Source organism: Aphelocoma coerulescens, chromosome 2 (assembly GCF_041296385.1).
Source record: "Aphelocoma coerulescens isolate FSJ_1873_10779 chromosome 2, UR_Acoe_1.0, whole genome shotgun sequence".
NCBI lineage: Eukaryota > Metazoa > Chordata > Aves > Passeriformes > Corvidae > Aphelocoma > Aphelocoma coerulescens.
Window position 1 is genome coordinate 144,744,177 of NC_091015.1, and position 121,896 is coordinate 144,866,072.

General features: G+C 43.7%; 4 protein-coding genes across 5 annotated transcripts; 1 reads left to right on the top strand and 3 right to left on the bottom strand.

Annotated features, from left to right (window-relative positions):
• Positions 1 to 22,386: 22,386 nt before the first annotated feature.
• GDF6 (growth differentiation factor 6) lies at positions 22,387 to 33,292 on the bottom strand. Its single transcript, XM_069006022.1, has 2 exons — positions 32,924 to 33,292; positions 22,387 to 23,304 (listed from the first exon to the last, which is right to left on the bottom strand). Exons 1-2 carry the CDS (start codon positions 33,258 to 33,260, stop codon positions 22,436 to 22,438), a joined length of 1,206 nt encoding a protein of 401 aa, XP_068862123.1. The 5' UTR covers positions 33,261 to 33,292; the 3' UTR covers positions 22,387 to 22,435.
• A 32,480-nt stretch (positions 33,293 to 65,772) lies between these two features.
• On the bottom strand, positions 65,773 to 70,466 carry UQCRB (ubiquinol-cytochrome c reductase binding protein). The gene is made up of 4 exons (XM_069005185.1): positions 70,382 to 70,466; positions 69,094 to 69,165; positions 67,219 to 67,385; positions 65,773 to 66,011 (listed from the first exon to the last, which is right to left on the bottom strand). Exons 1-4 carry the CDS (start codon positions 70,398 to 70,400, stop codon positions 65,934 to 65,936), a joined length of 336 nt encoding a protein of 111 aa, XP_068861286.1. The 5' UTR covers positions 70,401 to 70,466; the 3' UTR covers positions 65,773 to 65,933.
• A 2,503-nt stretch (positions 70,467 to 72,969) lies between these two features.
• MTERF3 (mitochondrial transcription termination factor 3) lies at positions 72,970 to 87,121 on the bottom strand. Its single transcript, XM_069005188.1, has 7 exons — positions 86,446 to 87,121; positions 84,110 to 84,262; positions 82,936 to 83,125; positions 79,780 to 79,927; positions 78,466 to 78,537; positions 75,542 to 75,703; positions 72,970 to 73,226 (listed from the first exon to the last, which is right to left on the bottom strand). The coding sequence occupies exons 1-7, from the start codon at positions 86,771 to 86,773 to the stop codon at positions 73,032 to 73,034; spliced, it is 1,248 nt and encodes a 415-aa protein (XP_068861289.1). The 5' UTR covers positions 86,774 to 87,121; the 3' UTR covers positions 72,970 to 73,031.
• Positions 87,122 to 87,418: 297 nt separating this feature from the next.
• PTDSS1 (phosphatidylserine synthase 1) lies at positions 87,419 to 118,032 on the top strand. Of its 2 annotated transcripts, none has more exons than XM_069005187.1 (13): positions 87,419 to 87,737; positions 92,949 to 93,040; positions 94,541 to 94,585; positions 96,711 to 96,835; positions 99,856 to 100,014; positions 103,572 to 103,723; positions 105,618 to 105,759; positions 106,692 to 106,804; positions 108,321 to 108,386; positions 111,254 to 111,353; positions 112,521 to 112,589; positions 113,110 to 113,179; positions 114,502 to 118,032. In XM_069005187.1, exons 1-13 carry the CDS (start codon positions 87,559 to 87,561, stop codon positions 114,612 to 114,614), a joined length of 1,425 nt encoding a protein of 474 aa, XP_068861288.1. In that variant the 5' UTR covers positions 87,419 to 87,558; the 3' UTR covers positions 114,615 to 118,032. The 2 variants fall into 2 exon arrangements, with proteins under 2 accessions (XP_068861288.1, XP_068861287.1); XM_069005186.1 differs by having other exon boundaries at positions 87,440 to 87,737; positions 114,505 to 118,032.
• The last annotated feature ends 3,864 nt before the right edge of the window (positions 118,033 to 121,896 follow it).

Sequence of the window (121,896 nt, forward strand, 5' to 3'; positions counted from 1 at the left end):
TTTCCAGCACGCCAATTTTTAAGTTTTTCAAAGATTAATATATTCCCAGAGCCAGATGCACATAGCTGTTACAATATCTGCATTTTTGCTTTACTCTATACCCTGTTCCTACTATCCCAAAAGATTAAAAGTCAATTACTACTGTCCTGGGAAACCAGAAGCTAACTGCAGACCAGTTAAAATTTAGCTGGTTTTTTTTCTGAGCCATTATCAACAAAGCATTGAGTTTTGCATGTTTGCAAGGGTACCAGAAAAAAGTATCAGATGCATACATAGCTTAGACACTCCCCTTCCACCCTCACAGGCACACACGAACACACCAGGAGGAACACTTAAAAGCTCTCTAGAAGTATTTATTTTAAATGTAGAAGCTATAGCTCAGCTCCACACTGACTTGCATGACATTTGCCTGTGCTGATTCTTTACAGGGGTTTGTGAAGTGTTGCCTGTAGCAGCCAAACAGGCTGATAAACCCTTGACAGATCCTGCAGGGTTGGAAGGACTCAGCACAGTGATTCTCACAGCCAGCCAGCACCACCACTCTATTGACATTGGCAGAGCTGCACGGGTCCGTCAGAGTGAAACTGGTGACATCATGCAGCCTTCATCCTTCCACAGTGACCCACATCAAAGGCAATTTAATCGCTGCCCAGAGGAATGGACATTCTGTAATATACAATGAATCATGTTTTGAAGTCCCAGGAGGTCATACACAGCTCCTGGCAAATCCAGTGGTGGAAGGTGATGTGGATGACAACCCCTTACAGCAGATCCCAGAGAGATTGTAACTGATGATGAACTAGCCCCCTCAAAGGCATAGCCCTGCATACTGTAATGCATGGACATGGACTTATCAGTAGCTCTGCAGGGACACTGATACACAGATCATGGTTATCCCAAGCGTTAACACAGCCCGAGAAAGAAAACCTTATTGTAAGTGTTCTTGGTCAGAATCATTAGGATGGTTACATCAGTTGGATGTCCATGTTGTCGGATTTAGCTGAGCACAGCTTCGTACCCCAGAGATGTTCTAGGCTGCCTTTCCAGTCCTATGAATGCAGGTCTGCTGGGCAAAAAGCATGTTCCTTTAGCCATGCCTTCCACCAGCAGGCAGGTCCCTTTTCTCTTCCTTCAGCAGCACTTCTGCACCAGCAAGGACATAATGAAGGAGCATTACTTGCTTAGTTAGCCCTACCCCTGCACTTGAAGAACTGTAATGTCTAATTGTATCTAAAGGCTAACTTAAAGCTATGCACTGACATTTAAATAGTGCTCTTTGTTGACCACTGTTACACATACCAATTTTTACTTACATTGTTACACACAGATGCACACTTATATAGGCCTATAAAAATAATGTGTTCTTTATGCTCAGATATAAAAAAAAAAAAGGTAAATTAAAATGTTTGTGAGACTCCCTTGCATGCCTAGGTCTGCAAAATATAATTTAAAAATTTCAAAGTCCAAAATATGCAGGGGGATCTAGTATCCCTAAAGTTCAGTCTTACTACTTACTGTTAGCTAGGCCTATTCAGAAAACCAGGACTCTATTTCATGTGAAACATGGAAGTCAACATATTTTATTTCTCTGTAGACTCGAAAAACAACATTCTCCATGGATGTTACCATAAAAAACAGACTCAGAAGATATCTGGTTGTCCACAGGTGTTCTAGATTCTCCAGTTTAGCTGAGGGGATTGAATCTCAGTCTCTGATATTCCAGGTGCTCTCCAAGGAAAGGTAAAATTCCTTCTGGATGTGAGAAACTTACTCAGCAGCTTCATTTATGTACTGCTGTGTTTTAGCAAAATGTTCCACAATTATATTTTCTGATGAACCTGTGGTTCTGTGAAGCATTTGCCACTAAAAACCTTATTCATCTGGATAACAAATGTTTTATTCCAGTTAGTTCTACAGATGAACTCACTGGAATCACACCTTGTCTGTCCACGGGTACCAGCTCCTGCTCCGCTTTAGCACATCTCTGGGAGGAAAGATCATAAACACAGAAGAGGCGCAGTGGGAGTTTCTGGATAGCTGAAATCAATTGAACATGTGTGGGAAACCCTTAGGGTACAAGTGGATCTGCCTGCTGGTGCAGCTACCCCTCTCAAGTCCAACCTATGCAAGGCCAAAGCTTGTTGGTCATGTACAGCCACGGTGTGCCTCTGACCCCCACCAGCTCTGGATTCTCAGCACCTGACAACATGTGCAGGTACTTCAATATACTGAACACAGTAAAGAGTAGGACGTTTGTGAACAGCTGCCTGGGAGACAGAGGTGAGTGAAGACCTTTGCCTTTTTTTATGAGCATATTGCAGCTGCTAGCAGGTCTCTGTTCACAGTTGACAAAACAACACAGGAAAACAAAGGAGGGGAGGAGGTCTGTGTCTGCATCTGCAAGGGATTGGGAATCCAGAGATTATTCACCACAGCTGCAAGCTTCACCATGGGCAACTTCAGCAGGAAGAATTTTCCTACTTGCCAAAAAGATCACCTCAGAGCATTTAGTTGTCCCAAGCTGTACTGAGCAAAGTAGAAATGTCATTATTTCTTTGATCAACAGTTCAAAGTGGTACCCAAAATGCTGAGGCTGTTTGCAGACTCATTTTTAGCTGAACCTAAAAAAGGTAAGTCAGAGCTTGTTCAGAACTGATAGTTACCATGTGATGATCCACTCTCCTAACCAGGTTCCAAACAGAAAGGTGAGGATTTTCTCTAAAAACCTGGCCAGTCACAGATTTCCTGAGTCAAGTGAGAGAGCTGCTATTTGCATAAACCTCTTTCAAAGTCCTTTGTCTGAATACAAACAAATCAGAGCATGGAACAGCTCAGCAGACACAGTCAAACTCCTCTGACCATCTCAAGGGCAAAGCTGATGGTTTGAGAGGAGCTAGGGACAGATTTCCCACTGACATCACTTTCTCGGCTATGACAGGAAACCACAATGTCTTTATTGTTCAGGTGTTTAATGCAGTCAGAGCAGTCAGTAATAAAAATAATGACTCTGTGTATGTAACATGGACCAAAATCCAGTTATATGTAATTCTGTGCAGTCCTCAGGCTCCTTCCATATGCTGCTGTCAGTTGTGTCCTCTGCTGTGCAATTCTAAAGTGTCTTTTTCCTATGAAATGTAATTGCCTGTGTCTTTTCCTGAAGATGGTGAGAAGATCTCTCCCATGTGCTGCAGGATTCACTCTGTAAGGACCTCCACAGAAAGTGATCATTGGAAAACAAGTATCTGGGATTATGCTACTCCAGGAGCTCCAAATCCCACCTGCCTGCTGCCTCTGCTGAAATACCTTCTCAGAGCTCATGTTTTCTACTACGACTGCTAGTGGGAATCCTCCCACCCTTTCTTCTTTCCTGGGTGATTTAGGCATCTTTTTTTAGAAAAGCAGGTTTGCAGGAAGTTGCACTTCTGAGGGCATGCTTGCACTCCTGCTTAGACCTAGACCCAGTCCTAAGGCCTACAAGCAGTACTACCCACACTGCAAGTTTGAGTCTGCTACACAGCACATCTGTCACTAAGCCCCGGGGCCATGCCCTAGCCAACCATCAGCACTGTGCCAGGAAGCCTTCTGCAGTTCTGGAAAACAATTCCCTTTTGGAGATACACTGGATAGGATGTATGTTCAGGTTTTGACAAAGTAAGTTGGATATAATTGCCTCAGCATTGGTCTTTTGGGCTATTTGAGATGCCCCAGCCAGCGTCACCTGGCCCCAAGCAGCTGGAGAGTAGAATTTCCCATAAACCCTCTCCCCACCAACTACCAGAGGATGTCTTGGTGTGTCAGGTCCTCTCAAGTGTCACTAGATATCTACGGCTGAGAAGCTGCACTGGGCTGGTTGGTGCCTTCACTGGGAAACTCCCAAGGAGAGATTAGAACACGAGTCGAAACGCTTAAATAAAGACTCATGGTTTATAGCTGAGCTACTCATTTTCTAAAATGGTTTGGAAGTGATTTTGTTGTCTGACATAATTTGTAAACAGCAGTGCATCAGCTTACATATGTGAACGTGTAAATTTTGTTCTCTGTCTGTGTGTCAGTGAGTGTGTGTGTACCAGTTCCAGCACAGGTAACACTCAACAAGCACCTAAAGCAGGTGGAGGTAATGTAGGTCTGGCTTGGCTCTAGGTCTAGATCTTAATTCCTTCAAGGTCAGGAGGTGACTCAAAGAGGGATCTAAGGTTTTGCAACAGACAGAGCCTTGTAAACCTCAGCTTCACTTGCCCCCTCCTTCTGTCTCCCACTGTGGAATGACAGACGAAGGCAGGTAAAGCTGATTGCCAAGCAGGCACAACCATGCCCAAGGGGAAAATTCCTCCTAGTCTCTGCAGGGGAGTTCATGTCTACTCTGGTGCAAAAGGCCTACTTACCTCAATCTTTGCTTGTCCAGATCCAAGTGCAATTAATTGGCATAAAATTATCCAGCCATTTTTCAAATCCTGACCCATTGTTTGAATCAGTGACCTCCTGCAGTACCAAATTCCACAGGTTGACTACATACTGTGTGAAGTAATATTTCTATCCATTTACTAGCCATTAATTTCCGACCTTTGGGAAATCTGAAATATGTATGGTCATGTGAAGGATCTTGAACCATTCATAGTCGTTGTTGTGCAAAACACATTTGTTCATTTAACTAAGTCCCGAGTTCATTTCGCCCCAACTTAACCACCAGGCAAGACAAATTAGCCCAGAAAGCAAGAGAAATAGCAAGAAGCAAGCTGCCAGCTGTTAGATGAGCAAACTAGGAGCTGCAGAGATTCCCAGAGCCAAATTGCTATCTTTTTTATGCTAGCATAAATCTAAAGTAACCACACTGAATTACCCTTGATTTATCCTTCTGTAAAAGAGATCAGAATCTGACACTCACTTTGGAAATTTCCTTCCTCCAATTTCCATTCTTCCTAGAAACAGAATGAGACACCATTGTGTCAGTTTTGTCAAATATTTCTTTACAGGAAAGTATTAAATAACCAACAGTTCTGAGGAAAACCAAAATCCCTTGAAAAACTTTCAATAATAAAAAGAAATCTCTCAGTTTTACAAATCCAGAGGCTGCAACACCAAGAGAACTAGACAGAATTAACTTTTGAGTGTCCTTGGTCTCTTTGGTCCCTACAGCTATCTACTCCTGTAAAGTTCAGTTTTGGGTATCAGTCAATCCTAGATGTGGAACTGAGTTTGATCAGTGGGAAACACAAGGAGAGAGCAGGAATGGAAATGTTGAAGATGAAAGGGAAAGAGATGCAAGCAGGTTTGAATGTGCTCTATAAATTCAAGTGCCCTCATTTTCTTTGCTTTATTTTCTCTTCTCATTGTCCCTTACAATTTTATCTCAAGGTTGCTGCAAGAGAGAAGCAAAACACAAATATTGCAAAAGAAATATAGAACAGGCTAAGCGATATAATAACACGTTATTACAAACCAGCCTGTCCTGAAAAGAAAATTACTACTTCCCTCATTTCTAGTAAAGTCCTCAGCATATTTTTTCTCACACATACGATTTTATTGCCGGGGTGTTTTATGCGAGATGTGCTCGATTTGCAGAAGTAGTTCTGAAAAGTTGCTTAAATTATTACCTTACAAAACAGTCTAGGATATTTAATTGAAATGGCATCACTCTGTTTTAAAACATTGTAGTGTTAAATAAACTTGACCTGTAGCACCAAAGCACTCATTTTTCTCCAGCTACGTCATACCCTTGAAATGCTTATGTATGTGTACAACACCCTGACTTCTCCAGCTGAAAAACAAATGCAAGCCCCCATCAAAAAACCATGACACCTCTTGTCACTGAGAATAATGGAGGAAGAGGCTCTAAGAAAGAAGTGGCCTCATCTTAATTACCAATGGAGATTGAATGAAACAGGTATTTTAAGTACACAATTGTGCTCTGAGTCCAGATCCCATGTCTGCAGTCACACAGCTCTGCCTACAGCTCCAGCTGGCAGCCAGCTCTGCCTGCCCGTGTTCTGGGGCATGGAGGGAGGGAGTGGGGCAGGGGGATCTCACCAGGAATGTGAGGTCAGGGCCATGGGCAGCAAGGGGACAATGCTCCAAGCAAGACATGGGGCAACCCAGGAGAACTCACCATTGCACAGCCAGAGTGGGGATGGTCTCCAGCTAAACCTGACCCTCACAGGGGCTGTGGACGTCTCCAGCTGCCTGCCAGGAGCCATGTCATAACTTTTGCAAAGCTCAGGAGAGCACAGCCCCTCATCCCTTCCCCCTCTCTAGACTCTGATATCTGTCCATCCTTCAGCACTGATTTTTTTGGGTCGGAATTAAAGCAGAGAAAGGCACAGCTCAGTGCAGTTACCCAAATTGCATAATTGTTCTGTATGTGTGAGGACCAATAAAACTAATAGCTGCTGGCATCAAGCCAAGAATCCATTAATGACAAACTGGTATCTCTCCAGGAATGTAAAATGTTTTACTAAATAAACATTAAAACCAGGAAGCTTTCAACTTCTGTCAGTAGGTAAAACTTCATTGTGACTCTATCAGAAGGAGGGATAGCCAGGAGGTAGGCAAGGAAACTTTGTTATGCTGATAAAAAACTATTTAGTACCAGGAGGAGCTGGTGTGATGTGTTTTACAGTGGTTTACAAAGCATGATGAATGAAGATTGATGCTTTCATGGGATCAACATGCTGACTAGATGGAAAGGAAAGAAGGCAGTGGTATGTGCAGGCAAAAGGGTCCATCACACAGGATAATACGCAGAAATCAGCTCACTGAATTTTGTACCTTTTCCTGTGTGGCATCACTGTGCTGTTATTTACGGTTTTCCAGTGAAAGAGACCTGAAAATTGGAGATACAGACATTTAAGTTCCCACAATTCACAGGAGCCCTGGGAAGCGGTCACAGCACCAGCCTGACAGAGTTCAAGAAGCATTTGGACAATGTACACAACCACATGGTGCAACTCTTGGGGTGTCCTGTGCAGGGCCAGGAGTTGGACTTGATGGTCCTGATGGGTGCCTTCCAACTCCACATATTCTATAATTCTATGATAGCTGAGACAGAAGGAATTCATCTCCTGGAATTCATGAAGAAAAGAGAAAGCACTGTTATATGGCTACTTCCAGGTCATGACATTGAAAGGATTATGGTGTACAGAAGGTGGGATGCAGGACAGATATTAATAAGGCTAAGGGGCAACTTAAATAGTGGGCAGCTAAAGACAAAAACACATGACAGGAAATTTTGAAGGTTTTCAGTGGTAAGACTCTTGTAAAAAATCCTGTGGTTCTTCTAAACTCATGCAGAGTCAAAGTCTAAACAAGTTAAAATGTATAGGCTGCCAGAGAGAGGATTGCATAGAGATAAGAGAGCCAAAAATGTGTTGTGAGGGTCAGTGTAAGCTATTATCACCCTTCTTGGAAATAGGATGGGATATCCCACAGGATCTGATATCTGTGATGACAATACTGGGTGTTGCCTCAGTGGTGCACCCAGCTCCAGGAGTCCCACCTGGTGGTCCATATTCTGCATAGTTTTGTCTGCAGGGAGCCCATGGAGCTTCTCTTGCACTGCAGCCCAGAAGTCAACCTGTCTGTTTGGTAACTGGTGCCCCAAATACACACAAACTCCATCCAGGTCTTCCCAAAGGAAGGGATCTCTTTGGTGAGTTCAGAGCCCCAGACTTTTAGCTTCTTAGCCCACATCTGAAACTGTTCCTGCAGCCTTGAAAAATCTTCTCATGTCTATGGTTCCTATCCTCTGTAGAAGAAAATCAGTCTGAGACTGAAGCAGGTGGATGTGGTCTCAGTAGCAGGCTGTGTATGAAAGGCACCCATGGCACACTTCCATCCATCTTCCAAGGCCAGGATAAGAGTCTGTCTGAGGAGAGTACTCAAGATAGAAGAAGGCAGAAGGAGCAAGTCTGCCATCCCCAAAGGCAGCTTACTTCTGTCAGGGCGAGGGCAGGAGCTACAGCTTGAACAGAAATTGAGAGGGGGGGGCTTGTAGGGCTTGGGGGGTATCTGCAAGGGGTAGGAGGGAAAAGACTCAGAGGGAAAGTAGAGCATAGTCTAAACCAAGTCCTGTGGCTATTGAAATCCTGAGCTCAGGGTGCAGATGATTTTGGTGTGCTTTGGGCTAGAGGCAGGGGTTAGCTGAATGCTGCCATTCTGTGCTTGAAATTTTACTCCCCCATTTGCTCTCTGTTGGTTTTTACACAGGATGCTCATCTGCACACACATGTACCGATTGGCTTGGCTACAGCTACCTCTATGAGGAAGAAAATGGTTTAGAGCCAGATCCTCAGCTGGAGTAAATCAAGCAGATGTGGACTCAGGCCAATTGAGACCATGCGTGAGATCTCCCAGTTTCTTCTCTCAAACTGTTATACGAAACTAAACATAAGATACAGTAGCTCCCTATCTTTGCCTTGTTTTTGCACACTGACATTTTGCCCAACTTCATGTGCCAGGGTAAACACAAGGAAGGTGATCACATGAAAATAGTATCCAAATTGTCAATGACTCGCCAGCTCAGACAATTGTAAGGAAATATGGGGAGAGTTGTCACCACTCACTGTTTTAGGAAAGCAGAAGCATAATCCATGAGATCCTGCATAGATTCAGACCTGAAAGATCTTTATAACTCTACACCCCAGTGTACAGGATCTAAGAGCCAGTTCTGCAGGTATAAGAGGGTCTGGGCAGCCCTGCCCAGGAGCCACATCTCTTGAAGCTCAGTAGTGAAGAGATGCTGCTGCCCCACAGAGCACTGCCCACAGGAGACCACCTGATGCTGGAATGAGAAAGCAAAGACCCAGCAATTCCCCCTTTCTGGGGCTTCTGCAGGATGCTACCAGGTCAGTCTCCATGTCACGTTGAGCCACCTGAAGGCTGCTGTCACTTGTTTGGTAGTATTTGCAGAGCTTGGTGGGCTCTGTGAGGTGTTGGTAGGAGGTGCATTGCTGCTGCCTTTTCCATTAGCACACCAGTGTGGAAGGGACCATTATACAGCTCATTTCAGAAATACAAAAGGATCCCTCAGCACCATGGGCACCCTCCACTGGTCAGGCAAGCCAACCAGAAAGGTGCTTTACATAAGCAGACAAAAGCTTCAAGTAGCCTTTGCAGCATTGTGGGTTTTGTGCCTGGAAAACAAAGAGGAGCCATGAGTGCTCCAGCACACCATGCCCTGGGACAGACCATGGGCACTCCATCACCTGCAGTGCCCAGAAGGGCACCCCACACCCCAGCCCATTCCTCTGAGATTGGTTAAATTGGCTTTTACACCATTTTGAGAGCTCAGGTGTGCTGCATGAAAAGCAGCAACTCTGTATAAGGCTTAAAGCTAGCATCAGGCCCCCTGGCTCAGATTCCCTCGGAAGCATCTTTCAGTGAGGAAAAGGTTGTAGATAAAAATGATACTGGGGTTTTTTTTTCCCTCCAACAGCTTGCAAATAGTAGGGAAGCATGCATTGGCCTGGACTTCCTGACTCCGTAGAGATCATTCCTCTGTACAGCCCCTCTGATAAACTGACGAACAATGATTGTGGCATCCAAAGGTGGCTGGTGACTTGCTGGTCTGCAGCACTCAGGGGAGCAGCTCTTTGGTTTTCACATCTGGGCCAAACTCTAACAATTGTGTGACCTTTCAAAATCAGGGGAACTTTCCACGAAATACACAGGCAGCCAAATATTTAGGTCTGCAGAGTTACTGCAGTGGGACATTACTTACTTATCACAAACACAAAACTCAGGAGAGACAGAGTGGTCCAAAATTTGGATAGGATGTCAACTCTTCACATTAATGCACTTTCTCTGTTATTAAACAGAAACATTATATCTCTCCAGGAGCTTAGTCAGAGCCTGGGTTAATAGGAATAGATATCCAGCTCCATCATCCCAAGGTGTTGATCAGGGTTTTCCTACAGCATCTATGTGCCCTAATTCCAGATAATCCTCTCCCTATAAAAGCAGCTCTACTCCCTGTCACAACAATGCTGAGCACTATTCCTTCATAAAGGCCATGGAAATCAAAGCTTGTGTTTCCTTCCTGGGTCAATAACAAGTGCACCACACTTACTTCCCCACCAGTGCAGATGGCATGACCCTCTTACCGCCACCCACAGTGGGCCACAGCAAGGCCTGCCACCAGCTGCTGTGCGGTAGCCTTTGGACAGCTTCCAGCAGCCCTTTTATTCCCAGGGTCACTTCGCTGCCAAACGAGGCATACACCACACTTTCCAGCTGGGATTGCTCTTCTTCATCAGTTGCCTTCCTCACTTTTGAACAGGTGCTGTTTGCAGAACTACAGCCTGCTTTGTTGCTCTGGCACACAAACCATTGTCTTCTCATGAAGCATCTGCCACCTCGGAAAAGTGGCATGCTCACTTTCTTCAGCTTCTCCCCATCCTGAATGGGCAGCAGAGATATCCTCTGTAAAGTCCAGGAACTGGGAAGGGCAGGAAATGGAGATGGCAATGAGCTCTTTGAACTCCCTCTTCTGAAGCAAGACCCTCTCACAGTGACTAGACACATCGGAGAGCCATGACTACCTCCATCAGCTACCCCAGGGTCCCCATGAATGCCTCAGGGGTACACATGAGCCAAAACCCAGAGCAGTGTTCACTACACTTAGTAACAGCTGCTGTGGCTTTTTTGCTCACTTGACATTTACGAGCAGCTCCATCGCTCACACACCTCTGGGCATCATCACTGTTTTGAGTTTTGGTTTGATACAAATATCCAGAGCTGGAGCTGTGCTGTTGAGCTGTTGCTACTCATGTAAGTGACATGACTTCCTGTTCCCTTCCAGCAGAAATAAGAGGAATAAGAACTCGGCAATTTGTTTTCTATGTCGCCTTTTTTATACTTTTTTTTAATTTTACATTTCTATATTGTTAATGAAATTAACATTTTAAAATACAATGGAGTTTTTTTGCCCATGGAACCAAAACTTTGCCATGGTTGTGCACAAAGGGGACAGGAATATGCATGCAATATGTTGAAAATTGCAATGTGTAAAGGCAGAAAATGTGTTGCAATTTCCACACCCTCCATGCAGGACAACATCTGTCTTTTTTTCTGTTTTCAGTCCTTATTGCAACTTGAAAAACCTGTTAGAAATAGTCAGTATAATTACAGTATTTTCTTCATCAAGATACATTGCAGGCTGTCTGCAAAAGGGAAGTGCTGAGCTGCTCCAGTCTCCACCATGGGAGCTACCTATGCCTGCCCTCACGTCATATACATATTTCTCTGCTTCCCACAGCCTTCTAGGAAGAATCTCTTTGAATCTGTGGAAACAAGGGATGGGTTGCACCGTGTCAGTTGTGTCACTTTAGGTGAATTAGGAGCCACCAGCATGCTGGGGAAAAGCCAGTGCAGCTGAGCATAGTGTCTGGGTTTATTGCTCAGCCATGCCAGGGAGCTGTGCTCGGTAGAGGAAGGCACAGTCCCTACTCCTGGTGTCACTGTCACTTCCCAGGGATCCCCATGGCACACCAGGAACCAGCACATTCACTTTCACCTGGTTCCTGCAGCACTGAACCTGCCAGGTCTCTGAGCATCCCAGCTGCCCCAGCCACTCTTGCTGTGGAGGGGAACAGTCACTGATTTTACAAAAAAACCAAAAAACCAGAATGCTGGGGTGAGAAGGGTTGCTAAGGAACTAAGCCTGTAATGAAATGAAAATGTTCTCTTTGTTAACTCTTTGGGATTTTGTCTTTTCATATTTTGCTTGGCACATGGTATTGAAAAAATGGAGAAGGCAGAGACGAAAAAACACAGAAAGTGATATTTTGCCTCCTTCTTTGTAGAATCTTCTTCAACATCAACAATGAAATTATTTTCAGTGACATTTTTCCACATAAAAATCTCTTTTATTCTTCTTAGGAATATGTCTGTTCCACTGAGGGGGCAGAGCTTTGCATCATAAAATTTGTAGCCACTTTTATGTAAAAATAAGAAAGCAAAAAAAAACCACTGGGGAAAGCAATTTTTTTTGCATACCAGTCAGCCTCCCCTTTTCCTATCAGCATTTTGCCAGACCAGTCTTTGGGAGGTGGTGTGGTGTGAATTGAGCTAGCAGAATTGCAAGGGTACAGTGCACCTGAAGAAGAAGAAAATTTTGTTGCTATGACAGTGATGATATACTTCAAATCTGGGAGTAGGAAGGAGTGACTAACATGGAAAAAGCCACAAGTGGGAGAGGAAGGAGGAAATAGCAGATGCCCTCATCTCCAAGGGGCCAGAGAAAGGACAACATTCAGAGCAGTTATTAGCTGCACAAGCTTTTGAAAGTAAAACTAAGTGCAAGAGGAGTAGAACCTGCAAAAGAAAAAGCAGAGGGAAGGGTGTGAGAGGGGAGCATTGTTAGCCTGATCACAAGAGAGAAATGGTTATTTACTCACCGTGCTTGGCTGGGATGGAGCAGAGCAATGTCAGAGCCGGGATGGGTGCAAGGGAGCAGAGCGGGTGAGCAGCAGGCAAGGAACAGCAGCACTGAAAAGGATGGATCACTCCAGGGCAATGGTTTATACTTGCTTCATTATTTAAAGTAGGCTGAGGCAGGTAATTACTCATGAGTCTGACCACGAGGTATTTAACAGTTGAACCACAGAAGAAGCTGTATGCACAGCCTACCTCTGCCTGGCAGAAGGCATAAGTTGATGATTAATACAGCATGTCACATCTCACTTCTCCCATTGGCCATTGGCCAAAATGAGCCCATTTTCCTTGAGGAATAGGTCTGTCGTGTACAACTCAGCTCCTGCCTGCTTAGGGATGCTGTGAAATTATGCCTGCACCTTGCCAGACCATAGATCCAGGGAGAGCTGCAGCTTCTCTTCCAAAGACACCCATTGCTCCCATCCAGCTGCTCACTGCAGCACCACAGCAAGACTGAGACATGGGCTATAGGTGGGTGCTGCACCCAAGGGGACCTCCAGGTTCAGGGGATCCCTGGAGACATGGGATGCAGCCCCAGAGTCAGGGGCTGGTGCCTGGAAGAAGTGCTGCACCCTGAGGCAGCATGGGCTATGTTTTCTGTGGGGACAGGAATGGGCAGAAGGCATGGTCATCCAGCCCAAAAGCAGTACAGCCTGTTTGCATGTGTTGGCTTGTCCATGTGTACTTGTGGGTGTAGAGCTCAGCAACAGCTTTTTTTTTTTCAGTTGCACTATGCTCGTTGTGATAACAGGAGGCTTAATTTTGAACAGCACTATGAAACCAGTGAAATAGATGTAAGTATTAGCTGATACTCAATACCAGGAATGACCTGTCTTTTATGTCTTCTCACTGTTCTGGAAGAAGCCTACCAGAATGCAGGACACATGTTTTCCAACTCAATAGCAGGTATCCAGCTGGAGAAATGTGTTTCCCTGAATTATAGCCATATGCTATATATCCCACTTCAGAATATCATATAATGTTCCATCTGCACAGAATTTGACACTGCATAAAACAATCTGCTTTGAATTTGAATGCATATACTTCCTCACACAAAACAAAACCCTCTAGCTAGTCTATGAGTCTAAATGCCTCGGAGCTTCTGTTGAAGCTCATGCCACAAGCAGAAAAGACCAGAACCAAAGCTGTAGGGAGGAGAAGGCATTATCTCTGGGCTGTTTCATGTGAAACAAATTCTACCTTTGAATTTGTCCTGGTGGTTGCTGATAGTGAACAGAGCAGAACCCAGAGCAAGAAATATTCACAAACCCACTAGGACTACCAAGCTGTACAAAGCATAATGCCCAGGAGTACATTGTCCTGGCTTTCTCTCAGCTGCTCTAAACCTCTCACATCTGTAACAGTGTGGTACTTAAGGGGCAGCTAGAGAGTAGATGCTTCAGCAATTTCTAATACAATAACTCTCAATAATTACAGAAAAATTCAGAAAAAAATGTCATGCATGTTGAAGACAGCTCCTCCTTGCACAGACCAACTGCTATCACAAGTCAGTGAGGCAACATGGAATAGGTTTTGTTGTTTTTCAAGCAAATGTGAATGTTTTCCAGTTGTTTGCCACATTTCTAATGGCCCCAGGTCAATCCCATCTTCCTTGCCCTCTTAGGCATTCATCTTAACATAAAGAGCACTCTACTTCCTGAGATAAAATGTGAAGTCAGAAATACTTGACAAGTCCTTAAATGATGAACATTCCTTTATTTCCTCTTTCTCTCTCAAAATCTTTCAGCCAGACCTACAGTAGATGCTCAATGTTTCATGGTTCTACTGCCTGTTTTGTCAGTCATGAATTTGTTTGCATTGTCTCCCAGCAAAACAGCTTTTGGCAGAGGTACATCCCAGGTTAAATAGGTTATATAATAAGATAATATTCTGCTTGTAGAGTATTGACAAAAAGGGACAGGAGTATGTTTTACAGAATTCCAACTCTAGATGACAATAGTAATTTACGTCCCTCTAAAACAACAAAGCAAACAAACATTTGGAAGCTTGTGTCACACTGGATGTTCATCTTCACCAATCAAAGATGTATGTGAATGGGTTGATTGGCAGGTATGCTGTACTCAGTTCACAGCTGTGCCAGGGGCCTGCAGACACATATCCAAGAACTGATTCCCCTCATGTCTGCAGGGTTTCTGGTTCAAGATGGACCAGACTTTCCATTGCTTTTATTTGTCTGGACACAGTAATATCCAAAACTCCTCTCTAGAGCTCCACATCTGAACCAATATGAAATAAATGACAAACAGAACAGCAGTGTTAGATTAAAACTCTTGAGGACACAAAACCTGGTTTCTGAAAAATATTTCAGAGTCAGCTGTAGGACACAGCTGTCTGCAGAACATCTGCTGGAAAGTGCAGATAACTGGTTTAAGGCTGATTGAGGTTTGGGAGTTTTTGACCAGAATTGGCATCAACAGAAAATTGTGCCTGGTGAATTCACAGAAGCACATTTTTGTCATGCTATGACCCATTGTCTGGTTTATGATGGCAACAAGAAACTCTCATCCAGTGCCGGACTCCATCAGAGTGGAAGTGAACAAAGGGACTCTCTCATTCTGAAGCATTCATCTGGCTGCATTAAACAGAATGCCTTATATAAAGTTATGACAGACATTTATTCCACTCTGCTCAGTACTAATGACATCCTAGAAGGAGTACTGCCCAGTTTAGGTGCCACTATAGGCATCACAATAAATCCCCTTTTTCCCATTTCAAGAGCAAAACTTAGATCTGTATGCCTCCAGGGAGATAATTGCAGATGAGTGTGTAACAGGTTTTAGTTCTCCTCAGTCTTAGGCAGTTTATGATGAAAAGATCTCAGGCACTGTGGCACTGCAGAGTTCTCCATGCAACAGCATCTTGGGAGCTCCACTCTCTCCTCTCCTGATGGCAAGGGACTGAGCAAGGCCCACCCTGGTAGACATATCTGAAAATATTTTTTCAGAACACAGAAAGAGCAAGCTGGCCCTGAGTAAGTCTTACATACATATCTGTCGTGCCCAGATATCCTGATGTCCCAGGTCATGTTAGTCTGTGGTCAGCAGACTATCAATGATCCAGAAGATGTCAGAAAATGACCTGTTAGATCATGATGCCTAAAACTGGGCACAGCATTTTACCTGAGCTCTCATCAGTCTAGATATCAGAATATTTCTGACACCTAATATCCCGGTTGTTATACTCTGGAACATCCTAGGCAACTGAATCATTCATTCATTACCTTGTATTCAGAATTCATTTCACTATACAGTCCAGATTCTCTCTTGTAGAAGCACTGTTAGCTAGGGTTTTATTATATTTTGCTTGATGTGATCCTTTCTTAAGTGTAATATTTTGCATAAAATGCTTAAGTGTATATTGTTGCTATTACATTTCACTGTACTTATATGAAACTGCCCCTTTAATGTAGCAAAATCATTTTGGAAACTTATGTGCTTGAGTTGCATGCCACTCTTACCAAGAAGAACACGAGACTAACTGGATGTGATTTGTTCTGGATAAATTCACATTGGATATTTTTATCACATTATCATTTTGCAGTAGCTATTTTATGAAGCACTTTAATTTTTTTCAGTAATTCTCAAAGCATTGGAGGTATCTGAGACAAGGTGTCTGGTCTGTAATTCTTGGTACCTTTTAAATCTTCTCTGTGTTCTTAAATACACTTGTTAATATTTCAGAAATTCCTGTGGTTAGTTCTCTAATTATACCAGAGCAAACTTCTCCAGGACTTTCTGCTATCAGTATATGCCCTTTATTCAAAGGTTCCTTCACTTCTCTTCCATGAGCTGCATTTCAATTCCCTTGCTAGCTCTAAGTGTGTTCAGCCTCTCATATCAAGTGTCCCCTCCTTGCAAAGGTGGTGTTTCACTCTTCAGCCCACTCCGTTATTTGTCCTTTGTTCAACATCCCCATGAATTGATAACCCTTTTCCCTTTTTCCTAATTTCTTTTTCTGATCCCTTTTGCACTCTTTATACTTCAGCCTTCTCTTTTACTTATCCTAGTAGTGTCTTTGCTCACTTTTTGTATGTTGGGTTCTTGTCCATAGATAATCACACAGCTTCTGACTCAGACCCCCTGTATTTCTCCAATGCTGCCCTCCTTGCCAGCAGGATAGGTTCATACGAGATGTTTAACTAAGGATTTCTTCCAAACTGCCTGTTTTCTTAAGAGTCTTTCTCCTTTTGGCTCCCCCCTTCAGAGCTATGCTTATCAATTGCCCAAAGTGAGGAAATCTGCCATACAGGAATTATTTGGTCTTGCTCTCCTCCTCCAGAGACATGTGAGCTCAAATTGCCTTCTAGCAAGTTTCTCTTTATTAATCATATCTATCATAGCTTATCTGGCCACGTCTCCCATAACTGCCTTCACTCTTTGAAACAAAGAGTTGTCCAAACACATTCCAAAAACTTGAGGAACTTTTTGTGCTGTGCTATACTCCTGGGTTTTGTTTTGTTGGTTTTTTAATTTTCTTACAGCAGATAACCTGGTTAGATAAAGTCCTTGATTACCACTACCTCATATCCTCAGGACACTCCCAGTAGTTGCTCAAAAATGTGACATCAACCTCCTCCTCGTTCAGTAATCTTTAGTAGAGTTTTACTGTTCCTCTGTTTCATCTCCAACCACTCTGTCTTTCCCCCTCTCTGGGCTTCTATACATTCCCAATATACCAGAAAATACTCTTCCCTTTTTTATTGCCTCTACTTCCTACACAGATTATACTCTCTCTGCTAATACTGAAGTGCCACAATTTATTTCACTGAGCCTGTGTGATGCTGATTAAAGTGTAGCCTTTGTTGTGTCCCAAGACTTCTTGTTCTTCCTGTTTATTCTCCATACTCTTACCATTAGAGTGAAAACATCTCAGATGTTTGGCAGGTTGCCCTTACATTATCCCTTTCGTTCTTCTATGGCCCTCCTGAAATTTCCCACTTCCACCACAGCAATGAGTTGTCAACCAGACCTCTACTTTTCTTACTCACCTGAGGTCTCTCCTGCCCACTCACTCAAACCCTGCTGTCCTAGGAGCATTTTCACTCATTTTTCTCTAGTAATAAAATTCTCACATTCTGGAAAGCAATGTTTTTTTCACTGATTTAACAATGCTCCATAGGATGGAGATTCTCCTTAGGGTCTTCCTTAAAAATGGTGCAGAAAGTTGTTAGTAGGAAAGCAGTCTTATTGGATAAAGGTCCACAGTCCAATTTCAGATTTCTCAGTTCCAGGGAAGGGGTTGACAGCATTCTTAGTCTAAACAAATGCTAGTTTTATCAATGCTAGCACGTTTGCAAATATAAAGTCCTGTACTCTGCATCAGGCTGATGTTGTGCAAACTTAGGTCTGGGTAAAACCTTGGGAAAACACTTTCTAATTCCCAAAAGCATAATACACTAAATAGTGATGTATATTAACTAAGACAGTGGTACTTTGCAAGGCTGCAGTCATCAAGGAATAGGCAGATGATGAGTGTAGCAGGGACAATATGTTGATTCTCCTCCCTCACAGTTATGAACAGCTGGAACATCCTCAGTTTACAATGGGTCTGACACTGCAAAGAAACAAGAACAAATATTTGGAAATCTAATCACATAATATAGCTGAATGCTGACAAGAGGACCCTGCTCTAGGGGAGTATACTCCTTTACAGCACATGGCTGCTATGTGAGAGAACAAATTATACATTATTGATATCTGCTGTCCTGCTGCCCAGCCTCTGAATGATTGACAAGGCTGAAGTTCACTCGACTTCCTCAAGGCTTCACATGCACTTCTGAAGCAAAGATAAGAGGCTATGAAGGAAGATGCTTCATACAATGTGATCAGCTCAAATGAAATTTGAGGTTAAACACTGAGTTGTTAAAAATAAACATGCTTATTTTATAAATGCAGTAAACAGACCAGCCTCTCGTCTACATGGAGATAACAAAGAGGAAGACAGGATCTGCTCTTCATGGGAATTTCCAGCTTTTTTCCCAACAAAAAAAAATTCAAAAATACACCCCTCCCACAAATAAATGTAAGAGGTACTCTGTGGTCCAAAAAGGAGCTTACTTATAAAGTAAGGGCTTAAGTCCCATGCTCTTTTTTTCATTCATGTACTCAGAATTTGTTCCAAAGCATATCTATACTTCAAAGATGAGTCAGTGGTTTTCTTGTGCTTGAGCAGCACAGCCAGTGTGATGGATGAATTGTGTAATGTCTGCTGATAAGTATCACACCATCAGCCAGACCAGCTTCAGCTGTCTTCTGTCCCTTGTTGTCTATTCCCACTATTTCATAGATTCTGCTCCCTCTTCTGGCCAGCAACATAATAAAAGAAATAATTTCCCCTTTTTAAATGTGATTTTGAGCATGGGGAGTTGAGAAATGGAAAAGAAACTTCATATTACTTTGGCAGGACAAAGAGATCTGAACTGTGCATCCACTGCATTTCCATATTTGGATTTCTCTGTAACAAAGGCTTGCAGTATTTGTAGTAAAAAAGCTGAAAAAATAATTACAGGTATTTTTTGCTACATTTTCAATTTACTGGTTATCTCTTGGGGGAGGGTAGGAGAGAGGAAGAGAAGTATAAGGAAAGAAAGACCATAGATCAGCTTTGCTGTTCCTATTCATTTCTCCCTCAGCACCATATTGCTCCTTTTCAGGTTTGCGCAAAAGAATACTGCAGACCTTAAAAAGGGAGTGAGCAGAGATCCCATCTTCAGGAATAGCAGGCTTGCCAAAATGAGCTCAGATAATGTTATATTAGCTATAGCATGCAGAGTACATGCTCAAAAAGGCCAGTGTTTTCTTTCAGTAAGCAAAATCCAAAAGGTGTGCCTCCAAAGCAGATCCTGCAGTTTCTAACTATATTTGCTTTTTTTCAGGTTCTCTCACTTCTATTGGAGATTACCAGCCATAGACATCTGGGACAAAGGGCTGTCAAACCTTTTCTGGCCATTAAAGACATCACCAAAAAGTCAGCTAACATAGGAGAAGGTACAAACTGCACTACACTGTACATCCAGGACAGAAAAACATTGCCTCTTTAATGACTTCCTTTGATGGAAGATTTCTGAGGCCTCCCACAGTTGAACTTTGTGTGATGAAGCTCCCCAAAGCCATGTCTGAGGCGGAGCAGAAAGGACAACTCAGTGACAGCACAGCTTGCCACCAAGTGTGTGATGAATGGGCTTGCAACAGAAGCGATATTGGTTTTTACATGGAAAGGAAATTGCATTGAAAATCTCAGTGTATGGTTTAAGCCAAAGCATTGTCTGTACACACAATAATTCATTTGCTCAATAGACAGCAAAATATAGAGATGATTCATTCAGCCTTCTCTTGCTGAGAATTTTGTAAAATTTCAGATTTTTACATCATGTTCATTTCCAGTTGACAATGTCTTACGTATCTCATTTACCTTTCCTCAAAGAGTATATTGCACCTTGTTGGCCATCATTTGCCCATTCTTTACCTCATAAAGAGAGCAGAGGCTTGATCCATACCAGAAGATTGAACTGGTGTGGTCAGAACAGCAACCAAAGTCCACACCAGTCAGAACTGCACATGATGAATCTGGCTTTAAAACCGAAGCCCTTTTTAAACCTATAATTTCCAAATCTACTATTAGTAATGAACTTGAAACACTAATAAGTACTGAAAGCAATATTCCTCTGGCAGTTGTACAGCCAACTGTAAGGCTGAAGTCTTCTACAGGTCTCCTAGCTGCTGCTATTCAAACACTCAGGCCCGATTCTGCACTCCTTTTTTCAAGCACCAGTCCAGGGAAGTGAAAACTGGTCAGAGAAAAATGTGTGGGATCAGATCTTGTGATATGGCAAAAAAATTCCACTTTCCATGAAAGGAACCTTGTTTTCAAACACATTCCACAAGGTGAGCAGCTCTTTCAGCCCTTCTGCATATAAGATGAGGCTTTTATTTTTTTCCCTGAGAGTGGGGCTCAAAGCCCCCAGGCTGCCTGTACCACCTCTGCATGCACCACTGAGAGAGGATCCTTCTCTTACTGAAACAGTGTTACAGTGGGGAAACAGCTACTCATTGAATAGTTCTTCATTATCTAAGAGATAGCCAGGAAATATTTAATAAATATATTACCCATTGCATCAAAATAAATATCATTTATAAAACATTCATTGTCTTTTGCTTATCATCATCATACAGTGTATATTAATGTCCCCAGTACAGATGAAATTTACAAACGTTTGCCTGAATTTTTCCCCTTAATGCATTCTCCCACTTACAATAATCATTGCATAATATGCATAAAAACATAATGCAGCTTTATGCCACTGGCATATACCAAAGATGAAACTAGAGATCTTGTGAGAGTACAAAAAGTCTTCAGACAGGAGGAATGGCTTTAGGTACGCCTTCAAGTGGCACTTGATCCAACTCAACTCTGCAGCATTTTAGAATTTGAGCCAATATTTACTTGAGAATTCAGAATTACTTAATCAAATAATAGAACATATAAAAGCAAGCTGACTTTTTGGAAAAAAGAATGTTTAATAATACAATAATAGTTGTAGTATCGTCCAGTAAAGGTGTATTGTAAAAATGTTCTGAATATTAATTTACCTCAGATAACTTTAGAGTTGTAAATACTTGCATTATATTGAGGTAGACAGTAAAAAAAAAAAATCTTTTCTCCATTATTAGCACAGACTTTAAATCTTGTAATAATATCTTAAGGAAATGATAATGTTAAGTAAGGATGAAATATTTGATTAATGCTTAATTCTGTACAACTCAAATATAAACTTTTAAAAATATTAGAAATTATAACATTTCGAGTGCATATCATGTTTTGTACATTAAAAAAGAAATGCATGTTGTTCATCTCCATTTTGCACTTCTCAGTCTGTTTAAATAAACAAATATTTACAACTTTTATATGAACAACAGTGCATCCAAAGCAAAATGTGCATTTTAAATTAATGCTCCTGGTCGAGTCTTTTTATTAGCATTTTATATTATTATTCTCTTCTCTTTTTTACTTTTTTTTCCACAAGTTTGTAGCTCTGCAAAACCAGATAAGCCAACAATTCTAGAAATCGGTGGGGAAAAGCCTGAAACTACGAACATAATAATTACATTAAGAAAGGGCTAGGCATAGCTTCGAAGTGCACTTTCCTCAGGTGAGGCCACAGCTGAGACCAAAGGTGGGAAAGAAACAGAACTCTTACAGAAAACGCCTTTTCCAGCACAACATTTGCGTATAATACTGCTGCAAGTTGCGAGGGCTGCCGAGACAGAGCTACCCAGAGACCTGGCAATGGCATCCTTGCACTCTTCGTGAGACCCGAAGGAGTTTCCTTTCCAATACACCCCGGTTGTGCTTTCTGCAACACTTCGCTCTTCACAGTTTTTCTTTGCTGTCTTAAAATAAAACCTAGCTGGTAATTACAATCTTAAGCAATTCTTGATTTGTTGGGTTTTTTTCTCCTTTTCTCTTTCTTTTTTTTTCCCTGGGGGGGGGGAGGGGGGAGGGGGGGGGCCGTAGGCTATTTCTGGCTGGTAAGCTTGCAGGAATGTGAAAGAGAGAGGGCAGAAATGAAACAGCCCTCTTCAGAGCAACTTCAGAGAGAGGGATCAGTCTGCTCCCTCTCCCTCCCCCGACTCTTTTTGTACTTGGTAAATTGCCTTCACCTTTGGAGGGAGGAGGATAGATCGCCAGATAAACCTCGGGGGAGGAGAGGGGAGCGGGGAAGGGACCGGGCGGGGGCCTCGCCGCCTGCCCGGCCCGCTCGCCCTTCTCTGCCGGCAGCCGCGGGCCGCCGCTGCCGCAGCCCCCGCCGGCCCCGCCACCACCGCGGGCAGCCGCCGCGGAACCCCGGCGCCGGGCCGCCGCCCGCCCCTCCGCCGGTCCCCTCCGCCCCAGCCGCGCTCGGCCGGGCGCGGGACGGGGCCCCGCTCGCCGCTGCCTCCGCACCTCCGCCAGACGCAGACCCGGCTGCCGCCGAGGGGCGTCCCGCCCGCTACCTGCAGCCGCAGGACTCCACCACCATGTCCTCGTACTGCTTGTACACCACGTTGTTGCCCGCGTCGATGTAGAGGATGCTGATGGGGGTCAGTTTGGTGGGGACGCAGCAGCTGGGCGGCGTGGAGCCGGGGTCCATGGAGTTCATGAGGGTCTGGATGATGGCGTGGTTTGTAGGCTCCAGGTGGGAGCGCAGCGGGAAGTCGCAGACCCCCTCGCAGTGGTGGGCCTCGTATTCCAGCGGGGCGATGATCCAGTCGTCCCAGCCCAGCTCCTTGAAGTTGACGTGCAGCGGCTTCTTGCTGCAGCGCAGCCGGGACTTCTTGCCGTGCCGCTTGCCGTGCCGGCTGGCGAAGGCGGTGCGGCGCTGGCGCCGGGCCGGCGGGCGGCGGGCAGCGGGCGGCGGCGGCGGGGGTGCGCCCAGCTCGGCGCGCAGCTCCCCGAGGAAGCTCCGCCGCCGGGCGCGGGTGAAGACCACCAGCAGCGCCCGCTCCTGCGGCGGCCGCGGCCGGCGCGCGAAGCCCAGGCCCCGCAGGTCGAGCCAGCGCCGCGGCCCGCGGTCCGCCGAGGCCCGCAGCTCCAGGCACAAGCGCTTCCAGGGCCGCTGCTCCCGCAGGCCCTGCCGCACGTCGAACACCTCCCAGCCGGAGGACGAGGCGGCTCGGGGGTCCAGGGCGCGGGCGTCCAGCGGGCGCGGCGAGAGGCAGGCGGAGAGCTGCACGTGCAGCGGGGCGGCGGGCGGCGGGCGGCCGCGGGGGGCCCGGCGGAACAGCCGCAGCTCGGCCCCCACGAGCTCCTCCGTCTCCGAGAGGGTCGACACATCAAACACATACTGCTGCCGCCTCAAGGGAGCGGGCGAGAGATCGTCTGCGAGATAAAAATAATTACAGTCAGTTGCGCTCGGGGGGATCTGCCGAGAGGTCTCTGAGGCGCGGAAGGGAGGGAGCACCGCCGGCTTGCCCGGCCGGGGCCGCTCCTGCCCGCCTCACCCCCCACCCCCAGCCTGACCGGGACCGGGGGAGGGTAGGGAGAGAAGAAAGAAGGAGAAGGGAAGAATATGGAAAGGAAAGGAAGTATGGAAAGACCCGCACCAGATAGGAGACAGGTCTCCAGCGCTAGAGGCAGACCCTGCTCCATGCACATCCTCTGCCTATCAGCCCCATATACACGTATCTGTTCTTCTCTGAGAAAAACCTGGACTTCTTTTTTGACACATCGATGTACAAAGTGCAGAGCAGAAAGCAAACCAGATTCCCCTGAGCTGCTTTCCAATAAAATGTTTACAACCCCTCAAATACAAAAATTCCCAAAGCCCCTGTGTTTCCCCAGAAGCTAGTAAAGCTTGTGTAGATTTCTATTGTAAAAGTGTCACTGGAGCCTCTGTTTAGCAGCCCCTCACCGCTTTTCCAAAATCAGCCCGCCCCGGGGGTAGAAACAGAGGCTAAAGAAATATACACCCGCCCGTTATTTATCGATATCAAAGGTCATTGCGGTTCCTAATCAGTATGTTTCACAACCTCGACTCTACCTGACAGGTCTCGGGGAACCTCCTGCGGGGCAGGAGAGACAAGGGGATGATTTATGCAAACCAAAACCTTCAGACGGACCACGGCGATGTAAAAATCAATGCGGATTAACGTGCAGTTAATCAGTGCGGATTAACACATTCGACAGTCGCCCTGCATCGCTGCGTGTTCCCCTAGACGTCAGCAGGGAGACGGAGCGTGGAGTGCAGCAGGGATAGCGGGAATTGCTGGGGAAAAGACCTGCCCCGCAGCCAGGCCACAGGATCCTACGGCGGAGCCTGGCTGCCTGCCGAGCGCGTCCCCCCCCGCCCCGCAGGGAGCCGCCGTGGGAGGCTCCGTCGCCCGCCCGGACCGCGCCGCGCACCCACGCGGCATCCCAGGCTGCGGAGCTGGGCGCTCGCCGGGCCCCGCACACCTGCCCTGCGCCCGGGGCCAGGCGGCCGGAGCATGGCCGTGGTCCCTCCCTCGCCCGGCGTGGCACGAGGAGTCAGCAGGGAGAGGGAATTCCAGAGCCGGATCTTCCCCGCCTCCCCGGGGCTGCTCGCCGGCGGGAGCGATGCGGAATGGGTCAGGCCCTTCAGGCATCCCGGAGAATTTGAACCCAGGCCTTTCGCATCCCTGCCTCCGCCTCCCACTGCAGGCTTGTCTGTTTGCTCTCGATGGGGCTGCTCTTTCCCCAGCGAGGGCCAAGAGCCAGCCCGGTCGTGCACTCGGGGAGGGCGGGAGGAGACTGAAAAAACACGCGCAGAGCCCGAAGAATATCGTCACAGCCCAGGTGACGACAACAGATGCTCTATCGAGCTGCTGAAAATAAAAGTGAATCCCACCGGGAGCTGCCTAGAGGTGCCTAGAGTTCCATCAGCACTGCAAGTACAGACCAGGATTCGGTCCATGAGTCTCTTGTGGGTTTTGGGGAGGCGTGGGGGTAGTTGTCCCCTTCACGGCCGCGGGCCGTCGGGGCCAGGGGCTGAGGTGCACTTGGTTGTGGGAGGAGGGTCCAATAGCTCAGGAGATCTCTGGTATCATTGCCTCCTCCTTCAAGGGGATCCTGGAAGCTTCAGACGGAAGGGGATGCCAATCCCTCCGGTAAGAAAGCGCAGGTCCTCCTCCTCCTTCTCCTCTTTCTCGTCGTCTTTTGGGTTTTTTCTGTGTCCCACAACTGTCAGATACCCGGGCATGCAACAGGGCGCAGGCGGATCTCCTGGCCCTGCCGAGATGCCTCATACCTTCGTTCAAGGGCTCCAGCGACTGTCGAGGAAACTAGATCAGCGCCTTCCCCTGCCCCTATCCCCAGCTTCGGGGTGTGGGCAGAGCCGGGCCTGGGCACAGATTCGCTTTTAATAGCTCTCGTTGCTTAGGGGATGGAGAGGCAGGTGTCATACTTTGTTTCGAAGAGAGATGCTAGCTGTCTTTGATACTCCCAGTCGCCACGGCGTGGGGATGAGGAGAGTGCTGCCTCCAGGCCGCTGTCCCTCCGAAGACACCCCACACACAAGCTCCTCCTTGTCCTATTCTTGGCCAGCGCCACGGTCCTGGAGTCCCCCACATCTCTGCCGGCGTGCCGGAGCAAGGCAGCACTGCCCAGCAGACTTAGCTTTCAGGGAAAGGGTAGCCCTTTCCCGAGGGATGGCGGGGACACAAAGCGCCTCTCCCCTTCCCGAGGAACCATCACGCAGGTGGTCTGCCGCGGCACAGGAAATCCCATTCAGGGGTAACATCCAGGCATGCAGGTTAGACGGGAGGGAAGCGGGGGGAGGGTGAGTTCCCCGCATGTCCTGGCTGCTGAAAATGGGCTTTAAAGGGTTTGCAGACCCCTGTCACACGGCGGTGCGGGAGGCAACCAGCTCCAGCACTGTAGGAGCCAAAAGGCTTGCTCAGGGATGCTCCCCAAGCAGCAACTTTTGAGACTCCAGTTTGAGGGTTTGGGGCGTTGCACGGCTGGTCCGGGTTGCTCGGTGGCATGGCACGCTGGGGACACGGCCGATTTGCAGACACATGTGTCCCCGGTCGAGCGAATCTCTGAGATGGGTTTCAACAGCACCGAAACTGCTGGAAAAGTCCCACTGGCTCAGGCGGCTGCCGGCTCCCGCGCCTCTCTCGGGAGGGCAGGGAAAGGGGCAGGGCTGCCGGTTGTTTCAAATGAGCAGCTTTGAATCCGATCAGATAAACGCTATTTATTCACTCTTGTAACCTAATAATTCCAGATGAATACATAATCCTAAACCAGTACTGGCTCTCTCCCAGCGCAGTCGAGAGGGTGGGAAAAGCAGCAGAGGGCGGGGAGGGAAAGCGGGACCTCCGGAACCTCCACAAAACGGGGAGAGACGGGTCCAGGTTGGGGACCCTTTGTTCCAGCGAAGCTGCTGCCTTACCAACACACAAAGAGCGGCAGCAGAGACGGCTGGAGACACCCTGGCTGTCCCTCTCTCTCCCTGTGAGCAGTACATAAGGAGAGGGACTTGTCCTCTTCAGCTTTTCTTTAAACCCCAGGAGCGACTGGGGTGCAACCCGGTATTTCTAACAGCCAGCTCGAGATCTGCCTTTTTCTCAGACCAGTTGAAGGTGTCCTTACAGATATTCCCGTTACCGAAATACTTAGTGAGAACAGCAAAGTCATCCCTGCTGGGCTGGGGAAAGCCACACTACAGAAAATGCACCGGGGAGGTGTGTTTTTATTTGTAACGTTAATGTAGATGAATGTTAGTTCCGCAGTAAGTATTAGCTCTATTTCGACTCCGAGTAGTTTATTCTTTTTTTCGGGAAAAAATAAAATATTAGGAGCGGGAAGGAGGGACAGAAGGCAGGAGTAGGTCTACCTAAAATTTAAGGATGTGTCAGTGGCGGGGGGAGAGAGCAGCCCTACTCCGCTCTGCCCCTCCCGAGACGCTCGGGCAGCGGCGTGCCCGGTGCTCCGGCAGGCGGGAGGGCAGGGCCGGGCCGGGGGGCTGCGCCGGGCCCCAGCCCGCCTTCCCCCACGCTTTCCTCCGCGGTGCGGTGGCTGCGGTTTCAGCATCTCCGAAGCTAAATGAATGACTGGGTTGGGACGTTTCCCTCAATTCCCTGAGTGAAGCCTCTCCTGCTTACCGGGTCGCTTTCCCGCCGCAGTCTGGGCTTTGAGGAGAGCCGGGGGTTAACGAAGGCTGCACAAAGTTTCGCTTTTCATGGCAGATCAGGTACTGGGCTCCCAGCCAATTCATCAGGGCTCAGATCTTAACTTTACATCACTGCAAATTATACCCAAACCACATTCAAGAAGAATTTTCCCATTCCCAAATTCTCTTTCAAGCCATATTTAAACTCGCAAACCAAAAGCACATTTTTAGTTTAAAGACACTTTGCAGACACTCGCACAACAATAATCTGGAAATTAAAACATATATTGCCCCTAATTGCGAAGGTCTGCCCACACGTTGTCTGCAGAGTAGCAAGGCTGACAGGTATTTCTTCAGGAGCATTACCCAAGCTGTGGAAACAAGGGGCTGACTCTCCATGTGTGGTATTTTTCCGGGTTTCAATTCCACACCTCCCAGCGCCTGCCTCGCCGCGGTTTTTTATTACACCGAGTGACTAGATTTAAATGTATCGTTCACTTCGCTATCGAGTAACCGAGAAAGACCACACCTTCCTCGGACGAATTCCCAATCCTGCCAAAAACGCTAACTAGTTGTTGGAGGGCTGTTTCCTCTTTTTTTTTTTTTTTTTTTTCCTCCTCGGAGCGAGGAGGCACCTGGCTGTGATGTACCTTTGATCACCGCTGTACCGTACCTGCTCCGGGAAGGCTGCCTGCCCTTGCCCCACTCTCCGCCACCTCCCCGCTTCCCACGAGCAACTCTCGGCCCTCGGGCGCAGAGGGACCGCTGCAACACCGACGGGACATCCCACAAGGCTCCGGGCCCTCGGCTGTCGGCATCGTCCCGGGAGATGCGCCGAGGCGCAGAGGAGCTTCCTTGGGGAATTTCTACCTGCTGTAACAGACCTTAACCCAGTATCTTTCCCTTTCCCCATTTGCGGCGGTTACACTACCCGAAATACTTTGATGGAGGAGAAATAATTCCTCCGAAATTATTCGTGTTGAGAAAATCGGCCTGAATATTCCCAGTTCTGAATATCCTCCAGTTCTTGGAGCTAAGAAATGAAACGAGGGGACGCTTTGGAGGATATTTCTGAGCGATATATGTGGAAGCACTAAGATACAGCAACAGAGCATACCGATCTGGCCATAACTAGCAAAGACTGAAACGTCCTCTTTCGCTCATAAATCAGACTTCAGGCACGGGAGGACTCCTAACCTCAGTTTCAGCCTGCCCCGAGATTGCAAGGAAAGGAGAGTTTTCTCCGATCGACCGTTTTGGGGTTTTTTTCCACTATGAAGGGAGGGAGTAAATGAGGAGGGCGAGCCGCGCCCGCAACCGTGCCCAGCGCCGAGTGGCCCCGGCCTGCGCCGGATTTTCTCCCCGCGGGCCACTCGGCTGCCGGTTGAGGCCAGCCCAGCTGCGGCACAGCATCTCCCCGCGGGCGGCGGAAACTCCACAGCTCCGAGGTGGAGAGCTCGGTCATCCGTCCCCCCCGCGTTCCCCCCTCAAAAAAATCAAATGCAGCCTCTTAGCAAACGCCGCGGGAGAGTTTCTGGATTTAAAAAAAATAATAATAATAATAACGAAAAAAATCAGGACCATGTCCGAAATGAGCCACCGGAACGGTTTGATAGGTGTTAATTACTCGTCCCGTTAGCAGAGCGGCTCCGCGGCCGCGCACCGCCCAGCCGAGCTGCCTAATCCACGGAGCTCCCAGCGCCGCTTCCCCGGACCGCCCTCCCGTCCCGCGGCGCTGCGTGCGCAAGCCCCCGTGCCTTCTCAAGGGACAACAAACAAACGAAAGATAAATTTAAAAATACTCCCCCCGCGGACAGCCCCCATTTTCACTGGGAAGAGGAGAGAGGTGCAGCCCCAGCCGCCGAGGGGACGCTGCGCTCCGCTCCGCCTGCACCCCGCTCTGCCTGAGCCCCGGCCCTGCGCTCCGCTCCCTCCCGCAGCTCCCGCGGCGCGGGGGGTAAAACACCAACCCCCGAAACACCTCCCGGCACAGGCAGCGCGGAGCCGCCGCGCACGCCCCGCCCGCCCCCGCGCCACCGGCTCCGCGGGCGTGGAGGCCCCGCCGGGCCGGGCCGGGCCGGGCCAGGCCGAGCCGCTCGCTCCTTTCCCGGGTGCACGGCGGGGATGTGGAGCGGCAGCTCGCTGCCGCGCTCCGGCCGTCTGGTCTGCATTAGTGTTTTTATAAGGGGCTCAAACAAATCGAATACAAGGTCACCAAATAATTAACAGTTGTGAATTCCCTCCTTTCCCATTAAAATACTTCCCTGTTTATATTTCATTTTCCTTCTGCCAACGACAACACTGCCTGGGCAAAGGCGCTGCACAGATTACACTTCATTGCAGCTTTCGGTCCACCCAGAAACCCGCTGTTTTGCATAAATATGTTGTACTAGATGAACTTCAAGTGGGATTTACACTCTTTTCGTTTGCCACATGCACAGCCGGGCCATTTCCAGTTTCTGCACACGGGATCCCCCTTTCGTCCTAGCCCTCTATTCACCACCTTCACGACCCTCATGGCAAGAGCAAAATAACGATGTTCGGATTCCTGCCCATGCGAATCAGCTGCCTCCCAATTGGAACGCGAAACTGCACAAAGAAAACGGGGAGGGAAAAAGGAGAAGATCTCGACCTATTTCGGTTTCCCCGTCCCTTAGGCGCGGACTGCCGCATTTCATATGCGGGAGCCCTGCCGTGGTCCCGGTGCTGCGCGCAGCTCTGCAGACACAAAAGCGAGAAGCGAGGGACACTCGCAGCAGCCGGCCCTCGTGGCAATCCCTTCCCACGGGAGATCCTTCCGAAAATCGCGCTCCCTCGCACCCCGGCTATTTCTTTTTTGTTTTCGATTTGTTCCCAGTCGTGCCGCGTAGCTTTGGAATTGCTTGTTTACAGCTCCCTTCTCCAGCTCCCTCCCGCTCCCTCCTTTTTTTTCTTTCTTTTTTTTTTTTTTTTTTCCCTGCCTGGTGGAGTCCTTGCAGCTCCTAATTGTCCTGCCTTACTGTGGAGCTCCAATGCTGGGGGTCCTGAGGCCAGTGAGAGCACCATCTGCGTTTTAATGAGTTACTTCATGTGCCAACAGTAATTTTCCTACATTCAGCTAGGTCCTGTCTGATCTTGCGACCGTAACAAGGGGGAGCGAGTGGGGGGCGGGAGGGGGTGGAGAGGGGGGAAGCGCAAACTCTTTCCCCCCTTTCTCCTCTCTTTTTCTACCGATGGGGGGAAAATTATGTAAGTATTAAGCGGTAGCGTGGCTTCACTCCCTCTCGAGCTACCCTGAAAACGATCTTATTAGCTTCAAGCGGGAAGGGAAGAAACGAGTCAAAGGGGAGCGGCTGTCGGTGTCCGCACCGAAATGCTCTGCCCGCAGCCTCTGAGGGTGGTGGGACCGGCGGGCTTGGGACTGCTGCGGCCGGGAGCTGCTGCCGGTCAGAGCCGAGCGCCGAGCAGCCCCGCCGGCCGTTCTCATGGACACGCAGGCACAGCAGCCCGCCTCGTACGGGAAGAGTATTTCTCGGCAGGACTAAAAGTTGCTTCCCGCTTCTCTTCTGGCTGCTGTCCCCCCGAAATGCTGCCATGCAGGATGGCGTGCGGCAGGTGGGACGGCCATCGTCATACCCCCCCGGAGCTGCCTCTTAGGTGAAGAGCAGCTCATCTAATTGGGTCAATTTGGGCGGCTATACTGTCTGCAAATGAATTGACAGAAAATCTGCCCCCCCTTCCCCGCTTTCTCTGAGCAAAGACTGTTCATCATCAGCACAACTCCAGCTCGCCAATTAACTGGGCTAGGAGCCCACGGGGAGGTGGGCAGTAAAATAGCTACCACTTCAGAGGAACGGAAGCTCTCTTGAAGTTTTTTGGTGATGTGCCATTGGCTGGTCCACTTCATTATGGGAGACTAGACAATATTTGATATGTTATGACATGAACACTCAATTAGATCACTGAGTTGAAATACTCCAATCAGTGGCTTGATGCTAAGCAACCCTTAGAAGGTCCAGGAGAAGGTCACAGCCTGTGACACATCAAATCAAAATCAATGGGGAAAAGTGAGGCTTTTCCTTAATCAAACCAGGACTTCTGTTAGCAAATCACTTCCCCCGAGGTAGAATCTCACATGCAGCGAGATGAGCTAAATTTGTTAAATTAACTGTCTTTCTTCTGGTTATCAAGAATAAGATGATATCGAACGCGGCTCCATTTCCTGCGGCTCGCAGAGTTAGTGCCCCGTCTCCTCTCCGTCAAGGGGGAGCGGTCCAGCTCCTTTCTGACGGCTGAGTTTTCGAAACCGTATTTCTAGAAAGCGAGTCCTCTTCCCCCCACCCCCGCAACGAAGAAAACAACCCCCATAAGGTGAAGGCGGAGAGCAAAACTCCGTGTCCCCTTTCCCCTCGAAAACCTCTGCGCGCTTCCGACCGCGAGGGGCACATACTGTGGGCGCTTCCACGCATCCTTCCGCGTGGGAAGGGGCGCGACGGGCACCGAGGCGGGAGGCGAAGAGCCCCGCCGAGCTCCCTCGGCGGAAAAGAACCCCCCGATCCAGGGGTAGCGATGGGGCAAGGGGCTGAGCCTTGGGTGCCGTGGGCGGGGAGAGGCTTCCGGCGCGGGGAGGCGGTGAAGGGGGTCAGTTTGGGTTCGGTTCGGTTCGGTTTGGGGCGATCGGCTCCTGTACCTCCACGGACCCGTGTGACTTTCCCGGCGCTCTGCTTTGCCCTAAAACGGCTGGGACACGGCGGGAGGGCGGCGAGCTGCCCCGGGTCCCGGCACCGGCAGGTACACCAGTGCCCGGGGAGGCGCGGACAGAGGGGAGGGTCTTCAGATGTGGGAGAGGGGGAGGAACGAAAGCACAACCTTCATTAAGAACCTGTTAATTAGTCTGTTCTTAATGGTTTACAACCAGGGTAACGAAAAAAGGGGAGGAATAAAAGGGGCGGGGGGGCGTTTTTATGGAAGGGAAATTTGACTCTGGATCGACGAGAAGCGTGCACCCGTGGCCCCGGGTACGAGCGATACAACGAGAGAAAAGCAAAGGAGGGCCCCGGCCAAGGCTGCAGGTCACGGAGGGGTCCCGGGAGCCCCCCGGCACCGACGCTGCCCGGGAAGATCTGCGGCCCGGGGTAGAGGGCCCCGCTGCAATTCCCGGGCCCGGGGGTGCGTGAGGACCAACCCCACACAGGGCTCAAAGGACGCGGCCCCGGAGCAGACGTCAAGTCCGGCCGCCCCTCGCTGAGTCCCGGTACCGGGAGGTACCTGGGCTGCACGCTGCCCCGGCAAGCGGAGCCGGAGGGTCCCAGTCCCAGCGCGCTCGGACGGGGCGGGGGCTCTTCCAGGTAAGCCCGGTAACGGGACCCGAGGCGAGAGCAGCCTCAGGCAGCAGATGATTGCCCTCGGTCAGTTTAAACTTTTTGCCGTGCAGCCGTGTCGTAAGAGCCACCCTTTTTCCGGCGGGTGGAAAGAAACCAGAAGAGCGATATTTAATTTTTTTTTTCCCAAGGTTGAATTTATACCCAAATTCCGCCTTGCAAAGCTGGGGCGTGTTTTTCACCACCCCATGACGATTCGGGGAGGAACACTCGTGTTTCTCGCACGCAGCACTTAGGGCTGCCGCGGCTCGGGCTCAACGCCGCGGGGCCGTTTGCTTTAAAATAAAACAACGCGACTCCCAATTTACCGAGACATCTGCACTTTCCTGCAATACCGGGGCGGGGAACAGCACCGGTGACCACTGCAGCGAGCTCCCCACCTCCCCAGCACCAGGCTCCGCGGGACGGCAGCCTCGTACCATGGAGAGCCGCGGGAAGCAGCACCCGCAGCCCCGGGGGGACCGTGAGGAGCGGGGGGGGGGGGGGGGGGGGGGGGGGCAGAACTTACCTCGTCCCCTGTCTACAAAACTAGTGATGGTGTTGGCGGATTTGGACGACTGAAAAAAGCTGGCGTTGATGCCCAGTTTCTCCGCGATAGAGTAAGTCCTGAACAGAGACAGCATGTACTCGTGGGGTTCCGCCCGTGGGAGCGCCCTGCCGATGGCGTGTCCCCCTTGCCGCGGGCGGTTCTCCCGTGGGGACCGCGGCACTCTGCGGCTGCGACCACCTTTGGAAGAGGCGGCGAGCTCCGAGGAGGCAGGGAGGGAAGCCGGGAGGCAGCAAGGTAAATCCCAGAGGAGGCTGGCGAGCAAGGCGGCGGAGAGCAGGGCCCGGCGTGCATTCATAGCGAGAGGCGGCGGCGGTGAGGAGGAAGAGGAGGGCGGCCCGACGTGCGGCTCCGGCGGCCCACGGAGCGGCGCGGGGACTGCGCGGCGGCGTGGCGCGGAGCGGCGACTGCACCCGGGCGGGCTCAGCCCGCAGCCGCCCGCCCCGCCCCGTGGGTACCGCCCCGCCGCGCACCGCCCTGTGGGGGCACCCAGCCCGCCCCCGCGGGGCGGTCCGCGGCGGGGCGGGACACCCCGTGGTCGGGTGCTTGGGGGTCCCTCTGCTCCCTCCTCGCTGTGTACTTCACGCGGGAGGTGGACACGAGGGCCGGAGAGATGCCGCGCGTCTTGCTGCCACCTCTCGGGTACCGCTTCTCATCAACCCACCGGTGCTGTCATGTGTTCAGGTGCCTCACAGGTTCTCCAGTGCTGAGTGGGAGCAGACTCATGCAAAGCTAATGATTTTTCTTGAGGCTCTCCGTATTCCCGTGGCCATGTGCCTGGAAGCTTGGCACAAAGCAGGGGTCTTAAAAGAAGGAGAATGTAGTGGACAGTGAGAGTCTCACCTTGGGATGTGCCAGGGCCCATCTAGCTGGCAGCCTTCAGGCAGGCCCTGCCACCCATCAGAGAAGGAAGGGAAAGCATAGGAAGAGCCAGAGACCATTCTCCTTTGTCTTAAAATCTGCAAATCTGCTACCAAGAGGGCACCAGCCCAAGCGGAGCACAGTGCCAGGCTGGGGCCTGGCAAAAGGCAGCACCGGGCACTACTGAGCAGGCAGCACTGTCAAGATAATCAGGGTAGCCTGGGGCAGGCAGGAAAGATTCTGCAAAGCAGGGCACACATTTGCCTTGTGCTGGTCATGCAAAAGACAGCAGTGGAGCAAAAGTACTAGGACTCAGAAACTCACCCACCCCTTTTCGTTCCGCTTTTCAGAGGTGCATCCTCCAGCATAAAACTGCTGTCAGCTCTCCAATGGTTTCATCCAACCACCTGTCTAGGGTTCAAAGCCATGGACAAAGCATGATAACATGCTTGCATTACTCTACCTGTCCTGATCACTCCTTGCTTCTCCTTCACCTTCTCATCCTCCTGACTGAACTATGACTCTGCTGCTGCAGGCAGCTACAAACCACCCTCCTCCACTTCCCCGTGTGGCTTTTCTCTGCCCTGTGCTGAGCTTTCCTCCTTTCCTGTCCTGGTCTCCCATTGTTCACTTCTTTTTAACTCTCCTGTCTGCCCCAACTGTGCCACTGGTGGATTTTCCTCTCATTCCTATAAGAGATCATGTGTGTTTAGCTGTGAAAGCTTGATCCATAGTAAATAAAGGGAATCTGCCATTCATCCCACATTGAATCTGAGATCTCCAACCATGCTCCTCCATCAGCTGCCATTTTTCATGCAGTCACACACTGGACTTGTCTTTTTCTTCCCTGTTCTCATTTTCTGCCAAGAGAGAGCAACTCATACCTGGGCTTTTGGCACCACTCCCAGTGCAGCACAGGATCAGTGAGATGAGGCAAACCCTGACAGGGCATAGAGAGCAGGTTTCTAGCCTGGCACATCCCAGTTTGCTTGTAGTTCCACTGTGCTCCCCATCTCCTATGGAGAGATGCTAGGGACAACGAGGAACATGAGGGGAATGTTCAGAGCAAGTGATGGGCTCATGTTCCAAGTGAACCCGGCTGCATGTCTGCTAGCAAACGAGAGAATTTCAAGACAGGAGCTCACACTATCCTGTAGCCCTCCATACATGGCTTAGAGAGTTCCCTGGTGTGGTTTTGGCCCATGCCAACTAGCACTTTCCCTGCCAGTACCCAGGCCTGTTATAAGTTATGGCTTGTGCCAGGGGCTGTCCCTAGATGGCCATTTGGATGTGACCATGTGGATGTGGGACACATCATACAGCTGGGATTAGAGAATGGGGCCCGTCATTGTCTTGGCTTCTTTTTAGCAGGATAGATGTACTGCGAGATGCTGGCAGATGAACTGTGAAGAGACAGGGCTACAAAAAAGTATCAGTGACAGTGCAGAAATGAGGCAAGTGTTCTGCAAAACCAATTCCCACTTCATTCCGTCCCGTTTCTTCACCCCCTTTTATTTATTGTGCTTTCACTCCTCCTGCCTATCCTCTGGCTTCACAGACACCCTCCTGACCACTATCCTCCCTTTTCATCGCTGCTTTCTGCACTGGGACCTTCCCCCCTCCTCCTGTCCCTTTGGCTTCACTTTTCTGATGCCTTACTTTTGTTACTTCTGCTCCCCTTTGCCACTCCCATCCTTTCTGCTCTGTACTTAGCATTTTGGCTACTTTTTTCTTGCCATGACCCAGTTCCTTCCGGAGCCTTATCATCACTTTTTTGTTTCCTTCTGCCCCTTTTGTGTCCTATTCACTTATTCCATGCTCCTGCTGGCTATCTCCAATCAGCTGCCCAGCTCCAGTTTCTCCTCCGTCAACTTCTGCCCAACCCTAGCCCCCCAGGCTCTTTCTTTTCTCTCCTGCTGTATTTCATTGTCCTATTTTTCTTTTCTGATATTGTTCCCACTTCCCACATCCCCTCCTTCTGGTCCCAAATGCTGCTGCTGCACGGCTGCCCTTTTCCACTCTCACTCCACTGGTTTCCAGGGTCCCCTCTGGTGCTCCCGGAGTGTCTGTTCCCTTCCTGCCTTTGTCTCTCAGTCTGTCTCTCCTCTTCCCTCTTTGTTCTCGGCTTTTTCCTCCCTCAGCCTCCTCGTCTCCCAAGGGGAGGTGGTTTCATACTAATGCAAAGCTGCAAGGTCTCGAGAGCAACTTCCATCAGCCTGATTTAATTTCTAGCTGCTGCTTTTGCATGTTATAACACATTCTCTAAAATTGACTTGGATGGCTGCTTTGCACTGTCACTTCTTTATCAGGGGCCTGAATTGAAGCCCTCTGCAGCTAACATGGGCCTTTCCTCTGGCTCTTGTGACCTTTCAGGCAGTGTGGAGGCTGAGGCCCTGCTAAGGCAGATGCCCCCATGGTAGCGCCCCAAGACAGTGCTGCTTAGCAGGTGAGAGTGTACACAGGTAGTAGTAACAGCCATAAATCAGCAGTGTTCCATTCTGGCCCATTTCTCGAAGCCTTAGGTTGCTCAGGGTGTCCCCTTGCCATTTTGGAAGACAATGCCATTGTTCAATACAGGTAATTGTCAAGACAGTCACTTAAGGGAATGACAGAGTAGGGAACTGTGGGGATATAGCAGTTGTGACTCCCCATGGAGCTACACAGTCAGGCCACTGCGAGGGACTTGAATATATTGAACCATCTTAAGAAGTTTTGGGTTTGGTTGTCACTGAGAAAACTGTGTGGCACTGCACCTGGGAACTGCAGGCAGGAGTGGGCACGCATGAGAATGAATCAGCACCTGTGCGACACTTGGGATCCCTGCTTCAGTGCATGGCAAAGAGTGTAATAATGGCAGCAACAATAAAAAGAGTAAAATAATAGCAGCCACTAGAAAAGAATAGCATTTTTTAAAATTATTTCCTTTTCAGTTTTCTCAACAATAAAAGTTGGCCAGATTTCAGTTTATAATTGCATTATGCATATTTTGTAACAATATTTTAATTTCAAATATGTTTCTCCGAACTAAAGCAATTTGGAGACTGCAAAAATGCAGTTTTAAACCCAGTTTCATTAATTTCCTAGCACTAGCGCACATATTTTCACAACTTTCACACTTTTTCTTTCTGAGAATTTGCTATTCTGGGGAAAAGAAAAATGGCAAATTTGAAAGTCAGGAAGCAGTCCAAATCAGATGTGATTTTTTTCATCTGGAAGTTTAATGGGAATTTCTCTTGCTATAACCATAACACGAGCAGCAATGTTGAGGAAGAATGTCAGAGGTTAAAATTCATCCCTGCAAAGTGGTCAAGCCAAGACATAAGCATCACTCATTTCACCTCTGTTTTGTGGCCATTTGTAAGAGTTAACTGTGGTGCATAAGGGGTATGAGTACAGAGTTCATCGGTTTGTAGACATTCCTTCTTGTATTTTTCCTTTTTTTTTTCCCGTCTAGGTTGATGCTTGTTTTAACATGAACGATCTGTTGTAGGATTTTTATTTCTGTGAACCAAAATCATTCTTTATTAGGATGACTAGAAAATGTATGCCCTCAAACTATGGGCTTTCCTCTGCTTTAGCACAATAGGCTCCAAAAAGGCCGTGGTTGCACCACACGATCGGGGGCAAGGATTCCTACCGGCACAGCAGTTAGCACATTTTCCAAAATGCCCGTGTAGTCCATATTTGCTGGTTTTCAGCAAAACACCAGCCTCCACCAGCCTGAGCTTTGAAAATGGGAATTGTCTTTCAAAGGCCCCGATTCTGAGGCATTAAATTCTCGTCCTTTTAGCCTTAGCATTTTTAGTACCTCTAATCTTTTCTGCAGTGCTCCTGAAAAGGTTTTCAATGCTTCATACTGGCAGGAATATTTATTTTTCAGTAGGTTTATTTTGACCCAGGAGTTGTTTCCCTTTCCCCAGATGGATCTTCCCTTATGGGTCATGGGCCAGCTCCTCTCCCTGCCTCCCTCCTGGCCGGGCTGCCCTGCTCTTTGCTGAGAGCATCTTCTGAGATGGAGCACCAAGCTCCTTCTCTGCTACCGGCATTCTAGACCATCATATATATATATATACATATGTATCACAGAAAACCATCACTTTTTTCTAAACATATTTATTTCAGCATGCCCCATTTCCAAACTGTCAACATAAACCTCAAAAGTCTCAGTAGATCAAGATTTTTAACTGCCAAAACTATGGCATGTGAACTAACAGGAGACAAAGGAGCATACCCAAATAAATAGGGTTGCTTTAGGAGAGTCTGAAGTACCTCCTGCATTGTGGTCCTCCAAAGAAAGTTCTGTTTCACTTTCCAAGCATCCCACAAGGGATCTACACCTCTCCCAGTGTCCCGCAGCCCACAGAGCTCTTCCAGATGAGTCCCCTCATGTTCTGGCTCAGTGGAGGCTTGTGCAGCCCCACAGTGTGGGGACAGGCTTTCCCATCTCTCTTCCTTTTGCTCCTGCTTTTGGCTGCTAGTCTTTTCACAACAAAAGTTGGTAGAAGGAGCAGGGCTCACCCTATGCAACACTGTTGCTTTTTACAGTGTTTTATTTTGCCACAAACCAGTGGCAACTTTGCTTCTCTGCAAGCTCTCGGCATTTTTGTCACTGTCTTAGATTAGAACCACATTGTCTCTCACTCACAGTTAAAAACTTAATATATGGATGTGAAGAGTGAAGCCACTCCTGCATTCTTGGTGCATCAAAACACATCCTGACATCAGGAAAACAAATTGCAGCATATAGATCAGGAGAAAGGGAAGAAGTTGGCAACAGTGATTCTGCTTTCATTTGCTCTGGTGTAGAAAATTAAAATGGTGTAGGAAATTGTTTTTCCTGTTCAGGATAGATTTGATTTTGCAAAATTACTGCTAACTTTGTAAACATTAAAATAGACGCAATAAAGATGTGAAATTTCACACAGGGGATTTACAATGTTTGTATAATTATAAGCATATGGTTACTTTACACGAAGTCTCTGTTATACTTTTATTTACTAGTGCTTGGGGAAAACAGAGGTTCTCAAATTCAGTGTTTATTTACATGTATAGGGAATGTCACAGTCTCCATTAACCTGTCATAATTTGTATTTCTGTCCTGGAACTCCAGCTATATAAAGCGAACTCCCACTCACACCATCATTTCTAATTTGTTCAGCTACTCTGCTAAATCAGACAATTTCTGGCGTTTCTAAAGAATGCATATCCTGCTGCTGGTGGCAGGATGAGAACTGCTTACCACCTCAGTGCATGCTTATTTCAGCTCTTGGGGGGGTAAAAGTGAAAGCTGTTGCTTCGATGCAGTTTTCTTTGTTCTGAGGAATTCTGTGTGACTTTAATTTGTTGTTTTCTTTTTAGTCTGACTTTCCACAAGGCTATGAACCAGCCCTGGAGGATAGTCAGCATTTTTTCTTTGATATACACAATTCCTAATTTTATAGGACACAAAAGGAACTCAGATCCAGCAGGATTCAGCCCTCAGTTTGTGGGCTGAATTACATTATTTTTTGTCTTTAATACAGAGTGGCCATATGTCTAGGGCTGTTCTTTGCCTCAGGAAGTGCAGGAGCTCATATATGCACAATAACTTCACATCTCAGAAAAAAGGTGAAATGATTTGCAGACTTTTTTTTCCACTTTTCCTTTCTATGTAAGAATACTTACAGTTTTGATAAACTAGATTTAACTGTGCATTTGGGGTTTTTGGGGGGTGAATAACTCAGCTCAGGCTTCCAGTTTTGGCCTCACTCAGGCTGCTGCTATTAAATGATGTGTTTGCTGTTATGAATGGTCATAACCACAGGTTCTGACTGCAGAGGGACAGGGACATACACCAAATTTCTTTCAAAAGAAGGTGAAGGAGTCTGTACAAAGCGTTGTGTCATTGCAGTCTGGCCTAACAGCACAAAGAAATTTATTTGCATCCTTTTATTTTACAATTCCTTTCTCACTCATCTCTTTTTCCTTCACTTCCCTCTTGTCACTTCAGAACTGCATGGCCCCTTGGAGCTTGGCAGCTGGGTTTTCTCACAGACCCTGAGATAACTTCAAGATATCTTGGTTACTGTTCAGTTAACAGTTCTGGGATGCAAATGAGCACTTATCTGACATCCCGAAGATGTGGGTACCAATCTCATCCCCACTCACACTACCTCAGGAGTGTCACTGCATCTCTCCTAAATGTTGTTTCTGCCTCATTCCTTGTTTCAAACTCTTCAGGACAGGATCTGCATCCCACCATGCCACTGCTATTTAATTTTTTTCTTAATAGGGAAAATTTAATTTTTCCTTATGTTAGCTCAAAGCAATCCACCAGTACTAGCTCTGCCGAGCCTGCTGGGTGTTGCTTACTGTGTTCCCAGACCAGGACCTGGAGCCATTTGGCCTGGAGAAACCCTTTAGGAGCAATGCAGGAGAGTCACTGCATACAGGTCCAAACCAGGGGGGAGCCAATGGGATATCCTCTGGCAAACAGAACAAACTCATGGGAAGTATAAAATTCATTTTAACCCTTGGCAATGCTTTGATACTGGAAGGAGATGGGTTGCAGCAGTCTTCAGGCTAGGGACATTCCCTCATCCAGGGAAGTTGTGCCTGAGGATGGTGGAAGGGGTGGGAGAGGCACAGGCTGAACTCTGTGATGGTGAAGCTGTCACGGTAATTCCACTCTTTTCCCCTTCCTTTTTGTTTGGTTTAGTGAGGAGGGAGTGAATAGAGGGGAGGAGGAGGGGATCAAGGAAAGACAGGAAAAAGCAAGCTGATAGTGGTTTTATATCAAAAGGTTAGCTGTCAGATGGATCTTCCCTACTAAATGAAGGGACTTGATGTGAATTCTACTCCATCACAGAAAACATCCCCACATGCTGCAAGTGTTCCTTTCCCTTTACATTACTTTTTATGCATTTTAAGATCTCTGCAATTTTGAAAAGCCACTTTTCCTATCCCTGTCACAAGAGAGGCAGGCACAGCAAATGGAAGCTGATGACTCGCCCTGGAGAAACACTTGAAGTATTTCTCCAAGGGGCAGTGCTACAACACAGTCCCATGCCTGCCAGCTGCCACCGGGAGGCTCCATGCTCCTATCCCAGCCAGCCATAGTGTCTGTCCTTTATAAGTCCCAAATTAACTCAGCTATTTTGCTCAGTAAAAGATGATTAAACAAGCCGTAAGTTGTTATCATTAGAGGCTTCCTATTAAACTATGACTATAAATACTGGTATAGGAAGGATAAAGCTTCCTCAAGCTAAGCATGTCAGAAGATAATATTGCCTGTAACATTGTCCACAAGATGCATTGGTTGACCAAAGTGTTTATCAGTGCTATCTTTTAGGAAATCAGCCAGTTTATTTTCAGTTCCTCTGACTGCTTTATATTTAATGCAGTAATGTGGTTACCTATTATATAAAACTGCATCATTAAATAGATTGCCCAAACCATTTTCAACACCACAAAGGCAAAAGACTTACACAAAAAAATGCAAAGGCTCAAAAAGAGGAATGCACCAGCTAGAGCACAGCAAAACCCTCTTGCCTGTAGCATATTTTGTTTCCTTTGCAACTTAATCATAATTCTGAATTCCCTTATTTAAAATGCTTGTTCTGGGATTAATTAAATCAGTTTGATTTAATTAATTAAGGTCTGATCCTTGAGCTGCTGATGTGTGCAATTATTCTTTCTTAATGTATGGTGGGTTTTTCTATATACAAGAGCAGTGGTAGCAAGCCAGAGCAATGCCATGCTGTACCAAACAAGGAGCTCTAAAGCAGAAGTGTTGGAGTATTCTTCCCTCACTGATGCCAATGCTACCCTGGCACGGGGATCGCTTCCACACCTCCTAGACATGCATGGCTGCTGGTGTGGGCAGACACCAGTGAGTCAGGAGGGAGCTGGGAGTGATGGCAGAATAAGAATATTAGTGCATTTACGAGTAAAAAATCTGGGCATGGCCTTTATCCTTGGTATTTTACCTGTGCCAATCAAGCAGCAAAAAAGTCCTTTATAAAAGCCAAGCTGAAACTGTGCAAACAGCGTAGATAACAGTCCTCATGCTCGCTGTGGATCAAACAGAATAAATGTACAATAGTTTGGGAGGTGCTGCCTCAGAATTTCTGAAGTTTGGAGAGATTTTCTCATTTTGAGCATGAGCCCAAAGCCATCCGCATGCAAGGGGAGTCTTGGCTGGGGCAGAGAGCTGCCCTTTTTATTGCAGGGCTGGTCTATGGTGAGCAGAATAATCCTGCTGCCGTTCAGTGCTGCTCTCACTGACAGTAATGGGAATTATGGTTGCAGTTTAACTTTCTCATGTGCCAATGCATCCCACAGGTAACGACCTGGGTGCACGTACACGAATTAGTTCTTAAAGCTGCACACATTTCTCCTCTTTATAAAAGAAGACCAGGCACTCTATAACTGCTAAGAACAGGCTGTCTGAAAGGTGTTTTATTAACTAAAGTTGGGGAAGAAAATGAAACTGAAAAGAATACGACTGCATATTAAACTACATGAAGTGGTCATGACAACTGGGGATCTCAGGATCATAAAATTTTAACAGCTGGATGCAATCAGTGGGGATTTTCTATTTTTCTTTTTTGTTAAGCTTAAGAAACAAAAAGAGGAAGAAGAAAAAAAAATAAAAGCTTCATTTTACTCAAGCAAGCTTTTTATCCAGATCAGCTTTCTTTGCTTAATATCAGAAGTTGTCTTTACTTCTCTATAAATCTCAGCAATATCTGTGCTTAGTTGACATCGTCCTTTTCCCGGGGCAGGGATTCCACAACTGGAGGTGTTCAATATCCCCAACAGCAGCACGACGAGGAATGGAAACCAGAGAAATGCATGTTATAGGGAGACTTCCCCCGTGTGTATGCAATTTTCAGAACTTACCAAATAATTAATCAAAATCGAATTTTGCCTCACAATTCATCAAGACTCAACTGTACCTGAAATCCCACAGTAGTTCTTCAGCAAAAGAACTAAGTTCCACGCTAAGTCAGCAGAAACATTTTAATGTTTGTCTGGGCATCTTCCATTTCATCGCATGTAATCTCAGCCCAGGCTTTCACTTATTTCTTTCTTTAGCACTACTTGCTTCCTGCTAATGTCAGCACTTGCCCTGAGGTAGCTGAAGAAACTTTAACTTAGCTTTATCAGACCTATAGAAAAAGAGGGCATTACCAAAAATAATGTAATGGACTTCTTACCCTCGCAAAAAGTGTATGTTTAAAAAGCAAGTTCAGAATTGTATATAATTTACTGGAATCGTATTCCTTGATAGCTCCTGTGAGGACTGGCTTATTTGTCCAGGGAGTAATGGGATATTATTCACCATAACTGAGTTTGATGGCTCTTTGTCTGACTTGTATGGTTTTGCTCAGGCAGACTTATGAACAAGCATGTTTCCTCAGTTCATTGTTATTTCTGTGTCTGTTAAAATGCAAACTGACTCCAAACTTCTGACTTCACCTTTCAATGCTTACATGTGCATTTTTGTTTACTAAAATAACTTCATTTTTCATTTACTGATGGCTTATGAAGCCTACAACAGCATCCACACATCTGAAGAAAATCTGCTTCTCTTGTTGCATTTTCAGCCTCCCCAAATCCCACTTGTCTCCAGAGTCACAGGTTTTCCAGAGCAGAGGTTGCATTCTGAATAAACTCCTAAGCCCTTGTTTTGAGGACTGTGGATGGGCTTTGTCTCTCCTGAGGGACTGAGCACCGCACATTCGTAACAAGGGTCAGAGCAAGGCAGGATGGAGCACTGAGGCTGCAAAAAGAGCAGATGTCACCGAGGGAGTTTTCACCTTCAGTCTCCCAACTCCTTCAATGGATTGCCCTAAATCATGTTTTCCATGTTCTCCCACAAAATAATTTGGAAACACCTGTTGAAGGGCCAAAATAAACACTAGCAGATGGTGTTTGGAAAATGTCACGGGCTGCCCTTTGATGAGCGGCCTGGGAAGGGAGCCAAGCACATCACCTGGCAGTGCCCGTATCAGTGAGCTGTGGAGAAAACTGGTGGGCAGTGAAATGCTGGCTGGGCTTGGTGACTGCAGAGACCTGGGATAGGGATCTGGTCTCTAGTTTTAGGGGAATGTGTCTGGACTGTGAAGGACTTCTGAGTCAGGTGGGCTTGCTTCAATCCCAAATGTCTCTGAACTGAAGTAAGCCCTCACCAAACAAAGCTGCTGCATGTGCTTTGAGCAGAGATGTAAACTCAGAGCCACCAGCACAGGTTAAATGATCACAGGGAAAAGACAAGAAATACACTTGTCTACGGAGAGCCGGTGAATAGTACAACCAAACCAGCAGGACTGAGCTATATCGTGTATTTCAGAGGCTTGTACGAGGCAATGTGTGGGGACAAGGCTTTTTTTTCCAAGAGAAATTGCTACTCAGGGGGTCCTTGGGAGGATCACCGACTCATTCCAAGCATCACTCCAAAGGAACTAGCAGCACCCAAGGGAAAACCCGGGCAGTCTGTGAATGAACATTCTCGGAGGGAGATGTTTGAGTGAAAATAGGGATCGTACTGACACCTGAAGGGTGTCACCACTGGGTGACACGAAATGCGCTCTGTGGGACTGGTATTTGGGCTCCGAGCAGACTTTTCCCCTTTTCCCCTTAAGGCCAAGATCTGAGGTGTGCACGGCCTTGGCGGGGGACACACGGCGTAAGGACTCTGCTCCCGTTTCCTGACCGCCTCCTCGCACCTCCAGCTTGCGGACGGCCCGGAGGGCCCGGCGTGCTCTGATCCCCGGCCGGGAAAGCGGCCAGCGGAGAGCAGAGGTGGTCCCTTCCCCGCAGTTACCGGGACAGAGTCCTCGCTCCGGTGCCGCCCCCCTCCCCGCTCCAGCCCCTCTCCGGCCCCGCTCCGGCCCCGCTCCGGCCCCTCTCCGGTCCCGCTCCGGTGCCGCCCCCGTCCCGCTCCGGCCCCGCTCCGGCCCTTCTCCGGCCCCTCTCCGATCCCGCTCCGGCCCCGCTCCGGCCCCTCTCCGGCCCCGCTCCGGCCCCGCTCCGGCCCCGCTCCGGTCCCTCTCCGGCCCCGCTCCGATCCCGCTCCGGCCCCGCTCCGGCCCTTCTCCGGCCCCTCTCCGATCCCGCTCCGGCCCCGCTCCGGCCCCGCTCCGGCCCCGCTCCGATCCCGCTCCGGCCCCGCTCCGGCCCCGCTCCGGTCCCTCTCCGGTCCCGCCCCCGACCCGCTCCGGCCCCTCTCCGGCCCCTCTCCGATCCCGCTCCGGCCCCGCTCCGGCCCCGCTCCGGCCCCGCTCCGATCCCGCTCCGGCCCCGCTCCGGCCCCGCTCCGGTCCCTCTCCGGTCCCGCCCCCGTCCCGCTCCGGCCCCGCTCCGGCCCCGCTCCGATCCCGCTCCGGCCCCGCTCCGGCCCCGCTCCGGTCCCGCTCCGGCCCCGCTCCGGCCCCGCTCCGGTCCCGGTCCGGCCCCGCTCCGGCCCCGCTCCGGCCCCGCTCCGGTCCCTCTCCGACCCCTCTCCGGCCCCGCTCCGATCCCGCTCCGGCCCCGCTCCCGGGGCAGCCTCTCTCCCCCCGCCTCTCCCGGGCCGTGCCCAGGGCGACAGCGCCACCTGGCGGCCCGAGCGAGCCGCGCGGCCGGCCCGGGAGCCCCTCCCCCACCCCTCAGGTGGGTTCTCCCAGTTGGGACTCCAGCTGGGACTCCAGTGGGGACACGGGCGCACTCACCGCTATGAGTGTCCCGAGCGCCGCTGTGACAGTCACACGGGCATTTTCGAGAACGGTTTCCTTAATTTTGTTTCCATTCCCTGGGGCGGGGCTGTCCCTGGGGTTGTCCTGCTGGAGTGCCTCCACTTCTCAAAAATTTCTGACCTCCTTTTTGTATTCAATTGTTCCACATGCTCATCCCAGTCCCCAAAGCAGAAGCCCACAGACTGATTTTCCCATATGATGCTTGCCCTGCATGCTGTGAGGATCCAGTAGGAATGACAGCGCAGGCATGAAGCAGCTACAGAGAGCATCCGAGGTGAGGAAACAAGAAGGTACAAGCTGAAACAATGGGCGTCCAGCCTAAATCACACAGCACAGCAGAATGATGAGATAAGGACTTTTCTCACAATAATGAAGAGGAGAAATGCAAAGATATGAAAAACTGAAAGTTATTTTCCTACGCTTACCATAAGTCTGGAATGAGTGAAAAGTTTGTAGAGAAGCAGCTCATTGTGTCCTGGTCTGTGGGTGTTGGCAACCTGATGGGTGCAGCAGCTACCCAAGGGTCTCCTGCTGCCTTTGCTGCAGGTGCTCCTGCAGAGAATACAATTTTTCCAATGAGTCATGTTTTTTTCCATGTCCTCACAGGACACTTTTATAAAACCTGTATGAGCTCTGCTGAGACTACAGGCTCACAAAGGTACCCCGCAAAATAAAGCCAGAATGAGCTTCAGGGGGGTTCTGTAACTCACACAGAACTGAAACTCATGGGCACATATTGTCATGAGGCTGTGCTGGAACCAAACCCTGACCCATGTGTCACTCACCAGTGTCAGAAACCCCACTTGTGTTTCCAGATTACTTTTTGCTGCAGGTGTAACGTCCTAGACCACAACAGTGGCAGATGGAGTCATCTTATGTTCAGTGTTGTCACCTCTGCTAGATAGCAATGACTTCCATCAAACCACCAAGAGGCTGGCAACTCAAAGAGGCACAGTAATGTCTAACAGAGCCTGTCTGTCTGCAGGAACCATATACAGGCTTAGCATCCTAGTCTGTGAGATGATACATATGGTTCTGCAGCTCTGCCTGCATGGCCAGGACTCAGGTGCAGAATGAGGTTCTTCCATGCACCCGAGCCTTGCAAGTCCTTGTTTTCCACTTTTTGGAAAGTTTTCTTCTTGATGTAGAATAAACTTTTAAGGATTTTTCTTTTCTAACATTCACATACATTCTGTTCTTTCAACTTACTGATGATTATAGCAGCTTTCTGTTTTCACAATGTGTTTTGCCCATGAACTTTATTTTCTCATCAGATGTTGAGAGCTGCAGAGGCACTTGGAAAGTTCTTGGCTCACATGTGCTCCCCCAGACCACACCTTCTCCTTGAGGAATTCCCAGGCTTTCAACTCAAGACTGTGATCTCTGTAAACCCTTGTCTATGATGTCTGAATATTTGTAATACTTCTCATTGTTCAGGATTTAGCTCCATCCAAGTGCATGGGGTGACTTGCCATTCACCAGCAGATATGTTCCAGGCTTCCTCCAGCAAATTTTTCTCACCTCTCCAAGCTCTCCTGCGTAGACCAGCAGGCTGCCAAGGAGGGCAAGGAGAAGAAAATCGTGATCCCCTCAGAAGTCAGCAGAAAACTTTTCACCTGCTTTTGCAGAGTCCATGCTGTGCCTTCCCTGCTGACCCTGCCAGCTCAGTCCTCAGTTAGGCTGTCCCTGTTGTGAGCTGCAGCCCCGTCAGGGGGATGCTGCCGTGGCCAGGCAGAGGGTGTGAACCTCACTCAGTTCCCATGTCCTGCGGGGTCAGCCACTGGCCATCTCTGCTGGATCCACAGAACTGCACGGCTGCAGATCTGGAAGGGGTTTGTGGGTGGAAGCAGAAAGACCACTCTTAAACTCACTCTCTCTGGGTGTGAGAAAGATGGAGTCTTCAAACTGTACCTGGACTTCTTGGTGCTTTGTAGGCTTTGGTGCAAGAAAAGGGAGAGCCTGGGACTTCCAGTGAAAGAAAAAAGTCCACAGTTATAAATAAGATTAAAGACTAATGGAGCTGTAAGAGCAATAATTGCAGAACTACATGCTGGTAAATTTTTATCACACAGTAATACATATGGCACCAGCAAAGAGAGTCACTGTTTTCTTTGCTTAAACATATGAACTACCACACATTTATAAAAGAAACCATTCCTACTCTCTTACGCTGTTTGGAATATGTTTGAAAAGCACATTCAAGTGTGGGGAATGTCCAAAAAAGTTGCATCTGTCTGGTTTATGACTGACAGGAAAGGCCAAGCAATTATCTGAAATCCTGATGGGACAATTTTGTTCAGATGTATTTTAGGGTCAGGAGGCAAGGATTTCATCAGAGAGAGTTCTTCAGCTTATGAAACATACAATGTGTCCAAAACAAGGTCTGAAGTTGATTAGACATAAGTATTCAAAAGGAAATGATTTACATGACAGCTCTGGATGTATTGTCCTCTCAGTAAGATCTGACCCAGCAAGGCTGGGATAACTCACTTATGGAATAGGGCTTGTGAACCCTGTTAGGCTTTTTTTTTTTTTTTTTTTCCCATTGTAATGCTTTGCAGGGAATTAGTATATAAATCTTCAGGAACCAGGTGGAAATGTAGGAACAGTTCCTCAGCTGGTGTAAACGAGCATAACTCCACCAGCTGGTGGAGTGCTGGAAAACCAGGGCCATGGTTTCTAGATGGGCTGACAGGTTTTGCTGCATTCTGATGCTGTTGGGCAGGGGCTTTGAAAGAGGCAACACAGGTTACGAGGCAGTTACGAGGCTGTGCATGTGTGTGGCATGTGCTGCATCTATTCCTCCAGTGCAGCAGATGCCACACACATGCACAGCTCTGACTGCATCCAAGGGGTCTGCTCAGGAGAAAAAAAATGGTTCCCTTGTCACACAGGGCTTTTCCACCATGAGTATTTTGCAAATGTTTCATCCTTGGTGTGTTTAAACGTTGTTTATTTCTATGCATTCTGAATTTTTGTCTTCCAGTTCTGGCATCCACATAGAGTTTACTGTGAAAGATTGAGAATGAATATTTTAAAATTCAAACAGGTTCAATTTTTAAAGCTTTATTCTTGCAGGTGAGACCTCTTTCTCACACCTTCTTAGAGGGCTTTGCAAAGGTCCCTCATGCTTTTAGCAGGACAGGCTTGATGTCTCTGGAAGATTTATTATGAGTCACAACTTAATCAAGGAACCAAGAAAGATTCATTTTTCATGCAACTTGTACAGCATCATCACCTGAGAGGCTCAGCACTAGTAAATCTTGCTGGCATACCGTGGAGGGTGATCCCAAATTTTCAGACTCCCCAAATGCAGACTGAAGGGATACACTGCTTTATGTCTTCTTCCAAGCTGAAAAGAAATATGTTTGAGAAATAAGCCCTTTAGATGGTAATATAATTTGGGGCAGATGTGCCCGAAAGCTATGACATCATCCTAAAGCAGGTCTTTTCTCCTTCTCCACTCCCCCCCTCCCCAGCTTTACAGGAAAGATATGGAACATGAAGGGATTTATCAGGTGTCTTATCATAAATGTGCTTTATATCCTGAAGTGCATCTGTGAGCTGGTTCTCATAGGTAAAACCAGCTGTTAGCTTTGAATAAGGAAAAATAAACAGAAAAAGAAAAGGTTGTGCACAGGAAAGAATTTCCAGCAATCATGTATGTTGTGGGGAAGAAGAATAAACCCAAATATACATCTGGTTGGTCTCTAAGCAAGTGATTTCTTTCACTGTCAGGACTGTAGGTGAATTTGCTTTCATCTGATAGTGAATTCAGCTCTGCATTCAGCAGCAAGCTGTGCTGTTCACTGGGCACCTGGAAAGGCCATCTTTGGCTGAGAGATGAGGCTCTGTCTGTTTAATCACCGGCACCTCTGCCGAGGCAGCCAATGCAGGTGGACAGGAATGCTGCCTGTCACAGCAGTTTTGGCTCTCTGAACTCCCTTCTTCAAAACCTCTAGCCACCACCAAATCAATTTAACATTGATTAACAATTTCTATTTTGCCTGAGGGACTCATGGATGTCAGGAGTTAGGTGCCAGTGGCCTGGGAAGTACCCAATTAAGTACCTCTTCGAAGAATACAGCCCTTGAGACTAAATCACAGCCTAGGATCAGGTGGATTTTTGAGCCTGAAGTCCCAATTTAGTTGTGTTTTAGGTTACCTAGATCTTGCCCCTGTTTCATACCAGAAGAATTATGCTAGAAGGAAGAAACACAGAGCTTTGAGATGTGGCAGGCATAAAGGAATCTTGTACCTGCCTTTGTAGGTGTAGCATGGAAAGATTTTGTCTGCATTTTCCATAGGTGTACTAGGAAGCATAGAAATCCCTTAGTCTTTTCTCGGATTTTTTTTTATGTTATGGTTTTGGGGTTTTTTATGTGGAGGTCCTTAGGTTTTCAGAGAGCAGTAATGTCCAGCCTTGTGACAAAAATGCAGAACCTCCGGATATAGTGCAGCTTGTAAAGGGAAACATATAAGATACCTCATCACTTCAGCCAGTGCTTGTGCCTCACCATGCTGAATGTGTACCCAGTTTGTGACAGAAAAACCCCTGTGCTTTCTCCACACAAATCCTGCATGTTTTCTTGGGTAAGGGGGAAAAGTGCCTACTGGGAGGAGAAAGGCTGCTGGGACAAGGAGTATTGCTCATCACTGCACGGCGCTTGCTGGGAGAACAAGATGTTCCGTGCGAGTGCTAATAAACCAGGGGAAGATTTTCATGACCATAAAAGCATAAATATCTGCCTAAATGAAAAAAGAAGAAGGAAAAATGCTGAGTGAAAAAAAAAAGAAGCTAACTTCAGTACTTGCTCTTTTTGCTCTTTAAATATCTGCAGCCAGCAATGCTCGCAGGGAGTGCCAGGAATATGAAAAGGTTGAGGAAGGGTGAGCGCTAGCAGTTTCAGCCTTTTCACACTTGCTGCTGCTGAATCATACAAAACTCGATAAAACTCCACATAGCCCTGTTTGGGGTTGTATGAGCTATTGCCAAGAGAGTGACATCTTTGGGCCAGCATAGGTTTCCAGTGTAGAGAACTGCATTGACCATTGTGACAGAACCAGGGCGGGCAGGATTTATCCAAACATAACAGAAATTGTGTATCTGGAGGAAAAAAAAAAGAGATCAGGATAAAATTAATTTTTACTGCAACCATTTATGTCTTGGCTTTGTGAAAACTGTTTCAAGTCATTGCCTTTCTTTAGGAGGGTCAGGAGGCCAAGTCCAATGATAAATACAAAACTCTGAGATCATTATTCCCTTCTTGGACTTTAACTGACAAAAAGCTCCATTCTGTTTGGCTGGGCTGCAGTCCAAAGCCCAGTGACCACCCTGCTGCAGCAAAATGCTGAGTTAGGGTATTCTTGAAAACCTAAAACATCACTTATGCTTTTCCTGATAGGAAACAGATAAAAGTCCAGTGTGTCTCTATCTTTAATTGTCCATACCCTTGTGGTCCTCTTCCTCTAGGCTTGATAGACCCCTATTGCAGTTGGAGGGTGTAGCAGCCGGGGCTCTTGGTGCCAGCAGAGGTTTTAGTGCTGGGACTTCACTCCTTGAAGGCAGGGGAAGACTGGCTGCAGGCCAGGCAGTACGTGGGCAAGGCTGCCTTAAGCCCCACTTGGGCTGAGCTTGCGCTTCTGGCTGAGCAGTGACTAGGACACCCATCTTGGTACTTTTTGAAAGTGTCCACCAAAACCTGGGTTGAGAGTCTCTTCTTCTTCACTGGTATTACCAACATCAACAGGATCTTTAAAGTAAAGATGTTAAAGTAACATTTGCCTTGTTTTAATCTCGGGCATAAGTTCAGTGTATTTTCTGAACTGTCTTCAACACTGATTTCCTGTTGTCCTGTATGTTAAAGCTGGCATATTTTAATGTTAAATTCCACCTCACTTCTAAGTGAGGATGAGCATTTCAGGACAAAAAGAAACTCAAACCTCTTAAACCTATCCACTTCTACTGCAGTAGGTGAAACTTACTTTCCACAAGAATTCCCAAGCAAATTATGGCAAACTTCCCCAACTTCTCTGCAGCTGCACTGGCAGGGGGCCAGCAGGCTAAAGGCAGTATCAAATTGAATGTAAAGGTGTAATATACATAGCCCAGAGCTACCAGCAGAAAAGGCTCTGCCCTGAATCCTGCGGCTGCAGAAGCTGCTGTGGCACTCAATACACACCCAACCCCAGGCAACCAAAATATGTACTAAAAACTATTTCTCTCTTCCCTAGCAATAGAGTTCTGTCACTCTTGGACCATCCTCTTCAAGCTTGAGCCTGAAAAGCACAGACAACCTCCTCCTGTGCTCTCCCAGGAGGATATTTCTTTTCCCCCTGATGGATCCTCCACTGAAGGAGGGTTCCCCATGCATGTGAGGGCTGCATGGAAATGCTAACCCTTTCTTGAATCAAGGAGAATGTTTCTTGCCTTGAATAGGTAACAATCCCTTGGCCTTTCCGGGGCTGTGGGTGCTGCTGCTCTCGCAGTTGGCTACCAGAGATGATGGGGTTTGATTTGGAGCACCCATGTGCAGATGCAGGATGAGAGAGAAGGAGCCCCAGTACAGGCTGCTCCCTGCAGAGGATGCTGCCTTGTTCTCCTCCCTCCCTTCTAAGCTGTTTCCTTGGGTGCTTGGTGCATTACAGACTCATGATCACTGCAGACCACAGCACTGAGCAGAAAAAGACAATGTATTTAATGTTTATTACAGCTTTAAAATGGCAATTGCCCAACTGAGTGGGGCATTTAACTGTGTCCCCCATGACTTTCTCATACAGACAGCTAAGGTGAGATGAAATCATTGTTAGTGGATGCACAAGTGGTTGGAAAACAAGCCAAACTTATCATGGTTTGTCATCAAACTGAAAATTCATTTTTAATAGGGTCACCCGGGGTCTGGTCGGGGCCTGTTTCAGTTTGATATTTTCATTAGTAACTCGGATAATGGAATAAAGTATGCTTATAAAATCAGCCCATCACACTAAGCCAGGAGGATTGTGAGCATATTGGGGCCCAGGATTAAAACTCAAAATAGCTACGAAAAATTGGAGAGGTTTTCCAGAATCAACAAATGGAACCAAAGAGAGATGCATGCAAAGTGCTAGGAGGCCAAAAGGACTCGTATTGAAACAAGAAGTGACCAACCAGGCAGCCGAAGAGACCTGGAGGTAAACACACCCTGGCTGACCACAGTGACACCCACAGGGTACACGTGGGGATATGAAAGCTGAGGGCTGGGTGGTAACTTCATGGCATTGGGAGCTTCTCTCCTCAAGTGTTGCACCCAGCAGCTAGACATCACCTTTTAGGAAGGACATAAATGAAGTAAGAAAGCCCTGAGAGACTGTCAAGGGTATTACAAGGTTTGTAAAATCTGACCTGTGAGGCGAGATTGAAAGATCTTGGAGTTGTTTAGTCTAGTGAAGAGAAGATAGATAGGTCCAAAGGGAGCAGGATAACAGCCTTCAAATTTTTTGTGTAAAGAGGATGAAAATCTGTTATCTTTATATCCACTGAGAGTGGACATGAGGAGTAATGGAGTTAACAGGATGCAACGGAGATTTAGATTAGATAGTAGGACAAACTACCCAGCTATAGTGAAGTATAAGCTCAGGAGCAGGCTGCCTTTGTGAACTGAGGGAGTGCAGTCATTAGAGGTTTTTAAGAACAGATCAGATGAATGGCTGTTGCAGACAGTCTATTACAGTTCTTCTCACTTCAGCACCAGGAAGCCACAGGGCCCTACCTTGCTGGTACTGCTTTACCTTTCCCTGCAGTAATTTGCTGGAGTTCTGCAGGAGCCAAAGGATCTGTGCCAATAGCTCCTTTTCTGCTGCTCGGGAAGCAGAACAGCTCCGTCAGGAGGAAAACTCAGCCACCTACCTGGGGCATGTGTAAGTTCCGTGCCTGGTTCCTACACAGGCATTAGCCACAGCTGCATGCCTTTGCTTATGGAGCAAGTCATTGCAGAGCTCCAATTCAAGCAGTCCTTGGGCTTCCTCACTCAATTGGATCTTCCCTTAGCACACGTCCTAAGACACTCAAAGGCAGCGATGAAAGTCTCAAGTCTCATTCCTGATGTTTTAGCAGATTTGGTCCTTGGAGGCAGCTCTCACAGGCACCATTCTAACACCACAGGACTGAGTTATAAACTGAGTCAACCTCCATGACAGTTCCTAATTAAAGGGGGAAAAGTAGAACGTCCAAGCTGCAAATGGGAAAGGCGACCTTACTGCTTTGTACATTAAAACAACTGCACACCGATAACTCATTGTCTTCTGACTTCCCTTCACTTTTTTTTTCAGTGTGATACAGGCTGCGATAAAACATGCTTTAAAAATCATATGGTTAAACAAGATGCGCAATCTGCTTATTATTATAGTTTCTACCCCAAGCTGTGAATCAGTGCCTCTTCACTGTGACAGTCTGAGATTATTTGAGTGTATAGGTTTGTGTTCTAGGAAACAGTAAAAACTGTTTACTCAATGATAAATAATTGCTTCTTCTTTAGAAGCACTTGTTATCACCTCCTCATACTGAATATACTAGCAAAGTATCTTCTTTTCAGCTCCCTTGAGGCATCTGTTCTCCATATGGTGGACTTGCCTGTGCTTACACAGCCGGTTTCTGGGAAGGAGTCTCCTGGTATGACAAATTGGAATTATTTCCAGGTCTTCAAACACTTCACTAGTTCCTGACTCGTGTAATTGAGCCTAACAAGTTCTGCAATATTGTACATGTTTTAATCCCTCTTGCCTACCTAATTTTTTGTCATATTACTCCTACTGACAGCAAGCTGCCCTTAAAATATCAACACCAGGTTGTCAGCAGCAAAGAGCCACTTAGTAGCTGGTGCTGGTGCTGAGCCCTGCTAGGGTACATCACCCCACCATGCTGTGCTGCTTCTCTGCTCCTTGAAGTAAATCTGCTGGAAGCAGCATGGTTACCCCATCACAGCCCCATGGCCATGGGGCTTGCCAGCATGGGAGCACAGCCTCTTTGAGCATCTGTGCTACTTCCTTAGCACTGTGACTCGTGCAAGAAAAATGGGGCCACCCCAACGCTATGGGCCACACTATTTGTTTCCTGTGGTTTCTGAACCACAGAAAACTCCTACAATCACACAGAAAACTCCTACAATCACACAGAAAGGAAACAGCATTTTTTTCCCTCTGGTTTGACAGCAAATGCCAGAGGATGGATCAAGAGATAAAAAATAATCACTCATGTTTGTGTGTTATGCATATATCTATAGTTACCCATTTTCCCCATTGTAGCCTGCAATATATTGGTATTTTCTGACCTTACACTAGAAAACACATATATTCAAATACATTTCCCCATGCCTTATTACAGAAACTGCCAGTTTGAATTTTTCTAGAAGTTGTTACAGCACAAAGAGAAACAAAGCTCTGTCAAGTGGTTCATTCCACACGACAACGTGATATTGCAAGTAACAGTGGAGGGAAACCACACAGGTTATACTTTAAGAGCAAGACTTTAATGGAGGGCCAGTGGAAGGCACTGAATATTGATACTTCTGACTCACAGTGTTTGTGTATTTTAATAACACTCAAAGCACCCGTTTTCCTTCCACGCTTAGAGAATCAGGGAGGTGCCACACCAGCCGATGGGAAGGAAGCTGTGTGTGTGGGGAGGGGCAGCTGCAGTGTGGGGAGCACTCCACACCAGCCGGCCCTCATGCTGCTGGATGTAGGTTATACTGAATGAGCTGTGATTTTGTCTTGAAAATGGAATGCTTTAAACCATTCACACAGCATTTTTTCCAAGATCCATAGCTAAAACTCCAAGGATACAATATGTGGTCATGAGAAATGCATCTAGCCATACAATTTTTTCTATTGTAAATATAAAATCCTTCTTAATTAGAAAGAAGTCAATTGTTTTGGCAGCAGAGTGTCACATACAAAGTACCTGGAGAATAGAGAAGTACTCCAGACCCTACTGAGAAAAATGGGGGCAAAATAAAAGCAGAGCAACTCAGATGAAAACTAAAAGCTGAGGAAAAAAAACCCAATGTTTTTCTTAAATTCTTGGTTAGTGAGAAACGAACCTCTCTCTCTTTTTGTACTTTAAATAAGATATACGGAACAAATATTTTGTTTCTTACAAATTAATATGTGGACTTGCTGTTACCAGATAGCTTAGAAATCTGTGTTTTATGGAGTTGCAAAAAAACTTTGCTTATGAAGCAGCAGATAGGGCACATTCAGCAAGCATGTTATTGCTTAGCTTCCATGTATGAGACAATTTCTGCAGCTAAACAATATTAAATGTTGCAGTAAATCACTGCATCATTAAGGACCTAAAGGGCAAAGATGTGTCAAAGTGCATATGCTGCTTTGTCTCAACTTTTCCTACATCCAAGGTTACAGCAGGACAGTTCAGTGGCATATTCCCAAACACTGAGCCACTGCCAACATTTTCTTAACGGGATTAAATTGTGCCTTGTTACTGTACAAAGACACATTTTAAGTATGCTTGGCCATTTATTTGATGTATGATTCTCTTTGCCTGAATTATTAGCCAGGAATTGTGAATAGTAAAGTCTTTATTTCATTACTTGCTGTAGTTCTCCTAAAACTTATTCAATTAACGATAAAGATATTAATAGAATGGAGAAGTAAGATGGATCATTTAGAAGTTTTTTCCTTCTGTTAGTATCTCTATCAATAATTGAATAAATACTGGGAGAAGTACAGCATATTGATTTATGTACAACTAAAACAATTGAATTGATAAACAGCTGTCCAGAGGGACTGTCCTGAGATGACGCCCTGCCTTGCAGAATCGGAAGGAACGGAATACATATGGCAGCAATACTAACCCTCAGCTAAAACAATGCACAGGCTGGTCAGGGACAGGACTTGGAGCCTGGGATGAAAATGGGCATGGAACATCAGTCAAATTGGGCCTCTGGTACCTTTATGCTGCAGGAAATAGAACAGCAGGGGTCATCCCTACAAACAAAGACTTCCTTGGTCCATGACATACATGGCAGCCACAGCCACAGCATGACAAAGTATTTCTGGTTGCTGCAAACTCTAAATTAAGGTGTAACTAAAAGGCAGTTTTCTCTCCCTTGAAGCTGGCCAAGCAAACCTCTACTGTGGCCCAGGTTTACCAGGCTCTTCCTCCCAGCTCAGCAGCAGTGCAGCCTCCAAGCCAGCGCAGCACCTGGCTTCCCCTGCCCTGGACCCCGCAGCGGGGACTTCCACCAGGCTCAGCAAATCATGCAAGTGCTGCCTGTTGCAGAGGTGGGGAGGAAATTAGAACGTTGTAATTAGATGTGTTATATGTAGGTGTCATCTCCAGGCAGGTGACACCCGTGCAGGACCCCAGCCAGCAGCGCTGGAGACCTCTGCATTCCCACAAGTGGGCGGCTCACCAGACAGCAGCCATGTGTTACAGTCTTACAGCGGCCACAGTCGGGGTCCACTCAGACACAAACTCTTACTGCGGAGTTGTTAACATCATGAAATATGTTCTACAATAATTTCTGAGAACTCCACACTCACTATGAACATGTCACAACTGAGACTCTACTCCCGCAATTGTCCTTTGCTTGCTAAAACATTGATTTATTAAAGATTTGATCCTGATCTTATTTCATAGCTATATAATTCCACTGTTGTGATGTTATCCCAAAAGACTTTAAAATACAATGCATAAATGTGGAAAAATTAGGAGGATTGCCAAATGGTACATGGGCAGAACATCTCTGGATTTGATCTTGATGCTGAAGACCATAAGCCTGATTCTCCCTTCTTGAAGACTGGTAGAAACCAGGGCATGTGTATGTTGCAATTGCAAGGGTAAATATGGGAGGTTAATTAAGATAATGACTTACATCGCAGATCAATGTTGTCTTTCACTTGTTTATATTCTAAAAACCTTTCCATTTCTGTGTATAATCACCACAGATGAGGGTTGGTGACTAACTGCGCTTTATAATGAAGCACAGTTGTCCAGCTCCTTCCTACAAAGCAACAAGTCAACACTACCAGGGTCTGCACTGCTAACAAGGACTGCTCCACTTCCAGTGCAAAAGGCACGATTGGTAGAATTGAAACAAATTTATGGCAAAAATTAAAACATTTATATTTTAACATCTCCAGACTTTATTAGGTGTTCTTTATACAGTCATCTGGTGTGTTTAAAGAGTGAGCAATCATATAAAAGGAAATATGGTCATAACTGATTGAAGTAATAAAACCCTGAAACTAAATAACATCTCATAACTCATTACACAGCATATATTAGATTTCATTACATCAGTACATGACTTAGTAGTAAATTCTCCTGTTGGTCATAAACCTCTAAAGTGTTGTCATCCTGAAAAATGAAATTAAAAAAGGGAAGAAGACAATGCCAGGACATTCTGGTGTTACAGCACAGTCCCCTTGTGTCAGGGTGAGCTGGCCTTGATGCTGGAGATGGGTGATGTGTTTTTCCCCACTGTTATCATTGTGTCCAGGACAAAGCCACCCCTCCAGCTGGGGCACTGGCATCGCCAGAGGTTCGTTTTTGTGTAGCTGACCTGCTGCTGAGCTTGTCACCCTTGTGTGCTGATGAAGCCACCTGCACCTCTGGCACTGGGCAGCTCTCGCAAGGGCGGTGGCTGAGCACACCCTCCCTGCGCGCACCCCTGTCTGCACCAGGGCTCAGCGACCCCTCTGAGCAGGTGCTGATGAAGCAGCAACGTGCTGGTCACAGAGGCCAGAGCCGTGGGCTGGGAGCCTGTGCTCCCTCTGCCGTGGCAGCATTGGCTGCTGGCATTGTTTGCTGCTCACCAGCCCAGGCAGGGCATGTGGGGGTGGTTGCTGCCCACCCAACCTCCTCACCCTCGCCATGTTTTCACTTATCCTTATTCACAGCCTGATGTACTGCTGCAAGCTGGAAAATGTGGCTCTGTCACATGCTCTGGACTGCAGGGAGCTGGATGGACACCCCAGCTACTCACCACATGGAGAGATGGCGTGGCTGGAGCCCAGGGGGACTGTGCTCTGCGACTCTCAGAAGGGACCTTGGAAAGGCAGTTCACCATGGAAACACCAGCATGGGGGATTTCCAAAATCTCCTCTCTTTCTGAGGCCAAAGCATCTCCCAGCTGATTCCCAAAGGCTATTCATGATGCTGGTGCCTTCCCGTGTCCTTCAAAGGTCAGAGCAGAGGGTCACCAGTGACCTGAGCTTGCTCCATGAGCCCAGTGACCTGCTGGTGTGTTTAAGGGAGGTAGCTGTCACCTGCAATGAGAGGAGCCGGGGCTTATTCCTGGAATAAGCTCACCATGCCCACAGCTTCTTTGTGCTACAAACAGCAAATGCTTCAGAGAAATGGCACAAAAATGAACCTTTGAGCTGGGGACAGGCTCTGGCAAGTGTTTGAGCCACCCACCTACAGCGTCAAGGACCTGCTCCCCATCTTCTTGCAGGTCCCAGTCTTGAACTCTTGTTGTGCTGCAGCAGAGCACCAACACCTCATCTGGGGCTCCATCCTCCAGCTGCACAGGCCAGGTCTGAGCAGGGAACCGGCCCTGTGGCTGGGAAAGCTGTTTTCCCCCAGGGCTAGCAAGGTGGCAGTTTTTACCCAGGTTCCCTCTTTCCATTTAAGTGTCAGGGCTGGCATCTGCTGCCTCAGGATCAGACGGGCTTCTGCTGGTGAGGTGGGCAGCAGGTCCCTCATTCCAGGCTAGGAGATTCTGCTAAAATGATTTCTGAGCAGATTTGCTAGGATCAGTCCACAGCAAACCCCTTGCTGCAGGGCTCATCTCTATGCAGCATGCCACAGCTCAGGCCTAAGACAGGCTCTGAGACATGTCCATGATACCGGTCTGGCAAAGACAGGCATAAGCAGAGACTGTTGTGGCTCTGGGTGTCAGCTGCGAACAGCGGATCTTTCTCTCTACAATTCCCCAAAAAGCTTTTATGTTGTTTCCTCCGAGATCCAACCTCCCCTCCTCCATGTGACAGTTTATAATTACCCAGAGCAACTGATCGGCAACTAAACCATTTGCAACATCTGGGAGATCTTAAGGCAGATCCCAGTCCAAGCTGCACTGATGTAATTGTTTTGCTGGGTGAAGGATGATAACTCTCCCCGCTTATGATTATACTCCTTCAAAATAATCCAATCGTTTTTTTGAGGCTCACTTATGTCAACACATGTTTTATTGTGTCTTATGTGTTTTTAAAGTGCTGGGTGGAAGCAGCTGGAGGAGAAGTCCCCTTTCAAAGCATATGTCCTCATGTTCTTTTTGAAGTAGCTTGTTGAATAAGGCTTTAATGGCTGTTTTGGACATGCCCAGACACACCACTGGGTTTGATATACTTAGGAAAAGCTAAGGATGGAAATTCATGAAAGAGATCCCCCAGAGTTCCAGAGGTGAAGGTGACTACACCCCTCCTTTCCATGAGAAAGAGCAACAGTCTGTGACCAGATAAGAACAAAGCTGTGAGAAGCCAGGCACTCTGCCATCCAAGCTCTGTACCAAGAACCAGCTCTGGGGAATGGCTGCAAACCTAAAAGTCGTCCAGCAGAAGATGCTCCTTCCAGCAGTAGTCCTGAAGATCTGGGCAACAGAAGGGGTGATAACAATGCTCCTTGAGGTAAACATGAACTACTTTGTGCAAATATTAAACTACAGCTCTAACTGTCTGATCTGTCATAATTGCATCACCAGTCTTATACTGGGAGTAGCAGCCTCTCTGAAAGACAGCTGTACTTCTGAAGAGAAATATGCTCTGTTACTTTTGAAACTTTTTCCTGAGAATTTTTTTTGCTGTTGTTGCTTTTTAAAAATATATAAATAAAGCACGTCGAGTTGCTGTCAGCGCAGCCCCATGTCCTGACTTTGCCCTGCCCGAGGAGCCTAAGCACTCCTAGACAGGGATGACTGCTTTGATAGAGCTCCGAAATGATGATCTCACCCCTCCTCTGGTACCTTGGCTTTTGCAGAGCACAGAGCAGAGCTGAGCCAAGCCTCACCTGGCAGCAGGATGCATCTTGGTTTTTATCAGAGCCACCTCTACACTGCCATGACAGTCTGGTGAGCTCCAGCAGGCAGGCTGAGTGCGGAGCACTGCTGGGGGCCCACTTGCACATTGATGGAGTTTTAGTCCATCTTCTTCAGGATGAGAGACTGCAGCTGAGAAACATGGAGAACTTGGAGAAGTTTTAGTTAATTGAAGTAAACCAAACAGATCAAGCTGCTTTTATGACTATTTCATAATAGTATCTTTTTAAACTAATACTCCACTGGGGAACACAACTTGCAGACAGAAAACCCTCTGAAGTGCCTTGAAGAGATCTGAGCTTTGGGCTCTGAACTTTGCTGCTTATAAACAATCATTTCAATCTGCTAGGCCACAGTGGGAGTATGAGGCTTCATAAAAGGGCTTAGGTGTTGTAATACTGAGTGCAGCAGCGCTTAACTCTGTGTCTCACTATCCAGCCTACCCTTGCAATCCAGAAGATTTAGACACAAAGAACCAGATCCATGCAGGCCAGTGGGGAACTGCTTCAGGAAGGGCTGAGGAGAGCACAGCCCAGCTGTGCTGAGTTACCTCCTTCTGATCGGGTTTCAGGCTCCAGATCCTTTCCCAGCACAGGAACCAAAACAGCACACTCATAAAACAGCAACAGCAATTCCAGCACTTGCTTAGGCTTTGGAAGAGAAAGATCCCGTGTTCCTCTTTTGCTGCAGACATGCGAGCACCCAAATCTCAAACCTACCCTGTAGCTGTGGGGGCATCTTCTTGAAGATGTTCTGGTTTTTGTGAAAGAAACAGATGAGGTTGGGCCACAGGAGGTGGACACTTAGGCCATGTCCAGGCACCCTGGAGGCAGGACAAGGACAGCTTGGATTCTACTCACATTAAGTTTCAATGGATGGTCTTTAAATACCCTTTAGGGAAAACTTAAGCCTCAATGAGTGCCATGAACTTGGCATTCCCAAAGTTAGAACACACAGGTGTCACCCTGTGCAGTGGCCTGAAAAGCACCCTTGCCTTTGTCAAACCACCTCATACCTCTCTCCACATACTCATACTCAGTGGTCCCATTTCCCAAAATGCATTAAACCATACCTTTGCACATAAATGCATCAACTCCACCTCACCCTCACCATGCACCCCCAAGGTAAGCAAAGGGGATTGAGGTAAATTCATTTTCCTTATACTTCCTTCAGATCCCTGCACATGGTTTCCTAATCTTGGGTCTACCTCAACCCCTCACCCACTCTGCATTCCTCACTCAAGCCCTTGGCATATCTCCTTGATCCAGTGCCACAGCTCAGGTACTACAGGAGAGAGCAGGGCAGAAGCTGGTGGGCAGTAATTGCCCAAGCAGGTAAGTGCCTCTAGGCAGGTGGAGTCAGGCATTGCCCTTATTTTGAAGCAGCTCATAAACCAGCCTAGAAAACAGCTCTAACCCACCAATTCAAGTCCTAGTGTCTCCTGGTACAGTTTATCAATCTTTCATAGCAGAACAGAGTCAGCCAAAAGGACTAATAGCCCTACTTCCACCTCAGAAAATATGTAAAAATATGTAAATATTCACAGAGAAGGGAACTGTGAATCCACACCTTTTGTGAAGAAAAAGGCATTGAACTGACAGGCTGCCAGCATAAGCTAGCATTAAATCACCAGTGAGCAGAAGGCATTGAGGGCTCCTTCTCCAGACGTGTCTTAACACCCACCTTGCCAGGAGGGAGAGGTGCAGATGCTTTCTGGCTCCTTGGGACATCAGACTTGCCTGTCACCTCATCCCAGCAACACCAGCAGAGGCTCTGGGTGAGTCAGGAACTACTTGACACTGCAGGAAGCTTACAGCTCCACATGGCCTGCAGTGGAGTTTGAGGAAACAGTTTTGGGATCAGGCCCCATTCAAGGGTACTTAGATGCTAACACAAACTGTTTACAATGAAGTTCGTGGGCTACAATTTTTCAAGATGTTAGCCCTTTGGGCCATAGACCAGCTAAGAGAGGCTATGACAAAGGAAGTCACCCTGGTGTCACTCTGGAGGGGTTGCCTCTGCCTGTTCTGCTGCCCAGGAACAGCCCTTGCCCTGGCCACAGTTTCTGTCCATGAAAACTGACCTCAAATCCTGAAGGTCATCTTTGACCTTTGCTATCTAGAGAGAAAATGCCTCAAGTCAGAGTGTGTTTACCATATTAATGCTAAAACACTTCCATTAAAATGACAAGCATGATGTTTCATCAAAATTCTTATGGGATTTTTATCTGCTGTAGCTCTCTTTCGGATGGAAGTTGGATGTAAAACAAGCATATGTTTCTTGTTACAGTGCTGAAAAAAGTCCATTGTTTTGGGGTTGACCAATTCAAAATTTAAAGAAATCAGTCTGACATAACAAGCATGATCTCCAGCAATCAAAACGTATTCTTATATTTCACTATGTATTTAATAAAAGAACTTCAAGTGAAGCACAAAAGTGATGAATAATTTAAGCTAAAACTGTCATCAAACTGCAGGATTAGCAATGTCAGCTCAGACTCTTAATTTTACACACATAATCTGGATGTAGTGAACTAAAACTATAGAAACACCTCAGTAATTTATGGAATCCTGATAAAATTTATATCAAAAAAACTACGTTAACCGAGATGAAGGCTTCAAAATCAGGAATAAGGAAATGCAAGATTCGCTGTTGCATTGTACATGACCATATGACCTTAAATTGCAGGTTCACATTTTACCCAATAGGCACCCTTCTCATTCAGGAATTCTTTTCAAACCTCTTCAGTGCATGACTCAACCTTGCTTTCTGAAAGTTATTAGGTACAGGCCACAAATATGTAATCTTCTATGTAAGTATGTTTGCACTTACCACCAGAGAAATAAGGATTGTGAGAATCCCTATGAAATTTGCTCCTGGTACCACCACCTGTAGTAACCATTGTGTGTATGGATAAACACCAATACTTACACCTAATATTTTCAGAACCAATGAACTGAACCTAGACATAGATGTGATCATGCTGCACTTCTGCAGATGTAGCTCCAGACACCTAAACACTTAGCAAAATTCTTAGAGAGCTTCTGTGAACCAAGTGTCTTGCTTACTATTACAGAAGAACCTTGTGACAGCAGAAGAAAATCCAGTTCTCCAAAGCAGAATGCTCTTTCCTTCCTCATCAGACTTTTTTTTCTTTTCACCTCTAGCTATTTGACCCCCTTTACCGTTACCAAGCTTCTCCTTAAAATGAGGCAACTTCTCAGATAGCAAGCTAATGGCTGCACAAGCTGGAATCATTCAGAGGGGCACCCGGCCTGCACAAAGAATATGATCCAGTTTTAGATACTCCTGAATGTTTCAAATACACACCCATCTCTGCCAAAAAATGGCAACAATTTCCTTACTAATAGCCTTCTAAGATACAACTAGACAAGAATCAGTAAATTTTTAAAAATACTTCAACAGAAGACTACTGCACATTATGGAAATTTAAAGTTAAAAATTATCAATCCAAGTCAGAAGCATCTGAAAACTCATCTAAATGAAGCCTCAGCAAACAGGCAAGCTCTTAACATGGCTTCCTTTCTCCTCCTCCCCTTGAGCTGCCATAAAGATCACTCAGAAAGACTTTTCTATTAACTTCTACTACTCACCTCTGCCTCTTTGAAGATGTTACATCTGAGAGTAAGGGGATCAGTGACTTCAGATGCTTTAGACCAATTGGGGCATGGCTGCTTTGCACTTCACTCAAAGGTCAGCCTATTTTTAAGTGCCTAATGCCAACAAAGCCCTTTTGTCTACCCCAAGTAATTTATGAGAGACTTTTTTTCTTTATTCAAACCTGTGTTCAAATAAGCAGACACAGTCTTTCCACAGAATTCTAGCTTTTGTAGAAATTTGACCAGCTATGCTTTTCAAGTACTATTTTCATTATATAATTAAGTCTTCTAATATAATTCTATCGGATAATGAAACACTTTAATTTCATTAGAAAACTATATTCTAATAATTCCATAAAGAGAAGTGTGAAACTTCATTCCCTATTTGTCTCTTGGAAGAAAAAAGTAAAGTTCCCAAAAATACATCAAATTATGTATGATTCAATCATTAGATTTTACTACAGGAAAAAAAAAAAGAAACCTCAAATTCTTAATATAATCTCCACAGAGACTTTAAAGGAATATTGGCAGTGCAGATATTTTTGCAGAATTTTGTTTTGCCACATCAGGCTGTCAAGTTTTGAGGTACTTCACCCAAGGATCACTGCATCCATCCTACAGATGTAAGGGACTTTAGCAAGCAGGTGAAGGTTAGTAACAGAGTGATGAGCAAAGCTAAAAGCTTCTAATCCAGTATTTTATCTATCTGGTCATACCAATTCAAAACTGCAGATGTGGTTTGCTCCTTTTTCTTTTGGTAATCCGAGTATTGCATTTGGCAGACAAGCATGCATAACAAAAGGAAAAAAGCAAACCTTGAGGCCATCATGCAAGATTGTGTACTTTGTACAGAAGGTTATATGACAAGCCTTGAATTTCATGTCTAACATCAATATCTGTCTCAAATTAACACTACTATTAAACTATGGAAGACTAAACTCCAGGTCTTCAGCCAGTAAGGGCCAGTATTTTCTGGATACCAATCATTAATAACTTGAGCATGCTTTAGGTGATGAAGAAAAATACATGAGAAGTTAACAATGTTAAGTGCTATGTTGTTTAAAGCACATCAGAATATAATTTTTACTCTTTTCAAGAATAAAAAGTCTCAAAAAGCTGAAGTGAGACAGTCATTACAGTTTACATGAAAAGAGTTTTTAAGGTTTAACAATGTATATGGTATAAAAAGTTAATGAAACATTTCCTATTTTATGATTAAGGAATTATCTTTATTTTCCATTTTTACAATACATACCTGCTTGGGTGCACAGAACACTACATTCTGCTGTCTCACAATACCATTGTAACATCAAACACTGGTTCAGTATTGCGGTCCATGGTGACAAGTGACGAATGAATACCAAATCCTTTTTAGTTTATGAGAGCAACTAGCACCGACAGCCTTGAACGTTTCTTACCTAACTCTACTACTGCAGAAAACAGCTGTATGATGAAAAGAGTAAGAATCAAAAGCTGGAATGAAGACTGCATACCACTAATGTGTAATGTATATGCTCACAGGAAAGATCCGAACATTAGCTTGTTAACATTTAGAAAGAACTCTTCCAAGATTTTTATAGTTTGACATGTTTATTTTAGTTGGATGATCAGACTCAATGAACAAGCTGAAACAGTATTCCTCAGCCTCACAATTGCCTCCCTATGGACTTCTACAACCAAATGTTTAAAAATATCAGAAATACACGGATATTTGCATGAAGTAGTTCAATAGTTACTTCTTGTTCCATGCTTCCCTTTCATGTCTTTCACGGATTACTTCTTTTAGGTATGGTTCAAGATAATGGTGATCCTGAAAAATAAGAGAATATACTTAAACTTACAGCAAGGTCCAGAAACATCTCAAGTCATTCCTACAGTCTGTTTGTTTCTCATTCCTCCCCTCCTCAACACCAACCTATCAAGAAAAAAAAAGGAAATCCAGCCTTACTTACCCTGAAAAGGTGAACTTTTTATCTGCCAAGTCTGCAGTGACAAGTTCTCTACTGCAGTAACCACTAATTCCTAATGCCTCATTAACATTAACAGGCAAAGCGATGCTTCCAGCTATGCCTTTAAAACAGTGTTCTTTTGGCAGAAAACCAAACGTGCAAGATCCACTTTAATTAGTTTGAAGTCCAACTATAGTAATGTACAATAGCCACTTTGAATAGTTCAAAGCCCAACAGTAATACTCCAGATATTCTCTTTTTGGCTTAACTTCTAACCAGCATTGCAAACTTGTATTTGATAGAACACCCTCACCATGTTTAACACAAACCAAACTGCTGCCTGAGGAAATAGGCAACCAGTTATTCAGTGCAGCAGTTACTTAAATATGACCCATGAAACAAGAAACAAGAAACAGCCTCTGCTTATTCAGAGATGCATTAATATCTTTATACTCTCCTATAGTCAAAAGTTTAACAAAAAAATTCCTCTCTGCCTGATAGTCTGGAGAAAGCTGAGGTGGACAGTGATGCAAAGTCTGTGAATCAATTCATTACCAAAAAATAAAACGTAGTTACATTTGATAAGGAAAGTGTAGTTTGTTTTTTAAATTACAAGATGACACTTATTTTAATGCAAGATTTCCCTTCAAATTATTCTTCCCTGGCACCTTCATGAATAAAAACTTTGGCTCAAGATTTTCTATAAGATCAAGAAATTAATCAGAAAAGCAGGAGACCTTTTGTAAGAATCCCAAAGCTATTTACACTGTATTTCTTTATCTGATAGCTTAGAAGAAATATTTTGCCTAAATGCAAATAACATGCTGTGATTCTGAGCTGCAGCTTAAGCTTCTGTCATCTTGAGAAAAATTCAGTAATTTGTACTGAAAAACAGATTTTTAAACTGCAATCTGAAGTGTTTTCCAGAGGTGTTCCATGAGATACTGACTCATTTACTCACTATAAAGGACACGTAAGCATGTGTCTCCTCAGGGAATGAAAAGCCCAACCACCAACCACAGCAGTGCCATTTAAGACCTGCACCTTGGAAACACTCCGTGCACGTACCTCTTCATACTTCACCCACTGGTCTTTCGGAAGGATCTGATGTTTCAAGCTTAAGTCTAGCGCTCGCTTTATGCGAAATACTCTTTCATTGTAAAGATGTTCTGGAAGTCTCTTCAATGCTTCTTTTACATCATCATCTTCATTCAATGTATCATCTCGCATTAACCCTGTACCGAGAAGAATTTACAGTATCACTGAATAAATGTTCTTCCATAACATTTAGCATTTACTCAAGTACCATGGGCAAAATACTTCCAATGCAAAATTATGAAGAAAAACAAAGCCAATCCATGAGAGCCACTAATTGCTCACAGAAAACATGCAATCCTAAATGCTGACTTTCACATACTCTATTTACTTTTTTTAGTCCTTTTGTTAAAGAGGAATAAGGAAAATGGGTATTTAAATAAATGTGTTTTGTGAGACTATACATATACAGAACAAAACCTTCTCTGGATCTAAGGGGTGAACTTATGTGCATCTAATTTTATATCTCTATTTACGATGACTGTCCATGTTAAGGGTTTTTGAATCCATTAGAATCAGTCAGCCACAGATGAGACTCCTTCAGTACTGAAGAATTATTCTCTAAACTCCCCTGTTCATAATAACCAAATCTCTGCTGACCATATGAAGCTATGGGAACCTGGAGCTCTATGTTGGTGTGTGAGTTCCAAATCAGAAGTTAAATCAGGGAGAAGCACCCAGTCTTCTCAAAACCAAGAACACTCCCACACCTTCTGTGGAACAAAGGATTCTTGAAACTCAACCAACTTTTCTGTAAGGTTCAGTATTAACAAACAGGACAAAATATGATGCAGATTACTACAACATACCTACTGACTTGTGGTTAAAGGTTTTAATCTCATGTGACTGATTTGGCAGTACTGTCTCAATAAAACAAAAATTTCTTTTGAGTCATGTATTCTGAAATTCAGCTTTGTAATTTATTTCAAAGGTACAGGGAGCACTGCTGCTAGTTTAATCACTGTATTAAATTTGGTGCTTCTCTAATTTTTTTACTTGCATTTCCAGAAAAGCAGCAGAAGTAAGAATTTCAGCAGACAAGCATTATCAAAGAGGAATTAATCACTCCATCTTTGGAGGAAGGATCTAAGGTTACTCATCTACAGTTTTCTTGTAATTTTTTCTAACTCCCCCAGGGCAGGTATGTGAACTTCCTTTAAAAGATTTGCTTGTATTGTGGTGAGCAATAAATTGCAGCATCTGAATATTCAGATTCTTGTCATCCAAGAATATTCCATTCTTCTCATCCATTCAATCTAGATGGTTGAAACAAACTTGGTCACAACTCTGAATAAACTGAAGAAAATACCGTTAAGGCAACCTCTTCTCCTTAAGGAAGCCCTGTTTTGACACCTATTCCACCACTGTGCAGGCCAGAGCCATGCCAGCTGAAGTTATGGTGACACAAAGGGCAGAACTAACTTTAACCTTATTTGCCCTTTGGATATTTTACGTAAGTACTGCAGATAGGCTGATAGGCTACTATCAGTGGGAACCCCTTCAGCTTCAAGGGCAGTCTTTGGGTTAGAAGACACTGGCCAGTGAAAGTGACTTGGTGGGGAAATGCAAATAATCGATCTTTCAGGACTGCTTTGTGAAAGTTTTTTCAACTACCCCAGCTTGACCGTAGCTGTTGTAAGTTAGTTCACTGCAACATGAGCAAACACCGAAATAACAGAAAAGGTTTAAATCACAATAACTGAAGCTCTTGCCAGCTTTCTTCCCTACAGAAGTCATAACTAATTTTGATCAAAAACAAGCCAACCTGCACAAACATGGCAGTCATAAACCGTAACTAGTTTGAGAACTGTTACCTGTACAGCTTTTAAAACTCAATGAAATACTTACCAAGTTTGTTGAACCCAGCTGCATTGTAATACCATTTGCGAAGCCTGTCTAGCATGCGACCACCTCCTGCAACTGAATGCGACCATCATCAGTTGCACAGCAAGGTAAAATTCAACATTTACACGTTACTATGGCAGTATGCAAACATTTGCTGGCCTCTTTCACAAGTATTAATGTAACACTGCATCGAGTTTGAATTTGATCATATATGACTTGGCCTCTACTTCTCAGTCTCCCATTAACTGACACTAAATAGGTCGAAGGACAGCTCATTACATGCAAGGATTTGATCCATTTCACTAAATTTGAATATTGGGCTGCTTTAAGACTTAGAAAAATGCTACCAATTCTTCATCAAAGATAGCAACAAAACTTTTAGGCTCCATAACACTTACATGAGCCAAACCCATAGTGTCTACATAAAACAAAACCATCAGGCTTTTCAAATAATTTATCTAACCTCCCTGACTTTCGCTATGGGTTAATGCAACTTCAAGGCCACTAGTTCTTATACTGCTAACCTTCTGCTCTCCTCTCCAGATATTTGAATGCTATTCCTTTTTCAAGGAGCTGCCAAAGTCAACCACGAAACCAACACTGAAACCTCAAAAAAAAACCAAACAAAAAATAAAACCTCCACACCACATAGAGCATGTTCATCTTTCCTTAAATGTGGTTTGGGACGGCAGAGGTGCTTTTACACATAATCAAGTACCTCAACAAGGGGTCTAGAAGCCCACGAATGGCACAGCACAGGCAGTGCAGCGTGGGCAAGCTGGTTTGCGACTTTTAAGCCGTTTGTGTTACCAAGTCACCCCCCTCAAAAGCCCCAGTGCTCCGTGTGATACCAGTACGTCATTAGAGCACTACCTCAGTAGGCTATTTAGTCACTCCTTCGTCCTTTAGGGCCAGACAAGGAATAACCTTAGACCAACTGTGCGCGGAGTCGGTATCCGCGCAGGACAGCGATCCCCGAGGCCGCTCATGAGCAGGCCAAGGGTTCCTCTAGTGCTCCCGAGCACTCTCTGCACTCAGAAAACTCAAGTATCGGAGCCAGGCTTCCTCCGCTGCCACGGAAGGGCCGGCGAGGAGACGCGCCCAGCGACTGTGGCAGCGGCACTCGCTGTCCCCGTCAAGGGCACACGGTGCACACGGGCTCCCCGGCTCCCCCTCGCCCCGTCACGGCCCGCCTCGCTGCCCGGCGCGGGCCGGGGCGAGCCCAGCGCCGCAGGCAGGTCGAGGTCGGGCTCAGCCCCGCTGCGCACCCCCAGCGCCCCCGCCGCCTCACCAGACGCCCTCGCCGCCATCTTGATCTCGGCGCGGCGCGCGGCCTCCTGGGTAACGCGCGGGGCGGAGCGGGGCTGCCAACGCTGCCCCGGCACCCGCGCATGCGCCGTGGCGGGGGGGGGAGCGGGTAGAGGTGACAGCTACCAAGTAGTAACACAATAAAATTTAGCTTTGTAAAGCACAATAAGCAAAGCACCAATCGGTCACGCCAAGAAGTGGAAACCTATTTCTGCTCAGGTATCGCAGCCGCCAGCTGAGCGGCTCTGCGTTCTGAGGTACAGATCGCTGCCTCTGCCCCGCCATTCCTGGAGGAAGGGACCACTGCGTTTTGAAAAAAAACAAACTGCGGAGGTGAAGGGAGCCCAGACCTACGGGGCAGGGAACGCAGCGGGCAGGTTCAGGCCGGAGAGCAAAGAGCACGGCCCCGGCTGCCACCAGCGCGCGGGCGGTGCCGCATCGCACCCAGCGAGCCGAAGGGGCTGAAGGCGCTCAGCCGAGGCTGCTCCAGCCCTGGCCCAGAAGAGCCCCCTCTAGTCGGGGGGGGGGGAGAATTCCAGGACAAACCTTGCTGCTAAAGTTTTTTTTTTTTTTTTTAATCCTAAAGTTACAAAGGTTTTGGCATGGTCCATAAAAAGTTCTTCTTTCCTCTCTCCCCTTGCCTTTTAGCACTCCCATGCAATGTTTTGCTTCCATTCTTCATCGTGGTTCTGGGAAGCTATTTTGGCAGAAGCTTGTGCATTTAACATTTCAAAGAAACTCGTTTAACTGTGACAGCAATCATTTCTACATTTAAAAATATTAAAGGAATTTAAAGCTCAATGTTTGAGAGATTCAAAATATACACACTCTGCAATATAATTTCTATTACAATGGTTTATGATATGGTAATACATAGTAATAAGGCTAGTGGAGCAAATCTGCAAAAGTTAACTCAAACATGAACCCACATACTTCCTATTAACATTTTTACTATAAACGTTATTTTTTACAAGATTGTTTGAAGATTACAGTTTCTTATTAGCATTTCATACCATCAAAAATCCAAATAAGCATATTGGGCTTGGATACTTTTATTTAACAGAAGGAAATGGGGGAAAGTGCTTAGCCATCACATTTCAGCCACCATGAAATTTGTTATGCATCTCCATCAAGAACAGTCTATTTAATAGAGGATTTCAAACAATCATCCCAGGCCAATGGAATAGGAAACATGAGAAAAAAGACAAAAGAGAGCATCTCAGATATATATTGCAGACAATGAATGTGGTTTTTCAATGTGTTTCAAGCACTTCTTTTTCAAATTCTTAATTCGGATCAATAACAATTTATCCAAAGTCATAATCCAGAGATCACTACCATTCTCATTCTTTAAATCTCTTTAACCTTACTTTATTTCCCACCTATTAGTAGAATTTAACCTTTTGAATTTTATTCTGCTGTGTGCATAAAAATTCCTATTTTTAGCTTCAACAATGAAGTTTTAAAATGTAGAGGTTTTTCATTAAATAAGCTTCAATCCAAATTAAAACAACTGCATTTCAGTTTCCTGAACTGTTTTTACTGAAGGAATGGAAACTTCTAAACAATATCAGACAGTCTGTGTGTGGATTTAGGCAGCTTTTCAATTTTTCCCAAATACACTGTGAAGCATTTGATAATTCTGTATTAACGTGCTTTGTTTAATGATAAGATTAAGTATTTTTAATACTCCCATGATGCCCAATGTCAGCATTTACTTCAGCTTTTATAACAGATTATATATATAATCTGTTATATATATATATATATATATATATATATATAAAATATATATACTACAGACTCTTTTCATATCTTTATATATATACTACAGATATATATACTATAGTATATACTACAGACTCTTTTCATATCTTTACCTGTATATTAAAGCCACACAAATCTCATTGGTATGCAGGGGAAAAAAACTGGACAAGGGGAAAAGTAATTAAAATAAGGCCCTTCTAGATTTCAGGGACACTAACAGTTTTATTTTCTTTCTATAATTTGCCTAAATTCAGTTTGCTGGTTTTCTTTTTTTCTTTTTTTTACATTGCTAACCAGCTTTTAGGATACTAATTTCAGCAGCCAGCTTCACAAGGAAACACCTTTGTAGCCTATTGAAAGAGTGCCTTTCTGTATGAGGAGCTTCACACATGTGATAGTGTGATTCTTTCTACCTTACAAGGAAAATAATAACATTATTACCTCAAGCAGGTAAACACAACACCACTACCGCAGTATCTTGCTATCCTAACTTTTGGGGAAGAGGGTGAAACAAGACAACAGAGGACAAGACAGGGAATAAATCACTAGCCAGTTTTCCAATCTCCCAAAATTCTGCCATTATCATAAGAAAAAAAGAAGAATCCATATGAATTTACCTTTCAGTTAGCATGCTGCATCATCCACTCTGAATTAAGTTAGAGATTAATTACAAGGCTTGCATTAGTAGTAATCAACATATTCACTCAATCCTTCTGAAATTTACTATCAGTATCACTGTGAGCCTTTAAATCCTACACACTTCTTAAACCAGTAATTAAAAAGTTAAGAGACCTTAAAGGGAAGTAGTTTTATAAAGTATGTTTATTTCCTAACTTAATTCTATAATTAGTAACACATGTAAAAAATTAAAGTGTTTTTAAGAACTTTTCAAAGTCCTGCATAGAAGCTTTGGCCATCTCTGTACAAAACACCTCATCAGGCAAGGATACTAGCTGATCCAGAGAGATGTAGCTGGGTTGTGCTGGGTCATACTGGGCTCTTCCCAAGAATGCAAGAAACATATGCCTCTCTCTGATCTGTAATAGCTTTGAGTTGAAAACCTAAGAAGAAAAAAGGGAAGTAGTTTTTAGGTTGTCTAAATTTCAGACTGAGGCATTGAAAATAAGAGCCTTTTTTAGACAAACTGAAGATCTAGGAAGAAAAAAATAATATACTTATTTTCTTTTAATTTATGTCAAACACCAGGTAAGTTACATTTACACATAAATTATCTAAACTCTAAAAAAAATACTTCAATACAATATGCTGGCATACACACACAACAGAAACAGGGAGTGATACAAAAAACCTACTGTGCTTGAGAGTTGTTTCTATAGAACAACTATATTACTTTTGTGTAATCAAAGCCATGAAAGTGGAGAGAGATATTCAGAAACAGGGAGCATTTCCCTGTAGCATCAGACAGATTCAAATGAGCATTTTTACAAGGATGAAATGAAGAGGTGACCACATGGCATAAGACAAACAACAAAATAGCACAGTGGCAAGGGCAAAGGTGAGTGGCTGTGACTCCTGTCATCATAACACAGCCAAAAAGGCACAGTGTGGTGGTTCAAAACAACCATTTGTCTTCTGCTGCACAGCAATGCCTACCTTTGAAGATACTTGACACACAAAAAAAAAATCTAGACAGTCAAAACTGAGAACAATAGTAGGGGAAACACAAAAGAAATCAGCAGAACATCTAAAAAGAGAGGGAAGTGCGGAAGATGAGATGCACAGCTAAGTCATAAAAGCAAAGATCTAAGTTCATTTCTGAGCAGTACAACTGAATAGAGAGGGATGCTATAGAGGAGATAATGGTGCAAATGGGAATGTTACACAGAGCGAGCAGAGATTTTACTAGAAGAAGAGACTACACTGATGAAAGAAGAATTCCATGAGGATGCAAACTAATTTGAAAAAGGAGGGAAAACCAAAACTACTGTTCCTCCTCTGCCTTCCTTGAATTTTAAGAGGGAGTCAGAAGACAGGAGAACAAAAAAAACCCAACCAACCAAACAACACTTAACCACCATTTATGGAGATAGCTGACAGAAAGAATGGTTACAAGAGCAGCTGTAACATCAGAGAGAATTTGACCCCAAAAAATATCCTGTATACTTCCTATTTTCAACATTACTGTCATTCAGGATAGAAGCAAGTACATATGGAGACAAATACGCATTTGTGAATGCACAAGTTAGAGGCCCAACCATATACAGACTGACATGCACTACCTGTATCCTGGAACTCACAGTTTTTGAGGATGAAAGGGAAGAACAGGAAAGAGAGGGAGTGACTGTGCCAAGAACAAAGAAGAGAGGAAATTCTCCACTTACCCTTCCAAACAAAGGGAAGAAAAATAATGAGGTGAACCACCACAAAGCCAACAATAAGACAACTGAGAAGGAAGTGAGCAAAATTTGTGGCCACTTGCAGATCAAGGAGGGCAAAGTGACACAGATGAGCATTAGAGGAAACATGCTTGTTAACTAAAGGTATATTAAATAGCAAGATAATCAAAATCCTGAGGAACGGTTTTATTCCCCCATACAATTTTGGCTTTCTAGCCACTTAGATTGTCTATTGGACTTGCTTTAGAAACAAAATTACTGCTGTTCAGAAGCTGTAATTTGTGCTTTCATTTTTACCTGGTAAGAAGATAGTGCAACTGCATGTCAGCATTGAATGAAGTGACTTTCAGATTTTAATTTGTGAGGAAGTAACAGTAATGAGGAGGTAGAAAAAAACCCCCAAAATAGTAATCAGGAAAAGAATCTATTTTCAATCCTGTGGTATTTTAGCAATTGCTGCAGCAATAAGAAGACCAATGAGAATCTGATTGCCTAAAGGACAGAACTTCTCTTACCTTTACACTGTATTTTCAGATCCTAAAATCTCTGAAGCTTATTTTTTAAGTAGACAGACCTAAAAGAAATGTTAATGTGTGTGTGTATATATATATATATATATATATTTATATATATAATCTAATGAACAGAGCTCCTGCATAATCTGTCTTCTCTTGTGTCTCTTAGGCAGGATTTCACGACAGGCAAACCCCTAAGTAGGCAGTAATCTCTCTTGCATGAATACAGAAGAGATGAGCATGACTACCTCTGTTGAAAACCTACAAATTCACAAGACTGGGGGTAGTGATGTCACATATGCTATGAGAAAAAAGCAGCTCTTCCACATTGAAACCTTCAATGGTTTCTGGATTGCTAATAAAAGTTACCCAATTAGAGTAAAAGCCACAGGCTAGCTGAAGAATTCACATGTGTCCTGCATACAGCAAAGCTCCACCTTCAGCACATTAGTGAAGTGGCTGTGACAAGAGCACCTACAATTTATTCCCAGATTAACAGCTCACCTGAGGAAAGCGAGTAAGCATGTGGTGGGGAATACCCATTATGTTGTGTAAGTAGTCAAATGTCTGTTTAAGTCTCTTTTTACTTGCAGTTAAAATCTTGGGAGTTTTATACACAATCTGTTGAATTTCATTACGTTGAAAACCAAGTTCAATTTGACAAACCTGAAAAAGAGCACAATTTTATCTTCATAAGTCAGCTACAGGAAACTTAGCTTATTTTAATGCACCACTGAAATAAACTAATGCAAAATTCTTCTACCCTTTGTCAAACAGCAACAAGAATGCAAACCACAGTAATATCTGCCAGTCCAGTTCTTCTCAAGTCAGACAATGCAAATTATTTATCATTCTGGATTAAAGGGTAATTTGTTTATAGAATATCCCCAAAATAAAGATGACTGCTGTGAATGTTATGTATTTTTCAGCTTGTCTGAGATACGAAGAAAAAAAATGTGTCTCCATATGTATGGCAGTTACAAGCATAAAAATTCTCTCCTAGGAGTCTTTTATAATTTTCAATACCAAGCTGTCAAGAGACTTTCTTCTTGTGAAGCTGTTGAGCTCTGTAAAACAACAATCAAATAGCCAGCGCCTACTTTTGCTAATGTGTTGCCTCTTTTGCTAATGTATCCAAGTTACATTTTTATAATAGGGAGTATAATTTCTATAGTCTTCAACTTAAGACTGCTGAACCTAAGAGATGTGTAGAATATGTGGTGTATTCAATTTATTCTACAGTTCATTAATGTCTAAAGTAAGATGTCTTTTTTCAGAGACTGCTTTGACTTCAATTATGATTTCCCAAAAGGAAAACAAAACACATTTTTTCAATAAATTCATGAGCACTCCTCCCAAAGTGCAGAATGGCAAGCAATTCATTGAGTTGTTGAGAAAGAATTCAGCATACAAGAGTATCTGTTAACTCAGTCATTTCTTCTATCCTCCAGTGACACTTACAAGCAGCTTGTTTTCAGTCATGAAGTGGGTGTGTTTGCCAGTTAACATAACCAGACTTTCAAATCGAACTAAGGCACTTCGAATGGCAAGAAGGTGGTGTTTTTGTTTGCCCAGTTTGATGTGCCAAGACTGCAGCTCTTTTCCAAAACTGCTTGTAAAATTCAAAGGGAAGGCCTTAGAATCCAGGTTTCAAATTTACCTTAGGACTTACAGGGAATTGTTTCTAGAGGCAACTATAATCAGGTCTTTTAACTCCTGGTTTTAACTTTTCTGCTTTATAAATATTTGTGCACCACACGAAATACCAATCAACTAAGACAGCATTCAAGTATGAAAATAAGTGTTTGCCCATGAGTGGTATCTTCCATGGACCTGAGTTGGCAGGGGTAACTTCCTGCATCAAGGTACACAACTGGAGTTAAAACCCCCGTGTTAAATCACAGCAGATATAAAGCTGGGCCCACAGTAGAGGTAATTGTGGCAAGAATCTTGAGCTTTTATCTTCTACTCTGTGATGTGAAACAGCTCCCTCTTGACATGATCGGTGAGCTCAAGTGTAAGTTGCTTTGACTGCACTCAGTTTGACAGCAATCATATTTAATATTCAATAACTCTCTACGCGACACATGTTAATATCCTTATTGTGTAAGCCTCAACAATACTCAACAAAGTATGTATTATTCCCACAATAAGCAGTAGTAATGCAAGCTTTCAGGTTCTACCCTGTCAGTGAATCTCTAATTGTGCTTGATACAACCCTCAGAGGATGGACTAAGCCATCCTTCAGCACATTTAGTCCACGACTAGTATCTTATGACAAGCATTATCAGCTACAGCACTTGTTTCTAAATAACAGTCCATTCAGAATGAGGGATACAACCTGATCATTTCTGAGCTGTTGGTACACGATTTCACTTTCCAAGTGCTGTCCCTCCCACCACCAGTTTAGGACATACAGGTCTGAACACAGATTCTGAATCCAACCCCTTGAAAGGCTTGAGCTTTTAAGAAATAGTAGATTCCAACAGTGAGGACCTAAAAATCCTTCCTCTCTTTCCCTCTCTCACACATTTTAAAAAGAGAGGTGCTACACTGCGTATTTCTTGGTAGGTAAACAAGATAGTCACATAGAACTGAGGATCTTAAAAACACATTAATTTTAATAATGGATCCCTAGCCTTTGGAAACACTGTATGTTAAAAAGAAAGCACTATTAATTAGAACAGTCTGCTACTTTCCAGTCTCCTCCCTTACCACACACACATTTCAGATTGCAAGATTTCTAGCGTTTAATAGTTTCAGAGCAGAGAGTCTGTCTGAAAATTTTACATTTTGATTCATAGTTATTTGTTATAGGATAATGGAATTTCACAAATTGTTACACTACATCATGCTGTTTGGCCTCAATGGCTTTACAGCACAGTAATTAAACCAATACATGGTTACATTTTCAAAAGGGAAAGGAGTCCCCATGGGTTTGAAGTTATTTACCCAACAGTTGTTAATAACGACCATCTGCTATCAGACAATAGGTGTCAAATGCACATTTTGGCAGACTAGTTACCTGCCAGGAGAAAAAGAATCAACTGCACATTTCTTGCTCCTAAATACTTACGGACAATCCATGAAAAAGACCATAATAATTAAGGGGGAGAAAAAAAGACTGAGTATTTTTCTACTCATTAAAAAATGGGTAACAATTTATGTCATCATATAGCAACTTTTGGCAGGAAGGCACTACATCACAGTAGAAGACAGACTAAGATAATGCTCCATGTATTGGGTAAGCTTGCACGCTATAGAGGAAAATAAATTGTTTAACAAAATCTTCAGTTATTTTATATCACCACTAAAATAATTTCATTAAATTCTTTCTGTGCACAATCCCCTCCAGGAATTTTATCTTCTGACAGCTCTTAAACTATATGGGTATACAATACACTTCTAATATCTATTCATAAGCTCACCTGAAGATTTTCTTTTACAGGCTCTAATTTGCCAGTCAGTAGCCTTGGAAGACGAATTACCAGATCCTTTGTCTACAATCAGAAAAAAAACACACAAACGAAAGAGTATTACTGAAAACTTGTTTGTAAATTTATCTGTGAAAGAAAGATCCTATATAAACTTTTTTTGCAGCTGGAAGAGGGATGTATTTTATTTTTTGTGTACACCAAAGATGAATTTGCATGAAGCAGCAGTATATTAAGATGCAAAATATTACTCAAATGTGTTCTTTTCGAAAACAAAAAATAATACAATTGTTGTAAAACAGACAGGAAGAGGGAGTAAAAGCATGCATCAAAAGGAGAAAGTATGCTCAAGTGCCCATTTTCTCTCAGCTTTCAAGTTGTTTCTTCCCATCTTTTTAGAAAAAATAAACAACACACTACACAATAGAGGCTATAAAAGGATTTTCCAGTGGCAGTGGAGCTAACTTCAGGATCTAGTTAGACCATAGTTTAACAGCACTACAGGAAATTACTCCACATTCCCTAAGGTGTCTGATTGCTTGTAATCCACCCTGAGTACAAGGTAGTGACTAAACCCTTTTCTGGGGAGTTCTTTTACCTCAAACATGGAAAGGCCAGCAACAGGCACTGTAACAGCTATGGCTGCTCAGCTAATAGAAGCCAATAGAAGAATTCCAGATTCCACTTGGAATTTGACCTTCATTGCAATCCCCACCTACTGCAGGACACAACTAACATCACCCACTCACTCCAGGCAAGCGCAGCTACTACCTCCCCTGAAGATCCCAAAGCAAGGTGCTGAATACCTGCTAAGCACGTAATGTGGTATGCACTCATGAGCAAACCCAGAGGTCACTCTTGGTGAGCTGAGCATATAATTTGGCATTTATCTTGATATAATATTCACAGATTAGAGTATTTTTTAAATAATGAGTTAAGTATGTTACAGTATCTTAAAGAGATGAAGAGCACCAAATAATTTTCCAGAAGTTAAAAAAGCTGCTTGCTGCTTCAGTAATTAATTCAGTCCTCTGAACCACCTCAAATAATAAAACTGGACATACACATGCTTATTTGACACTAACCTGTAGCAGGTCATCTTCAGAAACTGTACTTCAGGTCCTTTGAGTGTTAGGTGTCCATATCACTTCCACAGACAGTTAAAACCATGTTACCCTCCTGTAACCCTCTGGTGACATTACTGATTATAACACCGTGTTTGTTGGTAATGTCCAAACACTTGGAGTATTCATATTGCAAGACCTTACAACTGTCACTAAAAAAATACCTAAAGACTTCAGTCTTTACCTTTTTTACACTGAGACCAAGTTCATTTTTGAAGAAACCCAGTCTGTTATCCAGTCTTTCCACTGAAAACAACAGCAAATATGGAGCTCTTGAGACCATCTGAGCAATTTCTGACTTACCAAATTTTTTTGATTTTAGGTAAGCCACTCTAGAAAGAGAACAAAAACAAAATAAAATCCTGTGATGAAAATTTTATTGCCTCCATTTATTCAGTACTTGCTTAAATTCCTCAGTGATATCTTATAAACGGACAGATGTTCTAGCATTAACATGCAACCCTGCCAAAAATAATTAGAGTGAAATCTGCAGTTATCGTAAAAGCAAAATACCCTCCCTTCCAATTAATTAGAAGTAAAATAAACCTCAGAGCAGAATGTCAATACTGAAGACAGATTTTAATTCCTTCCAGCTGTACTTAAGCAGATAACTGTGTTAACCTACATTTAACTACCAGCCTGTCTCCTAGATTGCAAACACATTAATAGATCATCATAGGGTATGGACAAGAAAATATATACAGCATTTTGCTATTTTAATGAATTCCATTTCTACTGCTGAAAGGATGGAGTACTATACCTCATACATCCCTGTTTTGCATTGGAGTAGCAATATCATACAATGATGCTATGTGTAGAAATATTGTCGAAAAATACATTTCTTTATCAGCTGAAGTTACGTTTGCTGTAATAGGTCCATACTTTCAGTCACTGGTCTAATGAGTGAGTAACAAACATCTGGTCATCAGAAAGCAAAAGGAGTTGACTAAAGTTTTGATGTTTAGCAGAGCTTGCTTTCTTTCTTTCTTTCCAAGTCAAAACTTTTTCCAAACTTTGTTGAATTCAGTGAAAGTGAAATCCTATATCAAGTACTACTTGTAGTAGATGATTACCATAGCTCCAGAAAAAAAGGAATGAAGAGGGGAAATACAGCACACAAAGAGACACAATTTATCCACATACCACCACATAAAAAACTAAAGTACAATTTGGAGAGGTTTCATCTGGTTATATACAAGAGTAATTGCAATATGAGAAATATTTGCAGTCAGATCAACTTAGAGCATACAAGAATTGGTTTTATCTGGTAGTAATTAAAATACTAAATGGATTGCAGAATATTCTGCAGAAGCAGATATTCAGCAAAAAATGGTCTCTCTGTTAAACCATGTCTTGTGGAGAGAAAAAAAATAAAATTACCTTCCAGTCACTACAACTTCCCTCTTTCCACAAATCCTCAAAAATGAAGCTATCACAAGCCAAAAACTTCCAGACGGAAGATATAAGAACAAGCTCTAGAGGACCAATTCCTAACTGAGCAGGCACTCCACCACAGAAGGTAGCAGCCTAGGCTCCAGACAATGACAATGGAACTGGTACAGCTTCCAAGCATCCCAGAAACAGCTAAATGAACAGATTAAAAGTAAAATCTTTCGTCTGTCCTGACTCCACTTGCTTTCTGTTAACAAGTCATTAAAATTCACACCTGAAGCATTTCTTCCTGGAAAGGCAAGAAACTTAAAAGAGGGATGGCAGGATTGTAACAACCTAACTCTAGAAACTAGTATGTTAAAGGAACACAACTATCCAACCTGGCAAAAGTTTGAGATACATGTGTGAGTGCTGGCACCAAGGTTAGCCCTCGTTCTACTACAGGGATCAGCAGTTCTATGTAGCATGTTAACAGTTTTAAGTCATCATTAACACCAGCGTAAAACAAAGCATCTGGTGCAGCTGCAGTACAGACACTGATTTGCAACTGTCAAAATTGTTAGGAATTATGGAATGTTTTGACTTTTACAGTGTTTATCTGAAGTCAAATGCCAAACCTATTGAAATTTGTGTTTTGTTTCCTGGCAACATGGAATCCATAGCAATAAAACATTCCAGAGTGATGTAACCAATACCACATCCATCTGCACCGAATTGTTTATGCAAAGGTGATACTCAGCTTTCAAAAGACAGCTATTTGAGACACACTCACTTCACAGCCTTTACCGCACACTTACTTTAAAGCTTGCAGGAAAGCATTCACCAGTGGCAAACTTACTGAAGAATCATACTGCAGAAAATTAGCAAGAAATCAGATTGCTCTGTTTAGCCCCTACTTCACTAACCGGCCACCACCACAGGAGTGTCACTGAAAATAAAATATGACTTCATGGAAGAGTTAGGATATTTATCACAAAAAAACCACAAAAAAACACCTCTCTTCAGAAGAGCATAAGCTATATGCTCTGATATCTAGACTCAAAACTACTGCTGGAAAATGACACAGGGTTTTTTGTTTGTTTTTTTTTTTAATATTGTTTCTGAAAGGCCACTTACTGAACAGGAGGTTAGAAGAACAGAGGGGAAAGAAGTCAGGTCTACATTATACAAGAGTCTACTCATGTGCCTGTTTCTAAATATCTGTACTTCCAGACTTCTGTTTCAGACAGAAATGCTACTACCTGCAAGAGCCAAGACAACAGATTTTCTTCTCTGGGATTTTTGAATACTGGGAAGTTTTGAGTTCATTAAGAAAGGCATGTACATACACACAAGTTGTTCTGAAAAAAAAAAAACATTGAATTTGGAGTAATATTATAAAAAAAAGTTAATTTTAAGGACTGAAGAACAGTTTAGGGCCATACAAGTGTGAATGAACACAGACACACAAATTAGTTCATTGTAGTGCTGTGTTCAGTTTCAGCTGGACAACAGGAAAAAAACATCACGAAAACCTCCTGCTGCTATTAGATGTCAACACAGAAGAGATCTGGTCTGCTTCTTTTATTGCAGAATTCATGACTTCAAATTGTGACTGAAGAGTTTAATATTATTCTACAAATTTATGTAAAGCCTCAGGGATGACATTTTGGAATGAAAGCTGACATGAGTAAAGCAAGTGGCCTAAGATGGCAAACTGCTTCCCCTGTGGCAGAGAGACAGGAATAAGCAGTAAAATTTGTTGATAGGCAGTTTTCAGGTGGATGAAGGTGCTGACTTATGATACCAGCACGTTAGTGCCAGCAGATGGGGAGGCACAAGAACACAGAGCCAGAGACTGAGTAAGAACAGAGGCAGCACAGGTTCCTTCAGACAAGGTTAAGCCAACTAGGAAACCAGATCTTCAAGCCAAGGGGCTTAACACCCTGCTACTACTTAAAAGGCTCACCTGGTTTCTAAAGATTCCAGGTCTTCAGCAAGGATATATGGATTTTTGGTCAGGAAAGGTCCCAGCTGATTGTCTTCTACACCCACATCCTTAAGAAACAGAAGTATTTTTTTTACATCTTTTTCAAAGTCCAAGGTCAGTAAGAGCTGACCTGCCTTTTGACGTTTCTCCACTTGGGATAAGTCAACCCCTACAACAAACAAAATTAGAAATTGTTTTAATTAAACACAGACCCTGCTTTCTGTAAATGTTTCACAAAGGCATGTTGGAATTTATAGGACTACTCAATTTTTTGCACTGATTTTGCATACTTTTATTGCTCAACACAGCAAGGCCACAACACCTTGTTTATTGTGGAAAGACTCCAGATAAAATAAGCAGTCATTTTAGAAGCTTTTGCTGAGTTTATTTTCTGAAGGAAGACATTTGCAGTGAGTCCTGCACGTGCCACATTTAGAGACCTGCTCTTGTTGCACAGAAGTACATGTGCATGAAATTTCCCAATCTGTTACAAAAGGGAAGGGGACAATTTTGCAGTGAAGTGACTGTGTATACTGACTCACACACAGCAATTTGTTACTACACATGAGGACAGATTCCCCCTCTCAAATAATAATTTCTCCAACCTCTTTCTAGTCTTCCTTGCATGTTTGGGCAACAAGGTGGTCAGCAACCTTGAACTCAGGTATCTCTGTAGTCCAAGTGTTTTTTGATGAGAAGTAAGGTCCTCTTCAATCCCTTCCCTCTTGCCTCTCCAGTGTGCTGTCCCTCGCTCCTAAGATTATGCATAGCAACCATTCTCTTTCCTTCCTTCCAAGGATGGAGAGCTGCAAATTCTTTTGCAGCAAATTAAAGCATCCTTAACCAGACCAAAAGAAGAAAGACCAATTAAGTTACACAGTGCTCCCCACCTCCTGAAGCTGTGGGAGATGCCTCCTTCTATCACCCACAGTACAAAGGGACTAACACCAGCCAGCTTTGTTTCCCAGTAGTATGGCATTGCTAGTGACACAGTCCCCTCTCTTGTCCATTTACCCTGGATAACATTCTGTTGCTTTTTGCTATTGGTCACTGTTCCCATTTTCAAGTTTACAAGGTAACCGGTAAGAGCAAAGCACAAAAGATCTCCAAAGCTCCTGTCACAGGCAGACCACACAAACAAAATCACACATACCTAGGTGGACAAGTTTCTCAAGGGTTTCTGAGTGATCAACATAATCTCGGAGCGTGGAAGACTGAATGGGGAGAAGAGGTTCTGCAATGATCTGTACAGCTTCTTCCTCGGAAATCACTTCCAAAGCAGATGAAGGTGGGATGTCATCCCAGTCTAAGAAACAAATATAGAAGACCCAAATGCATTTTGTGAAAGACAAAGTTGCTCCTACCAAATGCTACACAGATCTCTTAAAATCCTTTTCAAAATGCAGGAACACTGTACATGTGATAAACAGCCAACCTATTATTTGAAAACATAAAAACATAGACTCTACTTCCAGTTTTTGTCTCTGTTCCATCTCCTGGTCACTGCCCATCAACTTTTACTCATATGGCCAAATCTGAGAGTAGTACCCAGCAAGCCTGCCTTCATCCTGCTGCCTAGACCATTGCAGACAACAGATCACATCACCTTCTGCAAAAGGTCTTTCATGTCTTCAGAAGTGCACTCTTGCCTGATCATAGCCAGATAAAAGGCTACTGCAAAGATTATTTTTCATAACCTGACAAGCCCACTACTTTGTGGCTTTCCTGAATCTGATGCCTGAAATGCAGCTGTTTTAACTTTCATAGCCAACTCCAGCCAAACTATCATGTCTTATCCATTACAGAAAGGCAGCTGACTGCCAGTATCTCTAATAGCAAAATGAACAATTTCCTAATCACTAAGGTTTCAAAGCAAGTATTATTATGCTTATTTCCCCTTAAGTGTTCCAAGTCATAGAATTCAGTGTCTTTAAAAAAAAAATTCTCTAAACAGATCTATTTTTCCATTGATGGGAGCTCACAGCATTAAGATTAAGATTACCATTTGCAGGCTGGCTGCTAGCATCCACCTCAATCATCACTTTGATTACTGATCAGATGCCCTGATTATAAACTCCTCAGGAAGGGGATTTTCTGTGCCCTGTACCTTTGTATAATGGCTTCCTAGAGACCAGGGTAACACTCTTGCATGTCAAGAAAACAAAGGCACACCAGAACTCTACTCATGCAGATTCCAAAGTAATTAGGATGTGCCTAATGTTCCAGGAAGAGTTGCACAGACTAGCTCGATAGCTGTTGAAGGTCTTGTCACTTCTTTTTCTCACAGCCTCAGAAACAAAAGCACAATAAAATGTTTTCAGCAACGTTTACACATTAGACAGGAGCTTTCTAGGAATCTATAGGAATATCATGTGTTTTCTTTCAACTTGTTGAGGATTGAACCAATATACAATATAGTCAATTCCAGAAGCATGCCTGTCTTTTATTGCCACTTTAAGGTCTTTATACTTCCTATTGGGAATCATACTTCAAGTTACCAAAACCCCCAGAAGTTATCAATTGTGTTTATTCCATTATATAGACTGTCAACTGGGCAAAATGCTACACACACACACATTCTCCAGCCAGTCTGCTGGCAGATAAAAATCTGGCATGTGGATAAACTGCACCACAGATGCAGCCACACACAAGCTGGCTGACCCATCATTCTGGACCAGAACTGTTTCAGAACCAGCTACACACACAGGTCTCCACTGCAGCATTGAAACAGCCCAGAAATAAGCTCTGTACAGTCCAAGTTGGCTGGGCTCAAAGCAGAATCTGAACATACAAGGCTGCTTAGTAATTCAGAGCAAGTTTCCTCAGCATACCCAAAGTAATTTCAAAGAATGGAAATGTTATAATCCTCATTTAGATAGAAGTAGGGAAAAAAAAGTGAGTAAATTTCCTCAGGGCAACAACACCAAGGCAACGTCGTGTTTATCTCCTTTCCTCTCCTTTCCTCAGAAGACAGTTGGACGAGCATTTCTCATCAGGGCAGTGCTTAAGGAGGCTTTACACTGCTGCCTCCTGTTGTTCATTCTTGATCACTCAAACGGCTGTGTTGTGTGAGCTGCTTGAGGCGTGGAATCTCCCAGCCTCGCTCAAATGAAAAAACCAAAACCAAACACCCAAAAAACCCCAAACCAAAACCCTTTTGTTTGTACCAGCACATCTGTGAGGAAAAGACAAACGCTGAGCTGATGCAGGTAGGGTTATGAAAAGTCCTTCAAACGGCAGCTCCAGACCTACATTTCTACCCAAAACATTATACAGTTTATATCACTTTAAAGGTATTCTTTGCACGCTACATTGACCATAAAAATCTGAATTAACTACGAAGCTAGTAAGAAGTGAAAGTCAGGAACTCCAGATACATATTCTAGGCAAGCAGGCCAAAAAAGAAGAACCCAGCTGGGGTTAAATCCCAGCATACTAAAAACATAATTTGAAGATTCGGGAGAAATGGTATCCCTTAAAGCCTCTTACCTTCGTCCAGTGTTTTTGCATTCAGATCAGGTAATGTTTCTGCTTTTCCTTGTTCCTGCTGTACTGAAGGCAAGTTACTTTCGGGAGAAGAGAAGGATCCATCCCTGGCGCTGTCGGGCGGGGAACAGCTTCCTACAGACACGTGCCTGCATGCCTGCAGTCTCCACAGAACATCCTCCTTTCCAGCGGGCAGCACAGCCAGAGAGGCAAGCTCACTGCAGGCCTGTGCGGTGCAGCCGCGACTCCTGAGCCTCCGAGTAAACTCAACAGCACGGGCCGAGTTCAGCAGGCAGCACCAGCGGGAGACCTGCCGAGCCCACACAGCCATCCTGCACCTCAGCACAGCATCCTGCTGGGAGAAAAGGAGCGCGGAGTGACACAGGCGCTGCCAGCCTCGCCGCAGAGTCGGCAGCGTGAATCCCCTGGTTGTTACAGCAATTCCTCACTACAAAGCACCAGTAGCTGCCTCAAGGGTTTGAGCGGGCGACAAACGGAGGAGCCAGGTCTGAAGGCCACCGCCCGCCGCCCTGCACAACAACTGTCCCCTTGGGAGCACGGGGGAAGCCCAGCCAGGACCTTAACCCTCCCGGGGGGACGGGGCCCTCCGCGCAAAGCCGCGTCACCGCACACTCGCCACAGAGCGGGGAGGCTGGGCTGGGCCGCGCTCGCCGCGCTCCCCACGCCGGCAGCCGCTGCGCGCAGCCTGCGGGAGAAAGGGCAGTGCCCGAGACCGGCCCGGGACCAGCGGGAGCCGCCACCGCCTCACCGGCAACGCGCGGCCCGGCCCGGCCCGGCCCGGCCCACGTGTGCGCCCCGCTGCCCGCCCAGCCCGGGCGAGACCACTCGGGAGGAAACGGGGGGGAGCAGGCCGCAGCGTCCTTCTCTGCCTGCTGCTGTTGTGTGGCTCCGCCTCCCCCCCTCCCGCGCCCTGTTGCTCCCTCCCTAGCCGCGGGGGCGCGGCAGGGCGAGCTCCGCCCCTCGGCGCGGCGGGCGCGGCTGCCCGGCTCGGCCCGCTCGGCTGCGCTCGGCGGGACGCGGCGCGGGCGGCCGGGCTGGTTCGAGCCGCGCCGCGCAACCAGAGCTGCTCTGAGACGAGGGGAGAGAGGGGCCGAGATGGCGTCGTGCGTGGGGAGCCGGACCCTGAGCAAGGACGACGTAAACTACCGCCTGCACTTCCGCATGATCAACGAGCAGCAGGTGGAGGACATCACACTGGAGTTCTTCTACCGTCCGCACACCATCACCCTCCTCAGCTTTACCATCCTCAGCCTCATGGCCTTCGCCTTCACCAGGTACGCGGCCGCCGCGGGGAGCCGCAGCCCCGCCCCTGGGTGCCGGCAGCCCCGGGGCGCAGGGGGTTCCCGGGCAGGGAATGGGGAGGGGTCGGTGCCCGGCCCCGGGGCGAGCAGGGGCAGCGCGGCTCCTGCCGGGCCGTGCCGGGCCGGGCCGTGCCTGCGATGCGCTCCCCGGGCCGGTGCTGCACCAACGGGCGCCCCGCGCCCCCTGCTCGGCAGGCCCGTGGTGGAGAGCGGGCATCCTCCCCTCCTTTCCAGAGCGGTTCATCCCCACTGGGTTTCCCGAGAACTTGTTAATCCTTTTGAGGATCTCTGTTGAAGTCTCTACTAAAATGTGTGTTACAAGGAGTTGCCAAAAGTGGGCTTTATTAGGCTATCGAGCAGCCCCGCAGTAACATCACTCATGTGATGATTTACCAGGTGTGCAGTGGACGGGAGTGACTGTTCTGTGGCATCACTTCTGTACCCCACACTGGCTGTGGCCAGTCTCAGGTTGGCTCAGGCGCTGGCACGGATGGGCTTTGCCACATCCTTTGCGCACCACACGAAAGGCTCTGTGGGCATCACCCCTGCAGTCATTCATGGCAGTACTGCTAGGAATGGACAGGTTTTTCGGGAGCCTTACTGGAAAGCAAAGGGTATAGCAGTGCAGTCTGGGTATCTTGCATTTTTTTGAAGTTGTGCGTACTTTTTATTGCCTCCTACTGGATGTGAAGATGATTGCATAATCCTCCTTTAGATTGAATTGTGTAGTCTGTAGGCAGTGATTCCTGAGAGGTTTTGGCTAGGTAGTGCAGGATGTTTTAGGCTCATTTAAACTTTTGTGGCATTGTGTGTACACAATCACGGATTCCAATGGTCCTGTGGCTTAAACTATCATGGTGGTGAATTCTCCCCTTAAAAGTGACCCTAAAATGTTTCTTCTTGACAACTCTCCATTTGATGTAAGAAAATCATTATTTGTCGCTAAGCCTGATACACAGTTCAGTGTGTAATCTTATATTTTATTCTAAGAATACAAATGTATAGTTTTCATCAGCTGTGAAATAATGGCCAAACCTGGCTGAAGTTGAGACAGGAGCATAAGGAAAAGTAAAACAGTGTAACTTCAAATGGTCTGAAGTATGCCTTTTCTTGTTTCTACATGTGTATGGCCCGAGGGAAGATACTTTCGGTGAGCACATCCCTTGTTCTGCTTGGATCCCTTCTAACTCTAAAATCATCTGTGCTCTGCTACAATGTTTAATTACAGACCTTTGCTGCAAGTGCTCCTTATGCCCTCATTTCACTTGCCTGGTCACTTTTCTCCCTGAAGGGCTAATTTAGGTCAAACTTGTGAGTCACTAAGAGATTCTCATCACTATGTTGTTAGGAAGGATTAATGGTACTGGTTGCTCACCTTTGGGGAAGAAATTTTGCCATTAATTCTTTCAAGCAGAGGATGAGCCAAGAAGCAATTTTAGCACTATTGAGTCTTCTAGGTCCAAATAAAATTGCTTCACTTCTGAGATGTTTGTTTGGATTTTTCCAAGAGGACTGCTGGTTTGTCTTTCCATTTGTTTTGCTATCTCTGTAACTGACTTCTTCAGTTTCATTTTCTTCCCTCTGTCTCACTTATTGTGTTTAAATACCAGTTGATTTCTCTTTAACTCTTCTCTATTTCTCCTCAGGTTGTGGAAGGTACACTGATGTTACTTTCTCCCCTCTCTTCCTTCTGCTATTTTCAACTATTATAGGAGTTTCATAAATCTCCTGAATGATATCAGAGTGCTACCTCTGTGCCTTATTTGGGGCACTGTCCAAACCATATGCACTCTTTGAGAAACTGGGGAAGAGGAGATCTTCTCCACATGCTTTTACAGTCTGTTCTCCCAGGTCTGGTCTTTCTGTTTCCATCAGCTTATGGCATTGAGTCTACACTGACTGTTCATTTTTCCACTTCCTGGGCACAAGGCACTGTAGACTTCCCAGTACGGTGTCACAAGTGATTCTTTGCTTCCCCTGTGCTGTCAGTTGCTCTGTAGCTCTCGTGGTCAGTTTGTTGAGTGGGGGATTTTCTATGATAGAATCACACTGATGTTGTGAAGTAAAATTTATTTTTTCAGGAACTTCACCATAGACAGAGGAAATGCTGTGTTCCTTAAAGTCTTTCTTGTCTCTTCTATAATTGTTTTGTCTCAGAAGTATGTGGAGGGTTCTGAGAAACTTAGAAAATGCTTTTCTCTTGTATGTAGCAAGCCATACGTAACATGAAGTCCTCCTTATGATCACTGAGTGTAGCTGATACTGTCTTTGATAAGGGTGAAACTGAACTTCAGGTAGCAGTAATCTTCAGGTATGATGATGATAATAATAATAATCTAGAACAAAAAATGTGTGTTTAATTTTTCTATGTTAAAGTGGGGAATAGAGGGTATTCTGTTTAAAGCACATACTTCCAGTGCTTCTGACAATGGCTACAGCTTCCTCGGTTTCCTGCTCAGTGAGCCAGACACAGGCTCCTCTGCTTCCATCCTGCACCTTGGGGCAGAGATGTGGAGTGGCTCTGGCTTTCCCTGTCCTCTTCTACCCTAGATAGAGATATGTGGCCTTCTCTGAGCCCAGAGGCAACTAGCAGGAGTGAGTGCTGGAGGGGATATTTTGTGGGACACAACAATAGGACTGAGGAAAGTGACAGACTAGTGGCTTCTGGTGTGAAGGTGCAGGGGTTTGTGGAAGCAGGAGTAAGACCTATGAGGATGTAGGGCTTTTGCCTTCCATGTCCCTTGATTAATGGACTTGATTAAGCTGGATTATTGTGTATCTAGGTTTGATTGAGTTTATGGAAGACTTTTTTTCTCCCTCTCCCACATTCCGAATTTAGTGTCCTGTTTTTTTTCCTTGATTGAATATCCTCTTTTTTTTTGTTTGTTTTTTTGTGTGTGATATAATAAGTCACTAGTTGACATCTTTGTGATCTAGTGCTCTGGAGAAGAACAGAAGAGGGATAAAGATTATGCAGTTATACACTTTGGTTTTTATTATTTCTTCTCTAAAAAGCCACAGAATTGAAAAATGCCTTTGTAAAATGGGTTAAAATTGAGAGAATTTTCATGTATCCTCCCACGTAAGCATTAGAAACCTTGGTTTTGCTGCATGAATGCTTGTATTTCAAAATCAGAGTCAACGTTTCTGGGGCTAAGTGAGGAGATGATTTAGCACATTTTCTTGATTGCAGCTTGTTGTGATTGTATCTTTCCCTTTGGCATTCCCCAAAATAGTTTTTCCACATAAACACTATAATTCTTATACCAGCTAGTGCACAGCAGCAAGTTTCTTGGTCCCACCTGTTCTTACCTGCTTCTGGCAAGAAGATTGGGTATCTGTCCCTTGTGAAATGTATCTGCAAGCCAAATGCAAGCCTTGCCACTCACTTGGAATGAAATGCAGTTAAACACTGCAAACATCTTTGTTGATTTTGGGGGGAAGTGGTGCCAGTGTGACTAAGACAGCTTTCCTGAAGCTGAGTAGTACTCAGAATCCTGATATGCGAAGGTGAGGACCTTTCATCCCACCTGGTGCAGCAATTAAGTGATGTGATCACAATGTCTTTCACCTCTTTCTTGGCTGTGATGAATTGTTGTGATGAGACTGTAGTTATTTGTACTATCTAAAAAAAAAAAAAAAAAAAAAATTATCCTCTTGGTGGCAGCCATGAGCACATTCCTGTGTGTTATTTGCATGTGTTAAAAGAGGGATATGGTTTTGCTGTCTGAGCCATCAGAGCTGGAGGCTCTGGCTAGGAAGCGTACTGGATGGTGTACGGCCCTTGGGATTGCCAAGGGAGCCAGAGTTAAGCTCTGGGAGTTGGGGTTTATAGCTGGTATAAACTGTCAGCATGTGCAGCATGGCTGCTGGAAAATGCCTGGTAAAGCTGGACTCAGCTGGTTTTAAAAAAATGCTGTGGGGAGTCCCACAGGCCTGCAGAGAAACCATTTGTGTTTAGTGCACTTTTTCCTTCCATACATTTAAACTAACACAGTGCTTAAATGCCTCACAGTGATGAAAGCCTGCTGTGGAGCTCTTAAGGTTCTGTTTTAAGGAAAAGAGAAATAATTTGGCTAAGTGAGAAATATTTTGTAACTGCAGCAAGTATCTAATGTGGAGAGCATTTAGGCTGTCATGGATTCTTTACTGAACCATCCAGAAATGTGACAGATGCTCTGCCAGGAACAGCTTTATATCTTTAAAGTTGCTGGGAATTTTTTTGTTCTTGTGTTGGGACTAAATAAAGAAATATACTTAAATGGATAAACTGATCCTAAGTACATGAAAACTACCCAGATGGTAAAACTTTGACTTCAGTTGTAGCAGTGATACGTTATGAAATATTTGCTGGTTATACTATGATACTCTGAAGTTTGTTTCTGTTTGTATTATTATCCCAGAAGCTGTCTGCTGGTTAGAAGAGTTGGGCGAGGGTTATTTTGTTAATCTTGCTACCATATTCTACTTGCCTGAAAAGAAAGACCTCTGTCAAGTTTGCCTTGGCATTCCAAACTGAATTCGTAGCTCTCTCTTCTGGCTATAATGTAACAGTAGCACAAATAATACCTGATATTATATTCAGAGCTTTGGCTTAATTGATCTAAAAGCAAATTGATATTTTTCCTTGGGTCTTTTAAGTTGTGCTGTCTCTGTTACAGATTCTAAGATGTATATTCATTATTTCTAAAGACTGATTGTGATCATTATTTTTGCCCTCATCTCAGGCATTTGGCATTGGGGATAGGCAAAGGGAAGTGAAAGGTTTTGCAAGTAGCACCAAAACAGCAGAGGGAAACCTAGGAATTGCATCCAGGCTTCCAGAGGTTTTCGTTTAGGTCTGTTTGCTGTGCAAAAGTAATTTGATGATGTTTCTATAAACATTAAAGCAGGAAGATTTTTTTCACCATATGTTAAATTTGGTCATTGCTTCTACACTGACTTCTAACAGTGCTAATGGCTTGCATGTGTTTATTAAACATTTAACCCTCTTGTAAGAAAGGGACACCCAGAAGTCTAGTGTGAAAATCATTCAGTGCAATTACTATCTTAACTTGTTATATAATTAGCATGCATATTTCTTAGATTTAATTTCCATGTATTCTTTATTTAAATAATATATCTTGAGAGCCTTTGACTTCATTCTTATAATGTACTTCAACACTGTGTTGTCTGTCTCTTTAGGGATGATTCTGTACCAGAGGATAATATTTGGAGGGGTATCCTCTCTGTGATTTTCTTCTTTCTAATCATCAGTGTTCTAGCTTTTCCTAATGGTGAGTAAGGTTTACACAGCTTATACTTCATGGTTTTTAAATGTGAATTACTCTTTATTGCCACTATATTTACTTTGACTTTTATTTAAATACCAGTTTTCAGGGTATTTTTTCTTTACTCTTTTGAATTGCTTTATATTAAGGAACAGTCTAAAATGGGTTGTAGTCATACTGAGCAGAGATAAGTGTTATTTATAGCTTATTATTTATAGTCTGTATTTAACAAGGAAGTCGAGTTCTCAAAATCAGTGTTCTATTTGCAGATGTGCAGTTGCAGCTCAGATTGCTAAGTAATGATGCTAACAGACCCTTAAATAATGTTTGAGGACTTTGCCTCAGTGTGTTTTAACAGAAGTGTAATTCTAAAAATTCTCAGACACAACACCTTACATAAAGCACCTTACCAGAAGATAGTGATAGAAAAAATGGTTTAAGTTTCATTACAATGTAAAACCACAGTTGCTCAGTAGAAGTTCAAGTTGGACAAAAGTTTTAGTAGTTATGTGAGGAGCAGAAAGTGCAAAAATGTAAGAAAGTTCGTGTGTCACTTAATTCTGTGAAAGAAATGCTTCTACCTGATTTGTCTGGTTTGGTTTTTTAATTTTTACTTATTGCTGTCAGCAAAATCATGATTCTTTGGTCAAGTCTAAACTGTCTCACAATTGGCAGTGTTCAGGAAAAAACAGTAATCGTGTTCAGGACAGCTTTGTACTACAGAGTAGTACTACATGTTTTTCCTATATGTTAAAAATCCTATATGCACACTTTTCACAAAGTGCTGCCTGAAAAACTGAATGCCAGAGAAAAACAAACTTTATAAAAGAGTGGCCTGCAGCATGTGCAGAAAATACTTGTTGAGCCATTTCTTGCTACCTAAATGTACGATTCATCTTTAGATGTTTTCCAGTTTCACCAGACTTACCTTCTCTGCTCTTCATGTTAGCTGAGAGGTTTTTAATCTAATAAATCAGTTTCATCCCTGGCTCTAAAGTAAATAAAATTTGACACTGGTAAAGAGCATAGGTATCTTCCTTCTCGCCAGCTATATATGATGTTCAGTTTGGAAATTTCAGGAGGCCTGTTTAGTAACATTTCTTGTTGGTCTGAAGGCTAAGCACCATCTTTATTTGTTAACACAGACAAATTTGTGTGGGATGTCTTAATTGGGAGCAAGCTGCAGTCTGGAAACCAGGTCAGGACATCCTCAGGTGACACCTGAGATGTGGTGTCAGCTGAACAAACAACATGCTGCTGTTCTGGAAATGACTCCATAAAAACAGTGAAAAATTGTGTTCATGTTACCGATTGGCAGTCTTCTTTTTCCACTCTGAAATCTGCTGTTCTTTTGTTTTTCAACAACGTAGAGCTCCAGCTTTTGGGTGTATTACATAGTTTGATGAAGAACTGATCCATGCTCATGCCAAGTACTCATATGAGATCTACTCAAAAATAAATTTTGTGGTTCTTACTAACTGTTTTCTTTTTGTTTACTGTCTATAGGACCCTTTACACGTCCCCACCCTGCTATATGGAGGATGGTTTTTGGTAAGTTTGTGTTTCTGACTTTTGCACTGATTTTGCAGGACCCGCCTTTTTAACTTTCTGATGAATGGAATTGTCATGAAACATAACTGTGCATCAAACTTGTGTTAATGTCACTTCCCTCCCGCTCTGAGCAGTTGCTTATAATCTATTCTTAGTAATGTTTGGGAATATTGTTGTAGTTCCTCTGTGTCAGGATGGTGTAAATGAAATCACCAAAAAGGGATCATTCATTCTGATACTCTGTTTTAATCCTATTTTGTGCTTCCTAATCTCCTTTCCCCACACTTTTCCTACTGTCATCTCTTCCAAGCCCAGCTTCTGCATATACTGTCTGACTTCTAAATCCAGTTGCATAGGTGGTTTCTTTTCATTATTAGCAAAATATGCTATTACTTTATATGCTTATTAAATTGTATCATTGCATAGCATTACATTTATTAATATTCTTGACATGTATATATTCATATTCTTAACTTACTGCATTAAAAGTACTTGTAAATATCAGTTGCCTTCATGGTTTGAAAAATAATTCTGTTAGCTACAAAACTAACCAAGTGAAATCCTGCTCCTTAAACATCTGAATTACACAGCAAAAACATGAGGAATTTTATTTTCAAATAATTTAGGGTTCACAGAATAAATGATAGACTGCACATTTGATTATTTTTAGGCAGACTGAATGTTTCTCTCTCCTGCCACCTTATATCTAAAAATAAGTAGCTTCTCAAAGTAGCTGATTACTCATCTGTTGACAGTGAGAGGATACTGCTGATAAGACAGTATTTGTTAAACAAACCTGTTTCTTGGGAAGTTTGGGAAACACAGGTCCTACTGCTCACTGCAAGTTTCAGCACATGTAAAGTAAAAGGTCATTCTCAATGTTGATACTGTCAGAGTTTGACCCCTGTACTTTTGGGAAAAGGCTGCATGCAAGATCAGGAGCAACATTTTTCCCTGTGTAATTCTTCTCCTTCTGGCATGGTTCATTTAGCCGTGCTTCAGTTCTCAGGCCCCTTTGCTAGATGAAGGGCAAGACTGGTGTGTCCTCAACATTTCCAGATGCACCCTGGCCTGCAGGCTGTGCTTCCTTTAGCAGGGTGACATCTGTTCCCCTTGTGTTTCTGGGAGGGACTGCAGAGGACCATACAGATACTTCCTTCTGAACAAAAGTTGCTTTCTAGCATGTGCTGGGGACTACCAACATGAAAGTCCTGGTTATAGCTTAAAATGCCTTTTTAGGATTGCTGTAATTTATCTTGGATGGCAGATCCTAAGTTTATTCATGTTAATCTTTCTGCCTTCCGTGACATTGCTGCAAGATACAAGTAAGCTTGAGGCTGTGGAAATAGTGGTTATACACCTCCTCCAAATGTGGTCTTGAATATCTGTGAACTTGTGAATAATGTTAAAGATATGCTCCCAACAGCAGCTTCAGCTACCCACAGATCTGCACCTAGGACTCAACTTGTAACAAGTTTTTCTTTAAAAAAAAAAATCCTATTCAGACAGGGAGGAGAAAACTGGTACTCCCAAATGCAATAGTGTTTAATAATTTATAATGGTGTGAAAATAAATAATGATCATATTTATCTTTAAAAGGTTCAAGAAGCAAATTTTCCAGCTCACAAAAGTAACTCAGATATGCATTAGTGTATATTTATAATTATTCTATATTGCCAGAGCAGCTCAGAATTTCCAGGTGGCCTTATTAAGTTGATCTTTATATTGAAATCTGCATAAAGGCTTAGTGATTTGCATTAGTGACACCAAGAATACTTAAAGCAAAGGGACAGAGCTAATACAATCCTGGATCCTAATGTATCTCTTACTAAAGAGCTTCCTGATCACAGCCTTGTACTACATATGTCTAAACTGATTAGTCTGATTTTGTTTTGATTGGGTTCATGCAGTCAACCATGTATTATATCACTTGTCAGAGGAGGGGATATGAAGGGCTGAGTGCTCAGGCATTGCCATCTGACTGGTGTCTCTTCAGCTTTTCTGCATGTAGGTGCTGCATATAGGAATTCATTTGTAGAACAACTGTTTGAAAGCAGATTTTTGGACTCTGTGTTCCAAGCAGTTTTGTGAGTGAACATGATTTTAAAACTGAGTCTTTTTGCAGGTCTCAGTGTGCTCTATTTTCTGTTCCTGGTGTTCGTGCTCTTCCTTAACTTTGAGCAGGTAAAAGCAGTGATGTACTGGCTTGACCCTAATCTTCGATATGCCACAAGGGAAGCAGATATTATGGTATGTATCCATGCACTTCATTGTACATGCTTTAGGCATGTTTTCCATGAGTAGGAAGGGATAAATCTGAATTTGCTGGCATGAGCAGTGCAAGTTTGTTCCTATACTTGACAGAGTCAACAAGTCCTTTGTGTCAACTACAATTTATTTACATTGAAATCAGCTGATGTGAAAAACAGTCTTCTTAGTATTTTGTTTTTTCTAATGTAGATGTTTGGATGAGTGTGCAATATGATATATGTTTGCAGTGGGGTGGCTTTGGATTCTTTTTGGTGATATATATGAGCAGGGATACTGAAAACAGACTTAGCAAGGTAGTTTCTAAATGAAGCCTGTTATGGTGTGTGTCCCAGATCAGGTTTTTTGATGCCACAATGCTGCAGTCAAAGAACTTTGGTCTTGCCTTGTTGCTCTGAGCTTAGTACATTACTGTCATGCTATGGAGCTTGTGGAGCATGTGTGTGTATGGCAACTGCAGGACTCTGCTCCCTTCCAGTCAGTCAGCTGAGCACTGATGCTGTTACCATTGGGAAATTATTTCCATAGGTAATAATCTGGAATGGCGTAGAAAGCCAGGCTTGTTCTTTTGCTTACTGAGCAGCTTGCAAAGAGTTTTCCATACAAAGAACGTTCCCCTTCAGGTGGGGACACAACCACAGAGAGCTGAGGTTGTAAAAGGAGGCGTGGGAGAAGGGTGTGAGTTTTATAGGGAGGCAAACAGAACACTGTGTGAGCAGTTGGGCACCAAGCAGAAGAGGGTTACTGTATGGGGAGGAAATTGTTGCCAGTCTTGCCCTCCTCACTATTGCATCAAATTACTCCTCACCTCCTGACCAACATGCTCCCTTGACCTTGGGTTTGTGCATCTGTCCACCATGGTCACCTGTTGTATAGTGCTCTTATAGGGCTCATTCCTCATGAGTAGGGAAATTCAGTGGTTGTCTTTCACACGTGGCAATTTACTGCTTATGCAAACCAGTGCACAGCACCTTATCAGCAGTGGCTGCAAACTCCTGCCCTGTAGCACATGGGGGAATGGAAATCTTTGCGGTGCAGTAAGCTTACATTAGTTGATTGGTAGTGAGGGCTGCGTGCAGCCTCCTTGCCTGGAAAACCCGATGCTTCAGGGATTGGACCTCAGCCTGTCAGCAGTATGTGTTGTGCAACTCCAGCATGAGGGGTAGGACGGTGACTTTGGGTTCTGCAGGAATCACCTGTGGTGGTGGAGAGGCATGGGCAGCCTGCCCTTAGGATGGGGGGAGGACATCTGGGTAAATGGAGTCCCAGCACGAGCATCAGTGGTGTTGCTGAGCAACAAAAGGGAGCTGAGACAAGGAATCTGTTGGTTTATGAGATTCACCTGGCTCTCCTGTCATTTAAATTAGAAATAGATTCTAACTAGAGGAGGGCTAGTATTACTACTGGCACTGAACCACAGGACAGCAGATTCCCTGACTGTAGCAGTCAGTGGAAACTTGCCCTGGTCTGCTTTGCAATCCTGACATTGTCATTTGAAGTTGGAGTAAATTTTTGAAGCTCAGCTATAACGAAGGCTGCAGCTTGGTCGCTTGCACAGGACTGGCAAAGTTGCTTGGGTATAAACAAAAGTTCAACACATTTCCCTGTATGGCTGGCAGAACTGCATCTGGAAAGATAAGATAGAGAGGGAAAAGCCCCAGTAAAAATAAAATCAAAAAAGCAAGAGCTCTGGAAAAAAACGTACTTTTGGAGTAGCCTCACTGTGTTCACTGATCGTAGGTATGGTGGTGTAGCAAGGAGCCTGCACCTTCTGTTGTGCATTCCATGCTTCTTGTGCTGGCAAATGAGCCAGTTTCAGTTCTCTTGGTGCACTAAAGCTGCAGGTTTGCCATCCTTAGAACAGGCGGTGCACCTTTCTCTGACCAGCAGCACAGGCATGCTGGAGAAAGCACCAGCAGTAAGGGTTACTTATAGTAACTTATATAACCTCTAACTGTCATCCCATAGTAGGACTTATCTGTCTGCTGATAGATTTTGTGTGAAATTGTGCGTTTTTCTTTTCATGGTGGCCAGATTTAAATCTTTCTCTGCTATCTCCTTTTCAACGTGATCAGTGCTCATTGGTGCAGGATTAGCACTAGTTCTGGCCTGAAAGACAATTCTTGGTTCAATAGCACTGAGCAGTGCTGCCTTGTCACCTGCAGGTGGCAATGTGTATTTTAGGAGGATTGAAGAGCAGAGATTCTTTTAAAATGTGTGTTTCCTGTTAGCAATAGTTCAGTTTGTGTTCAGTGGCAAGACAGAACCCCACAGTTGCAGCCTCCTGCTGGCATACAAATTCTTTTTCTTGTTGGGCAGTGATTTCTAGCACTTGCTGTGCAACATGTTAAGAGAACCCAATTCCTTTGTCATTGTTGACTAGAATATTAATTAATATTCTTAAGGAATCTGCTGCTCATCTATGACAAAACAGTTGCAAGTTCCCTTTGATTTTTTCCTAATTTTTTTTTCAGTCCAGGCCTGTGACTGAACTTCCGTGATATGAATGGGTTCTGGGAAATTGCTTTTGTGAAGAAAATAAGACACAAAAGATACTCAAGTAAACACTGACATGAGTAACATTACATCAGAAACTGGGGAGGATTAGCCACTGATGAGCCACATCTGAATACCAGACAGCATGAATGTGGGGAAAGGTGGTTTCAAATCAAGACTTGAAAGAAAGGCAAATAAGTATTTTCTGGAGTATTGTTTGCTGGTTTTATTGTTACTATTTTTGTTGCTTCTCTGTTACTTACATGCTTCTTCAGGCACCAAGGTCTATTCTATTTCCCTTTAAATTAGAGCTGTACCACAGTGGCACCGAGTCTTAATACTGGAATTTTTCTGCCAGAGTTTAGAAGGATAAGAACATGAAATAATGCTAATTTTAATACACTTATAATTCCAGGCTTGTTGCACTGAATAGAAAGGTGTTTCTTCTTTCTGAAGTTGTGTGTCGATGGAATCATTTTGTTGTGGGTTTTTTCTTTTCATGACAGGAGTATGCAGTGAACTGTCATGTTATCACCTGGGAGAGAATCCTCAGCCACTTTGATATATTTGCTTTTGGACATTTCTGGGGCTGGGCTATGAAGGCTTTGCTGATCCGCAGCTATGGGCTGTGCTGGACTATTAGCATCACCTGGGAACTCACTGAGGTACGCCCCTCTTTTATCTTAATTATCAGCAAAGATACAAGATGTGAATTGTTCTTGGAGGAAGCGTGACTGTTACTAGAAGGATGACTCTCTACTTCTCAGTATGGATTTACATTTTAAGTCTTATAAACCAGATGCTGAGTGATTGATGCAGTTGAATTAGCAGACAACAGCAAGCTGGGTTTTAGGTAAGTGATTTATTACTGCTTGAATAGAAGGGAAGTCTACGCCAGCCTATTTGTGCCATTCATAATTTATTTTTCTGCTGTTATGGGGATCATGCTACATTTTCTACTTCACATACTTCCTGATTCAGAGCAACTGTTCTCCTTTTTCACCTTGCAATATCTGTGATCTACTGTCATGGTCCCTTTAGCTCACATACAACAATATCACACATTGTGTACAGTCATGCATTATGTACAAGTGAAATGGAGTTGAGGGATTTTCTTGATGTAAACACCTGAACTTAGTCTTTAAAATCAGTTTTCTGTAAAGCTTGCTGTCTTGAGAATGCTTGGCTTATCTGACAAAGCATTTCTAATTCAGAGACATAGATAAGGATGTATTAGTCTAAAATTGAACTGTTGGGTTTGAAAATCCTGGTGCCATGAGTTCCTCTTCAAAACATGTTTTTGTTCTGTGGCATTGAAGGATACTGTGTTGCTTAAGATTGCTTAAGATAGGGATTTCACAAGTACCCATTTGCAAAAAACACCTTAGTTAGTTATTGTACTCATTTTTTCCCTCTGCAAAAGAATATATTTGGATTTGTTTCACTTATACTCTTCCTGTTCATCTCACAACCCTTGTCTCCAATTTGACACAGCATCAGGTGTCTAGTATTCCCCTTGTTGAAAGGCAGATTACTGGAACAGACAACGTGTTGGACAAGGTTCAACATACAGATACGTTATCACCACTCAAATGGATTTTTGATGAATTAGATAATTCAGGAGAGTAATTAGAAACCTCCAGAAGTTATCAGGGCTGTTACACAGGGATTGAGCTGAGCAGCTCCTATTCGCATTAATGGATTTCAGCCACTTCCATGTTACGAAATGGGAAACTTGGCTCATGCTCCATACTGTAGGATTAAAGTTGGGATGCAGGCAGACCTTGGTCTCTCAGTCTGAAGAAGCAGCTAGAGAACCTTAGAGACTGTCAGGCAAACACCTGTGCTCTGGGTTTTACTGCCTTTTTGTCTGTAACTTCTGGTGTCTTTGCTTGGATCTGACTGACATTTGTAGGCTATCGCCCCTCTCAGGTTAAATTAATTAAAAAGATGAAAAGGAAACTTTAGCAGGATAATGAACAACACTGTATCCCTTGCATCTTGAAGGGAAATTCAAATTTTCTTTTTTGAAAAGGTTGAAATTCACATAGCTTAGTCAAAGAAAAACAAGTGGGTTTAATACACTTTTTCAAGAGTTTTCAAAGGAATTGTCATTGCCAGCATTAGTCACTGTAATGTACTGTAAATGGGCCAGCATTCATTCTTGTTGTATACAGAAAACATTCTTGTTCCTTTTCCAAATCTGATTTTTTTCAATACTTTTAATGCTTACATCTCTTAACAAAAGATACTTTATTACAAAATCATACCAATAATCTTCCACAGCCTCAGTGTATGTACATTAACTGACAAAAATTGTACTGGTTTTGTGGAGATACATTTTTTTAGTTTGCTGTGTGTTTTGTTTATTATCTCCTTGAGTATTGCAGAGGGACTGCTTAACACATGGCTACCTAGATTTCCTGTCCATAGGTAATTTTTCCAGTCTATTTTTTGGATTGCAGTGTTTTTTCTCATAGAAAAAGAGAATTATTTTTTCTTAAAGGAGAAAGAGAGGCACTAAATACATTTCTAGCTCTGGGTAAAATATGTTGATATCTTGCCTTAACTTCAGCTAGTTGTTCTCCTCACTCCATCAGTACAGTGGAACGTCCTCTTAAATTCTTGAGCCATTCTGCATCAAGTATGGCAGCAAAGCTTGCTGAAATGTTGTCTGAAATGTTGTTGAACTCTTAATCTTTTTGCAGTCACTAAGTTTTCTGAAAATAATAAATGAAAGAGTTTTGAAATAGAAAATCTTAAGTCCTGAGCACCACCATGCTTTAGTACTGACAGCTGTTACAAATGCATCCATTTTACTTGCTGCATCTTGTTGCTGGTTTGGAAAACATACTACTTAAAACTATATAGCAAAAATGAAACAAAGAATCTCTTAATTTTATTTTTTTGAAGCACAAACCACCTTATTTCCTCCAAGAAACTCAGTAGTTCTGCTTGTTTCATACATTTTGTGAGAAATGAGACAACTCTTAGTTAAAAAAAATTAAAATAATTTATTGAAAACAGAAAAGTGAAAAAATTACAGAAATTAGAAAAATATAAAAATTTGGGATCCTATGGCTCGATAGATGGTATGCCCCAGGAGCGCAGGGATTTTAGATCTTCTGGCTGAAACAGCACTGGACCTCAGGTAGAGAAAAAGGACTTACAGTGCTAGGCTGGCTTTTGGCTGGTCCAAAAGCAAAAAAAAAATTACTAAAGGCTCCTTAATAGGAGTAGGCTTTCCCAGCACTGACATCCACCACAGCAAGGCTGGAGGGAGAAAAGGGGCGTGTTTTTGTCTCTCGTTGTTTTATAGTGCCTTTGCTCCGCCCCAGTCTGCCCACAGCCCGCCCCTTTGGTCCAAAGTGATTGGTGCTTTCCCTTTGACAGATCATCTCTGTCCACCAATGGCTCATCGTTGTCAGAGGGGTGGTATCAGTTGAGATAAGGGTGCTACAATGCCTTTATTAAAATTCAGGTTGCCTTGGAGCTTGCCTACAGGGTAATGGCTATGGGGCTAAAAATAGCTGCTGGCTGTTAGAACTGGGGTTTTTGAAATTTGCCCTGGAACCAAAGTACAAGTAAAAACACCTAAAAAAGTATTAAAATACATCCAACACATCTTAAAACACTCGTAAAAGTATACAGTAAACACAGGAAAGATAACTCTTATGGTGTATAAGTGGTTTGAAGTTTGAAAAGGGAGCATTAAGTTGGGAATTTTAACTGGGAAGGGTGCAACTCTCTCTTAATAAACTACTTTGAACAATTGAAAACACTGATAATGGAACTTGATTTTTGTACCTGGGCTGATGGGTTAATTTTAACATTCAATTTAAAAATATTTAACTCAAAATTAATTAATTAAAGCACGCACTTAATATGCAAAGACCAAGCACAAATAGGGATTTCATGTATGACACATTTCTATTAATGTATGGTGTATCATCTTTGAGAGGCCAACAGCTGATGATACCCTTATATACAGCATAGCCTCAACAGGAAACAGTGAGAAGGAAACTTCTGATGTCTTTCGTGGTTCTGTCCAAGGCCTTCTGAAGTTAATGGGAGGATGTCCATCAAATTTCAGTGGCTGTGGCTCATGTCCTTGAAGTATGCTGTGAACAGAAAAGCTGATTTTTGAATGTGTACTTAAAAAGTAAATTTATATGAAGTCTGTGATGTTCCTCACCCAGAATCTTTTTGCTGTGTTCTATAGCTCTTCTTCATGCACCTTCTGCCTAATTTTGCTGAATGCTGGTGGGATCAAGTCATTTTGGACATCCTGCTTTGTAACGGGGGTGGCATCTGGTTGGGCATGGTAGTTTGTCGTTTCTTGGAGATGAGGACCTATCACTGGGCAAGCTTCAAGTAGGTCTAAATTAAAGCTTGATAAACATTGTTTTGCATGTATAAAAATAGCATGGAATCTGCCTGTGCTAACAGTGCTGCAATTTTATTCTAAATGTTAAATGCCAATCTCATAGTAATGTTCCTGTACAGCATATGTTTATAAATAGGACTGTATATATGATTTTCTTTTGCAATTTTAAGTTACAAGCATTGATACCGATGGACAATACAAAATAGTAAAGCTATTTGCATTTTCAGTTTATTTTGTATACATAAAACTTTGAGGAAGTCGGGGAGCAAAACAAATTGTGATGGTTTTCTCATCATACATTTTTAAACTAGATTTGGGCACCTTGGTGATGCATTAGTGTGGCAATCTGTCAGCACTAGTTGTAATTGCAGGAGGGGCATGGGGCTGATTGTACTTGTGCTGTTAATTGCCTTACCTCATTACTGACCCTCTAAAATAAATGGAGTACTTGTAAAATAAAGAGGCATTTGTTGTGTAAAAGGGCAACAGCTTATGACCTAGTAAGTGTCAGTTCCTAGCTGTCCAGGTGTGGTTTCTTCCATAGCTTTTGGCCCCTCTCCTGCCTTCTTCCCTGCTAGCTGGTAGCAAGTGTGGTTATCTGCCCATCACCAATGGTATAGATTAAACAGGATCAAGTGCAGTGAATTGCCTTGAGAGATGGAAAAGGAACTCAGATCTCGACTTCCAAATTTGTACCTTGTGTGAATCTCTGTACTGCTTTCTTTTTTTACTCACAGTTTTGTTAACTACTCTAAGAACCATCCAGCCTTTAGTCTGAATTCAGTTTTCCTGCATTTCTATCAGAGTTGATGATCCTTCTATTTTTAGAGAATTCACTGAAAGTCGAAACAACAGACTAACTATGGCACTAGTCTTTATTGTCTTTGTGGAATAATTTTCCTCATGTTTTTTTAAATGCATGAGTAGATTTTTCTGACCTTCAACATGAAGGTGCTGCAAAAATAAGAAGCTTGGGCCCTTTTAATTACTTTTTCTTTTTTTTTTCATTTAATAGCTAGAGATCTTATAGTTCAGAAGATTCTCCCTAGCCTAAGCTCTCTCCAGCCTAGGAGAACACAAATACTGGAAATATCAAATCTGAGTCTTTTTGTCCAGAAGGGCCAGAGAAATAACAGGATGAAAACTGACTTCTAGTCCTGCTAGTCTTCCTTCAGCAAAGGAAGCTCGAAGTTTTTCTTAGATTCCCTGTCCTTTGGATGCTGTTGCTCATCTGAGTTAATATTATCAAAAGCAAGAATTGGTAATACATGTCAGATGAGCCTCCATTAAGATCCCCTCTCAAAATGGAATTTAAATGCTTTCTATTTTTTAACAGTGCTTTCACACCTCTCCAGGAGGTCCACATGCATCTAATGTCAAAACAGCAGGGGTTATATGTGCTGGAAGTGTAGTATTATTAAACTTGTGGAGCCAGCCCCTTATACAATTACTACATAATGAATCTGACAGATTCTTGAAGGATTGATGTCAGAGGGCTCTAGAACAAGGAGTGTTTGGGGTAAGAGCAGTGGCAACATAGACTAGGAAGAAATAACCTCTAGATCTTCCAAGGAGGTTGCAGAATTGCTGTCCTTGTTTCTTTGTGAAGAGAATGATAAACGTGTTGTGCAGTTAGTTAGTTACTGACTGAGGATAGAGAAGAGTGGACTTTCATAGCAGAATACACACCTTGACTGAAATGCTTAATAGATTATTTTTCTGAATTCCCCCTTGCCTGGTATATAGTTATGTCTGTGAAGATCTCTGCTGTTGATCAAAAAAAGTGATTGTTCAGAAACATCAGTAACAGGGCTGTTGCCTTTTTGTTTTTCCCCTTCTGGCATATTCATTATATTTACTCCAGCCCTTATTTTTTTCCAGGGACATTCACACAACCACAGGGAAAATCAAAAGAGCTGTATTACAGTTCACCCCAGCCAGCTGGACATATGTCCGCTGGTTTGACCCAAAGTCTTCATTTCAGAGAGTGGCTGGAATCTACCTTTTCATGATCATTTGGCAGGTAAGATTCTGTGAAGTCACAGCTGCCATAAGCTCACTTACTTGTTGGCTATGTTAGACTAAAAAATATTCTGATGCAATGTATGTCTGTTATTGAAATACACAGTTAAATGAATTGATAATGCAGAATTGGTCACGGCACTTTCACGGGAGTTTCGTGGTAGTTCAGGAGTGTAATTACAGAATCTGTGGAAAAAGCCAAATGTTGCTATATTGACTTTTTGCAATTGACACAGATTTAAAAACTTCTAGACGGTGGGGGTTTGGGATGGTGATTTATTTTGATTTTGTTGTGTTGATCTGGGGGGTTGTTTGGTTGTTGTGGGGGGTGTTTTTTTGTTTGTTTGGGCTTGGTTTTTTTTGATTTTTTTTTTCCTTTCCCGTTGACTGTTGAATGGATCAGTGACACTCAGAATATTGTCATTGATCCAGCAAGACTATAATATGTCACAAATGCTTTGGTGAGTTAAAACTAGAACTTTTGTGATTTTTTTTTAATTTCTTAATTTAGTTTTTTAAAGGAAAAACATAAACATAGTTTATGGAGGTTTTTAATTTTTAATATATGATCTCTTCTGCTTTTCTCCCAAAGTTGCCTTGGTCATTCATACCTGATTTAGGATATGCAAGTTATCAGAAGACCTCTACAGTGTGCATTAGTGTCTGGTCCCTTAATGAGTTTCTGGAAAGAGGGGAAATACTTTCATAGAGGTGTCTAGGGGACAATTTTTTGTAATAGTATATTACATACTTGTCCTAGAGCAGGAATTACTCTTTCAATGTTCAATCTAACCAGCAGGACTATTGTAGAATATAAATAGATTTCTTTCTATGTTTTAGTTTCCATATTAATCTTTGCATATTTTCTGTACTAACTCATTAGGAGTTATATAAGTTGAACACTATTAACCAGCTTTTTTTTTTTTAATCTAGCTAACTGAGTTGAACACATTCTTTTTGAAACATATCTTTGTGTTCCAAGCAAGCCACCCTTTAAGCTGGGGGAGAATTCTCTTCATAGGAATCATAACGGCACCCACTGTAAGGTAATTTTTTTGCTTTGGTGTTTCTTTTTCAGTTTAAAGTGACTTAACTTCTAGATATCCAAGAACTACATATCATTTGTGAATAAGTATGGCACATTTCATAAAAGGCATACTTTTGCCACCAGCAAAAAAAAAAAGCAATCATCTCTTTTCAATAAGATGTATTTCCTGACAAATAAACTGATGAGGTAAAATGTGCATAAACAACTGTGTTGCCATAGGGATGCAGAACCAGTCTGCTCCTTCTCCTGTTTGTGTAGCATCTCCCTGTGTTGTGAGTTAGCTGCATATGTTATCCTTGAGGGCTGCATATGAAAGTATTCAAGTTAATGAGTCAGGTGCTCCCAAAAATGTACCTGAGGAAAAATAGAGCTGTTGGTTCTAACAGCTCCTTACTCTGTCTACAGGAAATACTAGCATGTTGTAAGAAAAGATCAAGCAGTAGCTTATTGTGAGAAGAGAACAGTATATATGCAGCATTAACAGCTGTATAGGAACATGAATCTGCTTTTGGTCACATGTGGGATTTTACCTTGTTAGCAAAGTCCCTTAATTTTCTTTTTTTTCCCCATTACATAGTTGGAGGTAGACAGAATGCACACAGATCTGAAGTTAGAAGCAGAGAATTCCCCGTTCATGTAAAAAGCGATGTTACCTTGGACAGCTAAATGGCAGCCACGAATTGGTTTATTCCTCAAATACTGTTGTTAGTATCTTATGTGCAGTGATTTCACACTACTAATTAAATCACACTAAACACCCTGTGAGCTCTTGTATAGGTGGACTTCTAAGGTTTTTTTTTTCTTTGTAGCACTTGCACACCTATAGAAGTCTTTATTTTTAGCCATCCTTGTATTGTTTGAGTAATAACACTTGTCTTCCCCATCTGTCAGTGGAAATCAGAAACTGAGAACAAGAACTTTGATTCCATTTCTTTGGAATTCCACTCTCTAAACTCTTAAATGTCTGGAGCATAGAGAACAGAGCAGAATGGTTTCCATATTGTTTTCAAAATAGCGAAAAATTCTACTGTTCTTGAGAGAAAAATATGTCAGTGGTTAGACCATTCAAACAGGATATGGAATAGCCATATTCTTTCAAGATTCAAACCCATGTTTCTCAAGAAAATGCAGTTGTTAATAAATAAAAGACAAACTGTGGAAAAAAATTAGGGATGCTCTTAATTCTTTTGAAGCTGTTGCAGTTTGCCTGTAAGAATCGGAGACTCAGTGGAGAGGCAGGAGACAAATGTTGCTAGCCTACTAGTTTGGGTACTTTCCCAGTCTTTGCTCTCAGGATTGTTTTCTGTGTTGTCTCAAGCTATTTGATATATGTGATAATCTGTCCTGCTAGAATTGAAACCATCTGGTAGACATCCAGAAAGATTGCATGTGAATTTAACCATCAGCACTTCATTTTCACTATAGATATGTCTGTAACACAAAGTTGCTTTCTAAATGTAAATATTCTGGGGACTTTCAACTTCACTGAATAATTTTCTTGCTTCCCTTCTCAGGCAATATTATGCTTACCTCACAGACACACAGTGCAAGAGGGTGGGAACTCAGTGCTGGGTGTTCGGGTAAGTGTTCTTGCTGCATTTCTGAAGCACTTGGACAAATGTTAAGTATGGGTCCAGCACAGGAACAGGCAGTTCCCAGGAAGCCAGTCTTTGTCTTGGTTTGGTTTTGCAAGTTCAGAGGAAAGGAAAATTCTGAATTTAGAGGTAGATCATGGGAAGTGGTGGAATGAGTAAGGACAACAGAAGGAAGAACTTAGGAACTGCTGGATAAAGCTAGGCTCCTTCAAAGTAGCATTGGCCTTTCTGCCCATATTCTCAGTCAGGTGAGAAGGACAAATCTTCTGCCTCTGCTTGATTTGCAAAGGCAAATCTTGCCTTTGCTTGATTGTTGTGAGAATAATGTTTCCCTGTCTGCCAAGGTGGGCATTGCTGCTGTTAGCAGCATGACAGCAGAGGACAGTGAAACAAACCACGGTTATCCACTATTTCTGAGTGTACTATGAGCCATGGTGACCTTGGCTGCAATCTCTTTGTCTCTTAGAGAACACCTTTAAATGAAAAGTTTGCATGGTTGCTTCTGAAAAATGGTTAAGGATTAGAGAACCCATCATCCTTGGCTGAAAGCTCTCACTGAACACGTTAATGTCATGTGTGTCAATAAATAGATACCCAAATATGTCTGTATGATCACCTAACAAGAACTGCAATAGAACATCCACCCACAGTCTGATCTAATAGTGGGAAGTGTGTGTGGAATAAGTGTTCTCCTTCCTACTGCTTACTTCTGTAATCTGCTAGAAAAAACAGAGCATCACTAGGAGTTCCTGTTGATTGCTGAAAAAGAGGAAATTTTCCAGTACTTTTAACTATCTAGAAGATAATTTCTGAAGCAATTAAAAGAAGTAGATAGACTATTCATATCTGTGGTAACCAAGACAGTTCTAAGGGCAAAAATGGAATTTTTAACAGCCTAACTATGTGTATAATTAAAATTAGTGCCTCTCATTTGTGTGAAAATGTTTCCTTTCAACTTGACATATACTATTGCATCACTCTTGATAGATGCACAGCAGGTGATGTAAGGCATGAACAAGGCCAATGCAACAGCCCTGCTGAAATTGCACTATTTTCATTAAGAGGAAGCCTTTCAAAAAGGAATATGTTAGGATATTACAAGACCATTTTGACTGAATAAAAACTTAGCATATTTAGTTCTATGGAGTACTCTCATCACCCTTCAGTAGGACACTAACACCTTTCACTGTTAGCATGCTTCTTTCTCTTGATTTACCACTTCATAAACTGTAATAGCTGCCCTATTGTAAAATGTGCTTAACCCAAGTATTCTTGACAGGAATAAGAGAAAGAATGTATAAGTGCAAGGCAAACAGCTGTATTTTTTTTTTGAGTCCTTATTGAAAATAGGCTATTGTTTTGTTTATACCTTTGAATATATCATAACCCTATGACATGTTTATTACCTGATGGTGGTCTTTCTCTTCCTGCTCCTGTAGTTGGTTTAATTATTTTTTACTCTGCAGCTGGATCAGTAAGAATAATATAAAACCAAGAAAGAAAAATAGTTGATGACCCAGGAGAGTAATACTGCTCTCAATTTTTTGCTGATATCCATCTCATTAATTTGTATATTGGTCAATTGGGTGTTACTTCCACAGTTTTAAGTTTTGGCCCCACTCATCATGCTGCAAGTCACATTAAATAGTACAGGGAAAGCTGTAATTTATTACTTGTACCAGGACCATCTCTGCAATACCAGTGGTTTAGTCAAGCACACATCTTTCCTCCCCCTTTCGTGGGGGAAACTGAGTCTTCTCTGAGAGGTAGTAGAGCCATTTTAGTGAACTGGTTATGGAGAATGCTGCTAGGGAACGTGTCCTGCGGTGTCAAGCTTGGAAGACTGGAACACTTGACCTGATGTTAAGTGTGTCTGCACGCAGGTGAGGAGGAGTTTTCATGCATTGCTCAGATGTACAACCCTAAAGTCTCTACTGAACAAGCTAAAAGTATTACACTTTAATAGTGTTTTTCATTACTTGCTTCAGATTGAGAGGTCAAATTGAGATGAGTCCGTTTTCTACACTTTTGCTGCTCATTTTCAGTGTCAAGTTTCTACACTTGTGTTGTTAAACGTACGGAGCTTTCTCTTCAGGACCTATACAAACTAAATTTATTTCCATGGCAGATGATAGAAACTTTGGATTCATAAACAAGTGGTGGACAAGCCTTCATAGCTTTGAACCTGAAAAGATGTAAACACCTGGTAGCAGGGAGAGAGATGAAGATACTTTTTTTGATTCTTTTGATGTTAGAGAGGAAAGTAAAAACTGAATTTTTTCCTCTCACATTTCTCCCCAAATCCTCTGAGTTTACAGATAAACTAGAGCAAATGCATGGATTCTCAGAGAATTTGAAATGTTGTTTCATATGAATTTTCTCATATGTGAAAATACAGGAAATACATATGAAGCAAACAAGTAGACAATTTAGAATTGTAGTAAATTTACGTCTAGTTGAGAAATAAACAAAGCACAGTTCTAGTTCATCCAGCAAGGGAGTCTGTTGGATGTTCAGCACAGAAAAGAAATTTATATCTGGTGAGAGCTGAAGCACACTGGTAGGCACAAAGATTCTCTGCTATTGGCACACTCTCCTTCTTGTTCCCTGGAGCCCCATGGAACAGTGAACTGCCAGTCAATCACTTTTTGTGTGCTGTTTATGCTGAAAAAAGTATAGAAAGAAAAGACATTTTTCAAAAAAATTCAGTTAATGGTGGTGTCAGGGAGGTGTGTGCTCACTAGAGGGTAGTGCTTGTTCAGAGTTGACAGTCTGGGGTCTGAGTTGTGAACATGTGAGTTAAATCCTTAGTGTTTTTAATCACTCTCCCCCCTGCTTTCATTTACCCACAGGGTAATTGCCTTCCTCGAAGCTATTGTGTGCATAAAGTTTGGACAAGATCTTTTTTCCAAAACACAAATACTGTATGTTGTGTTTTGGCTTCTCTGTGTGGTAAGTGAGATTTCTCATGTGAAACATAAAGCATGACAAAAGCATTGAAAGCATCTAAATAGCTTCCTCTCTGGAACATTGGCAGCAGGGGATCGTTGTGGGGGAATGCTGGTAAAGAGCTTTGTGCATGTCCTAGGAAAAGCAAATGCTAGATTGCTTAGAACTCACTTTGAAGGGGGTAGAATAACTCTTTTTCTCATTTCTTGACATAGCAGATTACTGGTGCTTAACAATGAAACAAACACTAGTTATAGGGTGCTTTATCTTTATGAGAGATGATGTCAGTTCAGTTGAGCCTAACTTTGGTGGAGCTTGCTGTAGTGCCTGCTGGAAATGAACAGGAGTTAATGGATGGTGTTAATAAGCAGTGCATGTTGTGCCACACTCAAGTCTAACAGCTATATAAACAGCCCTCATTTATCAAGCAAATCATTCTAACTAAGCCTGTAACTTTCTGTACTTCAGTGTGATTACTGCAAATGCAGCATGAAATGCCCATTTTATAACAGTAAATGGATGTTTCTCCTGCCAGACTTGTACCTCTGATGCCAAACACATTTTTCATGGTCGGTGAAAAATAAGGCATTTATAATGGGCTGACAGATAAATACTTCTCCCTTCTAATTGGGAGCACAGTTTGAACAGGTGATAGGGAGTCAGAATTTATTGTTCTCTTGTTTAGCATGATGATTTTATTCCTGAAACTTAGAATTGTAAAAGTATTGAATTGCTTCTCAAATCAGAGCACAACAAAACCAAGTACGTAACGTAACCTGAAGCATGGGACAGGGAGAAGGAGAATTCGATTTTCTTCCATACTGGTTGTTCCTGATAATACACCTACATGTGCCTACCAACTGCCTTTGTATGAGGACTGTGCAGAGTGTGGACAGAAATCCTGCTGGAAGTGTTTCCTGTGGTGATCTGGATGTATTTTCCTGCTCCCATTGAGTTCTCCATACCCCATGGTGGCAGGATCTATGTGTAGCTTGAAGTTGATGCATGAGTATTACTCATCCTGACAAAAGATGCAGGGAGAAACAGAGCATGAAAGTCTAAATGCAGTGTCTCCAGTGACTCTGAGGCCTTGAATCAGCAAGGAATTTGGAAAAAGTTTTACAGATTTTTTTGTTGTTTTTGTTCTTCTTCTTCTCCTTCCTTGTTTAGGCCTTCACGACTTTCCTGTGTTTATATGGTATGGTTTGGTACGCAGAGTACTACGGCTACCGAGAAAAGGTACCTATATAAAAGAAGCCTGGTTTTGTTTTATTCCAGAATTAAAACTCCAAAGCTCTTAGGTACTGGAATTCTTTACCAGAGCTAGCATAAATGGGGATAAGGGGGGATGGTCTAGAGTGTAACTGAAGTCAATAGAAAGAACTCTGAATTCAGCAGGCCTTGGACAGATCCCAAATTACACTGTGGTTTCTAAAGAATGCTGTCCTCTTAGTTACTCAAAATGAGGCCGTAATTTTAGCAAAGCATTCAAGGATGAACGGTTAGCTAATGTTCCCATTGTACAGGTGGAATGCTAGGGGAATATTAAGAATACTTGGTTACACAACAGATCACATGGCAAGTGGTGAGTTCTTATTGTGTCATCTATGTGGTGCCTTCTAACTAGGAAAAGTCCCAAGTACTGTCTGAATGTTTTATGAGGACTTCTGCCACAGTTTATAAGTCCAGTTGCAAATGGGAGGAGTACTGATGACAAGAACTACCAACATCCCAATGACATGTGTCCTTGTTTTTGCAGACCTTATCAGAAAGTGAAGACAGTCCATACAGTCCAGATGCTTCCTGGCTTCATTCTAAATTCAGCAGAGGTATTGGTACTTCTGTAGTTATATTCCTGACATGATATCATTAAGGCTCAGCACTAGAAAATGAGGCTTGAGAAACTTACCTAGTTTCAGCTGGACTTGTTTTAACATCTCTGCAGGAGCAATGCAGATAAATCATCTGCAAAGCTTTTTTGCTTCACTGCCTTGTTAAAATTCTGATTCTTGAAAATGTATTTATTTTTTAATGTATCAACTGATTTTTTTCTCCTGTTCCTCCAGGCCATTATTGTAGGTGTAGGTGCATTTCATAACTGTTGCGGACAGGTTTTCTCTCTGAACCTTGCATGTTTGATTTGAAACACATGAATGTGAACTGTACTTTTATTTTTTGTTGTTAAGAAATAGTCAGCAATGTGCCCTGGAGCTGGTGTTCTTACTGACAGTTACCTTGTCAGTGCAGTGCTATGGTCATAAGCTGCTTTCTCTGTACTAAGCAAAGACAGCTTCTTTCTGACTACTTTTCCCTACACTAGAGGTCAGTTATCTCTCTCCTCCATTGGCTTTTTCGGGTGGTCTTGCCTATAGAACAAATATCAGAAATTCACACGTGGAAGTTATCTGTCAGAGTTTATGTTCCAGGTATTTGTATAGTTAAAAATATTTTCTATTTATCATCTACTTGAAAAGCACCTACAGCAGATCTTCTTTATATTTCATACATGATTTTTCTGGATGTTTATTCTCAGTTTAGTAAATTTGTGGACTTTTATATTTTGTGGAAAAATCATTTGCACTCAGAATGTTTTTCCCATTTATGCATGCTGGAGAAATCTGACCAAAAAAACTCTTTTTTGGTAACTTCCTGTTACTTCATTAATTACAGGCTTCAGCTTCTTTCACATTTTGTTCTTGATTCCTTGTTTTGGTCCCCACTGTCTGTCTTTTTTTTCTCAGAATCAAACTTATGTTCTGTCATATGAAAGACTGAAATCTAGAAGTGTACTCTTGAAAGATCCTTAAAAGACCTTGCTTACATAGTTCTTAATTTCTGATAGTAGTACCGGCCACTGAGAAAAATGTGGAGGTTTAATTATTGATATGATTGAAAATGGAAGATGTTTCACCACTATCCTCTGCTATAGCAAACTTCTGATTTTTGGTGGGGGTGGAATTTTAGAGGAGAATTGCTTTAAAAAAAATAGGCCACTAGATGGAGTACAAGTATCAACCAGTTTGTATTAGCCTGAAATAATCCATACTGTAAACACTGTAGCTCTAAAAAGCCTTACTGTCTTTCAGATAGCAGCTTGTCAATGTCAACTAAATAAATATGGATATGTATTAAATAAATATTTATTTCTCAGCAGGTGCTGACAGTAGCCCACCAAAACATTCAGTCAATAGTGAAAGCCATTCATCTAGAAGGAGGAATCGACACTCCAAATCAAAAGTATCAAATGGAATTGGCAAGAAATAAGAATGGTATCTAAAGACATCCTACAGTGTGACCAGAGGTGACAAAGAAGATCAGACCTGGCTCTGAATTACCAAATGGAAGATCAATTTTAAAATTAAAGTTTAAAAAATGAGGTGTTGAAGAAAAGGATGATGAAGATGGAGCCACCAGTGTCATGCAGGTCATTGCCTGACAACACTTCCCATTCACTGATGTAAATCTAATTTCTTCAGCATGTGGCACCAAAAGTTCATGAAGGGTATACTGGAAAAAAAATGATATTTTGTCATAGCAGGTACTCCTTATTTTGTGTTCAGGTGTTGCAAGTTCCTTTTTAATATCTTAGTTGAGGACTTATACCCAAAGGTTAGTAAACTGATAGTCAGTTGGCATAGTTGATTGAATTTTTTTGGGGTTGTTTTACTGTGTTAATTGTTTTCTAGAAGAGTATGCAACCCTTTTACTAAAACCAACTCTACCTTTCTTTCTCAGTCTCACAACAAAACTTTTCCATACAACTGTTAGTAAGTATTTAAAAATTTCATATTGCTTGCTTTTCTTTAAAGGGTCTTTAGGCCTTGTGTCAGGGTATTGCCAGGAAGGAGATGGGTCCAGGTTTCTTGTAAAGGATGTGAAATTGATCTTCAAACACAGGAGGTTTTTTGTTCCACATTGTCGTCCCGCTTGATTCATGCACATTCAATGTTTTTTAATTTTTAAAATACATACATAAAAATCTTCTTCTTAGTACAGGGCCGTGCCTCCTGTCCTCAGAGACAGAGGTCATGTTACTTCATTGTTCTGCCTCCTCTATTGTAGTATGTTTTGCATTTTCAAATGTAAATATGTCATTTGTCATCTGTGCCACATTGTGTACAATATTTCTTCCTACTTCCTTCTATTTGCTTCCATCCCAGCTGGACCCAGAAATCCTATTGTCTTCAGACTGATATCAGGAACTGCTTTGAAGGCTCGCATGCCCTACTGAGCTTGGTGATAAGGCAGTTTTTTGCTGAGTTGCTTACTATCTCCATAAGCATAATTATTTGTGAAGACTTGCTGTAGTCTTTGGTGTCTGAGAGGCAGCATGATGTCACTGTGATATACCCAATTGCTTTGGTGTTTCCTATCATGCATCAGATACTCAACAGCAAAGTCGCTCTTTCTTGCAGGTTTTTTTTTTAGGAGGGGTGGTTTACTTTTTGTCTGGGTGTTCTTTTGAGTTTTTTTAATGTATTAACTGTGACATCCAGCAAAGTGGATAATTCTTCAGCAGTGAATGTAATGATTAAGTCAAGAGGTAGGCAATCATGAGCAATCAGTTTCTGTATTAAGTTACCAAAATGTTTTAGTGCCAATTAAATTTTGGGACTCAAGGTATTCAGAGGGGTAGGTAGCTTAAGCAAGGATAAGTAATACCCATTAGTTACTTAGTCTTTATGAGAAAATGAGATTTCCTTTTTCTTTGAGTAATGTTACTGTGATTTGCCTCAGGCTAAGTACTAAAGAAAAAATGCAGCAGAGACTTTATATAAGTGTATGATACTGTAAATAGAAGAAAGTATCCTGTGTAATCCATCAGTTCCTATGTGCCATAGATGATCAGTGTTTTCAATGCACTTAAGTGTTGCTGCTGAGCTCCTCAGAGGCCTTTAATTTCCTACCCTGCTTTTCAATCAAACATGGAGTGTACAACTTGGAAAGTAATGAAGTAGAAGCTGCTATATCATCATTGCTGCAGTGACATTTAATGTTTCATGAAAAAATATGTTAGGAAGACTTTTAGGCTCTCCTACAACTACTTGGTTTTCATTCATACTATAGCAATTCCATGTACTGCCTTCGTATTTGTAATGTACTACATATTGCTGAATGTATTTGTGGATTTCTTTGGATACTGAGACTTGTTACTTTTTTTATTTCCTTGGTTAAAAACTCAGTCTGTGTAAGACTGAAGAATGGCATTGTAAATTTTCTATTGATTCAATACCAAAGCAAGAGGTTTGAAGTCTGATGGTTTAGGTATTTTAAGTACTGTGGTTTTCAAAGGTGAGAACCTATTTTGTACATGCAAGGGGTATACACACCAACTATGTATACAAAGCTTGCATGTATAAACAGATGCTGAACATCTACCTGCCTGTGGGGACAAGCACACATTTTGTAAATGCAGACCTGGTGCTCACGTTGCTGAACTGCACCCTAAAAATACTGGAAAGAGAAATATTGAAATGTCATCTTTTTGGAAGCTGACTTCTGTATACTAACACAACACCTTGGTCTTGAAAAAACGTTGTTTGACAACACCTTTAAATTATTTCCAATTAAGTCTTTTTACTTTAATTTTTTTGTGTTTTGTTGGGTTTTTTTGGTTGTTGTGTGGTGTTTGGTTTGGTGGGGGTTGGGAGGATGTTGGTTTGGGGGTTTTTTGTTGTTTGTTTTGGGGGTTTGTTTTCTTGGGTTGGTTGTTGTTTTTTTTTGGGGGGGGGTTGTTGGGGTTTTTTCTTTTTTTCACTTTAAGAAAGAGGTGGCTAGGGAGAAGGGAAACTTAAGTAAACTATTCACATGCTGCTTGAAAAAAGGCACTTCGTCTCCTCTGTCAGCAGTTCTGGCTGGAATTCACATGTGTTCTCACAAGTCCTCCACTGACTGACAACTGTATTTTCAGCCCATCACTTTGGATGTGAGCTTTGCACTGAAAGGCATTGGAAAGGTGCTTTTGATCACTGCTGTAAAATTAGTGATCTGAGTTTTGTCAATTACTGTGCTGTTGCTGAATTCTGTATGTGTGTAACACCTACAATGACAAATCACTGAGCTGTTAAACATCAAGCATCCATGTGTGAGTTCTGCTGCTTGAACAGTATTTTGTAGCAGTCGTGGATGCGCTGTCCTGTTTTTAACTACTTGTTCTGTCACAGCCTCTTATTCCTACTTCCCTGCTTCTGATGTTCTTTCCTTTCTCTGCCCTCTAGTGATCTCCCGTGCTGCTATGGAGAGATTGGAATTGGCCCTCCAGAGGCTGTCCATCAATGTCAGTCATTGAAGGGAGGCTAATTCGAGGCAGCATGGTGTAAGCAGAGGGTAGTGGCAAGAACTTTAAGTGGTAGATTAAATAAAAATGGGGAGTTTTAAAATACAGGTATACAATGAACCAGAGCTCATGCTGAATACTGAATTCCAGTATTAATGTTGCTGCATAGATCATACACCACATCTAATTAAATGTTTGGAGCGTGGTTTTGACCAATACTTTTGTTACTCTTCTGTGAAGATCATCACTTGATGTTCCAGCTATTAAAACTTTATTTTTTTTTTACTTTGTTATCACAAGAGGACACAGATGTTACCACATATTTAATAATTTTTGAATAGAATTGCTCTGTATCAATTGCAAAGTATTGTATTTTGCAATAATTGAGTAAATCAACCCATGTCACCCAGTGTGTGTTTGTCTGTACCTGTAAGGCATAGGAAATGATGACATACTGCCTTTAGAAGCTGTTATGTTTTATTCTAAGTAAATGAATTTTGAGAAATGCAGTGGTTCCTGAGCAGCCTACAGTGCACTCTAAGGTTTTGCTGTAATTTATTATTTTGGAGCAGCAGATCTGATAACGTGAACAGTTGCATTATCGCTTCTGAAGTTTTTCTAGTGTACAAGATAAGTTCTTGTCTTAATTGCTCTTTTTGGATTTTATTTACTATTGGATGGGAGAGCTGAGTTGCAAGATGGTCTCATGACAGACCTTCAAAGAAGAAATGAGGCCTTCTCTACAAGGACTATAGGACAGGCTGTCATCAAGTAAGCAGCCAGTATAAAGGTGCCACTGAGTGTCTAGAAACTCTTTGCTTTGGCTTCCACTGCTGACAGTTCCCACAACAGCAGTTTCCAGTTTTGTTATACCTAGAACCTCTTGTGAGGTGTTGATTGCTCTTCAGAGCCAGATGTAAGATGTATAGTTTGTAAAGCAGCATGGCTTTCCTTTTCTTCCTCAGCTCATTCTCTGTGTAGACATTGAATACCGTGACTTTGTGATTTGCTGGGAAGGGCTCTTCTTCAACATGACTTATCTTTTAGAATACTGGTTTACTGAGAGGCCATAAATTCTGAGGTTATAGTTAAGTTAGGAATAGCCTAACTTAAGGACTTAAGCTTGTTCACGGTCTAGGAAGAACAGGTAAAAGTCAAGTGTTCAGTTTGTAAACCTCTTCTGAAGGGTGGGAGACTACCTGATTAAAAAATTTATGAGAGCGACCTCTCTCAGAACACTGCTTACTACATTGGGGAGGGAGGAGTGTTTATCTTTTCATTCTTCATTAAAACATTAAAAATACTGGAAAAAAAATTGGAACAGTGGAAGAAACTTTAAGAAGCAGCACTTCAAAAATGTGCTCCTTTAGAAGCATGGAGCTCTACTACATTTGAAGGATCAATCTTTGTTTTATGTCTTAGTTGTTGTTGAGGGTGTACCTTAATCAGCAGTGTCAGATGGGCCTAGTGGCTTCATTTGTGCTCAGTTGCCCTGTGGCACAACTTGCACACTCTTCAGATCATATGATTCGGCACAGACTAGAAGCTGGAGCCAAAAGCTGGCATCATGATTGAAACAGGTGTTGGTGTGCCTACTTTGGTGTCTGAGTGCTCACATTCAGCTACATCCTGTTAACATAGGCATGGGCCTAAGCACTACTCTCCTGAGCCACCTGTTCCCTCTGGTATATGCTGGAGCACTCTAAGGAACACACAGGTTTAACCAGAGGTTTCTGAGCTGATTTTAGTTCTTGTGTGCTCAAAACACCTCCTGCAGTACTCTGGCTCCCTTCATCTGCAAGTGTGTTCTTCCTTCTTATCCACACCACAGTTTTGTTCTGTGGAGCCATGGCAGGCCCTGGTCCTAATTCAGCAACTTAAGGTAGTTCCCTAAAGGTGCAGTTTCTCAGTTGAGTGGAAATGTGTTTTGGACAAACACCCTGCTCACATTACTCACTTTGCTTTAGCTTTAGTGTGGCTGGTCAGGAACTGGGCACGTGCATATTACTGAAAGAAAGTAGGACTAGAGAAGCATAAGCTCTTCATACAGTGGGCTGAAAAGTACAAGGACAACCAGAGTCCTGGCTTATGCCCAGCAGGGTACGTGATCTGTTAGCTTTATGCCTGCTCACTCATCTGTCAGTGCTATGGCTGCAGGTGCACCTCAGGTGCCTTCCCTGTGCTGGTTTCATTTGTATGAGCCCCCCCAGAAGCCAGCTGATAATCAGGCTCTGCTACTTCCTGCTTTTTTTGGACTAAGTGATACACCTTTCAGACTTGTCAGCACAGCTTACCATTGACAGTGTGAAGATAGTGAGTAGGCTTTCAGGCTTGCTTGCAGTTATATTGTACCAATGAAGCCAGTAACCTCCCTGTACATGAGAGCTGTATGCATAAAGCATGAGGTTGGCTCTAGGAACCCGGTTTGGGTTTGGAGAAAGTACTTTTGTTTGTTTTGTTTGTTTCTGGAGGATTGCTTTTGGCAATATGCTATCCATCTGAAGAACATCACAAAGAGTAGATCCTGCACAAGTCTTCTGTTGTATGTTTGTCACCCCTGTGTTCACTTTGGACAGCTGCTCAAAATTTATCAAGTTCCTTCATACCCTTGAGTCCAGGTCATGATTATCTCAAAGGACTTTGGAAATTTGGGGTATTAATTTTTATTTCCAGCTCCTTCCTGTGTCTTTAATTTGAACTGTATCTTCTGTTTCCATCGTTTCTCAGTGAAAGACAAGAATTGGTCTCTCATGCATGGATTTTGTTTCTCTCACAAAAGAGCAGCCTTGCCCTCAACAGTCTAAATGATATTATGGTAAGACCAAATGAGTTTTTACTTCAATGCAGAAAAAAAAAAAGCAAGTGTGGGAAAGAATGTAAATTATAAACATTGAATTCCTATAATCAGCAACAATGTAAGTGCCAGACTATACTAAGGATACACATGGGTTCAATTTTCATCGTTTTGAGGATCTCAGTTTTCAGATGATCATGAAATAACTGGATAGCTTATTTAATGTTTTTAGAGTAGGGGAATTTACAGCAGCAGCATTCCTATGGCTGTGATCCAAAGTATGTTCTGCAACTGCTGTGCCCTCCAGTTCAGTATTTTAGTGGTTCTTGCTCAAAAAAACATGCATAAAATACTTATGTGTGTTTGTATATGTACATATAAATCTACCAGATGAACTTCCTCATCAAAATGCTCAGAGCCTGGTTCAGTACAGTCTCTGTGACAATGACTACAGTACGCCTGAACATTTGGAAGCATCCAAGTCTGTCTGTACCCTGGGAAGGTCCAGGAGGAGTAGGCATTAATCTCATTTGCAGCCCCTAGGTGATGCTGTAACACAGACACACAGAGAGTGTGAACGGGATTTTCAAATGTTGCTTCTAAATTTGGGCTACTGGCTTTAGCCACCCTGGCTCGGTTTTAAAGATTTCATCACTCCCCTTGACTTTAATTACAAGTGCCATGCGCACAGTCATGCAAAGTGCCCGTGTTGTCAAACTTGCTACAGAATAACCAAAGCAAAATAAAATCAAATGAGTAGCTTTGAGAAGACTTTTAATTAAAGTGTTAAATGATAGCTCTAGTCTTTGGAGAGCAAGAGCAATAGACTTCTGTTCTGGTTTCCACCATACACAGACTACCAATTTCTTGTCTGAGTACCTTCCCGATTTGAAGGGAGCACTACTTTCTCCAGAGGATCTTTGGGATGAAGCTCTGGGCAGGGTTCTTCTGGCTTTCCTCCTATTTCCACTGGCCTTTGTGTAGGGCACTGGCTGGGATAGTATGACTGCTGTTTGAAAAGGTTGGTTTGGTTTTTGCTCCCAGGAACTTGGCTGAACCCAGGACATGATCTCCAGTGCTACCCATTCCCTTGAGTTTGTGTCTGTAGCCATGAAGTTGTGAGTTTATCTCCTTTCAGATGAGCCTGTCCCTCATCCCCACCAATCTCTTTGGGACAAGTAAGCCACTGGGTGCAGATTGTTACTGCTTCATGTGTTTATGTGGCTCAGAGTTTTGGATGGCTCAGAGTATATATCAGCAAGTATTCAGAACTTCGTACCATCTGCAAAGAATTCCCATTTTTCCATTAAGTGCCATTTTTTCTAAAGATTTGGAAAATCCTTCTGGTCTCAAACCTCAACAAGGCAACCAACTTGTACCAATTACTACGACTTCTATCTGTTAATGTTAAGATGGCTATTGGGGGGGAAAATCATTTAACTTTTATATGGTCAGCTGGAAGATGAAATTGCAGC

Excerpts from the sequence above, each read along its gene's own strand:
- GDF6 (XM_069006022.1), bottom strand. The coding sequence starts at position 33,260 with ATGAATGCACGCCGGGCCCTGCTCTCCGCCGCCTTGCTCGCCAGCCTC. Across the intron at positions 23,305-32,923 it reads TTTTGTAGACAGGGGACGAG|ACGATCTCTCGCCCGCTCCC; the intron begins GTAAGTTCTGCC and ends TTTATCTCGCAG.
- UQCRB (XM_069005185.1), bottom strand. Across the intron at positions 67,386-69,093 it reads AGCTGGGTTCAACAAACTTG|GGTTAATGCGAGATGATACA; the intron begins GTAAGTATTTCA and ends TTCTCGGTACAG. Across the intron at positions 66,012-67,218 it reads AGTGGGTGAAGTATGAAGAG|GATCACCATTATCTTGAACC; the intron begins GTACGTGCACGG and ends CTTATTTTTCAG.
- MTERF3 (XM_069005188.1), bottom strand. The coding sequence starts at position 86,773 with ATGGCTGTGTGGGCTCGGCAGGTCTCCCGCTGGTGCTGCCTGCTGAAC. Across the intron at positions 78,538-79,779 it reads TTGGTCTCAGTGTAAAAAAG|ACAAAGGATCTGGTAATTCG; the intron begins GTAAAGACTGAA and ends TTCTGATTGTAG. Across the intron at positions 75,704-78,465 it reads CTGTAAAAGAAAATCTTCAG|GTTTGTCAAATTGAACTTGG; the intron begins GTGAGCTTATGA and ends GCTCTTTTTCAG.
- PTDSS1 (XM_069005187.1), top strand. The coding sequence starts at position 87,559 with ATGGCGTCGTGCGTGGGGAGCCGGACCCTGAGCAAGGACGACGTAAAC. Across the intron at positions 103,724-105,617 it reads TATCACTGGGCAAGCTTCAA|GGACATTCACACAACCACAG; the intron begins GTAGGTCTAAAT and ends ATTTTTTTCCAG. Across the intron at positions 113,180-114,501 it reads TCATTCTAAATTCAGCAGAG|CAGGTGCTGACAGTAGCCCA; the intron begins GTATTGGTACTT and ends TTTATTTCTCAG.